The sequence below is a fragment of the Grampus griseus genome, assembly GCF_964374135.1.
Source record: "Grampus griseus genome assembly, chromosome: 17".
NCBI classification, from domain to species: Eukaryota; Metazoa; Chordata; class Mammalia; order Artiodactyla; family Delphinidae; genus Grampus; species Grampus griseus.
In genome coordinates, this window is record NC_139011.1 from 47,467,391 (window position 1) to 47,611,569 (window position 144,179).

Here is a 144,179-nt window from a genome sequence, read left to right on the forward strand (position 1 = left end):
ATCCTTCTATCTATTCTATGCCTTCTTTGAATGACCGTAGCACTTGTTGTATCATCTTTATGTCTGTTGTTGCTTTGTGACTGAAAACGAAAAATTTCTATTTGTCCATGTCCTGGCCCTTACATAAAAATGTGTTCATTTATCTATTTCATATTTATTGACTACATCTTAGACACCGTGTTAACTGCTGGTTCTAGATGTTAGTAAAATATAGACCTTTCTGCTCAAAGGGTCACAGTATTTGTGGGAAAACAAAAAAAATGAACAACCTATGTCTCTAAGAGCTTTGTACTTCCCAAAGAGAACACACCTCGTAGGTACAATAAATACATGTATCATATGTAAATGTATAAATAGTTAATGGGATTATACACCTGAGATAACTGCTTTTCGATTCTGAGGAAATGATGATTATATTTCACCAGGAGCTCAATACCACTCTGAGAATGAGGGCTTAACCCCCGACTTAACTCACTGCATCGCTTTCCTATATAAAAATACACAAGTCTGTACATACACTCTAGAAAAAGGCTTATCTGGCATGAATTTCAGATAGCAAGAAGAAAACTTCAAGAGGTTCAGAGAAGCATCCAGAAGCTCAGATGACTCTCTGGCACTAATACAACGTGCCTGACAGGAAAATACAACTGTAAATCTCACAAAATTAGATGATCTTTTAAGAATTTCAATACCTCCTGCTATTAATTGGAAATCCTAGAAGAATAGCTTCTTTTAAAATGTACTGATAATATGCTTTACAGCTTAATATTCAGAAGCCTATGTTTTGGCTAAGTGAGCTTCAGGAGGGAAGGAAATTTGCGGTTTACCTCCACTTACTTTGGAACCGCTGGTTCCAAACATCTACTTCTATGCACAGTCACCTTATCATCTGTAAAATGGAGGCAACTCTAAGACAACAGAGTTACAGAGATGTTGCACAGCTCCATGTATCATTGTCTTCATTTGTTTCAGAATACCAATAACATCTAAGCTACTACTGAAAGGGTGCTATATTATTTGGGGTCATCTAGTGCAGCTCTGTCAAAGTAAAGAAAAGGGACCTAGAATGACTATGATTTTCCCAAGAGGACACAATTATTTTACGGTAAATCTGGGACAAGAACCCTGATCTCTTGGATCCCATTCCATTGTTCTTTCATTGGGTTCTGAACAACCCAGAGAAATAAAGAGAAATAAAACTCCTGTGTGCTGTGTCACTGGTACAGGACACGGCAAGATTGGAATTGGAGCACTACATATTAAGAGGTATCTGAGAAATTCTTCAAACTAATTGAGATATATACCAGGTACATAGAAAACAGTATGTTTTATGAAGATGATTCTGTGCAATGAACAGAACTGGTAACACACACTGGAAGGTGAATTCTCATTTTCTGGCACCTTGAAAACGCCACCTCAACATACACGTGAAAATAAACATTTGAACTGGGTCATATTTAATTCTGCATGCTCTTGTAAGTCAGCAAAATATTCCATATATCATTTAAGTTGTCACTCACTTTTTAACTTGACTTTCAATTTCTAAAAGTCTTTCCAAACATAAAACAGAAGTGGGAAAATGGTATATGGGGAGCTGCAGAGATGAAATAAGCTTATTTCATTAAGCATAAGGATGAATATCCAAACAACTTCTTCATAGCTGAAAGTGTCCAAATCTACTGTCTTCATTTTGTAGTCAAGGCTTCCGGAAAAATATGTTAATGGATTCCTTATTATCCGAATGCCCCATATCAGTTTCAGTAGGTATCATTATATATTATGGAAATTTTTCTCAGTGACAGTGAAAGACATCCTGGCTGAACATCCCCCTGCCCATGACACAGAGATGATGGTCTCAAGCTATCTTGAAGGCATTGGAGCCCACACTATCTGTTACTAATATTAATGGAGGATAAAACTTCATATTCTGTTTGCTCTACATTTGTTCAATCACTTCTTCCCTTCATTAAACTGGATGGCCCATAATTGAGTCTGTAGTGTGTCTATCATTGGAAACTGAACAAAGTTTTGTTGGTTTTATTAATGTCATACGTTTCTAGGGAGGGTCTATTCAATAACTAAGTCTAGTTTCACAGTTACAAATAAATTATGATGTAACTTTGAATAAATTAAGCTCATCATAAAGGAAGGATACTGAGAGTTGCTACTACCCCTTCCTTGAGGGGCTCTCGTAAAGCGCTGAGTAAAGTAACAGAGGTGTATATGTATGCATATATTTTCAATGATATTTGTACAGACTTAAAAATAACTCTACAGAACGCATTATAAAAACCTTAATGCTGTGTGTCCCTAGTTCCCAGCTCTCTCATTAGAGCTACTTAAATGAACACAATCTTATCTGTTAGGATAGCTATCAGAGTACTCCAAATACTACTTCTTGCAGTACGCTGTCCCAACCGTTTGCCATCCTCTTCCCATTAGTCCTCAAGTCAGAAGCCCCGAAGATCTGTTCATTAATTTATGAACACATTTCTTCATCCAGCCAAGAAAATTGATTGATCGCTTACCAAATTTCAGGCACCATTCTTCAGTATGATTTATAGGCATGTTCAGGAAACACAGCAGTGATCAACACAGATGAATATAGTCTCTCTTGAGCTGAGGGGGGAGACAAAAGTAAATAAGCAAATATAAAATCATAAGTATAGGGCTCCCCTGGTGGCGCAGTGGTTGAAAGTCCCCCTGCCGATGCAGGGGACACGGGTTCGTGCCCCAGTCCGGGAAGATGCCACATGCCGCAGAGCGGCTGGGCCCGTGAGCCATGGCCGCTGAGCCTGCGCGTCCGGAGCCTGTGTTCCGCATTGGGCGGAGGCCACAACAGTGAGAGGCCCGCGTACCGCCAAAACAAAAAAAGCTATGAAAACAAAACCTATGGATGGAGACCTCCATGAAAGATGGAAGAGTATAATAATGGCCAGAGTACATTACTGTGGCAGAAGCAGCAGCCCTTAAGGAGGACAACTTTATAAATTACAAATTGGATTTAAATAGACAGGGAATTGAAAGTGGAGACATTATTTTCTGCGGAAGATGATGGAGAGGGGAGAACAAAGAAAATAAAACTGAGATTGTTAGCAAAATACAATGCTAAGCATGTAAGTTAGGACTGAGTCCTTAACTTTCATTTTTATTAATGAGTGGGTGAGTATAGATAACTGACTACACAGAACCAAGCCTGGGAACACATTTTATATTTATGATCTTTGTGCCTAAAACTAGATTCACCTGCAATTTAATATGACACTAGGACAATGACTCGCCAAGTTTTAGATTAATCACTCTTACACAAAGATTTTTCATTCACGTAATCTCAAACAAATACTGCGTCACCAATTAAGTTCCAGATCCTATGCACTCTGGCTGAAGATATAAATATCTTGCAAGCCCAGCGTCACTTTCCTCTTTCTCTGGTAACAAATCACACTTTCTATTATGACAATGGCCCCAGTTATCGGCCCAGGAATAAACACTTGACTCAGGAGGAGCCAATTAAAGCCTTCCTTTAGAGTTGATCGAGAGCTTTAAGGTTAGAGTATTTCAATCTTATGAAATTTTTGTAAAACAAAGTTATTTCAAAATCGACTAATTATTCTTTAAGTTCTAGAAACTGCATTCTGCGACTAAGAGGACAATTTATTTGCCGTCGTTTCTGCTCTGCCCACTTTATGTTTCTGTTATTGTGAGATAAAGGCAGTGGGGAATGGCAAACCAATTCTGATTCATTCAACACATGAGTGCTTCTTAGGTACAAAACACCATTCTGAACATTGTCCGAGGTAAAAAGATAAATAATACCTAGCCCCTTACCCTCAAGGATCTTCCAGCTTAGCAAGGGAAATAAAACATGCACACAGATGACTGCAACAAAAAGAAGATAATGATTGCTGCCAGATGTTTGGTGAGAATGAGGAGAGCAAAGAGAGAACACAGAATAAGGCAACATTCAACAGTCAGCCAAGAACTATTTGTTGAGCAATTGCAAGCTGTGACCTGGAAATGGAAGAGGAGAACATAGATCTTCACATGGGCAGGTGAAAAATCAAGTGTTATTACTTGTAACACAGCTCTTCAAATATATTTTTTGGCACCAAGTGCCTACTAAATAGCTTTAAATTAAAAACTAAATAAGGATACAGTCTCTATCAAATATAGCCTGAGGTACTGATGCCTAAATACTAGGATCACAGTATTTGTGTTCCCAAGGATGCCTTTCTATTGCTTTGCTTCTTTCCCCCTTTCCAAATTAGCTAATGCTGCCTTACCAGGATATCTATTTCACTTGTTCCAGCCTTTTTGATCCAATGTATTGAATAGCAGAATAGGTGAGTTACAAGAGGATATTTTGACTTCAAACAACAGAGATAAAATACTATATAATTGAAAAAAAAGAGGCAATCTTTCAGGCACATGTGGATCCAGGAGTTCACATGTTCTAACCAGGTCCCTTTCTCTCTTCCCCACCCCTTCTTCTCTCTGCCTTTTCTCCTCTCTGGTATTTCTCATTATGGGATCTAAATATTTCCCTGTTTATGTGGGAGCTTCTGGCACAGCTGCGGGCTTATACGCTCGCAGCTCCAGGGCTGGCTGGAAGGGGCGGGTGCATCAGAGCATAAGGTTGCACAAGGTGTGCACTTATATAGCAGGGCATCACATTTATGAGTGACGGATGATCACATTGTATACAGGGGTAGCTTCTCATAGTTTTTACATCACTTTTCTTGAAGATGGCAGTAAAATGGTATGTTTTTACAAAATCAAATAGTGTAACATTGTCCAAAAGATATACATAAAGCATTTAGAGGAAGGAGGCTCCTTTTTCTTTTAACTCCGGCACGGATTGTCTATTGGACAGTGGTAACCCTATGTCATCAACCTCGTTACTCCAGCAGAAGTCCAGGGATTAGCCCTGCATAACTCTTGTTAGCCTCTATTCCCTTCCTTGAACACTGTAGCCAGAAGGTTTTTTTCCTCCTCAAACCTTAAGTATTGAAACCTGGAGGAGGGGCATGTCTGAAAAGAAAGTGATGGACTGGACTCTCCCTAGAAGGAAGATAAATGGGTGGTCAACAAGAAACAAATAAAATCCTCTGTACCAGGAAATGTTTGAAGTGTTGTTTGGGTATCAAAAACTGGGTGCCCTACACATAAAGCAACAAAGGATATTGGTCTAAAAAGAACACCATGGCCAAAGGTGCATGACCTATTTCAACAGAGGATTTGAAAGCTAAAAGTTAACGTGTAAAATATTCAATTCAATGTCATCATTTTACAGATGGGCAAAGTAAAACTCAGGCACAGGAACAGAAGTGCCAAGGTCAGACAGGTGGTTGGTGGAAGAGACAACCAACTTCCCAACCTCTGACTTTTTAGGTGTGTGTGTGTGTGCTGTTTTGTTTATGTGCAAGGACATTTTTCTTTAGTACACTAACATTACAACAGAAAGTATAGTCTTGTTTTGGTTTTCTCTGCGCCCTCAATTCTGTATAAGACAGTTTCGCTGCACTCCAACAGAAAGGCTCAGCAAGAGTAGAGACCACCATAAGCAGTACACGTGGGCACCAAGGGCAGATACATTGCCCTTCCTTGTGTAGGAACTAGGGCCACTTGTTGCTTTAATGGGCCAAGTTTGGGCTGGACCTGCAGGAGGGGACACCTTTGAAAAACAGCTTCCTAACTGCACTACAACCTGCTCTGGCATCCTGATTCCACTCCCCAAACCCCCCAAATCTTCAGCCAGAAAAAAAAAAGAAGAATGGATCACTGGATCACTGGATCGATGGGGAGATTTCTGTCTGCTCCTCCTACTGCCACCTCTTTCTTGCTATTTCCTGCCCGAGGAAACCTGACATCAGCCCAAAAGCATCTCTGGAAATGGGCAGGAGGGAGCCTTACACCTGTCAGCGCCAGAGAAGAAAGTGCGCTCTGCAGAGTTCTCAGTTGTTCCATCTCTTGCGATGAAAGGAAGAAAAGGAGCGAATCCGCCACAGATTTACTGGAGACCAGGGTTACTTCATCCGGCTCCGGCCACAGTAACCCCTGAAGACCAAAGATGCATTTCCATTCCCAGCATTTCTTGTTGGCGTCTTTCCCTACAGGCTAGCCCAGTGCCTGGCCCCGGAGAAGTCTCTGCCTAAAGGTTCTTTAGGTCATCAATCAGCCTCCTGTGTGTATGTGTGTTTTTCTTAGGAAAAACTGGCACAGACGAATTAGCAGTACAGACTGGGGTCTCCCTACTACCCTTCATGCTTGGCGGCATCACCTTCGACTACCTCGCATTCTCCCGGCGCTGACAGTCCCGGCTCCGGACCTCAGGGTTGGAAGCAGTCAGCCCCAGATAGAACCGCCCTGTCCGGGGCTGATGCCACCCTGTGCCTAGAATGTGCATGTGGGTGCAGGCGGGCGAGCGAGCGGCTTCTACAGTGAGACCGAAGCAGGAGCTCAGCCTTCGCCTGCGACCTGCAATCCCCAGATTCCCTGGCGACCTCGAAACTCCGAATCGGAGGTACTCCCCCCCCCACAGCCGCCCACCCATTCCCTCCCCCCTTACCTCAGCACGCAGCCCCTCCCTGCGTGATGATGCAAAACCGTGGGGAGGGTGGGCGCTGGGAAGAGTGGGGAGAGCCTGAGAGCGAGCGAGGGTGGGAGGGAGTGGGCGGAGGAGGAGAGGGAGCCGAACGCGCATTTAAAGCGATAGCCATCCTCGCTCTCTCCCCAGTGCTGGGCTGTTGGAGAGCTCGAGCTGCAAGCCACCGAGCGCGAGCTCGAGCGCGGTGCGCTGGCCGGGGAACCCAAGAGCGCACGGCGCCCCAAGCTGGCAGGCGCCGCGGGACCCCTCACCCTCGCCGGCTGCCCTTCCCCGGGCGCCCCTACCCTCCTCGCCCGCAGGAGACCCTGGGCTTCCCCGGAGGAGCTCACCCCAAGGGGCCAGGACTCCGGCGAGCCCGCCACCGTCCCCTCGAGTGCCGCCGCCACCACCGCAGCCGCGGGAGCAGCATGGTCCAGCTGGGGAAGCTGCTCCGCGCCCTGACTTTGATGAAGTTTCCCTGCTGCGTGCTGGAGGTGCTTCTGTGCGCGCTGGCGGCGGCGGCGCGCGGCCAGGAGATGTACGCCCCGCACTCCATTCGGATCGAGGGGGACGTCACCCTCGGGGGGCTGTTCCCGGTGCACGCGAAGGGTCCCAGCGGAGTGCCCTGCGGCGACATCAAGAGGGAGAACGGGATCCACAGGCTGGAAGCGATGCTCTACGCCCTGGACCAGATCAACAGCGATCCCAACCTGCTGCCCAACGTGACGCTGGGAGCGCGGATCCTGGACACTTGTTCCAGGGACACTTATGCGCTCGAACAGTCGCTCACTTTCGTCCAGGCGCTCATCCAGAAGGACACCTCCGAAGTGCGCTGCACCAACGGCGAGCCTCCGGTTTTCGTCAAGCCCGAGAAAGTAGTTGGAGTGATTGGGGCTTCGGGGAGTTCGGTCTCCATCATGGTAGCCAACATCCTGAGGCTTTTCCAGGTAGGGGGTCGCTCCCTCCGGGGCAGAGCGCGCCGTAGCTCCCCGCGCTCTTTATCCTGAAGGCTGGCTTGGACTCCAGGGGTGCGGGGTCTGGTCAGCCTTCGCTCATTTCCACCCTGGAGATCCTGCCGAATCCCTCCCACCTCACCCGAGGAGGTACTTGCCCTGCTTGATTCCTTTCCCTTCCATCTCTCCCCTGTCCGCGCTCCACTCCATCCGGCTTGACATTCTGGATTTATGGCCCCATTGACAAGAAACAGTCTCCGAAAAACAAGGCGATGATTTAAATGGGTTTGCATTCGAGTGAAATACGGTTCCAAAACAGGCTTGTAAAAGTGCCGGGCTCCTGTGAGAGCCACTTAGGCGCAAGGAATATGAAAGATGAGAAGACGCCTAGAAACTAGGCATTTCTCAACTCCCCAGCTTCCCTGCCCCAAGCCGCCCGACAAGCTGCAGCTGCCTTGGAAAATTTCGAGAAGAGCTTAGGGAGGCAGTTCTTAAACCGAAGGCTAGGTCTTCACCTACATTTGGACGTGAATTGCCCATTTCGCTCGGGTTGGATTTCCCGACCTGTCACCTATCTCTGCGAGGGCATGGGGCGGAAGGCGTGGGGACTGTCCTCAAGCGGGGAGAAGCCACCCGCAGACATGCCCCCAGGTGATTTGCTCTGGGCAGTTGTTTGCACCGTCTAAACTGCCTTTGCGATCCGGCCACTGGCAGGAGCCGGGCGATCAGCTTTCTACTCCTGCCAGCTCAGAACCCGGAGGTGAGCTCCTGCTAACTGCGAAACACAGTCGCTTTTTCTGCACCCACCCTGTGCCCATCCTTTCCCACGACCTCTCTAACGCAGCCCCCAACCCCAATCCTGGGTTTTGAGGACGATTCTCAGAGGCAGACAAGAAGGCGCCTGGAGGGAGGCAGTAGGGTGCGCTGAGCAAGGCTGGGCGGTCCTCTAGCTCCGGGTGCAGGCGGGCAACGGCGGAAGATGCGAGGACGGCGGATCGGGCCCGCTGAGCGGTGGGCGGTGCTGCAGTGCTCTCTCACGGCCTGCTCCCGCAGCCTCGGCCCCACGGCTCCTGTGCCGCCCTGGGTATAGATGGATGGCTTCTGGATGAAGAAATTGAGTTTCAGGGTCTGCGTGACTATGGGTTCTCTTGTTTCTCTGTCTTTCTTCCTGTGTGTCTCTCTCCTTGTGTCTCTTTCTCCGTGCTTTTTTTTTTTTTTTTTGTCTCTCTGTTTTTATGTTCTCCCTTTCAATTTCTGCCTCTCTTTTCCTTCTCTACCCCTATCTCCAGGTTTTTTGTTCATCTCTGTCTTGAAGTGATCCTTTCCTAATACACAGCTCTCTCCCTGCCTGGTAGGACCCAAGCTCAGTTAGTCCCTTCTCCAGATGTTCTGGCTGACCCTTATGCTCCCCGTAGCTAAAAAGTCGGCTCCCTCTCAAGTGCCTTTCCTGAAGCATGTTGGGTTTCTGGAGGGGACTCCTTGTGAGATTCAAGCTGTCACTACATCAGCACCCAGGGGTACGAAGTTTGTGTTTGTGCCAGAAGGAGGGGTGCCTGTCTAAAGCTGCAGCCTGGTACGGCCCCTCTGAGCCTCTGAGCATCCCTAGCACCTGTTGAGTATGCCACCTCTAGATGTTTGCAAGGCCAAAAGTGCTTCTGGGCAGCCTTCACTTTGAGGTAATGCTTTCAGGAAGAGCCTGGGTTGTCGGAAGCAAAACGCAGAAGCAATTCCTTTACCTCTGAGCTTAAACTAGAGAACCTGAGGAGGCAGCGCTGCAGGGAGGATGAGGCCAGAGGTCACCTGAGAACCACAGGGGCAACTCACAGTATTTTTACTGGAGCTCTGGGGATTGAAGGCACATTTGCTGTTTGACATTTTAAAACTTATTTTGGTGCCTTCACTTGGAGATTGGGAGCTTGCAGATGGGCCTGCCTGTCGAAAAAAGAGTGAAATCTTAAAGTCAAGAGAGAGCTTGCAGACTAGGTGAAGGATTGTGTTTGCTGAAAAAGATTCCAGGGGGAGCTGATTCCTTCTCTGGTGTGTGGATCTGAGGCACTTGCAAGAAAAGAGAACGCTTGCCTTATGCTTAGTTCCCCCGTTCCCTGGGCTGGGAAGGAAAGGAACTGAATGCCAGCATTAGCAGTGTGCGTTGGGACCAAAACCATTCAGAGAAAACACTGTCATTTTCCTCTAATTTGCAAATTGCAACTATTCATGTTGGATTGAACAGCTGAGGGAAAAGAGCCCCCAGTTTTCACCTGCATTTATTGAGAAGAGGCTGGTAGTAGGAGGGATGCACCAACTTGTAGCTTGTGCTGCAAGCTGGATATAAGCTTGGTGTGAGCATCCTGGTTAACCACTGTCCATGTTCAAATATACAGAGATAGATTCCAACAATCTCTTCCAGTAGCCTTATTTTTGCGTGTGATCTTAGAAGCTCCTGGCATGTAAGTCCAGCCCCCAGTTTCTCAGCCTCTGTAAACCTGCAAAATGAATAGAGAGAATAGTGGAACACAGACCCCTTGTTCAAAGACACAGTCACTTTAGGGAAAGAGGAAAAGAACGGGTAGGTGAATCTTCTCTGGGATTGCAGGGTTCAGCTCAATGAAGACTGTCCTGTATAAAAGAAACTCCGCTAAATGGTTGAATTCTTAGCTCTCCAGAGATTTGAGTTTTCTTTTCCCCAGTCCCTGTGGGTTGCTGTGGGGAATGTGCCAAACCTATCATTTGAGATAAAAATTTATGGTGAGGTAAGCTTCTAGGCTGGAGGAAGGAAGACTTAGTGACTGAAATGGGGGATGCTAAGCACTGGGGGGCAGGAAGGAACAAGGAGCTAGTAATGGATGTAACAAATGCTGCAGCTGCCAGCAAAGCCTGGATTGAAGTTCCTTCCTGAAAATGAGGACCTGGGCAAGAATGACCACTCAGATGAAAACAGTGTCTCTGACTGGGAATTCTCATCTGCCTGCCGGTGGGCCAGAGCTGAGCAAGTCCTTTCTCTCCTCTGTATGCACACTGAATTGGTTAGTAAGTGACATGTCAGAGGACAGGAATCATATTCAGTGGATCTTTCAAATCCAGGAGTTTGAGGCTAATGAAATTAGTGTGTGGCCAGGGCTCTGCCAACTAGAATTAAGTCACTGCAGCCACCCTGCAATGCATTTTCAGCCTGAAGGGAGCATCAGGGAGGAATTTCGGGAGATTTGTTTCTGAGCCTGTACAAAATAATACTCTCCTAATGCTAAGAAAGATTAAATGTAAATTAATATTGACTACGAGTAACATATTTAAAAAATAATCGCCGAGTGGGGGATGGCTTAAAGTGGAGAGATTATATAATATGGTGTGCAAAGAATAAATCTCTTCTGACCACTGTTTCATGGGCTATAAGTAAGATCTATTACAATGGAAAGTAATGGGAACGTTTTTATTCAAGACTTCTCTGCTATTGACTTGAGAGCAAGCACTCTGAGAGTATAAATTACTCTTGCTATGTGCTGACTCTGAATGAACAATATTTCATGTGCAGTGACATGGTCTAAGCTATAGACTTGGAATTGAATGGCATCTGTTTCAATTGTTTTGTTCTCTCAAGAGCAACTAGATAGAAAAAAGTGGTCAATTTGACCCTTGTGGGAGCGTGTTGCAAATCTAAACCTGTGTCCCTCATACCATAAATGAAATACATTTGTAAATTTGTAAGTGTTTTCCTTCTGTTCATTGATGCTTGAGTATAATCTCAAACTTTGGCAGCAACATTTTATACATAAGTACTTGGTTTTCTTCCTTTCTTCTTTCTCTTTCTCCTCTCTCTCTCTCTCTTTCTCCATCTTATGTAATTGGATAGAACTGGGCACCTAGGATGATGTGGTGTTACTATAGTGGGATTTCTTTTTTTAAAAAAAACAACTCTAAGTTACCCTTTTAAAAATTTCATAAATACAGGTGTCAGTGCCATTTGGAATAGTCTCTATAACAATTTCTGTCTCCACATTAACTGTGTTTCAGCAAATTTACCTAACAGATGGTGAGTGGGCAATTTTTAAAGGGGCATTTTTTAAAAGAGCGGAGAGGGAAGGAATAGAGACAGGCACATAGTATATTTGAAGTTACCTCCACGTGTATTTTATGTATGTATACCCATACAATTAAGAAGTCTTTGGATGTTTTATCTTCAAGAATAATTCAGATAATGGATTACTTGAATATCATAAACATTTAGGGTTTAACAGATTTGTTACATATAGACGTTGTATCATGGATTTAAAAGACCATAGCAAGCGGGCAGCGGCGGGCGGAGCGACCGAGGGGCGGCGCGGGCTGGGCGGCGGGTGCGGGGGTCCGTGCTTCCTCGCGGTAGAGGGCTGGGGTTCGCCGGCGACGCCGGGTTGTTCCGCGTTGCCAGGTTACCGAGCGCGTGCCCCGCGCCCGCTCTTCCGCCCGGGCCGCCCTCGGCGCCGCCTGAGCCGCGGTGCGGGCTGCGCGGGGCGCCGGTTCCGCGGAAGCCTGGGTCGGGCGCTGCGTGCGGGACTCTCGTCGCTCGTGGACGGGGCGCGAGCGCGCGGGGGACGTAGGGCGCCGACCTGGGCCTCCCCGGCGCTCCGGCTCCGCTCAGGGCGCCCGCTCAGGGGCCTCCGGCGCGAGGCCCCCTTCGTGGTCAAGATGGCGGCGCCCAGGCGGGCCGCGCCGAGGTGAGCTGGAGCCGGGCCCGGAGAGGGGCGAGTCGGCCACTCCCAGGACTTGGACCCCGGGCTGGTCTCCCGTCTCCCGGGGAGCGGTGGGTGAGTGGGCGCGGCCGCGCGTTGGTCCCTCTCGTGGGGTGGTCAGCTCTTCGTGTGTCCGCAGACTTCTGTCGTCTTATAGTCAGATCTGGGGTGGCCCAGGTTGGAGGCGAGGGTTCTTGATTGGGGAAACCTGAGGGGTTTAAGGACTCTATTGCGATCGTTTCAGACCCCAGCAAGAAGCTGAGCAAGTTTCCTCCTGACTCTCTTCCCGGCTAAGTTTTCTCCTTTCTCTGAAGGCGCCAGCTTTCCTGAATCACCTTGTTCCCCGGGGGGGATACAGTTGGTGGTTCTGACCGTGGAACGTAGGACCCGGCGCGGGGAAGCCTGAGCTGGTTCTAGTTACTTTGTTTGTAAAGCACTTGTCTTGTCTTTGGAATCTTTGTGTATGTAACCAACGTTGGGAAGAGCCAGCGTTTTCTCCTCCAAAACACTGCGAGGGGTAACTTTATACGTAAGAAACAAGTGGGCGTTCACATCCATCTCTTTTCCAACCACTGAGTTTTGGTTGTGTTTCCTTTCTTTAAGTTTGTCTCGTTCTGAAGTGATAACAAAAAAACACACAAAACAAAAAAAAGACCATAGCCAATTACACAAAGTATACTCTAGTCTCAGTCCTGCCATTAATTAGCTTAAGTCATTTAATTTTTCTAGGCCTCATTTTTCTCATGTGATGTTTTTTCTTTGAAAAAGTATAGTTTCTGGAAGTCTCTAATCTCTCTGTCATAGTTCAGCTTGGAGAAAACCTGTTCTTATCCGAACTCCATGACATTGTATTTCCAGCTCCAACTTTGGACTTTGAGTGAGTTGGGGGCAACTTTTTAAGGGTATTTTCACACAGCTTTTTTAGTTAATATCAGTCTAGCTGACCTGTCATACTTAGACTTTCTCCCATATTCTTTTACCAGTGTGTTCCTTAGTCATATATATAAAGACTGTTGTGGGAAAAATGACCTCCTGGGTCAGCTTACTGCATGGTCATCGACACAGGGCAGGGAGTAAGATTCTGTGGATTTTACAGAAGCAGATACAGGTTTCATTATCCATGTCCTCTCCCCTTTCATCTTACAAAAACAGCAGGCTTTTCTTGGAGAACTGCCAGATAATGCCATCCTGCCTCCTCACGAGCCCCGGGGATGAGTCGCCCAGGGACTGAACTCCAGTAAAGCAGGTGATTGGCTCATGGGTAGGCATCTGACCTCGGCTAAGTCTATCAGACTGCTCCCCAGGACTTTTGTCTCAGAGCAAAATGGAAGAATTGTCTTTTCTCTCTGGAATTTCTAAGCTGGGGAGGTATGACTCTGGGACTCCCAGTGACCATCCAGCACAAGAAGAGACTTTCTGTAAAATAAAGTCTTGCAGAGGTAAGCAGGGCTGAGCGATGTAGAGAGAGCTGGAACCCTGCTGATACTCTGGAACTTCCAGATCCAACTGTATCTGAATATGGCTGCATCCCTGAATTTCTAGTACTTGTTTGTTGAGGTTGTTGTTGTTGTTTGGTTTTTGTTTTTAAATTTCCTTTGACTATTTTGAATTTGTTTTCAGCCATGTGCATTTGAAAGCATCATAGCTAAAAGAGCTAATTTCCTACATTAATGTCAGGTTTGCTTCCTTAAGTGAAAAATAATATCCGCTATTTTCTTTAAATAAAATCCTTCTAGCTCAGGTTTGAGATATTCAAAACTCTGCCTCCTACCCCCCTCTTTTCCAACATTTACTATATCACCTTGAAGAACTTGTGACCACATCTTTCCCATCTAGACGCAGTTGAGAGAGACAGCAAAGACTTCTGATATAAACTGCAACCTATACGCCTCCTACCTGGAAGCTTTAGAACATACTTGATTCTTGTCATTAAAGCAAATCTTTTGTTGTTGTCTCCAGGGCACAGAAGCATTTTCATGGCATAATGGAGTACAAAGTACATTAAGCCTAACTCTATTTCTCATCCTCTTACTTTAAATAGGCAGAAAAGAACAATCTCAAACACATTTTCCCAACAGATAAAATACATATACGATTATGTTTAGAAGACGTTTATGCAACATATAGTTAGACTGATTAATTAATGGACCTTTCGCCAATTGGCACAGTAAATATATATGTTCAATGTGCTCAATTAAAAAGAAGACAATAACATATTTTTACAGGTTAATTATCTGAGAAGAGTATTGTGCCAGCACACTTGATACTACAGTATTTCATGTTTGACAGGTAATCTTCTTTCAATTATATTTACTGCTAAATGTTTCTTGGATCAAGCTATTAAATTATAAGGTCAAAAGTAAAATGATATGAAATTACAATGATAAAGGGACACATATCCCACTTTATGAGAATAGAAGTTCTATTCAGTACTACTAGTAGTGACCACAGTACTAATTTGAGCCCTTACTATGAGCCACTGTGCCCATATACATTTAGTTCTTACAGTAGTTCTGCAAAGGGCATATAATAATCCACAGTGTAAAGCTGAAGAAAGTGATTCTCATAGCTGAAAGTCACATAGCTGGTGAGTGGCAAAGTCTAGATTCAAACTTAGAGTCGTCTGACAATGCCCAGGTTGTTGACCACTATGTACACTGCTCAATTGTTGCACCAATAAAGAAGTGCTTGAAATAATTATAGATTTGCCTACCCCGAAACTGCAGTGATTTAAAGACATCAAAGTTGCCAGTTGCTTAACCACATCTACTTACAGTAAGAAATTACATTTTATTTCATTTCTAAAACAAGATTAATTCTGCAGGCCCATCGAAACTTGAGCACACAAATCCTACCTCCAAATGAAAGATGCTTGTTTTCCATTATTCAACAGATGGCCCTGTACAGAGGCAATAAATATATAGTAGAATTTTCATTCAAATAAATGAGAAGAGAGGTTTCTTCTTGTCCTGATTCAGTGCCCATCATTATGGATTATGATGGCTCTTCCCAAACTTTACTTCATTCACTCCACTCTTTCTACAAAACTCCAGTAATGGAATCCATCATTCAGATATATGTGCAAAGCGAAAGGACTGTATTAATACAGTTGCTGAAAGTCAAGTTGATAGAGCACAGGAAATACATCCTAATAAATGCAGCATTAATGTTTGTGTGGGCCTTGGAGTGAGGGGTAGAAGAATTTTCAGTTTAATGGAATATTTTGCCTCTTGCTGTGAAAGTGTGGCTTAATAGTCTTGTAATTGGTCATTTACAGAATCCTCCATCTCTGGGTTTCATGCTTTCTTTACTCTGCAGCTGTTGATTCCTTCTCATGTTCTGGATGGAAGATAGCAACGAAGCCACTTCAAAGGGCTCAGCCTGCCTTTTTGTGTTATTGTTTAGATGAAGATATTTCCATTTATTAAAGCACACTATTTAAACATTTTTATCATGTTTCAAACTTGACTGTGTCCTGAAGGTATGAGCACAGGCAGACATAATGGGGGATGTTTTCCAGGAGAGAACATACCCTTATCAAAGGAATTATCAGAATTTTCATGTATGGATTGAGAATCAAATTCTGGAGTTAGACCTGAATTTAAATTCATACTCGCAACTTATTACCAGTCTCATCTTGATCAAACGGTTACCACACTTCTCATCAATTTCCTTATCTTTGAAAGCGGAATAAGAGAAGTATGCCTGGTGGAGTTACACATAAAGCTCATCTGATAGAATATTCATAAGGATTTTGCACAAAATATACATGGAAATATTTTAGCACTGAGTTTAGCATACGATTTGTCTTCAATACATTTAAGAGCTATTATTTTATTATTATTATGCTATCATTAAATATCACTATTACTTAAATGTCATTATTGCTAAAATTGCTGTAAAACTACCACAATAACCCATGATGAATTCCCCTCTTCTGTTTCCTTTGTTTAAATGGAAAATATATATATAAATCTAGACAGAGAACACTTTAGTGATCCTATTCAGTGGAGTGAGAATTTCCATGGCACTGATTAAAACAAATCCTGAATTGCATGGACTTAAGATAGCAGAGAGGGGCTTCCCTGGTGGCGCAGTGGTTGAGAGTTCATGACCCGATCCGGGAAGATCCCACATGCTGCGGAGCGGCTGGGCCTGTGAGCCATGGCTGCTGAGCCTGTGCGTCCGGAGCCTGTGCTCCGCAACGGGAGAGGCTGCAACAGTAAGAAGCCCGCGTACCGCAAAGAAGGAGAAAAAAAAAAAAAAAGATAGCAGAGAGGCTAAGAGATTTGAAGTTAGACATCCCCAAGTGTGAATTCTACTGTGACCCTCTTCTAGCTCTAGAACCTTGAGGAAGTTACTTAAACTTTCTGAGCTTTACTACTAGTTTCCTCATCTGTATCTTTTTCAGGACTATTTATCAAGCATCTTCCTGTTCTCTATGCTTGGACGTATCAATGAATAAATTAGACAAGAGCCTTTGCCTGCGTGCTCCTTCTTGCATGCTTTCTCCCGCCTTACACTCTCGTGTGGAAACGGATGTTATAAATAAATTCTATGCTTTGTCACAGGTTGATGGGCGCTACGGGATAAGGAAAAGGATGTGAAGCTCACTGAAGAGGCTTGGGTTGGGAGTGCTGGAGGAGTGTACAGGTAGGTTCTGATTTTAAATAGGGTAGTCAGGGTGGATTTTATAAGTTGACATTTGAGCAAAGACTTGAAGTGAGGGAGTTGTCAGAATGTATGATGGGGAGACCACTCCGTGGGAGCAAGAATAACCAGTCCCAAAACTCTAAGGCAGAAATATGCCGGGCAGCTTGGAGGAATATCAAGGAGGCCACCCTGGCTGACTTAGTCAGTGGGGAGGAAGAGACAGCAGGAGGGCTGGAGGTCGGATATGTGATGGGATGGATTGGGTAAGTCCTGGGAGGCCATCACATGCATTGTGTCTTTTACTCTAAATGTAGGCAGCCAGGGGCACGATTTTAGCCAAGGTGTGGCATGAACTGTCTCTTGTTTGAAAAGCATAACTCTATCTGTGGTCTTGAGGATGTGGGGAGAGAGTGGAGTCAGGGAGAATCTCGGGAGCCGACTACAGGATCCTCGAGGTCTATGTTGGTGGCCTGCACCAGGCTGCTAGCGGCTGGTAATTCTCAGAAGTGGCACATTGGGAAGGTTGTGACAGCATTTTGTGGTAGATTGAATGCAAGAATGGAAAGGAAGAGGGGGTCAAGGGTGAATTCGAGATTTAGGGCCTGGGGAACTGGAAAGGTGTGGTTACTGTCACCTAAGATGGAAAAAGTTTGGGGTAGAGCATGTTTGGGGGATTAAAGACCAGTTTTGGAGGTATAAGATTTGAGATGTTTTCGTGACATCCAAGTAGAGATGCTGAGTACACAGTTGGATACACAAGTCTGCAGTTCTGAAGAAAGGTCTAAACTAGAGATACACTGTAATACAATGGAGATATTAAGAATAATTACGTGGAAGCGCTATTTTAAAGATAAAATGAAGTAATGCAATTAGCACTGTGTCTTCTCAAAACATTTAATAACTGTTAGCTAAAATAATTGCCTGAAATGAAAAAATACCTATAGTTTGTTTTGTTGTTTGCAGTAAAAGTGAATAAAATGTCACAATTATTTTAATAGTATTTGTGACACAGTAGTTTTAGTTAAGACACCATGACTACAAACATTTACACTAAACCTTTCAGTCTCCTGCTTTTCACTCTGATAGGGTACTTGGAACCATATTTTGTAAGGTTTAAGTTAGTTGTCATAGGGTACCTCTTTAATTAGAAGTAATTCTGAACTGTCTAGTTCCATGCAGTTTTATATACATATATGTATAATTATTATTTTATGATTTATCAAACTCAGTTGAAAATTTGCATCACTGATATACATTAGAATTTAAGCATTTACCCAGGTACTCAAGGAAAAAAATGTACTTGTCTTGTAATTTCCATAGGGGTACTTGCTTTCACATGTTCCCTTCACTTTGCAATTGAAAACATGGCAGGGGAAATATTATCTTACTGGTCTTTGAGTTCCCCTTAGCTATCTGCAAGTCCTTAAACAGCCTTTGTGGCTTAACCAAAATTCTCTTCCATCTTCATTCCGCTAACAGATATTGGTCTAAGCATGTACTTATACTAAAAAATGCATGACCACGTTGTCTCTACACATCTATAATTTTATGTTAACACTATCATTATGTAAGCTATACTTGAATTGTAATTATAACAGATTTTATGTCAACACACATCCATTTCTAGTGTTCATCTGGTGTTCAAGGGGAGAGCAGCATGTCGTAAATTTTATCAAAATATAACATCTGAAGACTAGAACAGAGGGTAATTGTGTAATTCTGTATTCACTCTAATTAAGTTCAGTGGAGTTGGCATAATAGAATTAAGATGAAAAAAAAAAGACATCGAGGTACCATGGCTCCCTCTCCTAACACACCCTTTTCGTATCCGAGAGCAGAGACTCAGCACCTTTCTGTACAGAAATGGAGACAGGAAGAGGCCAGAGGATGAATGACAGGCACGAATGAGGTGGAACTTTGAAGAGCAACATGGAAATGAAATACTTCTTTTGTATTTGTTAGGTGGGGAAAATGTACCAGCGTGTATGCCTACTGGGACCACGTTTTCCAGAACAGTTAAGCCCAGTGTCAACTGTGCTGTCCCACCTTCCTCGTAAGTAGGAACATACTGTTACTTGAATCTTTGCTTCCTGTTTCTTGATAGCTGGTTGAGAAGATTATCACAGGAAGTGCATCTTGTTAGCAAATACACTGTTTTGAAATGATTGACACTCACTGAAGAGTGGCAACTCCAAGCTTGCTCTCTCTTGATCTTGGACTATTTAAGTCTGGAGTGCAGGAGTGGGTTATGGGGAAAGACCATTGGAATTCTTATGTCTTCAGCATAATGGTTATAGCATAATGGTTAGGAGTGTAGGTGCTGGTTCAAATCTCTGCTTTCCACTTGCTAACCATATGAGCTTGGGCAATTTACCTGATTACCTGAACCTCAATACTCCTGCCTATAAAATGATGTTAATAATATTTCATCCCCATAGACTTGTTTTCAATGTTAACATGAAGTCACTTACACCAAGCACTTAATACAATGCCTAGATCATAGTGAAGTCTATCATTATTACTATTACTACTACTACTACTATTATTATTATTACTGTCACGATGCCAGGTGCTATTTTTCCTATGCCTTATTCCATTATCTTCTGCCCTGTCCCCCCATTTCTGTCTTGTTTCTGTATAAGGGTAGGTTTGTCACAGAGCATTTTCTTTCCGTAATGCCTGACTCTTAGTCATCAAGGTGACTGGTCCACGACCCGGCATTCATTGCTGCTCGTTGAAGCAACCCATTTTGAGAAGGGGAGTTGGGTATTGATGCCAAGTTGGGCCAAGGAGAGAGAATTTTCTCTCTTCTGCACTCAGAGAGCTAAGTGAAATATTCAGGCCTCGGAAGGAGAATCAGGCAAAGGGCAACATGCTTAATTTCATACCTTAGTGGTTAAGAACAAGTCAGACAGGCTGGATTTGAACTGATTTCCGTCATGTACTGATAAAGGGATCTTAGGTGCTTTTGTAACCCCTCTGAGGCTCAGTCAACATCTGAAAGAGACGAATAACATTATCAGGACCTAGCATATAGCCTTGTTGTAATAAGTGAGTAAATCCTTTTAAAACGTTCAGCACGTTGTTTGGCATATAAACACTTAATAAAATTTAGCTTCTTTGACTACTACCGCTGCTAATATTATTAAGTAGCTGAGCAGATCCGAGGCCTATTTTTTTCTTAGATTGCACATAATCATTTGGACAGCCAGCTCACATTGATCAACCGTTGCTTATATATAAACCCCCATGAACCCAAAGGTGCTTTAACTCTCTCCCAGTCAGAGCCTGTTCTGGGGGCAGAAGCAACACCGGCACTACCCCTGTCATCTTTGCCTTTATTGTCACTACACTCGCCTGCCGTACTGAGCACTTTCTGTTTGCCAGGCACCAAATTTAGCCCTGCGTATGCACTGTATCATATAGTTCTCACACTCAGGTGGGAGACATTATCATCGTCCTCAATTTTCAGATAAAGACGCCGAGGTGTTGGAAACGTAACAAACTTGACCCACAGCAAGAGGTGGAGCCGGAGTATTCAAACCCTTCTCTCTGACCTCAAGAACCCTTAAATATTAGCATACTACTACATCCTGGTAAGAAAATCTGCTTCCAGCCACTCTGGTGAGAGTAGAAATGATTCTCAGTCCCCACATTCCTCTATTGCCCATGCCACCGTAGCCTCAGGACTAGCGGGGAAAGGAAGTGATCTCTTCAAAGAGCAGCCAAAGGGAACCTACTCCCTTCTGCCTTTTCGTAATCAACTAACCAATATTTTATTTCCTTCTTAAGAGTCCCCACGTGTTCCTTTTGGTACTTAGCTTGGCCTTTTAGAATTCTGACATTCTGTACATGACTCATCCACTGTATTTCATGTTAATTTATTGAGGTCAAGTATAGGGTCTTACTCATCCTGAAGTCCAGTTATCCCCTGTCACATCTAACTCTGTTTTCTTCTTCTTGTAGGACATCTGCAGATATTTATTTGAATTTTGTTGAATTGTTCTCATCAGTAGTACATTAAAAGTTATACAGAAAGTGCTTTCTTATAAGGAAAACCATCGAAATAGATTTCTAGCTCTTTACTTTTTATAGCACTATTGTAGAGATTATAGATCTCCAGGTAATATTTTTTAGATTGAGTTCTTCATATCATCTTATTTTTACATATAATGATAAATCTGAATTTTCTCTATCAAAGCTCTGAGACTTCACTGGCTTGTAACTTAGCTTGTTGATTATGTGTGGTTGACTTTTCCATTTACAATGATATTTGATCCTGGTAAGGATGGGGCTGGGTGGGAAGGTACATCTTAGGGCCATCAATTGGTTTTGTAGAGAACTAACATAAAGATCTAAAGTCTCATCATATTTCTGCAGAACTCATGAATCATTTTATTATAATTCCATTCATTCAGGGAGTATAAAACCATTTTCAAATTGTTATTCCTAATTTGTTCATCTTCTCTTCCTTAGTCTTAGTGAGAAGAGAGCAGGCTGAATGGAAGAAAGTCATTATGACCACTGGGGCCACTAAGGTAGGCATCAGTCCCAGAGTTTTGTTTTCATCTCTCCGCTATGAATATTGGCTAATGTCTTGAGTGCTTACTTGGGGCAAATTACTTAGCCGACCATGGCAAATGGATTGTGTCATTTCATCCCCTGATAGTCATACAATTAATGTATGTATTATTATGATATCCCATAATGCATATATGGAACAGAGCCTCAGAAGTAGTTATTTGCTCACCAAAATATGGTAGATGTGGAATTTGGACTCAGGTCTGATAGACTTCTAAATCACTCCTAGTGATTTTTACCACTAAATTAAAGTTGTAATACCTCTGGAGAGTAGATAGTTTCTAAAATTTCCTCAGCTCTAACGTTTTATAATTAAATTTTTGTCTGATGGCAAGCTTAACAGTTAAGATGGGTAGGAAGGAATGCCAGCCTGTTGAATGGAATTTCCCTGAAATGAGCCAGTTCACTCATTCATTCACTCAGCATGTATTGAATGTTTGCTCTGTGCAAAGGCATTTTAGGCATCACAGTGGAGTGAGCGCCCCTTCCATAGACTCTCCTGCAGCACTCAGAGAAGTCTTGGACTGGTTTGCCTGTTATGGAATGGGGCTTGGTGATAGAAGCCTGGTTTGTCCTCCACTGATAAAACTAAGACATACTCATATGAGTTTAGAGGCATCTTGAAGCCGTGGGATAGTAACACACATGAATCTTACCATTTTTGCCTGGGATTAATGATATAAAGGCTTTGGATTTGGGTATGGAAATTGGGTGCAATTATGGGCGTGTTGGTTCTACATATATAGGGACATCACGTGTCATCAGCCTGCAGCTACCTGCCATTCCTCACTACTCCTTCTTTTCACAAACCAAACAAGTACCTTCTTATCTCTCCTGTGGATAAGCTCTTGACAGTGGCACTAGGGCCTCCCTCAGTAAGTACATCATTGACTAAACCAGTGGTTTCTCAGATATGCTCATTGAACAACCCTTAAGGTGGATTGACATTCCACTGCCTAGAATAGAATATGGTGTTCTTTAGAAATCGGTGGGGAAAAATAGGCCACCAGATATACTTTCTTTAATTTAAATTGTTTATATATATATATGTATGAACAATTGTTATATATGTGTATGTATACTTGTTCATATATATGAATGATTTAAAATTGAAGAGATAGATATATACACACACATATATATATATGTATATTTAAATTTTGGCTTCTGTTAGCAAGTAGTAAATTAAATTATTAGCAGATCCATACTGCAGGGAAATAACCAATCAGATTTCATTCAATAGCTTGCTTTTTTGTAGATTTATGGTTGTGATTTTATATCTGCAGGTATGTTTGCTGAAGAAAATATTTCTGCCACTTTACACAAAATTAAATTCATTTAATACCAATGCGGCATGTCTCAAATGTCTTAATACAGTTTTAATCTTGAATCGCATCAGAAGTATGAAATTAGAAACATACCCCAAAATCATTTGAAGATATAATTACTTTCATTTCCCTTATACTTTTGAGACTTTTGAAAAACAAGTATTTAGTTGTACTTATCTGTTTCTGTCTCTCTAAGGATAGCAAACACTGAAACACAATTCTTTTTAAAAGTCAGTATTGAAAATATATTGTCCAAGATGATCAAAACTAAGGAAGTGGCAAAGAAATTCAAAAATTTAAACTTTCAAAGGGTGCTTTTTTTGTGAATGTGTAGTACTTGTTCTTCTGAAGGAATTAATCTTTTTAAAAATTTAATTAACTTATTTTTTATTGAAGTATACTTGGTTTACAGCGTTGTGTTAATTACTGCTGTACAGCAAAGTGACTCTGTTATACATATGTATATACATTCTTTTTCATACTCTTTTCCATTATGGTTTATCACAGGATATTGAATATAGTTCCCTGTGCTATATAGTAGGACCTTGTTGTTTAGCCAATCTATATATACCAGTTTGCATCTGCTAATCCCAAACTCCCAGTTCATCCCTCTCCCACCTGCTTCCCCCTTGGCAGCCACCAGTCTATTCTCTATGTCTCTGAGTCTGTTTCTGTTTCATAGATAGGTTCATTTGTGTCATATTTTAGATTCCACATATAAGTGGTATCATGGTATTTGTCTTTCTCTTTCTGACTTACTTTGCTTAGTATGATAATCTCTAGTTGCATCCATGTTGCTGCTGCAAATGGCATTATTTCATTCTTTTTTTTATGGCTGAGTAGTATTTCATTGTATATATGTACCACATCGTCTTTATCCATTCATCTGTTGATGGACATTTAGGTTGTTTCCATGTCTTGGCTATTGTGAATATTGCTGCTGTGAAGATCAGGGTGAATGTGTCTTTTTGAATTATAGTTTGGTCTGGATATACGCCCAGGAGTGGGATTGCTGGATCATGTGGTAGGTCTATTTTTAGTTTTCTGAGGAACCTCCATAGTGTTTTCCACAGTGGCTGCACCAACTTACATTCCCACCAACAGTGTTGTAGGAGGGTTCCCTTTTCTCCACACCCTCTCCAGCATATGTTATTTGTAGACTTTTTAATGATGGCCATTCTGACTGGTGTGAGGTGGTACCTCATGGTAGTTTTGATTTGCATTTCTTTAATAATTGGCAGTGTTGAGCATCTTTTCATGTGCCTATTGGCCATCTGTATTTCTTCTTTGGAGAAATGTCTCTTTAAGTCTTCTGCCTATGTTTTTGATTGGGTTGTTTGCTTTTATTGTCATCAAGTTGTATGAGCTGTTTGTATATTTTGGAAATTAAGCCCTTGCTGGTCGCATCATTTGCAAATATTTTCTCCCATTCTGTAGGTTGTCTTTTCATTTTGTTTATGGTTTCCTTTGCTGTGCAAAAGCTTGTAAGTTTGATTCGGTCCCCTTTGTTTATTTTCGTTTTTATTTCTATTGTCTTGGGAGACTGACCTAAGAAAACATTGGTATGATTTATGTCAGAGACTATTTTGCCTGTGTTCTCTTCTAGAAGTTTTATGGTGTCATGTCTTATGTTTAAGTCTTTAAGACATTTTGAGTTTATTTTCGTGTATGGTGAAAGGATGTGTTCTAACTTCACTGGTTTATATAAGGCTGTCCAACTTTACCAACACCACTTGCGGAAGAGACTGTCTCTTTCCCATTATATATTCTTGCCTCCTTTGTCAAAGATTAATTGTCAAAGGTTAACTGAGGTGTGTGGGTTTATTTCTGGGCTCTGTATTCTGTTCCATTGATCCATATGTCTGTTTTTGTGCCAATACCACACTGTTTTGATTACTGTGACTTTGGAGTACTGTCTGAGTCTGGGGTGGCTATGCCTCCAACGTTGTTCTTTTTCTTCAGGATTGCTTTGGCAATTCTGGGTCTTTTATGGTTCTGTATGAATTTTAGGATTATTTGTTCTAATTGCGTGAAAAATGTCATGGGTAATTTGATAGGGATCGCATTAAATCTGTAGATTGCTTTGGGTAGTATGAGCATTTTAACAATGTTAATTCCTCCAACCCAAGAACATGAGATGTCTTTCCATTTCTTTGAATCATCTTCACTTTCCTTTATTAATGTCTTACAGTTCTCCGCGTATAAGTCTTTTGCCTTCTTGGTGAGGTTTATTCCTAAGTATTTTATTTTTGGGGTTGTGATTTTAAAAGGCATTGTTTTTTTACATTCCCTTTCCGATATTTCATTGTTGGTACAAAGAAATGCAACCAATTTCTGTATGTTAGTCTTGTATTCTGCTACCTTGCTGAATTCGTTTATCAGTTGTAGTAGTTTTCATGTAGAGTCTTTAGGGTTTTCTCTATATAGTATCATATCATCTGCATCTAATGACAATTTTACCTCTTCCTGAAGGAATTAATCTTGAAGTTCTACCAAGACTTTTGGAATACCTGTTTTAATGAGCCACTACTTCCTGCCTGAGATTGCACTATGCACCAGAGATTCTAGAATTAGCATAATAAAACTAATAATGCAAACAACAGCAACAAATCTTCACAAACCTCCCTGGCAAGGAAGTAAAGTCCACTGGAAAAACAGACAAGTGAAACACACATTCAAAATGGCAGTGATTCTCAAACATTTATGTGCTGAAAAATCATGACAAGCATGATAACCAGGGCAATTACTAGACCCCTTCTCCAGCTGGTCAGGTGTAAGGTCCTGTAACTCTATTTTTGGTGAATGCCTCCAGGACAGTCTGAGACAGATGTTCTCAGTTGTCGTCAACCTTTAGTGTGCATCAGATTTGCCTGAGAATATTGTTAAAACACAGATTGCTGGGCTCCAGTGCCAGAGTTCTAACCAGTTCCCAGGTGTGGCTGATATTGCTGGCCCAGGGACCACATTTTGAGAACCACCTTTCAAAACTCTGCAGTATGCGGTTGTGTGTGTTGTGAATGAGACGGGCCCAGAGAACCTAAGAAGGGCAAAGGGACTCTGCCCTAAATTAGCCAAAGGTAACAATAGCAGCTAGAATTGATTGACCCAAGAAAAAATTATAAGAACTTTACCTGCATTTGCTCATTTAATCCTTTCAGTAAGGTACATAGGTGCTACTTAGTGTTCCTCTTTTACAGGGGTGTCCAGAGAAGGTAACTACTTTGCCCACGTCCTAAACTGGTAAGTAACAGATTAAGAATTCAAGTCTCGGAAGTCTGATTGCAGAGCCCACACCTCTACCCTTTCTGCATGTAGAGAGGAGTAAAGGGTTGTCAGTGAAGCCTTCCTGGGGGCCCTGGCCTCTGAGTGTAGATAGAAGGATGAGTGGACATAAAGATCATTATTTGTGTGTGGTGGGGGTAGGGGAGGAAGTATGAGGGCTTCCAGAAGAGCCCGCCCTCCCCATACATCTGCTATAAGCAAGTCTGATGATCAGGAGTCCGGAACATGAGTATGACTATGGGATACTGAGAAGGGTTCTAGAACCCTGAGGTTAGAGTTCTGGATCAGTTAGTAGGTAACAGAAAGTGAATGAGTGATTTACCTTACTTTCCACGGGTAGCAGGAAGTTTGGAGATAGTCCCTCTAGCGTTAGTCCAGCTGCTGAAGGGCATCACCAGGGAACTGGGTTGCTTCACTCTTCCAGCTTCCACATCTCTAGCATGTCCACATAGCTTCAAAGTGACCCCAGAATCTCCAATAGTGTTCCAACAATTTGGGCAGGAAGAAAGAAAAGGAAAAAGAAATTAAGTAAGAAAAAAAAGGCAGTGTCTAACTCAGAGAGCAAATTTTTTACCACAGATGGTCAGCAGACTTGCACTTAGATCTCATCAGCTCGGATTTTAAACTGGCCACCTTAGCCTTAAGGATAATGGGGTCTCCTAAACCAGGGCTCTGGTAGTAAGGAATAAGGAGAGAGTGGTACTGATTAGCAGTGCCTGCTGTCCCAAACAAATATTATTCCCAAACTATTTTTTTTATCCTATATTTTACTTTAAAGAATGGAGGGGAAACATTATGTATCTGTAAATAGCCTTTTAGAAAGGGTACAATTATATAGTTATACAACCCCCTGGAGGGCTCCTTTCTTCTAAAATCTCTTTAAAAACTGTTCAAGGTTAAGGACATTTTTAACTTAATTTAGTAACTTGCAGTCGATTATCTTGGAATGACATCCTCTCTCTGCAGATGTTCTGTCAGGCTTTAGAAAATTCTAGAAGTGGACAGAGAAGTGTTATGGTACATGTATTTGCAATATGCACGTCTTTGAAATGAAATCCATTTAGGGACCAAAAGGCATTTCATGTCTTTGCTATACATTTTCACATATTTGCCTTTCCAGAATTCCTTTGAGCAAATCTGTTAGATGTAACCCATCCGTTTCTCCCATCTGAATTCTTTATTACTAAACATTCTTCAGTATGCTCTCACTCCCCTCTGTCAAAGGCGTTTCTCTGGGTCCTCACCCTTCTCATCTCATATGTGAATGCGTATCTTAAACTGAAGCAACAGTCTGCTATGACTTCTCCGTAACTTGAAGAACCCGTCTTTGTGGGAAGAAAAGTAGACTTACTAACTTAAAAGGTAAAATGCGCGCAATGTTTCTGAGAATTAAAAACTAAGATAAAAACATAAGCAAGGGAAAAAACTTACAGTGGATCCTTTTCAAATACTTTATTTTACAGAGAAGGCAACTGAGGTTTAAAGAAAAAATGCGTTAGTTAGACACTAAATAATAAACCTTAAACCTCAGTGGAGCAACACGTGGACAGTTCATTTCTCACTCACTCAGGAGTGTAGTATGGACTTTGGTGGTCTGAGGGTCAGTTTTCTGCTCAGTTATTCAGGGACCCACCACCTTCATCAAGTGGCTCTACGTTCGTCCTAAAAAGGAAAGGAGAGAGGAAGCTGCAAGCTACAATTATCAACTCGTTATCCTTCAGACATAAACTCTTCAGGTCACCTCTGGTCACATTCTTTGGGATAGAACCATACCCAGATGCAAGCGGAGATGGAGAATGTTGTTCCTATCTTGGTCCTAGTGATGCCTCTACAGGCTGGAGGAGCTAATTAAAGTGTAGTCAACAGCTCGTTGTTTCTGCCACAATGAGTGATTAGCCTAAGGCTGTGGATTAATTATGTGTGTGTGTCACATATACATATAATACACACAAACATATATATGTGTGTGTATATATACATTTTTTAGCATGAGTTGACACATGGGGCTTCTGCCGTATCAAGAGTACAAACTGCCTCTTGTTGCTTTTTCTTAATTGAAGTTGACTACTACTATCTATTTCCCTTCATTTTGCTACCTCCCCCCCCCGCCTTTCAGTATTATATGAAAATTCTGAAAGAAATAATTTCAAAGTTTCCAGTGCTTTTAAAGGTAATAGAATACTCAGACCTTAACAATTTTCCTGTGTGAACCTTTTGCCAGACTAAAATGTTAACTTATGAAAAGTAAATTTAGATTGATACAAAAGAGAAAATAAGCTGATTTTTTTTTTTTTTACACAAATACCCTGAGCCAGGGTGGAAAATAAATGGAAAACTGGAGGAATTTAGATCCTTTTGTTGTAAATTTAAATATTTTTAATTGTAAAAATAATACAGGCTCATTGCAGAAACTCCAAAATTGAAAGGATTTAAAGAAAAAAGGAAAAATAACTCAAAATCCCATTTCTGATAAATCATCTCTGTAACATTTTTGAGGGTATCTTTTGAAACTTTTTTGTGACGGGGTGCATATAAATACAATGCAAGTATAAAATACCTTTAATTATTATATCAAACTACAAAACAGTTCTATAACATTTTTATTTAGTAATATAAGTATGATTACTCATCACCTAATAAAAATCTGCAGCATCATTTTTAATGGTTGAACAGCATTCTATTATTTATTTAACCAGTCCCTACTGTTCAACATTTAGATTATTCCTGTTTTGCTCTGCTAAACAATGAGACAAGCATCCTTGTTCATATGTCTTTGAGCATTTGTTTATTTCCTTAGAATGGACTTCTAGAACTTGAATGGCTGGTTGTCAGTTCTGGTACATACTGACATGTTGTCTTCCAGAAAGGTTACCGTGCTTTTTATTTCTACCAAGAATTTAACATCCAGTGTGGTTTCTTACACACACTCATCAGTACCAGTATTATCAATATCAATACCAGTATTATCAAGTTTTTTAAAACTTTGTCATTCTAGTCAGTAAAATATGACACCTGAATTATTTTATTTGTATTTCTTTAATAATAGCAAGGTTGAACATATTTTCATACCCTTATTGGCTGTTAATACTTTTTAGTTTGTGACTTTATGGCATCCATTTTTCATCGATGTATAACAACCTTTTATATATCAATGTGTTTATTTTGTTTGTTGTAAATGCAATTTTTTTCTCTTCATTTATTAATTTTTATTTTGTGTGTGTTGAAGTTCTCTAATACTGTCAAGTCTATTCAAAAACCCTTTAATGAACACAACAAATGTGGAAAATCAGTCATTCTCCTGCATTTTGTAATCAATGTATTTCCTTTTGGGCAGTATGGAAATGTAAGTTCTTATTTCATCTTATGGTTGGAAAGAATCTATTCCCTCGGAAAGGGATTATAGTCTCCATGATGCAGTAATGGGAGATTTTATAGGGTAGGCAGGGTCTACAGAAGAAAAAACCCTAAATCACACTCCATTGGTGGTTGCCTTATTTATAAAAATGGCATTTGAGGTTGTGTGACTGCCATCAGGTAAGCAAAATTAATTTTTAGCATGAAGTACTCCTATCAGCAAGAACAGCCTAGGATAGGCTAGCAGTAAGAAGTGAGGGGTTATGGGATTGGGGCATAGCCTCTGTTTCCTCCAATGCAGCTGGAAATTTAAACTCTGGGGCTCCTGCTTGATCCAATCAGCCCAGCTAGTATGTGTTGCCAGGTAGGGTGAATAGACTCAGAAGTACAAGAGCTCATCCTTGGTCCCCTCTGGAAATGAGCAGAGAATACTGTGTCAAGCAGAGGTGATCAGTCCATGGTCTGGAGACTTGGATCTCCTCACAGAGTCCTTAAAGTCAGGGTGAGACAAAATGCCAATACAAATTATATTGATGACAGTATCAATGAGGTGACATTGAGTCCTTTGACCCAACGTGTGTCTGCAGTGTGCCATCCATTAGTAAATGGGCAAAGCCATTTGACAGATCTATCTGATACAATGAATGAATCTGACACTCATAGTTTGAAAAACTGAAACTGTATCCATTTGTCAAGAACAGTGGCTACTTGTTCTGCTTTATTCCCCCTGGTAGAACTAGGTAACATTGCAGGCAGGCAGTAAGACGTTCCGGCATTTCACCCTGGAGTAGCCCCAAAACTGAAGAAGCTGTCTTATCAGTAGTTAGCTCCTTGTCACCAAGAATATTAAAGTAGATTTGTATGATTAGCAAATTAAAGAGACTGTAGTGCCTACCACTACTGTATTCACTAAGGCACCGAAGTTATTCTAAAGAAATCCTAATAATACATTAGGACCGTTTTGAATATTTTTATTTGATTAGCCATAATCTTCTAGTTATAACATCCATCACCATTTTGGCCTTCTTTTCTTACAGCCTAGCCCTGTGGTCTTGGGCTAATCACTAACCTGCTTAGATACAATTTTCTTCTCTATGAAATAGAAACAATATTATATGCTTTGAAGGACTGCAGGAAGATGAGCTGTAATGTTTATCAAGTGCCTAGTAAGTAGCCTGGCCCATAATAAATACTTGGCTAATTGTAGATGTTAGTTTCATTTTTAGTTTTATTTCCAAACATTGCTCTTTACTTTTGGAACTCTAAAATTTGTTTTGAGAGTGGAGGACTTGTTGTTTGGATTCCTCCAACACTCTCTGTATATTCTGTACTTCTATCCCTACATCATTTATATTAATGGAATAAATGATCTTTGGTCTGGTGATTCCAAGGTGACGAGGAGCTAAGTGGAGGTTCAGTATACACCTGGAAGTATGGATTTTCATGCCCAGTGCAAATGTGGGAAAGGCATTATTCCCACATTATAAAGGGGGTAAAGACCTCCAACTTGAGGAGACTCTGGGTTGAGAGATGAGAGATTTACAGGTACTGTGTGTATCGTACAGGGTACCACAGGGGCTTTTATGTTCTGTAGCAAGAATTTGCACCTTATACCCTTGTAGTTAGAAGTAAAGCATACCACATAACTAATATCTAGTAAGCATTAGAGTTAGAATAAATACCATTTATTTAACGTTTCCTTTGTGTTAAGCATTTTACAGTTACAACATATGGATGGATACTATATTGTAATGGTTAAGAGTGTAGTTTTTTGAGCTGGATAATCCTGGATTGGAGTCTCATTTTTATTACCTCTTTTTTTTCTGTTTTATTGAGGTATAATTGACAAAACTGTAAGATAGTCAAAGAGTATATCATGATGATTTGATATACATATGCGTTGCAAAAGGATCCTTCCCATCACGTTAATTAATACATCTAACAGCTCATGACACCTTTTTCCTTTTTTTCTTTTTTTGGTGAGAACACTTAAGTTCTGTTCTCTCAGAAAATGTTAGTTATACAATACAGTATTATTGACTGTAGTAACTGTGTTATACAGTAGATCCTCAGACCTTATTCATCCTGCAGCTGAAAGTTTGTGCCCTTTTACCAGTCTTCCCCTCTTTTCCCCACCCACACCCCAGCCCCTGGCAACCAGTTTTCTACTCTGTTTCTATGAGTGTGGCTTTTTTTCTTTTTAGATTCCATATATAAATGATATCATTCGTATTTATCCTGTCTGGCTTATTTCATCAGCATAATGCACTCCTGTTTCATCTATATTGTCACAAATGAAAGGATCTCCTTCATTTTTTTAAGGCTGAATTATATTCCATTACCTCTTAAATGAGTGACTTTTGGTACATTGTTTACACTTTCTAAGCCTCAGGGTTTCTTTTCTTCTGTAAAAAAAAAATATATATATATATATACTAACAGGTTATTTTCTGATATGTGGAATGTTTGTTGAATCAACAACTAATTAGTTGAGATCATAAATGTGACACTTAGCACTGTATTAACATTTATTAATACTCTCCCTGTTAATTTCTACAATAAATTGTATAATAAGTAACAATAATAATAGTACTACTAGTAGTTTTAGAAAATGCATAGGATGTGCCAGGCATCATATACTGTGCTACCCTCCTTCATGTGTACCACAAGTTACATGTGGACATCATCTTCCACGTTGTTTCCTTTAAAGAAAATTGAAGCTCAGCAAGATTGAGTAGCTTGCTCCAGATGTGAACAAGTGATTCAGGTCTGAATCACTCCACATATAGGTTCTTAATGACTCCATGCCTTTAATTCCACATCTGCATTTGTTTGTTGTTGTTTTTAACTTTCCAAGCATCTGATCTGAAATTCCTTTCTCTGGGGAATTTTCCACTTTGTGGGTCTTGGTGAGAAACAGAGCCTTCCTCTCGTTATACAAGCTGAACATGTCAGATACACTGTTTACTCACATGCTCAGTCTCCCTTACAGATGGAAAACAGTCGGGCGACCTCGGGTTGGCCAACTGCACCCCTCTCTTGGATTTTGAATTACAAATAAATGATGTAAAGAAGCAAGGCCAGCAGTGCTGGGTCAACCTCCTGTTTCCTGTTCCTGCTTGGTAGCAAGGCCAGCTAGGACTTATAACATCACTTTGGCCTGATCCTATAATTGCAATAGCATAGCCTTGGCTTTCGGTTGTTTCGTCTGCTTCTAGTTACTGAGGCCTAACCATAAACTTCCAAAAGTTTCCTTTTCTGCTCAAATTAGCCGTATCTGGTTCCTGATGATTACAAATAAGACCTTTCCTGATATACAATGGTGACCTACTTATCCAGGCAGATGTAACATCGTCCTGGCAGGGACAGAGGGCAGGCAAGTTCCTTGAACAGCTGAACAAGAAGAAAAAGACCTAAGAAGGAAGAATTGAAGCCAGTTCTGCTTGTGTTATAATTCTACCCGCAGCTGCCTCTGTTTCACAGAGCACATGCTAAGGACTATGTCCCTTCCCCTGTAACAGACGAGCAAAGTAGACCCAGGCCTTCCAACCCAGAGACCAGCTGAGCTGTACCGTGGGCAATCTAGGATGTGAAAGACTTCACTCAATGTCTTTGTCACTTGACACATTGCTCCTCTCTTTGGGAAGTAGCTTCTTTGTGTGACAAGAATGTGCTAAACCAACAGTTAAGTGGACAGAGGTGAAAGATGCCAAAATTAGCTACAGAAAAAAAGGCGTAAAGACTTGTATTTTCTGTTATTTGAAGGTGTTAAGACCCCACATAGAATATGAGTCCTTTAAAGGAGAGTTGTGAATGGCCCAGGGAATGTTGAATTTCCATGTGGCAATATGTTCGTGATCGGTCATGATGATGATGATGGTAGCATCAGTAGCATTTATCAGTGTTTCCTGGGTGAGAGGCACTTTATCCTAATGACCTTTTATCCCCATGACGACCCTATGATGTAGGAAATACTGTTTCAGCATCTTCAGGGTTTTTTTTTTTTTTTTTTTTATGATCAGGAATTTACCCTAGATCACAGTTGGGTGGTAGAACGACCAGAACTGGACACTAGCCTTTCCTGAATTCCCAGAGTGTGATCTTAGCTGTTGTATTGCCTGATGCAGAGCCATGTAAATGTTGCCAAAGCAATGAAACGTGTACCTATTTCTAAGAGATTCTAACTCAGAAGCTCTGGGGTTAAGTGCAGAGCAGTTGAGTGTGATTGTCTTTACAGACAGTAGATAACTTAAGAGAAGTTGTTTAAAAGTATATTTGCATATTGCACTACACTGTCATATCTGTGATTGGTTAGCTATTGAGTAACTAACATAAATCCCAATCCCATCTCTAATCTCATTCATCTCTTGTATGATATTTGACCTAATTGAGGCAGATTTTTTTTTGTTCTTCCCCACAAACACACATCGAACATCCAAAACATGCTTACCATTTGTGAGCATATTCTCTTAGTTATTTAGGAGTTGAGTAAGAGTGAGAGAGAAGGGCTTCCCTGGTGGCGCAGTGGTTGAGTGTTCTGCCTGCCGATGCAGGGGACGCGGGTTCGTGCCCCGGTCCGGGAAGATCCCACAATAGAGAAAGGAAGATCTCCTTTCTCTATTGACATTAAAATCTATAGTGAAAGCACATAGTAAGCAGTCTAGAACAATTGATATGACTTTTGATCTAAATCTCCAAAGTCTATTTTAGATGGGGATGCTATGAGAGTCACAGGAGGGGAAAAATCTAGAATTATTCTTATGTGATCAAATGTACTAAAATAACAAAAGCAAATCTTATTTCTAGCTAATAAAATAGCATTCCTTATATGATGTCATATTATGGCAGAAAAGAAATATATGCGTCTATTTTCTTCTATATTAAAACTGCTAAGGAGTGGGGACCAATTAACTAAATCAATTGTTTTGGGTTCAAGTTGTAGTTTTTAGTAGCCATCCTTCTTAGCAAGTTTTCCGAAGCAAATGTAGTTCGTTTACTATCACCACTAAATGTGCCATTGTGTAGATTTGTGGAAAAAAGTATTATCAAATATATATACTTTAAAATGATTTGTGTAAATTTATCTATTCATATTATTATTCTCCCCAAGTAAATCAAAATATACTATATACTATGTTTTTCTTCTATAGCTTAAAAGGGGAATGTATGTTGAAACTTATTCAAATATTTATTAGGTGTCTACTAAGTGCCAGGCACTCTACTAGGCAGTAGAGATGTTGTATTAGAGGTGGAAAATGTCCTTGACCTCCAGAACTGATACTCTTGTAAGAGAAATACTGGGTCAAACTAAGTCAACAGTTTCTTTGCTACAGAGCTTTTCACGAGTCTTGTGAATTATGAGTCTCTGATAAGGAGATGTAGTGGACAACAGATCCCAAATTTATTTGAAATCTTTTCCTTCATGGACTGTCTCATAGGATTTATGATCCACTGAACACACCTTGAGAGACACTAGTATTCTGCAGTGGTTAGTTAATTGTTTTCTATTAAACAACTATATACTGAATCCATGATATTATTATCTGGATTTTTTGGAGGATACAATGATGTACATGGCCACTGTGATGATAAGGGGGTCCAGTTTAGTTAAGAAGAGAAACCACAGGAGCTGTAACTTAATGTAACAAAGAAATACACACACATATACATATATTTATATGTAAATTACTATTTATATAGTATACAATGTCTTGTGAAGAAGATAAGAGTTGTTTGTAACTTGGGATCTCACAGGAGGTTTCACAGAGAAGGTAGACCCTGAGCTGGGCAGAATTTCAGTAAGTTAATTTGGTTCTGACCGTACGATAAAATCAGGTATTTGCACTGGTCAATCTGACCTTGATGGAACAGCATTCCATTTGCAGGGAATGGTGTGATCAGACATGCAGTGGTGGAGATTGCCAGATGGTAATATTCCAGTACCTGGAAAGTGTTGGAACACGTGCTTTCTCCACGGTCTAGAAAAGTGAATCTCAAGTGAAATGCAAGTATAATGGAGGCCAGTGCTCTTTGCTTTGTACACTGCTTTGATTCTACAACATGCAACAATGTAGTGATCTGTTTCAGATTGTCATTATTCGAGAGGGTTCTTAGTAACAGGAGTGGAAAAGGAAGACCTCTCTTCCTGTGTTTCTGCCCTATGCTCTTAAGCCAGAAAAGGTACCAACATCACTGACCTGACCTTGTCTCAGGTATCTATCAGGATCTACTAGAATCATTCTAGTGAAAGGTAACTAGACGTCCAAAGGACTTAAAAGATACACTATAACTTTTGTATACTTAATATACCTGGTGAAACAAAAATGTCACCTGAGTGGTCCCCTTCCCTAGAAATACCAGTATGTTTTTCCAGTGCATGGCAGAACTTTGCAGGTAAAACTGGGATAAAGGTGAAGAACAGTCTTAAAATTCTAGTCCTTGAACAGCACCTAACACACAACAGGTTTTCAATAATCTTAGCAACAGTATTCACAAATAACGACCATCAGCGTAACTGCTCTTTTGTGCCAAAATACATTACCATATTACTTTTTTTCCTTCAGCTTTACAACTTGGGTTCTATTATTGTTTCCATTTTACAGATTAGGAAAGTGAGGCTCAGAGATGCTAAGTCACTTGGGCAAGGTCACAGAACTTGTAGGAGATAAACCTGCAGCCTTACTGTTGGATCCTACAAAGCAGACCATAATTTAAGTCCTTCAAAATATACCTCAGAACATTTGAGTAAATTAATGAATAAATCCTCCTAGTCAGACTGACCAGATCATTATATTAGGTTCAGCTGTAAGTGGAGGAAAGTCATAATCATAGTTGGACAGTTAATACAGTAATTTACTTGCTTTGAATTTTCTAAATGATGTTTAGCTGGTAGTTTCATGATGATAACCATCGAATAAAAACAGGCATATTTTGGTGTTTGGAATAAGATCTCATATTGAGTAAAATACATATTGATTCCTAGACCTATATGATGTGAGTAACAGATGACATTGAGATGCCATCTAGAAGTACTCTTGTGCAGTTCATCATGTCAACCCAGCTAATAATTTTAGAATGTTCAGAGTGAATAATATATGCAGCCATAAAGCATATTTATAATCAATGCAAATAATGTTTTTCCTATGCTAAACCCAGAGTTAAGTTATAACACGCATCGTAAGATTAATGGGCCATTTTTTCTTCATCACTTTGCTAAATTACTTAGTCTGGAAACCATTCAGAAGGTTGCGAATTGGAGCTGAGCAGTAGTAGTGAGACTGTGCCTCTGATGATGAAACTATTTCCACCCCGACCCCTACTGCTCCCTTCTTGGGAAAGAAGGCAACATTTCTCCTAGAAAAAGTCACAGGTTTATAAGCTGGCTTGTATAATACGTTTGGAGGAATATTGTGTCTTTTAAGCAGAGCCTATCTCAGCATATAAAATAATTTTTACCTACCATTTAATGAAATTAACACTTACTTTGAGGCTAGGTCTTTTGCCATTTGACTCCTGGATCACGTCTATGGATATATTTTTTTCTTGAGACGAAGTGTGAACCCAATATAGTATCCATCATTCAGTCTATCTAGCTGATGTACATCCTCTGAAGCACAAGCTCCCTGAGGCCAGGCACTTTATCTGCTCTATCAGTGTAGCCCTGATGCCTAGTGTCTAGCTTTTGGAGATTCTTAATAAACATTTGTACTGAATAAGGTATGTATATGGTGAGCAAAAGTTGGCTTCCCATTTTACAGTCAAGAGTATCCCACTCATGTTCTGTGAACACTGGATAGCAGAATCATACTATGTTATTTTTCTGTTCCCTTTGCAAGTTTCCTGAAAGGGCATTCCTGTCCTTAGAATGTCCATCTCCTCCCATCTTCCTGGAGAATAACTCTTCTTTCTTAAATACTTAGTCCCATTATTGACTCTTTAAGATTGAATTTATTACCCTCCTTACAAACAGAAAAATGCAGTGCTGTTTTTTTTTTTGGACATTTATCACCAGAAAATTTTTCTAACACCTGAAATTCTGGACCTAAAATGCCTGGACTAGTGGTTCTCAAAGTCTGGTATCCAGACCAGCACATCAGCTGCACGTAGGAATTTTTAGAAATGAAAGTCTTGGGCCCTGCTCCAGACCTACAGACTCAGACACTCTGGGGGTGGGGCCCACTACCTGTTTCAGCAAGCTCTCTTGGTGATGCTGATGCATACTCAAGTTTGAGAGCCACTGCTTAGACCTAGAACTTAAGGTTTAGGCTTTGGACAGATCTGAGTCCTAAACACTACTGAGACACTGGAGTGACCATGAGCAAGTTACTTCTGGGAACCTCTTAGCATCTGTGTGCCTTGCTTAGCTAATAGTGATTTTAATTAATTAGAATAATGCACACAGTGTACTCAAGAGAGTAACCAAAGCATACTTTATGTTCCATAAATTCTAGCTGTTTACCATTATCATCAATCAGAGCTTACTGACACATCCTGAAGACATTCTTCTAATAAGTGTAATAATGTGGTTTGTAAAATTAACAGCTTAGAAGAGCATATTACAAAGTTCATCAGACAGGGTCTCAGCAGGAAATCAGGGGTACATCAATAAGGATAAATTGAGCCCAATGTAGAGAATCAAGAGATAGTGTAGTGCCCTGGGTTCAGTAAAAGCGTGGCTACTTTATAGGAGATGAAAGAGAAAGGAAGCCTTGCTGGAGAGAGAGTCCTCCCCAAAGATGCTGTGACGCCCCCCAGAGAAGCACTATATGTTAGTTGGGGGATGCAGCCAACTCCCAGCAATTTGGCAAGAATTAATACCCTAACTTCACTCCCCTCCTTCGTTCCCTACAATCTTCTATTGGTACTCTTCATTGGTGAGCCAAACGGAAGCCAGAGCAAGGACACTTACTAAGATAGGCCATGCAAGCCATCCATATAGAGTTGGGTGGAGAAAGGATGTGGAAGGGCAAATAGGACATATTTCCCGTAGGTGGTGAGCGAGCTGTAAAATCACTCGCCCTTCTAACATCATTGCCATTGCAGGAGCACGGAGGAGCAAGTGGTTAGTTCTGACTTGGCAGATCCAGGAGACTGCAGGACAGAACTGGTATATGAGTTGGGCTTTAAAGGTAGATTTGAATCTTAATGGAGAGTATGGAGAAAGAAATGGTGAAGAACCAAGGGAAAGGGAGATTCATTGCAAATGGAGAAAAGAAAAGTGGCATAAAGATAAGAAAAGTCAAGACTTACGGAAGAGATAGCAAATACTCTGCGTGTGACTGGAGCAGAGAATGGGTAGACGAAGGCTGGAAGTTAAGATGAAGTCATCCTTGAATAACATTAAAGTTTCCTCCTTTAACCTCAATTTCCACCTTCTACTCCCTTCATTAACATTGGAAAATTAAAAGTGAATTTGACTGGGTTGGTGACAATGGCAGTATGAAGCAAAGAGAGGAGAATAAGAGTAAAAAAATTAGTAGTACCTTGGTGAAGCTGGGTAAATGATGGGTGGTGGTGTCACGTCAAAGCATGGGCAAGTGATTGTGACAAATACAGGCTTATTTCTTGACTATATGACTTCAGTTAAGGTACTTAAGCCCTCTAGGCTGCAGTCTCCCAACCTGTAAAACGGGGATAAAACCTCGCTTCCTCCAAGGTTTCTGTGAGGATCTAATGAGAAATGGAAGTAAGAGTTGAGTCCAGTAATCAGTTTTTAATACATATAAACTAATGTGAGGATAAGGGTAAGAATACTTGCTATCATTTATTGAATACTTATTATGTGTCCAATATTGTGCTAGTCTATTTACATATCTTTTCTCACTTAGCTTTCTTTTCTCTTATCTGCCTTTCTATAGGCAAGAGATAACTGATGGCTCAGTTATGAGAAACGCAGTTGTGAGGAAAATGTCAGAGGGAAAATGTACCAGAAAGTTAATTCCTAATGGATCTGTCAGCCTTAAACAGAGCATGTCTGTGCTAAAATGTGTAAAATATCTGTGCTAAAACTACTCAATTGGACAAGTTTTGATAAAGTATTAACTTAATGAATAGGCATAAACAGCTTGGAGCTTTTTGGAGGGTATGTGGTAATATTAATATTGGTGTGATGACTTTTGAAAGTTCTATGGCGTATAGAAGTCAAAAAGAAGACCCGGAAAGGGGGAAAACTCTCTCTGAAAGTTATTGGGGAAGTCTGGCTAGTAAGACTCCAAAAGGGAGAATCAGTAAGAGGCCAGGTTATTCATAGGCCTTCTAAGAATGTGTCCATGAGAAATATTTACAATGATTGGATGCCGGAATAAAGGAGAACACTGGCTCCACAAATGGTAACTTATTTTACACAAACAGGCTAATGATAAAAATAATGAAAATCTGATGGATTTTTGAGAGTTTCATTGACCAAACTGAGACAAAAGTGCATAACAGCTAGATGCTCATAGTTTTAATCAGTTCCCTTTGGAGTCAAGCAAAGATAGCACCTGAAATGGTAAGGGACGTTTATGCAAGGTCACAAAGATTTTTGGTGGTGCATTTGGGATATAAACCCATTTCCGTAAGAATTCTTTCAGAAGTCAAATGTTTTCTTGTCAAAAATAGCATGAACTTACTTCCAGGAAAAGTTCCTAAGAAAAAATAATTTGAGTAATGAAGAACACTGATGTAAGAGTTAATTTAAGAACCCAGAAATAGAGGTAAAGAGTAAAGCAATTATGGGTTAAGAGTCTGCATAGGCAGAAGGAGCGGAGCGGCTGCTGCTCAATGGCGGAAAAGCCGCCGGTGTTCTGACCAATTCGTCCCCCTAGCAGTTGCGGGGGAGTTTCCTGCCGGCGCGGCTGGAGTCTCTGTTTCTCAGGGTTCGGTGGCTGGAAGATACTCCAGAGAGACGAGGCTGCGGCGGAGGAGGTGGCGGCGGCCGAATCGGCAACGGCGCTAGGGTGGAGAGAAGGCGGCGGCGGCGTGCGGGGCCCAACGGTGTAAACAGCCCCGGAGGCGGCGGAGGCGGTGGCCAAGACCCCGAGGGGGAAGCGGCGGCTGAGCCAGGGTCGCGCCTCCGTTGGAAGCCTGGGCTGAGTGCAGCAGAGGGGTTCTGCGGCGGGCGCGAGCGGACGCCCTAGACCTCGCCTCCCTCCCTCGCCCCAGGTAAGGCGGCTGGGCGCCACGCCGCAGGGGGAACGGCTCGCGAAGCCCCGGACCGTTTTCGGGGTGCCACCGAGCTGCGGCCGGGACCTCTCCCCGCTTAATCCTCGCCTCTTTCCCTCGGCCGCGGAGCCCAGAGGAGCGGGACGCCGGGCCTGGCTCCTGGCTAGGCCCCTTCCCCAGCCGCCGCCTCCGCGCTCGGCCGAGGCTGGGAGAGGCTCGGGGCAGGAAATTTTAGTTTGCTCCAAAGCCTGTAAGTAAACTGCTTGTCCCTGTTCTCTGCGAGCATCTCTTTCACCTGAAATCACTGGGGCTACTCCAGGCCGTAACTCGTCCCTTCCTGGTGCATGCCTGTTTGAAAACACTACCTTTCCCATTTGTTTCCTCATTAGCTTCTGCCTTCCTCTGCGCTCCATTTCACTTCCTCGTTAAATCTTCTTTCTCGCTCTTCTGTCTACGCCTCTCACCACCTCCTTCCTCCTTAGCGACTTTATTTAAATCGTTTCTCTTTTTCTTCTCAGGAGACTCCGGTCTTCTCTTCCCTGTCTTCCCCAGCAGTCCTTTTCGGATGTCATTCTTTTTACTAGTGAAGTTCTTAAATGAAACTGCTACCGTCAGTATCCCAAATCTACCAGAGGCCCATTAAGAATAGACTCACCAGCTTTAAGTGGCAGATCAGTTTCTGATTTCACCGAGCCTAGCATCCTTTTTAAAAAATTGTATTATTAAATGTAGAGTGTGGAAATAGCCCTGAAGTTATTTTTAAAATGAAGGGCTCAATGAGTGTTGGAAATAGTTATTTCATTTTTCAAGTTGCATGACCTCTAATGTCAGATTGAGCAGATCTAGAACATTTTTGCCCATCCTGTTTGGCAGAATGCTTATGCGTTTTGATAGCGGCTCACATTCATCACTATTCAAGTTGGCCTAAAAACAGTTTGAACACTTTAGAAAAAAGACATTATGAGAACAACTAGGAAGCTGTTTTGATGAAGTCACTGTTAAATACCTTTTAAAATAGGCTCCACATGTGTAATGTATCAAAATAAAGTTGGCGGGAGTCTTGTAAAAAGGATTATTTAGGAATTTGAGTAGTCTTAAGAGTTATGTAGCTATTTTGGGAAAAACATTCTTTTTCTGTTAACAAACGTTTACAACTCCTGTGATGTGAGAATTACCGAGGTTTACTGTGGGATTAACACAGGAACTCATTTTATTTGAGCTACTACATGGATGTAGAAGTGGTAAATTGTTCAGGTTAGCGTAAATCAGTATGTAGAAGAAAAAAAAAAAAAAGTCTGCATAAATTCCCCTGGAAGGGGGATATGGTCAGAGATGGCAATTTGAAAACAGTGAGTCACCAAAAGTAAAAGTAAATTACAAGCTGTTTTGGGGGTCTTCAAGAGAGATTTTATAGATTGAACAACAACAGCAGCAAGGATAAAATATAACGCTGTCATGTAGACTGCAGCCTGAAAAGAAAGCATTGCAGAAAAGCCACATCATCCTGAATTTATGTTTCCGTGCATTTGAACAGATTGGAGAGCAGTAAAGTTGTTTTAAGAGCGAGTGATTTAAGTCAGCCAGCTTGTGAATAATACGAGATATTTTTGCATTTACATTAACTTACGTCCATAAATAACAAACTTTAACAATGAACAAAATCCATAATCCTGATAATGCTAAGGAAACTGGAAAGATACCTTTACCTTGAAAAGACAGGATAAAGAAGACAGCATAGAAATTTAGGGAGATTGCAGTTTTGGAAAAATCATATTAACATTTATTAGCTGCTACAGCTTTGAAATGTGATGATTTAAAGAAAGAAGTAGACTGTTGATTTCTAAAAGGTAATGTGTTGGCTGAAAGAGAAGAGAATCTTGTTGAGACCTAAAGTGTTCTTTTAAGGTTATATTTCAATGTCATTTCAAAAAATAAACACATTTCCCATAACAAAACAGTGAGGTTAATGGAATAATGCAGGTGAAAGCTTTTTGGCCCGAAGGAGTTCCATCCTTTGGAACAAAGTTTTATTGTTGAACACACCATGACCCAGGCCTGTGAGTGCCAGCACAGTGGCTGTTTTTACAAGATCTGGTACAATATTCACAGTAGTTCTGGCCTTAGCACTAGGCAAGGATCATTCTTTTTGTATCTTCCTGATTGCTTCCTCTACAGAAATGGGATAATCCCTCCTAAACTGGAAAGTAGTTTCTTCCCTCAATAAAACTAGTTTCTTCTCCAGGTTGAGCTTTTCCAACTCTTAGAGGTCTAAAATGAATGATATGAAACATACTGTATTTGCATCTATTTTTATTTAAGAGTTATCTAAGGAGATTTATCTAATTAAATAGGAATTTCCTAAGAGATGCCAAAATAAACAATCAAGTTTTCTTTAAAGATCATATATATTATATAACAAGATCCACCTAAGAGTTAAAATATAAGTAGGTATATAATTTAACTATTTGAAGATAATTTTTCTTCTTACCACTGAAGCAATAAGCAGGTAGTCGTACAATTTGGGGAAAACAATATTTCTGGCTTTTGTTTGTTTTATTTTAATTTGTGATATTCATGAGATCTTTTGTGAAGCCTTTGGGTATATAGTAAAATTCATGGGTTTTTAACTTTGTATTGACTCGTATTTTTGTAGGTTTTAAATTTTTCTTCTGGCTTTAATTTATACTATCTCCTTTTACTTTTTCATTTAGAAATAATGTATTTTTCTCAGGATTGCAATCTCAGTGCAGTCCTCTACTTTTCTATTTGTTGGACATTCTCTTAGACGTCTACATTTTTGTCTAGTTAGTACCTTTCTAGTTTTTTATACAATTGATAAGAACCCTTTAATCTTATGAATTCTTTATATTTACTCTTTGGAGACAAGACTTATAGGGATTTCCTTGGGCTTAAACTAGAAAGAAAAATGAATTTGCATATGAAATGTTGAAGGCTTTGTTACAAAGTGGGTTAACATTATATGTATGTTTGAAATAAACTACTTCAACCAGAGCACCTAGCTGTTAACCTCCAGATTAATATCTATCATAAAATATGTGCATGCTTCCAACACATGGCATTGCCTCCTATTACTGCATGTCCAGGAGAAATGGTTTTGTCTTGTAGCAAAAGGCATTAGCTCTTTGCACTTTTTTTTTTTTTTTTAATGACAGCTATCCAAAAATCAAGCTGAACCCTTGTATATGAGGACAGAAAAGGACAATTTTTAGACAGGTCTAATATCCAGTTGTACCTTTCAGTCACTTAGAGAGAAGGCTTAGACCCCTGAAGCCCAAAGTCACAGGTTTTTTAGGATTATGGTGGTATATACCTCCAGTTTATAGAAAAAAAATGCGTTGTAGAAAATCCAAGTTAAATTAGGACTAAAATCCAAGTTAAATCTAGAACTAAAGTTTTACTGCCCCCAATACTTGTAAACTCTAGGTTACTGCTCTGTTGTCCATTTCATCAGTTGCAGAATATTCAAGTTAGTCTTTCAATGCTAACAAGAACATAAAAATGCATTATGTCTAAAAGCAGAACATGATTGCCAAGCCAGATCTGCGCATTACCTGAGAGTTTGGGGGGCCACCCAAGCGGCATCTACTTGTTTGCTACTGACCTTCATTTAGACTTGCTCAAGAATTGTTACAATGTAATAACATACACCCTTATGTACTCTTGAGTTTATTGAAAACACACAGCAAATGTGCACACACACACACATACACACCAGCACACCAGCACGCACCTACTCTAGAGCCTAGAATTTTAAGAGTCAGAACTTTTTATTTGCTTCTGGATTAAGATGGACCCTGTATTTCCTCAGCATGCTAATTAGAAACTCTATAAACAATTCAAAACCAGCTTCTTAAAATTCTGTTTTACAAAAATTGATGTTAAATATTGTCCTCAGAGAGTTCTACTCTGACTTTTCAAATTGTTTTTTTCTCCCTTCATGGGATAAACAGTTAGGGTTTCTTTTTGTTTTTTTTTTTATCTCTCATGTAAAAAATTCTATCTTAAAAGCTGATTTATTATTTCTTCCTTAGCATGGATGACATGGGAACAAAGATGATATTTCATCAGTCTTGTTTTTATTTAAGTTGAAAGGTTATATATTTCTACTATCTACTGCAATAATGCTAAATATTTTTATAGTGCTTGTAAATCTTATGACATTATTTTTTTAGTTTGTATTTAAGGCATTTACTCAAAAGGGACCATATGCCTCAGTTCATGTCACTCTATCATCGGTGTGTATGGTCACTCTATTTTCTATACTTTAAAGATTGGTTTTGGCCCCGACGTTCCTCTGCCAGATTTATTTCCTTTATTTTCCCCTATATAGCACCATTTGGGCCATTTAATATGTAATTTCCCAACTCACCTTTCATAGTTATTTTAAACATATGTATATATTTGAAATACCGAATTGTTTTGTATTTTCTAATTTTTGCAAAAGTAGTATCGACTAAAAATCACATCCTATTCTTTTATTTTTTCTACACAAAATTATTGTTTTAAAATTTGTCTGTGTTGCTCCATAGAAATTATTGCTTCTGGCCACTGTCTAATATTCCACCATATGTTAATACCATATTTTGCTTATCCATTACCCTGGTGATACATACTTAGGCTATTTTCAACACTTTATGTCCACCATAGGCATTAATACACTCTTTCCACATGTCCCCTTGAGTAACAGTGCAGAGTAACAGTGCAGCTGTGGAATGGCCGAGGTAGAAGTCATATATATGCCTTATTTCACAGATTCCTCCCCAGAATAGCTGTACCATTTTCCCCTCACCAGCAATACTTGGAATTTCTCTCTTGCCATATTCTTTGTCACCACACGCTGTTAATCTGCATTTTTAAAAATTAATTAATTTATTTTTGGCTGCATTGGGTCTTCGTTGCTACACTCAGGCTCTCTCTAGTTGCAGCGAGCGGGGTCTACTCTTCGTTGCGGTGCGCAGGCTTCTCATTGCAGTGGCTTCTCTTGTTGCGGAGCACAGGCTCTAGGCACGCGGGCTCAGTAGCTGTGGCTCCCAGGCTCTAGAGCGCAGGCTCAGTAGCTGTGGTGTGCAGGCGTAGTTGCTCCACAGCATAATTTGCATTTTAACTTCTGGAAATTTGGCATGTGTGGATTCATATGAAGTAAGGTGTTTTAATTCTGCATTGCTCTGATTGTAGAAAAGTTAGGTCTTCATATACTTTCTTGCTATTCATGTTTTCCATTCTATGAATTGCCTATCATGACCTTCGCTCATTTTTCTATTGAGTATTGTGTGTCTTTAGAGATGTAGAAGTTTTTGTATTCAGATGTTGAGTCCTTTGTTGGGTTTTAGATAATGTATATGTCTTCTACCCATCAACTGTTTTTCAGTCTGACTTTGGTATCCTTTATTGTACATAAAATTCTAATTTTTTATTAAAGTATAATTGATTTACAATATTATGTTAATTTCAGGTGTACAACATGGTGATTCAATATTTTTATAGATTATGCTCCATTGAAAGTTATTATAAAATATTGGCTATATTCCCCATGCCCTACAATATATCCTTGTATCTCATTTATTTTATACATAGTTGTCTGCACTTCCTAATTCCCAGTCTGTATCTTGCCCCTCTCGCTTCCCTCTCCCCACTGGTAACCACTAAATTGTTTTCTATATCTGTGAATCTCTTTCTGTTTTGTTGTATTCATTCGTCTTATTTTTTAGATTCTATTTATAAGTGATATCATTACAGTATTTGTCTTTGTCTGACTTATTTCACTAAGCATAATACCCTCCAGGGCCATCTATGTTGTTGTAAATGGCACAATTTAATCATTTTTTATGGCTGAGCAGTGTTCCATTGTGTACATATGGCACGTATTCTTTGTTCATTCATCTGTTGATGGACACTTACGTTGCTTCCATATCTTGGCTATTGTAAACAATGCTCTTATAAACACTGGATGTGGGTGCATGCATCTTTTCAAATCAGTGTTTCTGTTTTCTTCAGATATATACCCAGGAGTGGAATTACTGGATTATATGGTTATTCTGTTTTGTTTTTGTTTTTATTAACATCTTTATTGGAGTATAGTTGCTTTACAATGGTGTGTTAGTATCTGCTTTATAACAAAGTGAGTCAGCTATACATATACATATGTCCCCATATCTTCTTCCTCTTGTGTCTCCCTTCCACCCTCCCTATCCCACCCCTCTAGTGGCTACATCAGTTAACATTCCCACCAACAGTGTACCAGGGTTCCCTTTTCTCCACATCCTCGCCAAGGCTTGTTAGTTTTGTTCTTTTTTATGATAGCCATTCTGACATGTGTGAGGTGATCTCTCATTGTGGTTTTGATTTGCATTTCCCTGATGGCTAGTGATGTTGAGCATCTTTTCATGTGCCTGTTGGCCATCTGTATGTTTTCTTTGGAAAAATGTCTATTCAGCTCTTCTGCCCATTTTTTTAAATCAGATTTTTTATATTAATAAATTTATAATTTTAATATAGTTAAACTCATCACTTTTGCTTCATACAATGTATGCTTCTTTATTTTTCAAAGATCTATTTCATCTCTTACCGTGAAATCACAAATATATTACCTTGCAATTTCTTTTATTCTCTCTAGATTTTATTTTTCACATTTAAATATTAAAACTGTTGTATTTTAGTTTTGTACATTAGGTGGAATTATATAACATAATGGTTAATAGAATGATTTCTGTGGGGTTTAAGTTCCAGCTCCACCATGTACTTCTTAGGCTAGTCATTTTATCTCTCATACCTGTTTTTCCACCTGTAAAATGAGGATAATAGTTTATGCCTTGTGGATTTTTTTGTGAAGATTAGGTGAGCTATATAGGACTGGGTACAACATAAGTGATATCACTAGGTTAAGATCCAGTCTCATCTCTCTTTTGAAAATGAGACTGTTTCCCCAAAAGCTGTAATTCAACTTCCTCCATTGGACTATGATTCCATCTCTTTCATGTGCCAACTTTCTATCTGTATATAGCTCTATTTCTAGGCCACCTGTTTGATTTGTTTTCTTATTTGCTGTTTCTTCCAAGGGCATCACACAGTTCTTATCTATCATGACTTCCCAATATATCTTAATGTGTAGGGCACATTCTCCATTTTGAGCTTATTTTTCAAAACTACCTTAGCTGTATGGAGAACTTTATTCTTCCAGATACATTTTATTTTACTTTATTTTATTTTATTTTTTTTATAGGAGATAGAGCAATCTGCTCTTTTTTTTTTCTTTTTTCTTTTTTTTTTGGCTGCATTGGGTCTTCATTGCTGCGTGTGAGCTTTGTCTAGTTGCAGCGAGGGGTGGGGCAGGAGGCTACTCTTTGTTGTGGTGCACAGGCTTGTCATTGCAGTGTCTTCCCTTGTTGCAGAGCACAGGCTCCAGGCTCATGGGCTTCAGTAGTTGTGGCTCGTGGGCTCTAGAGTGCAGGCTCAGCAGTTGTGGTGCACCAGCTTAGTTGCTCCGTGGCATGTGGGATCTTCCTGGACCAGGGATTGAACCCATGTTCCCTCCATTGGCAGGCGGGTTCTCAACCACTGCGTCACCAGGGAAGTCCCCCAGATACATTTTAGAATCACTTTTTTATGCTGTCCCTCAAAAAAAAAAAAAAAAAAAAGAGCTTGGCCTTTTATTACAGTTGCATTTAATTTTATAGATTAATATAAGGACATTTATATTATTATAGTAAGTCATCTCATCCATACCTGTGATACAAATTTCTTTTACTCATGTGTCCTCTAATAAAGTTTTCATTATGAAGATTTTCTGCATAATTTATTAGGTGAAACCCCATACTCTCTATAGGTTTTGTTACTGTGGTAAATTCATCTTGTATTGTATCTAGATATTGATGCTATGGAGGAACACAATTGATTTTGGTGTATTAATTTTTTTCCAGCCCCTATGTTGAGCTCTTTTCTTAGATTTAATAGTTTATTGATTTTTCCTGTGTTTCCAATTAAATACATAATCAAAACAATCTCTAAATATGACATTTTTATCTATATTCTTCTAAACCTTCTCTCTTTCTATTTCTCTCAATACACAGCTCCAAAAAGGTCGGTTCCAATAGACCAGTAATGTTAGAAATCTTCATCTCAATTCTCTCCTTAAAGGAAATGCTAATTTTTTAAAAAAAATTAGTACTATAATAATTTTTGTTAGTGTATACATGTGCCATGTATTTTTGGTATATAGCCTTTATCAAGGAAAGATAGTTATTATTTGGATCTAGTTTTATAAAATTTACCCTACCCAATAGATTTTGAACCTCATGGGATGCTTTTTATCTCTTCTATCTAAAAAGAATGATGATATGATTTTCTCCTTTTATTTAACTAATACAGTGAATCACATGAATTGATTGGCTGATACTGAACCAACCTTGCATTCTCAAGGATAAACCCACTTGACCAAATCGTATTATAGTATAGATTATCTTTTGCTGTATTACAAACCACCTCAAAACTGAGTGGCTTAGGGAGATCAGCTTGGTGCTTTGTGACCACCTAGAGGGGTGGGATAGGGAGGTTGGGAGGGAGGGAGACACAAGAGGGAAGAGATATGGGAACATATGTATATGTATATAACTGATTCACTTTGTTATAAAGCAGAAACTAACAAACGATTGTAAAGAAATTATACTCCAATAAAGATATAAAAACAAAAAAACAACAAAAAACTTAGTGGCTTAAAATAGCAATTACTTGGCCATTTGGGACTGGATTCATCTGGGTAGTGTTTTACTTTTGGTTTTATCTGGGCTCCTTCATGCAGTTTTAGTCAACTGATGGATCAGCTGAGTGAGAGCTGGTCTGAGACAGCCTCACTCACAGGTTCGGTGGTTGGTTTGGACAGTGGGAGCACCTGGTCCACTTGTCTTCAGAACCTAGTGGGCTAGTCCTCGGCAACTGAGCCGTCAAGCTCTTTTGCTATTGTCTCATCATGTGGGTTGAGTATGCCAAAGCCCAGTCCTGCTGAAGTGGTGACTCAGGAATGAGGGTGTCAGAAGGGGATTGTACCATAATTTTTGAAACATCCTATCACAATGTTTTTAATATACCTTAAAACTCTGTGGAATAATATTGTATTTAGGTTTTTGACTTATATTTTTAATAAGAAAAATTTGATTGTAATGTTTTTTTATATTGCCCCTGTTTGGTATAATATTCTTCTTGCACCTCTAGCCCCATTATTCTAGCTTGGGGTACTTAAAATGTATTGAAGGGGATAGAAATGAGTATTGCATCTTAAATAAAAGTCTTGGACAAGTGGTTCCCACTTATCACTGAGGTTGTTCAAAAGGCTGCACTCTCACGGTGGACTATTGAACCCTTATGTACACCAAGCATTACATCTCACTTATACAATATTTATATCACAGCGCCTATGTATAGCACAATACCCATTGCTAATTCAGATTGTGTTTTAAGATATGAGACAAAATTTAAGACTTTTATTATAGTCATAAACATCTAGCAAACCAACCAGAAAATAAAAGCTAATTTTCAGTTGGTTGGCCGAGAACAAAAAAGCGAAGATTACCTAGTGCAAAACCATATCTCTGCTAACTACTGTTGGATTTAGAGCACACACATGCTAAAAAATATCTTATCAAAGATTTGAGGTTGGACCTGAAAAAATTATATCAGAAGTGAAAATAATCATGTGGTCTGACCAGCGTGGATCACACAAAGTAAGTGTATACTATATATAAAGTAGATAGACTACGAGGTCCTACTGTATAGCACAGGCAACTATATTCAATACCTTGTAATAACCTATAATGGAAAAGGATCTGAAGAAGAAATACATATATCGGAATCACTTGGCTGTACACCTGAAACACAACATTGTCAATCAACTATACTTCAAGTAAAACAAAACAAAACAAAAAACTAAGTGTAAAGGGAAGTATAGTTTTATAAATTCACCTCTGATATCCAATGGACCAACTGAAAGACAACAGAAACTACAACTATCTAGGAGACAGGACATGGCCGGCAAACCAGGCCGTTACCCTCGGTAACGGTCATACCTGCCAAAAAATATACAGACTAGCCTGCATTCATGAATACATAGGAATCTTCATTTATCTGGCATTGTTAGGCAATGAGGTATTGTATGTTAGGAGAAGTTTCTTTAAAATGACAAATTTAAGAGGAGTTATTTTAACCTTCACTCGGTAATTTTTTTCTAAAATTAAGAAATGTATCTGCTGGTGTATCTAATGTTTCCTTGATAACTCGGGGTCATCAGTTCAATCAACGTTTGCATGAATAATGAAAATGGAAACAAGACAGGCATGCTTACTGAAACTGAAAATGACATAGCAATGGCTGGAATAACTGATGAGAGAGCAAGAAAAAAGCAGAACTGAAAACAAACCGTGATCAGGAAACAATCAGTCAAGTTCTGACTTTCTGTACTTAGTTTCAAAAAGAGATACCACAAATCCCAGCGAGAGACTCCAGCATCATTAGCTGTCTTCCTCCTTTGTTTCCACCTTCCTTTCCTTTTCCTTCTACCCTAGATTGTTCCAGGAAGTGTTTATAGCTCCTTGCAAGACAAATTCTAATACTTGCTTTCTCTCACACAAACTTCACAATATGTCCATGTGATAAATGGTGTGGAGGTAAAAGAGAATTCATCACAGGGACAGCTCCTACGAAACTAAAATTAGAAACTAGCTTCTAAACATGCAGAGAGAAGGGCGTGGTGTCAGGCACTAATTTCCTTGTGAATTCCTCTCCATTTCTAATAGACGTTCTTCTTTACCAAGATCCCTTTTTATTGGTGTCCTATAAAAAGGACTGTGTAGCACAGGCAACTATATTCAATACCTTGTAATAACCTATAATGGAAAAGGATCTGAAGAAGAAATACATATATCAGAATCACTTGGCTGTACACCTGAAACACAACATTGTCAATCAACTATACTTCAAGTAAAACAAAACAAAACAAAAAACTAAGTGTAAAGGGAAGTATAGTTTTATAAATTCACCTCTGATATCCAATGGACCAACTGAAAGACAACAGAAACTACAACTATCTGCTCCACTCTGCCCATCCTCATCCTGTAAAATACATTCACACTCTTTTGTGACCCTACTTATTTGCCCATTAAATAATCAATCACAGAACTGTCGAAATTAAATACAGAGTGAAATTAAAATACTGGAGTCACTTGGAGGGTTTAAGCAGCTCCACCAGAAAATACTGGGCATGGATTTAAAAGAGGCTGCGTGGGACTTGCTCTTGTCCAACTTCTTTCTCAAGAAGTATCTGAAATAAGCCTAAATTCTGAGTTAATCAGACTGGCCTGCTTTCTCAGGTGGACTGGAATTCTGTTCTTTCCCCTCAACTCCCTGATGTCAGTGGTAATTTCCTGAGAGGAGGTGGACTTCTCTGCCTACTGCAGAAGCTCAGTTCCCCCCGGGTCCGCTCCCTGTCTGAATCCCACACTTGAGGCCAGATGCCAGCCTTCCCAGAACATTCGTGGCCTCCTTTCAGTTTTTGACCTGCTCAGATTGAGTCCCTCTAGACTCTTTCTGGAAACCTTATCTTCAACCCCTTTCCCTGACCTCGATGGTTACCTGCCTACTTTAGGCCTCAGGTGCTTTAGCTATAAAATGATATAGTTGCCCTTAATTCTAAAGTCTTCTTTCTAAAGCGCTACAATGTGGTGGCTTCTTGAAAATGTTTCTCTTTGCTGGTTTTAATTTTGTAGAGAATTAAAACCCCAGCCACTCTAAAAGACAGTAAGTTACATTGGATAAGAAAAGTGTGCTTTTGTAGTTAGATTAACAGGGATGGAAGACGACTTAGTATGTTTTAAGATACTCATGATCCGTTCTCGTGAGAGTCGGGGAAGAAGGGGAAGAGAGTTAATAAAATACCAAACAATTGTGACAAATTAAATTCACCAAGATGTAGGTGATTAGTTACTACTTGAATAAGCCACACAAATCCAATTCAAGTTTTCCTTTAGTTTTCTAAGAAGGATCCCAGTGAAAGTGAACTGAGTCCCATGTTCAGTGACTCCACGTTCAATGGCTTAGTCTTTAAAAACTGTTATGTTGCTGGAAGCAGAAATATTGCCCATCAGTCCTAATTGATGTTTAGCTATCATGCACATTTGAAATAAATTTATTACATTGCCTGATCTCAGTGTAATACGTTCTAAAGGGGCAAAGAGCACACGAAAAGTTATGGAGTCTCCATCTTCTACACTAAAGTGTGCAATAAATTACATATTATTTGGCCGTGAAATTCACAAGCCATAGAAACCACACCATTAGCAATGTATACAGTGGTAAACAGCAGGTAATGAGAATGATATAAAACCAAACAGACTGTGTATGTTGGCACTGCTGCCAATAAAGCAATTATTAAATGCATTCATATGCATCTACGCTAGGTAAGCTCTTTAGGGCAATTGCTATGAGTTCTACATACCTGTCAGGATATTATATATAGCCCAGTTTCTATGCCCTTTATTCAAAGACGCTGAGAAAGGGTTACTCTGGGTAAATTCAGACCTTTTCTCAATATAGAATTTGGTCAACATGCATTCTGAACAGCAAAATTTCACAGTATTTTCCTACACTAATTGCCACCTCAGCAAATGCAGGATTAAGTATAATGGATTATAAGAAGTTAGAAAGGAAAGATGGAAGAAAAGAAGGAAGGTAGAAAAATGGTGGATATGGAGTACGTAGAGTGGACCTAAAACTAACCTGAGGTTTCCCTGAATTATTAGCATATGCTATAGAAACTTAAATGAAAAAATAAAAAAACCCAGCAAGGGAAACTCAAAGATTCTTTGCTTTTTCACTTTACTGCATATACACGTCCATCTTAAACAATCTATATGCTTATATCCAACAAGAGAGCATTGTTTTGCAAGGCTATTTGGGTTCTATCAGCATGTAAAGGTCAGACAACTCAACTTTAGCAGAGTCAGCTTTCAGGTGAATAATTGTTTCTTTCAGGTTGCGAGCATTTGAATTCTCCAGAAATGTTTCCCAAAACATGAAAATTAAAAGAGTCCTAGGACAGCGTCCTTTACAAGTTTTATAGTATCAAGGTTTTTGGAGGAGGAGTATCCTTGTCCATTATCAACACAATGATTCCAAGCAGATCAATTTATGCTGAGAATATTATATAACAGAACCCACTTCACATCCATTATACTGACAATGATCTTCCTTACTTCAACCTTGTGCTTCTTATAAAGTTGAAAATACTGAGCCAAGAACAGACAGTGACAATGCCAGAGACTCAGCTGTACCTATAGGTGCCTTCAGACAACATCAGCCACCCAGGCTAAAGTCCTGGTTTAAAACATCCCAACATGAATGAATCTCAAAAACCATATGCTGAGCAAGTGAAGCCAGATCAAAAGGGCACCCACTGTATTATTCAACTTACATGAAATTCTAAACTGGGCAAAAGTCATCTCTAAAGATAAAAAACAGATCTGTGGTTGCCTTGGGGTGGGAGATGGGGATACTTTTGCAAAAGCCTGGGAGGAAACTTTCTAGGGTTTTAGAATTGTTATCTATCTTTATGGGGGTGGTAGTTATACAAATGTATACATTAATTAAAAGTCACTGAGCCGTTGACTAAAAATGTCTGCATTTTATTGTATGTAAATGATACCTTAATAAGGTTGATTACAAAATGAACCAAAACCAAAACAAAGCAGAAGAAAAACCTCTCAAGACCTTAAAGAAAATACACTGTTTTCTTCCAGGGTACCAGATTGGAAATGAGGCATCGGTCTGTTCTACCCTCAGATTATCCCTAGGATTATCTAGTCTATTTTAAAGCACTAGAGTTCTCTATAAGGAAAACTCACCCCATGTTTAATTTCTTTGATTTCTTCTGTGCCTCTTCTCCCAACACAGTGAAGCCATTCACGGAAGAAAAACCAGCTTTTTCCAACTTTGCATCACCATATAGTCTTTGCAAAGCTATTATTTATAGAATAAAATTTGGTGACACTTTGTAAAAATCTAGCTTTTTGAGGCTTACAAATCTTAACAGTTAACCTATTGTGTCCACTGGAATTTGGAAAAAAAATTATTTTGAAAATGAATAGCTGAGAATTGACATTTTTGCTTTTTGTGATTTTCTCCTCCCCTAAGAGAGAAGTGAGTAGGAATGAGAAACACATACATAAAGAAAAAAAATTATCTTGTTGCCTTTGCATGGTTATAATTTATAGGAGGCCCTTTTCAACAATAATCTATTATCAGAATCAATAAAATACAATCTCCATGAAGGCCAGGCCAGGATATTTGTCTCTTTTTCAGCAGATTGCAATACAAAACACATTCATGGATATGCTTCTTGATGATCTTTGTAATACTGGAACAGTTGACCATTTCCTCATGCCTCTTCACCTTAACTTCAACCTGGTTTTTCACTGATGACCTCACATTTCCTTCTCTATCACTTGGTTGTGGGCCTCTTTTCCAACTCCAACTCCAACTCGCATTTCACTGTGGAACCAAAGGAAGACTCACACCTTCCTGCTTTTTAGTGATACCTCAAGGTCATTTCCATATTGTGATCACCCTGAAGAATAGCCAGACAATTGTTATTTCAGAGCCATCTGACAGTTTGTAGCTCTAAAAATTAACTAAGGACCGCATTTGTCAAAAATATCCTAGTTTAAGATTTTGGTAATACAGCAACAGTAATCCCGAAGTCACTTATGACAATCAGTGTGGGAAGCATCCTCCTTCAGGAAGATCCTTTGCCATACAATACTCTTTCCCTGTCAGGTAATAAGGAAGCACGGCCGAGGAAAGTAACCTTTTGTGGAAAGAAATACTTGGCTTCGAGAAGGCTTGCAGTTCATATCTTTTTGTTGAATTAGATTCCCCATTAATTACTTTATCCACAAAGAGGTAATTATCAGAATTATGTAAGCAATTAAGGAGATGCTACTCCACATTCTTTCAGCTTGTTGACCTTTCTCACTTTATTTCATGTGGCCATCTGAAACATCAGTGATTTACCTGTCTTTCTTTTTTTTAACAGATTTCTGTGTGTGTGTGTCCCCATGATGAAAACATCATTAAAGTAAAATATCATGAATACACTCTTAAGAAGCAGAGTCTACTGAAAGTCCTGGAAAATATGAAAGCACTAATATTCATGAACAACTGTACACTCTGAAAGTTACTCCAAATGTTGTTGATGTCTCTTTTGTCTAGGAGTTTTTCAAATTTTCTACCATGATCATTTGTTAGTTTTATAATTACATAATAAAGGTATTACGTCATACAATCTTTTGTTATCCATTGCAGTTTTAAAACTATTCCTTTCCTTGTCCTCAGCAGATATGTCACAGATTATTAGTACACAAGCAAAGACTTTCAACGTAACAGTACTTTATAGTGAGAAGAACTATACTGAGCTATCTCTATCCTAAGACAATGCACTAGGAAAGCACTAGGAATTCTTAAGCACTAGGAATACAGAGACGATCAAGGGGCAAGTTCCTTGCCTTCGAGTATACATGATCATTATAGCAAATGCTTAAATAGCACTTAGTATATAACTCACCACAGCAGTCTTATTATCCTCCTTTTTAATAGGTGAGCAGAGGAAGCCACAGGGAAGTCATAGGGTAAAGCCAGAATTTGAACCTAGGTAGACTAGTACACTCTCCACGGCTTTAACTACTACATTAAAAAATATATATATATATATATATATGTTATACATATATATATAAAAAAAAAAACTCCAAGTATTCCAAAGTTACAAAACACTTATCTACCAAAACTCAAAAAGGAGCACACAAACTTGCACAGAAAATAAACATGTAAAAGTTCATAAATAAACCACAATATAACCTGCTCCACATAATATACTGACTGCAGTGTCCTGGGCCTCTCCCATCCTTAGGTAGCTGGAAATTACAACAAAATAATACTTTTCACCTTTGGAAGCCACACCATCTCTCATACCAACCAACCAATTACTTCCTTAGAGGGAATAGGAAATTAACCTGAATATCATAAAAAAATATACATATATAGCATTACTGATGTAGAATCTTTGTTTAAAGACAATAATTTCAATAGCAGAGGGAACGTTACCATTGCAGGCTTCCGATAACCTCTATATTTGTCAGATTTCATGCTAAATCATATAATGCCATATTGTATCTGAAGCTATTTTTTCAGTAGTCCATTTTCTTAAATGGACTAGCAATGCCGTAAATACTGAGGAACATTTTGGCTCCCAAATCCTAAAGCCATTCTGATTATGCCTGGGTGATCATGGGGACGTCATCGGAACTACCAGAGAACTGGCTGAAATACCAGTGTTCTGGCCAGCTTACAAATCAGAAATTATACAGAATCCAATTTTATTTTTTTGTTAAGTAATTCCTATGAGGCTTTTGGGATGTCAATGTAAAGTCCTTTCATGTGTAATCTTTATCCATTAGATAGGGAACAATGCCAATCCCCGTCATAAATACTTTCACAACCTGACACTGAAAATCCACTGTAGGGCATAGGACCTGCAAATAGGATGTGAATCACACACATCCACTCATTCAGACAATCCACAAATGTTCATTTTTAAGTCTACTATATGCCAATAATGTACCGGCCTCTCAGATGCTAGACCATGCTAAATGCTGAAACAGACATACTCAGTTCGGGCCCTCCTGGAACTTATTACCTACAGAAGTGCCTTCGTTGTAAATGGTCAGGTCTCAGCCAATGCTATTATCATCAGCAGGTGACCAAAGGATAGAGCTTGCTTTCTAAACAAGCTCCACACTCTTTGCTTTCAACATTTTTGTTTTCCTTCAAGGCACATAATCCAGTGGTCAGTTTCTCCCAGTTAGTGAGGTTTGGGGAAAAGGTACCCAGTGAACAATTCCTTGTGGCCTCACTCTTTCCTCACACTCTCCTCTGTGCTTTTGAGCTAAAGAGACCTGGATTAAAGTCACTTGCTCTAACCCTATTATTTTAAAATACGGCTGCTCCTGCTTTGAGGATTTCCACTGGACCAACACAGCAGCAAAGCAGCACTGAATCAGAAGCAGGTAAATTTCAAAATGACAGCTCTAAACATATCCACTCTCCTTTTGTTCTCCTCCTATCCCTTTGCTCTGAACACCTCTGCCCTGAGGCTTTGCCTTTACCCTTCTCTGATTACTGCTCCAAAAGGGTTTCCAAGAGCGGGGAGTATTTATGGTTTCATTTGCTCCCAAGTCCTTGGTGGAAACGGATGCTTGCTTCCTGATTCTTACTAATTCCACACTCACATCATCAACACAAAAATCATCATTAAAAAAAAAATTTCCTCAGCTTCATATTTCTTCTGGGCCAACACTGAAAGAATATTTTCAAAGAAACACTATCCTCTCTCCTTTGCTCTTCTGAGTTTCACGTTCTTACCTCCAGTCTCATTTTCAACCCTTATTACAGGATGCATCACAAAAACAGAAGAAAGTTCTTTGTGCTTTCCTGTACCACCTAATTATTCTAATTTGTTCTGTTTCTACCGAACAGAATGCGAAATCAACACAAAGGCTGATTATGCGACCTCTTCCAAGGGAATGGTCTGAGAGTTGTCTATTTACTAATGAAGCTCAGTGTGTATTAAGGGTTGACTGAAGCAATCATCAGGAATTTTCATCCCTTAAATTAGTCTTTTCTACCAGATGCACATCTTTCATTTCGGATAATATAACTTTTAAGTTCAGGATACAACTGGACAAAAGAAAAGAAAAAAAGGTAACCAACACAACATTTGCAGTAATAACACAGTAACAGCTCTCATCCTTCCCTGAGGAATTCAGCCTACTTTATGGACACAATTTAGTACAAACTCATAAGAAAGCTAACAAAGCCCCAAACCCCTTCACAAGAGCGTAGAGAGGTAAAGGTCAGAAATTATTACTGCCAGACCCAGCAGACAATGGCACCTACCGGAAAGAGCACAGGACAGGAAAACCTGGAAGCCTGTGTTCCAGTTTCGGTTATTCCTGTAAGCATTAGTACGACCTGAGTGAACTCAGCCTGCCCTGCTTTTTCCGTTTATAAAAACCTACATCATCCTCTCAGTAGAATGAAATGCCACATCTGAAAAGTTGCAGATCTCTTTAGGAAAGAAAAAAGCTCATGCTTTCCAACCAAAATGGAATAATTCAGTCAATGGAGACTTAATAAAAATCTGCCATAAAGCAATTGTTTACTTGAAATCTATCTTTTGTGGTATATTTATTGGGGTAAGGAGTGTAAGCAAATCATAATTAGAGTTACCGATTATTCCAGAAATCAAGGTCATTGAGTTCAGATTCCAACTTTGACCCTGACCCAGGCTTACAGAGATGTAAGATGTCCCAATACCTCATATCCACCATACATGGGAGAAACAAGGTATGCAGACAGATCCTCTTATAAATATCCCATATGTCGTGGTTTTAATACAGGGTCTCAGATTCATTGCCATTCTTCACATCCAGATGTGGGCATTTTCCCTTGAATTTAGGCAGGCTTTCCATGGCTTCAAACAATAGAGCAGGGGTCAGTAAATTATGGCTGGTGGGCCAAGTCTAGGCCTCTACCAGCTTTTATAAATGAAGCTTTATTGGAACACAGCCATGTTCCTTAGTATATGTATTGTTTGTGTCTGTTTTCACATCACAGCAGCAGAGCTAAGTAGTTGCAAAAGAGACTGTATGGCTTGTAAAGCCTAAAATATTGACTGTCTGACACTTTATGGAAAAAGGTCTCCAACGCCTGCAATAGTATATAATGAAAGTGATGCTATGTAACATCTAAGACTAGGTCATAAAAGGTCATGCAGCTTTTGCATGATTCTCGTGGAATGCTTCAACCCTGGGCACTCATTCTCTTGGAATACTCTATCTTGAATCCTAACTACCACGTTATGAGAAGTCCAAGCCACCTGGGCAGCCATCTATAGGCACTCCAGTCAACAGTCCTTGTTGGGCCCAGTCTTCAAGGGCCAGACATGTGAATTAAAATTATCTAGATGATTCCAGCCCCAGCCATCTGAATCCTCATGAGCTGAGGTTCCAGACATCAGTCATGGAGTAGAGACAAGCCATCTCCTCTGTGTACTGTTTGAATTGCTGACCCACAGAATCTGGGCACATATTAAAATTTTTGTTTATTTCACCACTAAGTTTGGACTTCTTTATTATGTAGCAATAGATAACTATAGCACTGTGTCTGTACACAGGATATCTACATTTCACAGAGCACAGATTTTTAGATGTGAATGTTGACTGCTCAATTTCTAAGAAGAACGTATACACACACATAGGTACAAAATGTTTATGTATATGTAAATATTAGACCTATATAATAAACTAATCTATATTATCCATAAAATGAGGGGGCCTTGATAATGGTTAACATTATTTTTCGGTATTTATTGTGTTCCAAGAACTGATAAATTCTTGCATTGTATGAATTTTCTCTTTCACCCTCATAGCAACTCCCTGAGAGAAGTAATGGTATCTCTATTTTATAGATGAGAAAACTGAGGCAAAAACAGATAACATGCTCAAGAGTACTCAACAAGTAAATTTTAGAGTCAAGATTTGAACCCAGGTTCTCAAGTTTTAGATCCCTTACTCATACTCACCAAGCTATATACTGAGGAAGGGGATGAAAGCTGACGCCATTACCTCATGCTCAAGAAGTTAGACAGAAACTTAGCAGGTATGGTTGAAAGAAGACAGGACTTGGAGTCGTAAGTCCAGAGCCTGAGTTATGAGATGAATTCTCCTCTCATCTAGATATAGGTTTGTTTTTAGAAAATGAAGAAGATCACTGCATATTTTGATTGTTAATTTCTGTACTTAATGATTACCAAAGAATGGAATTTTACCAGGGAGCTATTTTGCAATGACATAAATTATTGATTCAAACTCAAACCTTTATTATAAATTATTGATTCAAAATCAAATCTTTATTAAGTCTCCCTTGCATCAGAAGTTTTTCCCACTCTTCATTTCTTTGAAACCCTTTCCTGTCTACTCTTGGCCAAAGCTTGAAGCCTAATTTAACACTTGGAAATAAAATAATGAAATAGTCATAACACAGCAATTCCAATGCCTACTGAAATGGAAGCACTAAATAATTTTTCAGATAATTTAGGAAATTAAAAATATTTACATCATAGATGCAAAGACAGAAGTTACTTGTGTAATAAATGGTGAGACAAAAAGTTTCTGGTCAAGTAGATTTGTTTAAATATGATCACTAATCTGAGTTCTTCCCCTGTGCTAAAACCCAGTGACAGGTTGCATACAGCTTCTAAAGGGATAGTTCAGTGCATTGGGTCAAATTCATGCCATAAAATGTGGTATTAGTACTAGAAGACAGAGTGACTGTCTTCTTTGGGACATAGATGAAGACCCCAAGATAGACAATATCAAGGACAAATTATGTAGAATAAGATATTATCTCAGTCCTTGGAACATGTCATCCAGGATAGAACAAGAAGTAGATTTATTATCAAGTACATGAAGCCAGAGACAGTAAGCAATGAGTGGTAGTTGGTTAAAATAGACAGGTTTTAGAAGCAGAGGCACGGATGTAGAAAACAAACTTAGGGTTACCAGGGGATTGTGGCAGGGAGGCTAAATTGGGAGATTGGGACTGAAATATACACACTACTATACATAAAATAGATAACTAATAAGAACCTGCTCTTCTTATTAGCCCAGGGAACTCCATTCAGTACTCTGTAATGGGCTATTTGGAAAAGACTCCAAAAAATAAAAAAATAAAAGTGGGGCTTCCCTGGTGGCACAGTGGTTGAGAGTCGGCCTGCTGATGCAGGGGACACGGGTTCGTGCCCCGGTCCGCAAAGATCCCACATGCCGCGGAGCGGCTGGGCCCGTGAGCCATGGCTGCTGAGCCTGCGCGTCTGGAGCCTGTGCTCCACAACGGGAAAGGCCACAACAGTGAGAGGCCCGCGTACTGAAAAAAGAAAAAAAAAAAAGTGGATATATGTACATGTATAACTGATTCACTTTGCTCTACACCTGAAACTAACACAACACTGTAAATCAACTATACTCCAATAAAAATTTTTTTAAAAAATAGGTTTTAAGAACCATAGTCAGGGAGCAGTGTGGATTGGAAAGACCTGGCAAAAATTTCTGCATCCTCAGACAATGCTCCCCAAGCTGGCTACTGCAAGGGTGAGCATTTAAGAGATCTTTGACCTAAGGAGGACGTGAGATTAACAATCTATCCCAATGTGCATGAATTATTCTCCTCAGTGCTATCAGAAATCAGATGGCATCCTAGAGCAGGGGTCAGCAGATCTTTTTTGTAAAGGGTCAGATAGTAAATATTTTGGATTTTCTTTACCATACTTCTCCATTGCAACTGCCCATCTGCTGCTGTAGCACAGAAACAGCCATGCACAATACGTTAATGAATGAGTGCGGCTGGGTTCAAGCAAAACGTTATGTACAAAACCAGGAGTCAAGCGAGATCTGAACAGTGGGCCAGAGTGTGCGGACGCCAGTTCTGGGTCAGTGTTCACGGCTGAATGAGTCATGAGGCCTTAAGTTCCAGTTCTCATTGTACTACTTTCTACCTGGGTGAACTTGGGTTCATCCTTTTATTTATATGGGCCACTGTATTAGTCAAGGTTCTCCAGAAAAACAGAACCAACAGCATGTGTATACAATGTGCCCATATATACTGATAGATATAGATCTAGATATCGATATTGATACCTAGATCTATATCCATATCTATATAAAGATAGAGAAAGAGAGAGAGATTTTAAACAACTGGTTCACACAATAATAGAGGCTTGGTAAATTCAAAATCTGCAGGTTAGGCTGTCTAGAGACTCTCGGAAGAGCTGCAGTTCAATTTCTGTAAGTCTTCTGGCAGAATTCCTTTTTGCGACAGGGAGGTCAGTCTTTATTAAGAGCTTCAACTGATTGGATGAGGCCCATGCATATTATGGAGGATAATCTGCTTTACTCAAAGTCCACCACAAATTTAATTATGAATTTCATCCAAAAACACCATCACAGGGACTACCCTGCTGGCACAGTGGTTAAGAATCCGCCTGCCCATGCAGGGGACACGGGTTTGAGCCCTGGTCTGGGAAGATCTCACATGCCGTGGAGCAACTAAGCCCATGCACCACAGCTACTGAGCCCGTGCACCTAGCGCCCATGCTCTGCAACAAGAGAAGCCACCGCAATGAGAAGCCTGCACACCACAACAAAGAGTAGCCCTCGCTTGCTGCAAATAGAGAAAGCCCACGTGCAGCAACGAAGACCCAATGCAGCCAAAAATTATAAATAAATAAAACATAAAAATTTTAAAAAACACAAAAACACCATCACAGAAATATCCAGAATAATATTTGACCAAATAACTGGGCATGGTGGCCCAGACAAATTGACATGGAAAATTCACCACCTAAGCCATAGTTTTGTCACCTTTTACTAAGAAATATGACTTATCTGAGCTATTTTGATACCTAGAAGATACCTTCTAGAGGTAACACCCTCAGTATTTTACATGGTAGGCAGTAGAGGGAATGAGCCCATTTGCCCAGTCATATGACACCTAAAGGATAAAATTCTGTCTTCTCTCTCCAACCCACAAGGATGAATGCCAAAAATACATCACTTATATCTGCTTTAGCTAACATAGGATAGGTCTGGAACAGACCTATGCTCCCAGTAAGTCTCATGAAATGCTGTTTCATTAAGGAGAGACTTTACTTGCTAAGATTAGAAGCAAAAGAGGGTGGTGGATGAAAAACTGCCCAAGGATATAAGCTCATGCAAGGAAGCAGGAGAGAGAATGGGTATCCGAAGATGTGCGCTCTGAGCCAACACTAATTCCACAGCATCAGGTTATAATTCAGGCAGCCCAACCGCTGGGTTTTTTTTCCCCTTCTTTTCCCCCAAAGAGGGACAAGCATACTGACAAAGGAAGAGCATCAGTCACCACAGATAAATTGCTTTTTAGAGGTGATCTCGCAAATGATTTGGCTCAGTGTAGACTATGATTTGGCTCCCCAAACCATAAGCTAGAGCATTTCATTCCAGGTCCCTCCTCAAATATCCATGATAGGTAAAACTCTGGCATCAAGTAGGTCTTGAAATCTCCCCAGGTGATTATAATATGCAACCAGGGCTGAGAATCTGGAGATGTAGAGCAAATTTAAATTGAACTTTAGTTAAACAGTAAAACAAGCTCTGACTCTACTGGCTGGAGCTAGACAAGGGATATGGATTTAGTGGGATGAGAAGATAAAGGACACCAGGGAGTAAATCAAATGCTTTACACCTGTGCTTAGCTAATTGTTACTCAGATAATTCAGACAATCTTACAGCACCTGAACCCTGAAATTCCTCAGTTCTGTTTAAAAAAAAGTAACTCTTCAAGTAACTGAACTCTGAGAATCATGCCAATCATAAAGAAAAAGAAGAAATCTTATTTTTTGAATTAGTTGATTTCATATATACTGTTTCACTTTCATGATATTAACAAGTTATCTTTCTTTCCATTTTATGTTTGAGGAAAGTAAGGCTTTAAAGTCTCAGTAATTTTCTCAAGGTCACTTGTTAAGGGTGTGGTAGGCAGCATAATGGCTCCTAAAAATGCCCTCACCCTAATCCCTAGAACCCAATAATATGTTACCTTACATGGTAAAGAGGACTTTGCAGATATGGCTGAAGTTATAGGCCTTGAGATAGAAAGATTATCCTGGATTACCTCATGGAACAAATCTAATTGCATGAGTCCTTAAAAGCAGAAAACCATTCCCAACTGTAGAAAGAGAAAGAGAGAGATGTCCTAATAGAAGCAGAATCAGAGAGATGCAACATTTTGGGGTTTGTAGGTGGAGAAAGGGGACTCTGAGTCAAGGACTACAAGTGACCACTGGAAGCGGATAAAGTCCAGGGAACAGAAACACCCCTAAGAGCCTCCAGAAAAGAATGTAGCTCTGCCAACACTTTTTTTTCTTTTTTAACCATCTTTATTGGAGCATAATTGCTTTACAATGGCGTGTTAGTTTCTGCTTCATAACAAAGTGAATCAGCTATACATATACATATATCCCCATATCTCCTCCCTCTTGCATCTCCCTCCCACCCTCCCTTCCCTATCCCACACATCTAGGTGGACACAAAGCACAGAGCTGATCTCCCTGTGCTTTGTGGCTGCTTCCCACTAGCTAGCTCTTTTACATTTGGTAGTGTATATATGTCCATGCCACTCTCTCACTTCATCCCAGATTACCCTTCCCCATCCCTGTGTCCTCAAGTCCACTCTCTATGGCTGCGTCTTTATTCCTGCCCTGCCCCTAGGTTCTTCATAACCATTTTTTCTTTTTTTTTTTAGATTCCATATATATGTGTTAGCATATAGTATTTGTTTTCCTCTTTCTGACTTACTTCACTCTGTATGACAGTCTCTAGGTCAATCCACCTCACTACAAATAACTCAATTTCATTTCTTTTTATGGCTGAGTAATATTCCATTGTATATATGTGCCACATCTTTATCCATTCATCTGTCGATCCTGCCAACACTTTTACTCAATTGAGGCCAATGTCAGACTTGTAAGGTAATAAATTTACGTTGTTTTGAGTCACTAAATTTGGGATAATTTGTATGAAAGCAATAAAAAAAAATACAGAGGTCCTACAAGAGCCAGGCTATATATTTATACTTAAGTATTTCTGAAATGAATTTAACCTTGTGATTGACAGCAGCAGCAGCAGCAGCTTCCAAGGGATCCCACCACACACCTGAGGCAAAAGGAGCCTAATACAAAGCAGTGACAGCAGCAGGTCACTGCCCCACACTTGGGGTAGAGGGGGACTTGATCTACTGTAGCAGCAGCATAGCCTGAATGGGAACCCATCCTCCTGTGGCACTAGTCCCATCAACATTAGTCTAATCTGCTAGCATCTGCTGTGCCAACAGGCCCAACATATACAAACCCTCCAACTCAGTAGCATTAAGTGAGCCAGGCTCAGTGTTTCCTGAAACTCATATCCAGTTGCACTGGAAATCCAAGATATCACCTACTGTTATGAAAACATAAACAATAACAGAAGACTGGGAACTTCAGAAAGAAAAGGGGAACAATGGAATGGGTGAAAACAAATGGGGTAAATATAAGAGACTATCATTAGCCTCATGAGTTTCTTAAATTCTATATGATGGTCAAAGCAAAAATGATGACACCATCTGATGGGGTTCTAAATGTAGAGAAAGGAAATACTACAGAAAATCATACTTTAACTTCGCTTGAAGTAATGAAACACTGATTCCAGTAGGCTATGATAAGTTACATATGTATACTGTAATGCCAAAAGCAACCACTAAGAAAACTATACAAACAGTATACACAAATGATTATAAATGAATTAAATTAAAATGGACTTATTAAAAAATGTTTAAGTAACCCACAAGAAGGAAAAATAAGGGAAACACAGGATTGAGAAACTAAGGTAAAAGACAAAACAAAAAATAACATGGTAGACCAAATCTTTGACATGGCAATAATTACATTAACGGTAAATGATCTAAATAACCAAGTCAAAGACAGAGATTGGAAGAGTAGATTAAAAAATCGCAAGCATGATCCAACTATATACTGTCTATAAGAAGCTTACTTTCAACATCATGATATAGGTAGTTCAAAGTAAAAGGATGAAAATGATATATCATGTGAACATTAATCAGAAAAAGCAGAAATGGCTATATTAATATCAGATAAAGTAGACTTCAGAGCAAAGGAAATTATTAGGGGCAAAGAGGGTCATTACATAAAGATAACAGGAATAATCCACCTAGATGACCTAGTGATACTAAATGTGTGTGCACCAAACAACAGAACTTCAAAATGCATGAAGCAAACACTGAAAAAGGTAAAAGGAGAAAGTTTTAAATCCACAATTATTATTTGAGACTTCAACACAGCAATTTATACAACTACCAGAGAGAAAAATCAGCAAGGATATGGAAGAACTGAAAACATCATCAATCAACAGGATATAACTGACATTTAAAGAACACACTCAGTAAGAGCAGAATACATATTGAAGTGTCCATGGAACATTCACTCATATACCATATACTGGTGATAAAAAACCATTAGCAGATTTAAAAGAATTAAAATCATAGAGAGTATGTTCTCTAGCCATAATGGAATCAGACTAGAAATCAATAAGAGAAAGACAACAGGAAAATCTTCAATCACATGAAAACTAAACATCACAATTCCAAATAACTCATGGGTAAAAAAGACAGCATCAAGGAAAAAATTTTTAAATGCATAGAATAAAAGAAAATGGAGATATAACAGATCAAAGTTTGTGGAATGAAGTGAAAGCAATGCTGAAAGGGAAGTTTATAGCACTAAATTGGGAAAGAAAATATTTCAAAGCAATAATCTAATTTTCTATATTAAAATAGTAAAAAAGGAAGAGGAAAAAACACTAAACAAGCAGAAAGAAGGAAATAATAAAGATGAAACAGAAATCCATGAAACTGAAAACAGGAAAATAGGGGGGAAAATCAATGAAACAAAAGGCTGGTTCTTTGAAATAAGCAATCTAACCAATAAAGATCTAGAAAGACTGATAAAGATTAAACAGAGAGATGGCACAAATCACAGATATCAGAAATGCAACCAGGGATACCATGACATATCCTGCAGGTTAATGAGGGACAAGTTACTATGAACAAGTCTACACTATAAATTCAAAAATGTAGATGAAATGGGCCAATGTTTCTACACCCAAAACTACCAAAACTCAGCCAAGATGAAATAGATAATCTCAATTTTCCTGTAACCATTAGAAACACTGGTTTTTCATTTAAAAACTCCCAAAAGAAATGTTCAGGCTTAGATGTTTCACTTTTACCCAAGACTTAAAGAATTAACACCAATTTTACATGATTTGATAAGAAATAGAAGTAGAGGGAACAGTTTCTAATTAATTTTATGAAGCCAGTATTACCTTGATACCAAAACCAGACAGGGATAGTATAGAAAGAAGAAACCTACAGACCAATATTTTTTATGAAATTGGCTGAAAAACCCTCAGCCAAATATTAGCAAATTAAATCCAGAAATATATGAAAAGAATAATATACCATGACCAAGTGGGATTTATTCCAGTTATGCAAAGTTGGTTAAATATTTGAAAATTAAACAGTGTAATCCACCATATCCAATAGATTAAGGGGGAAAAGTCATGTGATCCTATCCATTAATGCAGAGAAAGCATTTGACAAAATCCAATCCCATTCATGATTTTAAGAAAAGAAGAAAAAAAACTCCAAGCAAACTAGGAATAGAAAAGGAGCATACTGAAACTCATAAAGATGATCTACAAACAACCTGTACCGACATGATATTTAACTGTGAAAGACTGGATGCTTTCTCTGTAAGATCAGAAACAAGGCACCGATATCTGCTCTCACCACTTTTATTAAATATATCACTGGAGGTTCTAGTAAGAAAATAAAGCAAAAATAAATAAATACATAAATTTAAAAGTTAAATTTTTTAAAAGTTTATTTAAAAGATAAAAGGACTATTCCTACTACGTTGCATAGGAAGGAACATATCCTACTGAATGTTGAATAGCAATATATCCTATTATACTGAATAAGGAAAAGTAAAACTGTCTGTATCTGAAGATGGGATGATAATCTAAATGGAGAAAATACCAAGGAATCCACAAAAAGCTTGAGAAATAATATTAGTTTGTAAATGATTTAGAGTACAAGATCACCACAATTTTATCAAATTATATATTAATAACAAATGTGTAGAAGCTTAAATAAAAATATGTGATGCCATTTACAACTGACCTAAATAAATACTTAAATATAAGCCCAATAAGACATTTATAGGACCTCTAGACTGAAAATTACAAAATGCTGATGAAGAAAAAATTTTAAGTCGCAAACAAATAGGGAGACATACCTTGTTCATGGATTAGAAAACACAACATGATAAAGATGTCAATTCTCCCCAAGTTAAGAGGCTTAACACAATTACTCTTAAAATGCCTTCAAGGTTTTTGTGGATATAGACAAGCTTATTCTAAGATTTATATGGTAAGAAGAGGCTGAAGAATAGCTAAAACAACTTGTAAAGGAAGATGAAAATGGGAGGAATTAATCTACCCAATTTCAAGAGTTTGCAGTAATGATGGAGGGTAGATACATAGATCAATGGAATGGAATAGAGAACCCAGAAATAGACTGACATCAATACATATAACTTGTTTTTGACAGCAGTGCAAAAGCTATCAAGGAAGAATAGACTTTTCAAAAAATGGTACTGAAACAGTTGGACATCCCTCGACAAAAACAAAAAAAAATTAACCTTAACCTCCACACCTTACACAAAAATTAAATCAAAGTGGATCATAATCTTAAATGTAAAAGCAGGACATTTTTAGAAAAAAAAATAGGAGAGAATGTTTGGCATCTAGAACTAGGGGAATAATTCTTAGACTTGACACCAAAAGTATGATCAATAAAGCCAAAAACTGATAAATTGGATCTCATCAAAATGAGTTAAAAATGCTTCATAGAAGATCCTTTTAAGTGGATGAAAACTCAAATTACACAGTAGGAAAACATATTTGAAAATCCCATATGAGACAAATGACTTGTATCTATAATATACAAAGAACTCTCCGAACAACTTAAAAAAATCCAACTAGAAAATAGGCAGAAGACAGGAACAGACATTTCATGGAAGAGAATATACACACGGCAAAGGAGCACATGAAAAGATGCTCAGCATCATTAGCCATTAGGGAAGTGCCAATTAAGACCATAATGAGATGTCAGAGAGTAACTAAAATTAAAGTATAGTGACAACATCAAATGCTGGCGAGTACATAGAAAAATTATATCACATCACTGGTGGGAAAATAAAATGGTTTAGCCACTCTGATCAACAGCTTGACAGTCTCTTTTAATCCTAAAAGTAGATTCACCCTACAACGCAGTAATTGTACTCTTGAGCATTTATCCAAAAGAAACAAAAACTTAATTAAGTTCCCACAGAAACTTACACATAAATGTTCATAGCAGTTTTATTTATAATAGCCCAAAACTGGCAACTACCCAAATGTCTTTCAGTGGATGAATGTTGAAACAAATTGTGATAAAATCTTATGATAGAATACTACCGAGCAACAGAAAGGAACAAATTATTAATATATGCAAAAATTGAAATGAACTTCAAGGGAATGATGCCGAGGGAAAAATTCTGAAAAGCCGATCTCCGAAGATTAAGTAATTAATGATTATGTTTACATATTATTCTTAAAATAACAAAACCGTGGAGATGGAGAACAGATTAGAAGTTGCCAAGGGTTAGAGATGGGGGTAGAAGGTACAGCGGGGGAACTCTGTGAGGTTTTTGTGGTTCCAGTACAAATAATACAGCAATCTTGGTTTTAATCCCTAAAGATTTCTAAAAGCAATTCCTAATAAGAGGTGTCCAGATATTTAGCAATGGCAGATTAGAGGTATAGCTCCCCAACATAACAACTTCAAAAGAGAACATACTAATTCAATGCATATGTTAATTTCAAAAAAAAGGCCAGTCACAATACTTAAATGGTATATATCTTAACTATATTATTCTAAGTATCCAGCTATACCAGATGGACTAGCAAGATTTTCTGTACATTCAACCTTATTTAAGACAGTAAATCTTATAATAAGACAGTTAGAAAAAGAAAAAAAAAAAAAACCTCAACTACAGTTGGATATTCTCATAGGAAGATGAGGTGAAAATATGCAGCAGCGGTTCAAAAGCTTAAGCAGTGGCACCTAAATTTGGTTGTGCATTAGAATCATCTGAAGCACTTTTTAAAAACCCTCACACTGACGGTTGGTCATCGTAGACCAATAAAATCATTTTAAATCTCCTCAGACGATGCCAATGTCTAGCCAGAACTGAGAACCAGCGGACTAAGCAGAAGGGGATGTTTCTACAAAGATCTCTTAACAATAAGTCCTTTCACCCAATCAGATTTACCTCCCCGCAAAGGGCTAAAGAACGCTAGTGTTGTCCATACTTGCTTAGCTTTAATTAGCACTTGTGACTTGCCCAAAACCTAGATCATGTTTCCCCTAAATTTCATGTTATTCCCTACGTTTTTCAAACCCAGGGCTAAGGGGTTTGCCAGGATGAGATTTTAAGTGCTCACACAGGGCAAGTCCCTGGCAAACCAGGACAGCGGTCCCTCTACATTGAAATGTAAAGCATCCTAAATAACCCTGCCACTGCTCCCAGATCCTAGTCTGTGCCAACCAGTGGAGAAAAGGCATTCTCCATTACCACCACGGCAAATGCTGCTGTACTTGCCTTGGCTGGTCCCTATCTTTTCCAGGCACCACTCCCCTTCACCTGCTGGTGGACGCTTTGGCCAGCTGACAATGCAGATATTTTCAAACTTTAAGGTGAATAAAAATCATCTGGAGGGCCTGTTATAACAGAGATCACTGAGCCCCACCAGAGTTGCTGATTGCATAGGGCTGGGACAGGGCCCTAAAACTTGAATATCTGACACATTATCAGGGGACGCTGGTAAAACTGGTCAGGTTGTTACCGAATGCAGGTTCGTGTGTCTGAAGCACAGTGAGGCCAAACAAACCTAAAGGTTGGAGTCTGGAGCAGAGAAAGGTTTATTGCAGGATCGAGCAAGGAGAGGGGTGGCCCGAGTTCCAAAACACCCTGAAATCTCCAAAGGATTTCAGCAAAGCATGTTTAAAGGCCAGGTGAGGGAGGGACGTCCCAGGGAATGTGATCAGCTCGTGCACAATCCTCTGATTGGTTGATGTGGAGGCCACAGGGCAGGTAACATTATCCATCCTTAGCTGCCAGAAGGTCTGGGGGCTACGTGCTCATGATCATCAAGGAGTTAATTTCTTCCATTGGGTGGTGGTTTTTAGCATCTGAAAACTCAAGAAATATGCCTGAGATACTAGTATCTGAGTACTTCAGAGAGGAACTACAGCAGAGGATATGGGGGATGGGTCTGTCCTAGGAAGGCCCCATAGGGTACTGCTTGGTTACAAGGTGACCATACTTTGAGAACCACTGCTCTAGTGGCTTGGAATGTTCAGAAAGTAATGGAAGAATCCCTTCCCAGGTCTAGATTCTAGTATCGCCACCTATTTTGGTGGGGGGAAGGGTAAGTTTTGTCCTTGCTTGGACTTCTTGTTCATTTATAGCAAAGCCTATTTGAGGCAGGGCGCTCGGCAGTCCTGCAGTTCTGTCTTTTGCTTCAACAGTTTTTGGAATGAACAGACCCAGGGACGCTCCTTGCTCCAGCCCCCGACCACCTTCCAACCTTTCTTCCTGTCGCAACCTTTGGAATCAGCCACTCAGCTATCCTCAGCCTCCAGGACAGGCCAACACCGTTTTTTGAGCTTAGCTCCTTATCACTGATCAACCACGAGTTCCCAGGTGCGTCAGAATTATTCCATCGAGGTGGAGGCCGCCGTCCACTGCCTGTTCAACATGCATCTGGGGACACTTACCTCTCTCTGAGCTTCTATTTCGACAGCAACAATGGGACTCTGGACAGTGTGGGCCACATTTTTCGCCAACTGGCTGAGGAGAAGTGTGAGGGCGCCCAGCGTCTCTTGAAAATGCAAAACAAAACCAGTGCTGTGGCCGCGCCCTCTTCCAGGATGCGCGGAAGCCTTCTCAAGATGAGTGGGGTAAAACCCAGGACGCTGTGGAAGCCGCCATTCTTAGGGAGAAGAGCCTGCACCAGGCACTATCACATCTGCGCGCCCTGGGTTCCGCCCGCGCAGACTCCCACCTCTGTGATTTCCTGGAGAGCCGCTTCCTGGAGGAGCAGGTGAAACTCATCAAGAAGATGGGCGACCACCTGACCAACCTCCGCAGGCTGGCTGGTCCGCAGGCTGTGCTGGGCGAGTATCTCTTTGAAAGGCTCACCCTCGAGCACAAACAGGAGTCTCTGAAGTCCAGCGGCCTCTGAGGAGCCCCTCTGGCATCAGAGCTTCTGCCTGAAGCCCTGCTCTGCAGCTACTAGGCAGCTTTGTAACCGCCCTGGAGCCCTCTCCCAAGCCTTGGACCAAATGGAAACAATAACACTTTTTGCAGAAGGAAAAAAAAAGCCTATTTGAAACACAAACAGAATAAAGAGGAAAAAAAGAAATATATATGTATATATATATATTCATGTTTTTTTTCCCTTTTTTTAAAAATTTATTTTACTGAAGTATAGTTGATATACAATGTTGTGTTAGTTTATGCTGTACAACAAAGTGATTCAGTTATACATATATATAATTTTTCATATTCTTTTCCATTATGGTTAATTACAGGACATTGACTATAGTTCCCTGTACTATACAGTAGGACCTTGTTGTTTATCCATCATACATATAATAGGTTACCTCTGCTAATCCCAAACTCCCAATCCATCACTCCCCCACCTCCCCCTTCCCCTCGGGAACCAAAAGTTTGTGTGCTATGTCTGTGAGTCTGTTTCTGTTTCATGGATAAGTTCATTCGTATCATATTCTAGATTCCACATATAAGTGATATCATATGGTATTTGTCTTTCTCCTTCTCACTTACTTCATTTAGTATAATAGTCTCTAGGTCCAGCCATGTTGCTGCAAATGGCATTATTTCATTCTTTTTTATAGCTGAGTAGTATTCCATTTTATATATATCACATCTTCTTTATCCATTCATCTGTGAGTGGACATTTAGGTTGTTTGCATGTCTTGGCTATTATAAATAGTGCTGCTGTGAACATAGGGGTGCATGTATGTTTTCGAATTATAGTTTTGTCCAGATATTTTCCCAGGAGTAAGATTGCTGGATCATATGGTAGCTCTATTTTTAGCTTTTTGAGGAACTGCCATAGTGTTTCCATAGTGGTTGCACCAATTTACATCCCCACCAACAGTGTAGAAGTAAGTCAGAAAGAGAGAGACAAATACCGTACGCTAACACATATATATGGAATTTAAGAAAAAAATATGTCATGAAGAACCTAGGGGTAAAACAGGAATAAAGACACAGACTTACTAGAGAACGGACTTGAGGATATGGGGAGGGGGAAGGGTAAACTGTGACAAAGCGTGAGAGAGGCATGGACATATATTCATGTTCTTTTAACATATGAATTGCCCCACTTTATCTGTGTGAAATAAGTTTGTTCCCGTTATTGGGCTGCTTCTCAAGCTTTGCTGCTCATTTGAATTACCTAAAGAGCTTTTAAGAAAAACATTGGTGTCTGGGTCCCAGCCCCAGAGATTTTGATTCAGTAGGTCTAGGGAGGAGCCTGGGCACAGGGAGGGCTCAGAGTTCCCCAGGTGATTCTAATGTGCAGCAACTTTGGGAACCACCTCTTGGCTTCAATCCAGCTAGTGATCAGATATTAAATCTAAGACACATGGGCTAGTGCGTGAGCTCTAGGAAGATTCGTGCCAGGGAAAATGATCGATAGTTGTGTTACTTCTCTGAAATGGATTGAAATTTCCAATTCGCATGAACAGGGGAGGGTGAATGGGTGAATGCAATAAGGTGTATCATTTACGTATTGCCCTATGTGTATGGCTAGAAGCTTTTGCAACTGAGGTCTGCCCTACTTTTCATGCTAATGGTAATGCTTGTCCTCCTAATGCAGCTGTAAACTTTATAAGCCCATAGGTAGACAGCATCACAAAATATTTACCCCTCCCCACTGGCCCACTCTCAAGCTTCTCTCCCCTTCCCCAATACACAAATGTACATCAGTGCTCTTGAGACCACTATCAACATATTGACCTTCAATTCTTCTACTTTGCAGCTTCCCTCTTATCAGGAGATGTCAGCATTTAGTGCAAGGACAAATGCTTCCCTCTTGGTGAGTAATGTAGGCAATGCCTCCAAGAGACAAAAAGCCCTTAGGGAGGGGGAAAAAAGTCTTTCAAAAAGGTTGATGCCCAGAGGAGGCATTTTCAGTCATCTCAGCTTAGAGGTCAAATATCCAAAATTAAAAAGGTTAAAAAAAAGGAAAAGAAGCAAGGAAGAAAAGAAGGAAACAATTTTCTTATGCCATAGTAATAAGGCAGTTTTCCTTAAAAAAAAAAAAGACTTAAGCCATAAATTCTCTTTCCTAATCAAAATGTGCTTTTCCGTCTTTAGACTATTCCTCTTATATCCTGTATTATTCATGACGTTTAATTCTTGAAATAGCACATGGCTGAAAACAGAAGCTAACCTCTTGTCCACTATGAATTAAATCTTCTTTTCCTAGGACCTGTCTACAGTGTACAATTTGGGGTTTACCAACATAATTATTTTTTCTGAAATAAGTTACAGCATTTTGCCTTTTCAATATATAGTTATACAATATATTGTTAACACAACATAGTTAATATAGTCAATATAGTCAATACAACTATAACACACGTGATATGATGCCACTTTGGTGATTTTCTTCATCCATGTAATTCTGAAATTTGACAGTATAGTTTTCATATTCTAATGAGCTGAGTATTACCTTTGCAAGGATAGAAAAATAAAATAAATTCACAATATTCTTGTGTGGTTTGCCCCTGGGGTGGATTACCATAATGAGGGGATATTTGAGCCTTTCCCCAAGTCATTAAAAAACCTCCAGCGAGCAGCCCCTTGTCCTCTCCAGGGAGTGGGGGGCAAGGATCTTTAATCATAATAATCCTGGGGGGAGAAATCTCAGAAATAAGACATCTGCTTCTGTGCCTTGTTGTTTTGCAGAATAGCAATGATTGCTTTAGCAGCTTCTATTGCCATGTGTGTACAATAAGTAAATGAACATAAAATTGAATGAACGCATAAAAGAAGGATAAACCCACCCAGCTTAACAAATCCACTCTCTCACCTGCTGTGCCCTGAAACATGAAAGAAAGAATCACGGGATCATAAGGATTAATAAAATAACAGTCTCTGTTAACAATATTGACAGGAGGTATAGGAAAATTTGTCTGATGTGGGACCAAGAGCTTAACTGCTTAATCCTTTTTTTTTTAAGGGCAACTCATTCATTTATTGTTTAAAGATTGCAAGACAACTTCTGAATTTCTGTAGCACAGTTTAAATGTTTTACTTTTTTGATAAATCAGAGTATAATAGAAAAAACAATTAGTTTCCAGTAATATCTATATCTCTATTCAGAATTAAGTCTTCCACAGACATGTAACCCGGAAACAAAATCCTGTTACAATAAGCAAAGCTTCAACAGAGCTGCTACTTTTCGGGCCAGGGAAAGGTTCATCCCTATAGGAGGAGGATGTGCTATGTAAAATGGCTGCAAGGTCACAGCCTTGAGGGCGCTGGAAGTCTATTATCCTATCCCACATTAAGTAGTTTGGTGAACTTCAAACGTCCGTTCATCTGCAACCAAGCTGGCAAACTTTAACTGATATCTCAAGCAGGTAAAAAATAAATTAAAAGAAATCCTTACACTGATGTTCCTTGATTCACACTGTTAAATGGTTCATTAACATGTAATTCTGGCTAAGAATTACATTTGAGACTCCTTGCTCAGATTTTGGTTAACAGTACAAATCTTTGAGAAATTCAAGTTCTTATTAATCAATAATTTGTCAGCTAGGCTACATTCAGGCATCAGCTGCAACTACAGAATAGGTGCACTGCCTCAGCGCTTTGGAAAGACATAATCTAGAACACTACTAGCAGACAAAATATCTGTTACTAGAGAGCACAGGTGCAGTACAGCAAGACAAAAACATATATTCATGTGTGCTGCGGACCAGCCGGAGAAAGAGGATTTCACCGCCCAGGGTCAGAAGAGAAGGGGTAAGGAACTGAAGTAGCACCGACGAATAGGGTCAGAAGGACCAAGACAACTGATGGTTGCAAGGCAAATTTTATTGCGCTACAGTTGCAGATTATCTAGACTAGAAAAAGGAAGGTTGCCAGATGGTGGTTTACATTATCTACAGACTGTCTCGGGTCAAGGTTAACTTCCCTGGGAGGAAACCCATAAACCCAGAAGCATCAAAAATAACCTGCATGTGCAGGGGGGAGACAGCTTTGCTTGTCTCATTTTACATTCTTTCTGATCTCTGGGCCCTGGTGATTTATCTCCCATGGAAAGGAACAAGGAGGGGAACAAGTAGGGACAGTCCCTTCGAGCCGCGGCGGCATGCCTGGCATGTCCTTACCTGCTCTCAAGGCTGACTGGCTTCCCACAGGTCCCCATTTTTTAGTTTTTAACTTTTGCTGCAAAATAATTCCATGAAGTTTAGTGCCGAGAGTAGTGTACTGTTGCATGAGGATACGAAACAGACATGAGAAGATTATTATCAATAATAGGCAAATTATGGCCAGGGTAATAAATCCTGACAACCTTCCAGTAATCCAAGACTGAGGGTTTAACCACTTTAAATGATCCAGTAAAGTTTGAATTACATCTTCTGGCGAAACATCATCAAGATGTGTATTTTGTATATCCTGAATTTCAGCATTTAATTTCTTAAGATCAAGACTAATATTATTATCTGATCAAACACTCAGCAGATGCATTTTTACTTTTTCCCATTCCCAAATACAGTCAGTGTACTTTTAAGGAGTAACACACATCCATGTATACTTTGCATGACAAGCTAAACGCATCCTCAATTTTAATGCTGCCATCTGATCTCCAATCCCCAAAATTGCGTTTTTAAATTCATCTAACTTGTTATTAATCCGTAAATCTATGTGACTTTGTAAAGATAAAGCAAGACTGGTATGTTGAGATAACTGATTAGCAAAGTGAGCATGATGAATACTCTGTGAAAGAGCAAGACCGGCAGTAGCCACGGTAGCAGACAGAGCAGCCGAGGCAAGTAAACTTACTATTAGCCACCCAAGAAAGCGTCTCCTCTGCAAGGCTTTAGAGAGTTCCACCCATGCCTGTACTCCAGTATCTTCATACCAAGGTTCTCTCAGATGTACAGGCACCATAACATACATGGGTTGCTTTAGTATAAGCACAGATTGCGTTCCTGCAGAAGGGAACATACAACTGCTAAAAATACAATTAACACAGCTAATATTATATCCTCCTTTGGAAGAATTACCAATGTTAATAGAACCAAACAAAAGTGTATATGGAGGAGCAACACAAGTTATAACAGGTGTATTGGAATAAGTTAGAGCTAGTTTCCATATATCCCTGTTCTTTTGAAATGTGATAAACCTATCTATGATGGGAAAAGAAGAGATAAGAATTGACACCTTGGTATAATCTATAGTACACCATATTTGGTTATTATTCCAAGATGCATTGCAACGTTCAAAATTGGATCCAGGAAAGTTAACGGTCATAAGGGGAGGCAATTGATTTTTTGATTTTCTGTTAAGCATAGTAACCTTATGTCCAGCTATAAGTATCCCTTGTCCTCCAAGTAAACGCTTCATACAGAAATAATTTCCTGAATCTTCACCTGTAACCTTGGCTATAGTAATAGCGGAATCCCTAAGTGGTGAGGCGTATGAGATTTGACCTCTAATATTAATAGCTTGCCCATTTTATACCAAATGATGGTATCCTTAAGATCCTCTCGTCGGCTGGTAGCCGGGCATGTAAGAGTAATGTTGGTTCCCGTAAAATGAAGGATGCCTGGAGAGCCTGACAAACTAATTGATTGATCCGTTCCCTCATAAACATCTGTATGCTCATAACTAATAGCCTTTACACATCCAGCTTCCAGATTCAATGGGCTAAGACAGACAGGATGGGTACTAAACCAGTTAGTATAATTTACAGACATATTGATTTGTTTTATATTCCCAATAAGAGGCCCATAAACACTTATCATTGTAAAATACAGGAAACTCTGCTTCAGACCAAGATATGGGTTGTAATAGTGGAGGATCAGGTACATAGGCCCAGTAAGTTGCTGCATTAACAGAGGGAACACATGAAATGGTTGCCAACATAACCAAAAATAAAGTTACAGGTGTAACAGGATTATTCTGTTGTTTCACTGACTCTTGAGCTCATGAAACCAGTTGTTTAATTTGTCCCCAAGTTGGAACATCACTCCTTTGAGTCGTCCTGGCAAGTGGTCTCCTCTTCTTCTTCTTTTTCTCAATCAACACTGTCAGATTTTCAGGAGAGGTGCAGAGCTTCTTCATCTTCTGAACTAGGTGAGCTGTGGCGAGCCATCTATTTGCTTGACTAAGCGCTCAGGAAGCCAGCAAGGTCCAGGCGCTGATCTGGGAAAGATACACACGTGACCACGTCCCCAAATCAACACAGGATCAGGACCACGCCAAGTGCTGGTTAACGGATCTTTCCAGAGGACCTCCGGAGATTGAGAGGCCAATCTTGGCTCAGCCACCAACCTTCCCCCTGCAGAGCAGCCAAATTTGTCAACAGTGAGAACATTTAAAATAAACAGAGCATCATTTATAAGGTTATGTGGCGTTGTTCTATACAATTCCCCCCTTTTTATTTTTGCAATAGTTAGCTTTAAAGATCTATTTGCACGTTCTATAATACCTTGTCCTTGAGGGTTATATGGAATGCCTGTAATATGGGTAATTTTGTAATGAATTACAAAATGTTGCAAAAGCAGCGGGCCCATTATCTGTTTTAATAATTTTGGGAAGGTTCATGAAAGCAAAACAGTGTAATAAAGGAGAGATAACATGTTCAGTAGCTTCTCCGGTCTGTGCTGTAGCACAGAGGAAACCAGAATAAGTATCGATAGTGACATGAACAAACTGTAATTTCCCAAAAGACGGGATATGAGTAACATCCATTTGCCATAAATGTCTAGGTAATAATCCACGAGGATTAACAACATAATGTGGAACAGGAAGGTGAGGTAAGCATTGTGGGCATTGCTTCACAATTTGTGGGGCGACTTCACCAGTAAGGGAAAATTGTGTGTGTAATGTAGCCGCTGACTGACGGTGTAAAGCGTGCAACTGCTGTGCTGCTTGTGAAGCAGTTTGATCATAACTTACCATAATATGAGGGTGTCCAGGACACGGACCATGAGTATCAAGAGTATGGAGATAATGAATGCAGTATATTAGCCATTCTTGACAGCATGACGAACGGAAAGGAGGAGTACGGTAAATTGGGACATGTCCTGCTTTAGGGAAAAGAGATTGAGGAGGAGGAGTAACTTCAACTCTATTCTTGGGAGGAAAATGTACAGGATAAAGATCACGTTTAGATCGAGTTAAAACGTCTGCAGTCGCATTAAGTTTAGTCAATGGACCAGGCAAGTTAGAATGAGCACGGATATACAGACCTGCGACAGGACCATCATGGGAACGAATAAGCTGTTGAAGCAAACGAAAAGAGGATGATAATTCAGGGTCATTAGTATGTCCTATGCTCGCAGTCTCCAGAAGAAATCACAAGCTAATAAGATATTTACTATCAGAAAACAAATTAAAAGATATAGAAGGCAAATGTTTAAAAGACATAATGACAGCATACAGTTCAACACGTTGAGCTGAAGTCAAGGAAGTTTCTTTAACGAGGTTTGTTCCGTCGTCAATGATTACAGTAGCCACTCCTGAAGAAGAACCGTCCGTAAAAACCGAAGGTACCTGAGGAACAGGCTGTTGCCTAATTATAGAAGGAAACATATGAGTTAAGTTTGCTGAATTGGATCAATTTATCAGCAGGGTAATGGCATTCCAAGGTACCTGAAAATGCTGCAAGAGCAAGACCCCATTCATTACTGTGTTGAAAAAGCCAATTTTGTGGACTAACTGAATAAGGGATAATAATTTGAGAAGGTTCTATACTTATAGGTTGTAAGCATCTAGTTCTACCTTGCATTATTAAATTACTAATAAGTTCATAATAAGGGTTAATAACTTTAGAGGGTGTAGATTTCATATGAATCTATTCAATAATTCCAACAGTTTGCCATAAGACGGCAGTAGGCACATGAGGAGTTGGACAAATTATTAAGAAAATTGGAAGGTGAGTATGAATTCTAGTTAATTGTGTAGAACTGATAGATCTATTGACTATTTGTAAAGCTTGAAATCCTTCTGGAGTCATAGAGCGTGAAGAAGAAGGATCTGAGTCACCTTTAAGAATATCAAACAAAGGCTGTAATTGAGCAGTAGTAAGTTTTAAGGAAGGCCTTAGTCAATTAGTATCTCCAAGTAATTTTTGAAAAGCATTTAATGTTTTTAAATTATCAACTCGAATTTGCAGTTTTTGAGGCCTAATAGTAGTGTTATCAATATATTTTCCCAAATATAAAAATGGAGATTGTCTTTGAATTTTTTTTGAGGCAATGACCAAGCCAAATGATTGTAAGGACTGTTGTAAAAATTGAAAAGCAGTCTCTAATAAAGAAATATTATCAGTGGCTAAAAGTATATCATCCATATAATGTATGAGATATAACGATGGAAACCTTTTTCTCACAGGAGTCAAGGCCTGAGCCACATATTTTTGGCATAATGTAGGACTACTTGCCATGCCCTGAGGCAATACTTTCCCTTGAAATCTCCTCATGGGTTCCTTAAAATTTAAGGCAGGCAAGCTAAAAGCAAAATGTTTTCTATCTTCAGGAAACAAAGGAATAGTGAAAAAACAATCTTTTAAATCTATAACTAAAAGATGATAATTGTGTGGTATGGCTGTTGGAGAGGGTAGGCCTGGTTGAAGAGCTCCCATTATTAGCATAGTTTTATTAACAGCTCTTAGATCCTGTAATAACCTATATTTTCCAGATTTTTTCTTGATAATAAAAATAGGAGTATTCCAAGGACTACTGGAAATTTCTAAATGCCCTAATTGTTCCAGTACTAATTGTTCTGCAGCTTCTCATTTCTCCTTTGTGAGGGGCCATTGGTCCACCCATACAGGGTCATCAGTCAGCCAAGTAATTGGATCAGCAGTGAGTGGAGGAGAATCCAAGGCCCCTAAGAAAAACCCAAACCTTGTCTATCATTTTTTATTTTCACATCAATAGGATAGACAGTTCCTTGTTGATTTGTTCCCAGCCCTTTTGTGGGAAGAAATCCTTGCTCCAACATCATATTAGAGACTTGAGAGTTTGGACTATAAAGTAATACTCCCATTTCTTTTAATATATCTCGGCCCCAGAGGTTTAAAGGCAGCCCAGGCAAAACATAAGGCTGGAAATATCCTGAATGGCCCTCACTATCTTGCCATAAAAAAAACTGACTACTTTGCATAGGAGAAGAACTTTGTCCTATTCCGTGAAGTTCTGTAATAGTAGGACTAATGGGCCAACGTTTAGGCCAGTGTATCTGCGTCATAACAGAGACATCAGCTCCAGTGTCTAACAAACCTGAAAAAACCTTTCCATTAATGGTTCATTTCATTTCTGGACGTTCTTTCCCTATCTTCTGAATCCAGTAGGCAGCATCAGACGATCCAAAAGCCTTTGTTTCTCTCTTTTGATGTTGTAAAATTTGTCCATGAGGTACAAAGGGCAAAAGTAGCAATTGTGCAATTTTATCACCAGGAGAAATAGTTATTATATTTTTAATAGTTTGTGCCATGACTTTTATTTCTCCTTCGTAGTCAGAATCTGTGACTCCTGGCATAATAGTTAAACCTTTCATGGCGACACTACTTCTTCCCAATAATAGTCCCATCAAACCCTTGCGTAAAGGTCCACAGATGCCCGTAGAGAGGGCCTGAGGACCCATTTCAGGAGTTAATACATATCGGGCGGAGGTACTGAGCTCCAGTCCTGCGCTTCCTGGTGTTGCTCTGGAGAGCGAGCATATTGTATGTTTTTGTTTTTGGTTAATGTCTGATTGATAATTTGAGGAGGATACACAGACATTGCCCTTATTATTTGTTGGGGCCGGGGAAGGCCCCGGGAGGAGTTTCCCGACAGTGGTGGCCCATCCTTGTGGGCCACTGAGCAACAATCTTGTGCCCAATGTTTTCCCCTATTGCATTTAGGGCATAAACCAGGGATTTTCTGACCATCTGGAGGTTTCTGAGTAGGGAAGGAAGGACTAGGGTTAGAATTAAAAGATCTACATTCTCTAGCAAAAGGACCTGCCTTTCCGCATTTAAAACAAGTCTTTGTTTTCTTTTGATTGTTTTTAAACCCCACTTTAGTTAATGCTGCAGCCACAGCAGCACCCTGTATATAAGTAGGCCCAATGTCTGCACAAAGGTGAATATAATCCTCCAATGTTCCCCGTTTTCTCCAAGGTCGAATCGCAGCCTGACACTCATTATTAGCATTTTCAAAAGCAAGTTGCTTAAATACAATTGTACCAGTGAGTCCGTCCACAATGAGTCTCCCCACCGCCTGTGACAACCTATCTACAAAATCAGCATATGGTTCATCAGGTCCCTGTCTAAGTTTTGAAAGATCTTCAGTTTTGTGTGTAGAAGGACATTTCCTCCAGGCTTGTAATGCCAAATGATTTATTTGAGGATAAGCAACAAAGGGATAAGTTAATTGATCTTGTAAAGAAAGATACTGTCCTTCCCCAATCAGCATATGATAATCAACTGGAATATTATGGGCAGCATTCTTTTCTGCTTGTTCAGCAGCCCCTTCATAAAAATCAAACTTCCATATTAAGTAATCTCCACCATTTAAACAAGCTCGTGCAATAGACTTCCAATCAGCGGGGGGAAGAGCTTCTCCTGTCAACCATAGCAGTAGTAAAAGGAGCAGTGGGCCCATATCGAGCACAGGCAGATTTTCAATCTTTCAAAACTTTCAAAGGGAGAGCCTGATGCTCCCTAGTAGCTTGTTGAGGATTATTAGGATCAGGTCTTTCTATGACGGGACAACAGAAAATAGGATCTTCTCCTCGTTTTATTGCTCCTTGTACAGCGCGCTGCAAGGGACTCAGCATTTTTACAGATGTGGATTTTTGAGGAAGACAGTCCTTATTAACCTGCAGCTTTTTCACTGACTTATCTATCACAGCCATTAGAAAATCATCCTCAGGATATTTCTCTCTTTTATGTTTACAAGCCTCATCTGTTAAGTCAAAATGTTCCTTTTCATCTAAAATATTTAAATTAATTAGCTCTTTCGGTTTAGGAAGTGGTGACACAGTAGTTGATAATACAGTCTCTCCTTCTGTCAGAGGCTTATGTTTTTCTGACTTTACATTCAAATCAACACTATCATGAGAAGAATCTAAACATATTTTTATCAGATTCCACAAACTATATGTAACAACAGGAGTATGAGTAGGCCCTCGAGACTCGTAATAATTTTTTAAATCTTCTCCAACTTTCTGCCAGATTTCTATGTCAACAGAGCCGCCATCAGGAAACCAGGGAGATACACCATGGATATGCTGTAAAAATTCAGTCAACAATAAAGTTCAGAAACTTTATTACCCCGAGCTCTAAGCATCAAAAGTAAAACCTGAGCAAATAATTCATACATCTTTGAGCCCTTCTGCTCCATCTTATTTTACTTCTGACTATTGCCTTATGCCTCTATTCGTTTCACTTTTACTGGTGGCCACACATATTTTGCATAAGGGTTCTCTTACCTGCACTTTCTTTTTCTTTTAATTGCCTTCACGCTTCAGGTCCCTGTTCGAGTGCCACTTGCCGCGGACCAGCCGGAGAAAGAGGATCTCACCGCCCAGGGTCAGAAGGGAAGGGGTAAGGAACTGAAGTAGCACCGACGGATGGGGTCAGAAGGACCAAGACAACTGATGGTTGCAAGGCAAATTTTATTATGCTACAGTTGCAGATTATCTAGCCTAGAAATCGGAAGGTTGCCAGATGGTGGTTTACATTATCTACAGACTGTCTCGGCTCAAGGTTAACTTCCCTGGGAGGAAACCCATAAACCCAGAAGCATCAAAAATAACCTGCATGTGCAGCGGGGAGATAGCTTTGCTTGTCTCATTTTACATTCTTTCTGATCTCTGGGCCCTGGTGATTTATCTCCCATGGAATGGAACAAGGAGGGGAACAAGTAGGGACAGTCCCTTCGAGCAGCGGCCGCATGCCTGGCATGTCCTTACCTGCCCTCAAGGCTGACTGCTTCCCACACGTATGTTGCCTTGTTTAAGCCTCAAGCCCTCTATCCTTTGTTGAAATACAATAATTTCATTCCTATGGTTTTCAATACCAAAAACTCAACCTCCAGGAGGGCTAAAGTCTAATTTGTACTCCAAACCAAGTAGCAGTGCAGTTCGCTACTACTGAGACTGAATCCATAAAGACTTCAAGACCACATCCAGAAGACAAGTTATTATATATAATACCCTAGAAGGTCTGAAACATAATTATCATATACATAGCTGGTCCTTCAGAGCTTTTTACCTATAACATGTTTCTTTGATGAAAGTTATTTAATGTACTGGAGATAACTGTGACTTACTGATCAAATATTTGAATACTTATACTTACCTGGGATTTCATTTCTGCTGAAAGAAAAAGGTAGAACAGGACTCACTAAAAAAACAAACAAACATTAGAAATGAAAGTAAAAATCTTAACACACACTATCACTTTTGGAAGCAGCATAGAGGGGCAGTCAACGGTAAACACTGGTGAAATAGGTCAAAACTCTAGGCCAAAAATCCATTATTATTATCATCAGCGACAGTAGCACAACTGTGCCCTTCAGAATTAATAATCACTCCTAAGAATCTTCATTTGGCACCAGATGATGCGGTTAAGAGAAACACTCTGGGAGGTTTTGAATCAGACTTGGTTTTTTGTTAGCCAAGTTACAGGAGAATTTTTAAAGTGGGGGGAAGGGAAGAAGGAAACGGACCAGGAAAAGAATTTAAGCCATCATCTATAAACCAACAAAGCACTGATACTTCCGAACATTATATCAGAAACTAAAATGACTGATATAGGCTCAAGTGGTTTACAAAACCTATAAAAAGACTACACCAGCAAAGTCCCCAATTATCTGTAGAGTTCAGAAACTAAAACAAGGAATATTTTAGCTTAAAAGCTTATCTCAAGAGAATCATACACACTTCACATGAATAAAAATACCTGAAACCAAACATTTTTAAAAGCTCCAATACCCAAAATATAAAGAAAAATATTAATTCAGAAGACTCAATCAATCCATGATAATCACAAAACGGCTGGGCAATCTCTATCTCCCTTCCACACTAACCATCCATCCCATGGAAGACCAAGGGAGATCAGACCTTCCAGACTTACCTTCCAGACCTTCCAGACACCTGGCTGCTGCAAAATTCTATGGAGACTCCTTGTGCAACAGCAGTTTCCCATCTCTTGTGTCTCTCCCTATCGTGATCATGATCATGCAGGAAGCAAGTCTGGCTGTGCTATTTCTTATCATTGTCTGTCACCCATCTGCAGCATGGTATTGTACAGATAAGGAAAAAGTAGTTCCCTTTCCCCCAGAAGGTTGAGGCTCAGGTACAGGGTAATTCTCCTGTGCACACAGTCATTATTTAGGCCGACTCAGTGACTTCAACAGGCTTAATCATGTGATCAGGTTTGTTGCCAGCTGCGTAATGCTCCCACATCTGTAGATAGAGCCGCTCTAGGTCCATTGTGTATTGTTTGGTGTTGAACAGAGGGCTAGATGTTCTTTGCTTCCAGACTTTGCCACGAATTTTCTTCAGGTATTCTAGATCAGTTCCCAGTTTCACAGCTATGTCTTCATATTCTTGTCTATTTTGAGCAATAAGCTCAAGACAGCCTAAACAAGTGAGCTGGGAAGCTGCAACTCGGGAAGCAAGAGTCTCTCCTGGCATAGTCACCACGGGTGTCCCTGACCAAAGGACATCCATCCCTGTGGTGTGTCCATTACAGAGTGGAGTGTCCAAGCAGACATCAGCCAGCTGGCCGCTCCGAACATGTTCCTCTTTAGGAGCAACAGGTGAAAAAATGATACGCTTCTGGGGAAGGCCCATATTTTGTGCATACTGTTGAATATTAGGTTCTCCTACTGCTGGAAAACGCAACAGCCACAGTACGCTATTGGGAACACGCTTCAGAATATTTGCCCACATCTGCAAAGTAGATGGGTCAATTTTATATAACTGATTGAAGTTACAGTACACAATGGCATCTTCCGGTAACCCGTACTGAGAACGGGTGGTTACAATAATGGTACGGGGAACCTCCTCTCCAGTGGCAGCCTTAATGTTGATCTGGGTAGTTGCCAGTCCATTGCTAAGACTGAATCCATTAATTGTTATCTGAATTTGTCCTCTGTTAATCATTTCAATAACTGCCTCTGCAATAGTATTCATAGGAATGACAGGCATATTAAGAGCCGTATTACTGCTGTCTGCGTTGTCTCCTCCATCAGGACATTTCATCTTGACAATCTGCACATCTGGGAGACTATCAAGAAATGCTTTGAGGTCGATGCCATTCAGCACAATCCGATTGTCATAAATGTGCCCATTGGACTTAAAATCGATGACTGCCTTCTTCTTCAGGTGAGGGAACATATTAGCATGATCACCAATAAAGAAAGTATGGGGCATATAAGCCAGTTTCTCAGAATACTGCTCAGCAACTTCAGCAGGTGAAGTTTCCTGATCAGTGATGATATAATCCATGAAAAGCACGCCACTGGTCCCAGGGTAGCCCAGCCACATTGCCTGAATAGGAGCTGGCCTGAGAGCAAAGAGTTCATTTCGAGCACCCCTGGTATAACCATTCATATTTACAAGGATGTGTATACCATCTTGATGGATGCGATCAGCTGCTTTCCCATTGCATGGAATCTGAGAAAGATCAATGAAATGATGGGCTTCTGCCATCACCTTCGCTCGGAAGTTTGTGCCATCATCTGGGCTCAGGGCATAACAGAATACCTCAAATTTATCAGGATTGTGCATGCCTGGAATAGACTGCATAAGATGAGAAGTAGGATGATTCCCAAAGTCAGAACTCACGTATCCTACACGCAGTCGACCATCACTGAGCTTCAAGTCTTTTGGATGTTCGTACGGTGGTTTATGAAGGACACTGATCTCATCCAAGCAGAGGTTCCCATGGCTCTCAGCAATAGCCTTCCTGAAGCCATGAGAAAGAGGATAGAGCATACTATGATGAGGCTGCACAGAAGGCAACCTATTCTTCTCCAGCTGGTCAGCCACAATGCTGACCAACTTCTTCATTCGCTCATCATAGTCTGTCCACTCACAGACAATCTGCAGGCAATGAGCCAAATCACAATAAGCGTCAGGAAAATCAGGTTCAAGCTTCAGAGCAGTGCGATAAGAAGCAACTGCTTCTGGAATATTCCCTGAATACTTGTGAATGGAAGCCACATTGCTGTGGGCATCCGCAAGTGCAGGGTTAATCTGAATGGCACGAGTATAACACTGCAAGGCTCCCTGAACATCCTGCATCTCCTTTAGAGTGTCTCCCATGTTACAGTAGGCATCAGCAAAGGTAGGACTGATTCGAACAGCCTCCTTATAATGCATCAGAGCTTCCTGCAGTTTTCCCTGCTGCTGCAATACACTTGCTAAATTTGAATGGGCAACAGCAAACTCTGGGAAGACTTCTAATGCTTTACAATACAAGCGAACTGCCTCTTCAAAGTTTCCCTGGTCTCCTTTGATATTGGCTAGGTTATTCAGAGAGTCTGCATGGGTGGGACACAGCCGCAGAGCTGTATCATAACACTCTTCTGCTTCGGCAACACTGCCCTTCTCTTCCAGAGCGTTGGCTAGGTTGCAGTAAGCATCAGGGAAATGTGGTTGCAATTCAATAGCTCGCCTGTAGGTGTCTACTGCCAGATCCATCAGGCCTTGCTCATAGTATACACAAGCCAGGTTGGCACGTACCACTGCATGATTTGGGCTCAAGCTTAGGGCACAAAGGTAAGCTGCCACAGCTCTGTCAAAAATCCGTGCCTCTTTCAAGACATTTCCTAAATTGATATAAGCATCCAGAAAATTGGGGTCAAGCGTGACAGCCTTTTCAAAGTGATGAATTGCAAGCCAAATCTCCCCTTGTGCATTGAAAACACAGCCAAGATTACTCCAAGCTACTGCAAAGTTCGGTTGCGTCTCCATTGCTTTCAAATAACATGCCTTGGCTCCTTCCAAGCGACCCAGGGCTTTGAGCAGGTTCCCCAGGTCACTGCGAACACAGTACAAATCAGGATTGCACTGAAGAGCAGAGACGTAAGCTTGTACTGCCCCTTCCATGTCGCCTGCTGCTACCAAAGCGGCTGCCAGGTTAATATAACCATCGATGAAATCTGGTTTGAGATGCAATGCATGCCGGTAATGCTCAATCGCTTCCTGCAACTGCCTTCTTTCCTTGTACACATTCCCCAAATTCGAATAGGCTTCTGCCAGAAGAGGGTTCTGTTTAATTGCCAGAGTACTAAAGTGGGCAGATCTGTCCAGCCTTCGACACTGGAAGTGTAGAGATGAAAGTAATAAAAGTACTCCAGTATTGTCTGGCTCTTGTCTCCACAGCTGCATGCAGTGTCTCTCAGCTGCCTCAAAATCTCCTGCCTGATACTCTCGATGTGCCAACTCAGCTAACCCTTGGAAGGAAAGCATACGTTTCGTTGGTTCTGTGCTGTCGGCCACGTTGCCCACAGAAGACGCCATCTGGAGCTTCTGGAGAGACTGAGAAAAGGGGGTAATTGAGTCCCGCTGCTGCCACTACTGGCAAGAATGTTTCTAGAGGTAGCAAATACGAGGAGAGCAGCCATACCACTGCTTTGGCAGGCTTAAGCGGTGGCAACAGTTACACGCACTGAAACTTAGGAACTCTGGTTGGCCATCTACCTCTCACGCTCTTGAAATCTTAATTCTTAACCCTGCCCTCTTCCACCATTTTTCTCCTAATCAGGGAATAAAAATTACCTATACACTTGCCTTAGAAGAAATCAAAAGTCAGTAGTCCAAACACTTTTTAAAATTTTGTTTTCTGTCCAGTTGGAAAGGAAATACATGATTGACTTTACTTCATCATTCATATAGTCAATGTGGAAAACATTAGGGCCGTGAATTTCAATACAGTAAGATCAGAAACTTTTAAATTGGCCTTCCCAAACCACTAATAAGTAACCAATGTTGTATATAATGCTAAAATCTTAGAGACCGAGTTTGATATTTTAAAAGTTCTGAAAGGATTAGCTAATTTCTCCTCATCATACTTCTCATGCCTCAAACCTGAGTCTTACTTTTTTTAAATTAAATTTATTTATCTTTATTTATTTATTTTTATTTTGGCTGCGTTGGGTCTTCAATGCTGCGTGCAGCCTTTCTCTAGTAGCGGCGAGCGGGGGCTACTCTTTGTTGCGGTGCCCGGGCTTCTCATCGCAGCAGCTTCTATTGTTGTTCCACAACTCTATGGGTTCCTTTTTAGGCCCTATGAAGAACCCTAGAAATTAGTTCATGGAATTATAAGTTTTTGCAAAATTGTCAAAAGTGAGATATTTTAACTTCCATCAGGTAAGACCAGCGTCTCTTTCTTTGCCAATTTTCCTTCTATCATATTCCGCTATGTTGGATCATATTGGAATGGCCACAGGCTTTTTTGAAATCTGGCTAAGGAGATTTTCTTTTTTCTGTGGTACGCGGGCCTCTCACTGTTGTGGTCTCTCCCGTTGTGGAGCACAGGCTCTGGACGCACAGGCTCAGCGGCCATGGCTCACGGGCCTAGCCGCTCCGCGGCATGTGGGAGCTTCCCGGACCGGGACACGAACCTGTGTCCCCTGCGTCGGCAGGTGGACTCTCAACCACTGCGCCACCAGGGAAGCCCTAAGGAGATGTTTTAAGTGAGGCTATTATGTGATTTTCAGACACCGCCATATGTAATTGACTATATACTATCCCATTACAGGAATAACTTCCAGTACTCATACTGACTACTCTACTGACTTAACTAGCACAAGACACAGAAGCATAAGGACAAACACCACCTTACAATATAGCCATGTCTTGCACTTCACAGCTCTCAAAGCATGTGCGTTTGAAGAAGAAAAAAAGAACTGAAAAGTACAAAACCAGAAGCTATTCTGTGGAAAATTATTTCAATCATCAGGCATGTGAAAGATAAGTCAAAGATTCAGTTCTCATCAATGCTTAGTCAAAACGGAAATTTTCTTCTGTCAAGAATATACTCCAGGGGCTTCCCTGATGGCGCAGTGGTTAAGAAGCCACCTGCCAATGCAGGGGACAAGGGTTCGAGCCCTGGTCTGGGAAGATCCCACATGCCACGGAGCAACTAAGCCGGTGTGCCACAACTACGGAACCTGCGCTCTAGAGCCCGTGAGCCACGACTACTGAGCCTGCGAGCCACAACTACTGAAGCCTGCGTGCCTAGCGCCCATGCTCTGCAACAAGAGAAGCCACCGCAATGAGAAGCCTGTGCACCGCAACAAAGAGTAGCCCCCACTCCCTGCAAGTAGAGAAAGCCTGCGCACAGCAACGAAGACCCAACACAGCCAAAAATAAATATACTCCATCAACAACGTGTGTAATGGAATGGTGTGAATGAGTATTTTATCAGAATCCCTGTAATGCACAAACCTATAGCAGTACTGAAATCAGTAATGCATTTATAATAGTAAATACTTATGACAAAGTAATCCATAGAGGTTTTCTCAAAGTTAACAATGAAAATTAATGTGACATTATCAATAATAAATTGTGAAGCTGAAATAAACTTTTCTAAACTATTAATAACTAGAAGCAAATTCTAATCAACCATGTTACAAGAAATCTATGTCTAAAAACTACAAAGTTTATTTCTTAAAATTTTACTTCGAAAATACATAAACTGTCATATGAGGAGGCAGTTAAAGAATATATAGCTAAAAGAGTGGGGGAAAAGTTTTATAGAGACACATCTGGCAGTAGTTAATGTTTAAATGTCATTTTCCTAGATTTTGTGACACCTATAGTATTGATATTTGAAAGCATTTAAAAAATTGTAATTTGAAGATTTGCTACTTCCAGGTAGAATAAAATATTTTGAAGCAAAACAACGTTTCCACTGAGAAAAACAAAAAAAGCCAAATAAAATAGCCAGCATTCAATCAAAAAGTTCCAGACAAACCAAGGGATAGAATCATATGACTAAAATTCTAAGAAAAGAACAGATAATACAAAAATATTTATATAAGATATTGTGTATCTTTATCAGGAAAAGTCTTTATCAAGAAAAGACTTTAAAATCATCAGAATTAATATTATATTTTATTTATTTGTATATTATATTTATATATGGATATTTATATATTTATATAAAGAACTTAAAGATAAAGCCCTAGTTAAGGCAGTGACAATAGCAGTAGCAGTGGGAGTGAAAAGAAATGGTTAGATTCAAGCATATTTTGTCAGGAAAAGTCCAAGATCAAATGTCTGACTGCATACATGGGATGGATAGACGGAGTGGGAAAAATCAAAGTTAACTATAGAGGTTCTAGTGAAGATGGGGTTGCCGTCACCCAACCCAAGGGGTTGCGGTCATCCCCAAGGTCTAGGAGACTCAAAGGGAAGGTCATGGTCAGAGGCAAAGTTAATTGGTGGGAAAATAAGACTCCCAGTCTCTCCATCTCCTTATACCAGTTTTTTTTTAAACATCTTTATTGGAGTATAATTGCTTTACAATGGTGTGTTAGTTTCTGCTTTATAACAAAGTAAATCAGTTATACATATGTCCCCATGTCTCCTCCCCCTTGCATCTCCCTCCCTCCCACCCTCCCTATCCCACCCCTCTAGGTGGTCACAAAGCACCGAGCGCATCTCCCTGTGCTATGCGGAAGCTTCCCACTAGCTATCTATTCCTTATACCAGTTTTGTTTTTCTGCTCATATACGTAGCAGCATTTCATTCAAGGGGAAAGTCATTGATCTGACTGGTCAAATTAAACAACATAGTTCAAGGCACATTTACAGTGGTTAGTTCCTCCACAATTTAGAAAGTCACATTCACAATTTCCCTCTTCCTACGCCGCAGAACACATTGGCCATTCCTCCAAAGTTGCCACTCCACAGAGTGGACCAGAGATGACGTGAGCCCAGAACTGAGAGCTTGGCATGAGATGGTGTCAGCCCCACGTAGAGCTCTGGCGTAAGTTATAACCCAACCCAGCTCTACAGAGAGCTCTGCATGGAATCCTGGGAGTAAACTCAGCCATAATAATGGGATTCTGTTTTTCATTTGCTTTTCTTCCTTGCTTAACTTTCCCTGGCCACTCTGACAGACAAACTTTCAGGCATTCCTGGGCCACTCATAAACTTTATTCCATTTAATCTCATCCAGATTCCCAAGAAAATTACTAACTATATGGAGGGAAATTTGGAACATGGTGAGTTTTAGATGCCTGAAATATACAGGTCATTGAATCCAGTTAAGTAGCAAATTATCTGGATCTCAAATATGCCAGTAGAATAGCAGACTAAGCTCAATTTAATGTACTCTTACTGGAGACACACGTAAATTCTGGGTCAATTTTGAAAAAGTTAAAAGCACATAGCTGAGATTAAAAGAAAGAAAGGAACACGTGCATGTTTCAGAAAGTAACAGAGAAATTAAATCCAGAGAAAGAAGAGCGGACTGATGTCTGTGGGTTCCGTTCCTTAGTATAGGCCTTATGTAAATAGGGGCTGGAGCTAGAAATCTAACATTACCTTGAGGCCAGGAATTTAGACTCAGGATGGAACAATATTGAGAAGTTGGTACAGATATCCTACAGAAATTTCATGAGGAACTGCTTAGTCCATTAAGAGGGCCAAGGGAGGTGGTGAGGAAGACTGATATCTCTTGAAAACCTTCAGGTACAGAAAACATCAACACCTCTGAAAAGCAGGCCTGTCCTTCCCTGCGTTGTGATGGCCAGGTTGTCACTAACCTGTAAGGCCCTGTATGAATCAGAAACTGCAAGGAGAGTAATTCAAAGAAAAACAGATGCAGGATGGGTGTGGCAATAAATCCTAGGACCCTATCAGAAACAAAATTAAAACCACTCTAAAGGGAAATTTTAACAAACCAGAGCAGATAGTATCCTAACCAGAATAGAATAATAATTCTGAGGAAGTTATTTTAGTTATTTAAGTAATATTCAATGCATTTCCATGGCCAGGCCCTTTTGAAGAACTCTAAAACATATACAAACAATTCATTTACATCTTCTATATCCCACCATCCAGAGCAAAATTCACTTAAGTACTGTACTGGTGGAAATTGGGCAGCACTATGGAGACAAAAAAAAGGTGTTTACCATCAAGAAACGTCAAGGTAAGAAAGATAATGTCTAATTTTTAATTATCCTGTGGTTTATTGAAATCTTTTGGAAACCCAAAATAGAGAAAACCTAGCAGGCAATGAAGACTTAAATATTTAGAGATTTATCAACTCATCTATAAAAGCTTTATTAATCTCTTCTTTTAATACCATTGCTGAGAGGTATAAATGTGTCCAGTGATAGGGCTGAAGAAGCCTGAGAGAATTTCAATTGTTTACTATTCTTGGTCAGCTATTAAGACCTTTCAGGAGCATCTTGATTTTCATGGCATCATCCAACAAAAAGCAGGATATTTTACAGAAAGTCCTGATCCACTTTTTGGCTTGCTTTTGTGTTTATGTTTTTGGTTTTCTCACATTGGGCGGTACATTAGGCTACCTATTGCATACTCCCTCATTCATGCATGCATTCATTCAAACAATATTTACTGAGTTGAGATATTTAATTAACACCCAATAAATGATGTTTAGATGAATGAATGCGCTTTTTATCAAAGTAAGTGTAAGTACTGAGAAAAATTACAGAATGTATGATCCCAGCCCCACAAAAGCGTATAATTGTGTTGAGGATATAACATATGCTGGTGAAATAACTAATATATCATATTGGACAGTCTCTAAGTTCAAAAATGAGTTTTTATAAATAATCAGAGTCTAAGGAGGACAAAGAAGGGACAGTTCATTATGGGTTGAATCTATCAATAAATGTACATTTCAGATGAGATTTGAGATTGACCTTAAAGAAAGAAGAGGACTTAGATATACGAACAGAGAACAAAACAGGCATGGTGATAGCATGTGCATAGATAGTGTGGCCAATATTTATGTTCTTCATTAAAGACAGTCAGAGATAACCCAAATGTAACTGTTCCCATGGGTCTATTCTCAGTATCCAAACAAAACAGCAAATCCTATCTTAGTAAAACTAATGAAAAACACAGTCTTTAACAAAGACATTGTGCAGGAAAGGGGGAGAGAAAGGCTTGCATCCCACACCACACAACAAAACTTATTTATTTGTTTCATTTTCTCCCTCTGAAAATTTCCTCTCCCTCTCTCTGTACGTCTCTCTTCTCCCACATCTGGCCACACTCTACCAGCCACCTTTCCAGATCTTTCCAGAACTCTCCATCCTAGTTTCATTATGCCACAAGTTAAACATCTCACAGGTCTCCAGGACGCATCCTCATCACTTATTCCACAAAGACAAACAAAGGACACTTCTCAGGATCACGTTTCTTGGAAGGAAGAGGTCACGAGGAGTGATTATAAATAATATAAGGTGGAGAGCACTGACTTAAAATACCATTTTTCCTCTTAGAATGTGAATACAGGGAACTTTGGGAAACTAGAAAATCTAGAAAGGATTCATTGATAATTATTTATTTTCAATGAATAAAATAAAATGTAATAATACGGCTAAACTCTGACAGATTAACTTTTTCAAAAGTTGCTTTCACACACCTTCACTATTGGGATGTTTGATAAACACATCTTTCTTCTTTCTTTGCAGATACTGGCACCAAACTTTCAAACAATAAGAACCTTCCCATAAGTCCCTTGCCAGGCAAGATTAAGGTATAACAATCCAAACAGATTTTTGAAGAAGATAACTGGTTGAAAGCACAGGAAAAGAGCTGGGTTGCTCTTTTTCAACAGTCACATAATGAGTAATGTGGGAATTGGTTTACAAAGTCTCTCTCCATGAGGGGCTAAGGTTAAGATTAGAACTTCTGAGGCCAGAAGAGCAAAATAACTACAACAACACACATAGTTTCAAGAGCCGCCCTTTGGATGTGAGGGATTGATTTTTCCCACGCTTTTTTCAGCAGCCCACCTGGTGTCTTTAGTAAATGACATAAGAGAATACAGTGTGGCCAAGAAGGCTTAGATTTCCTTAGCCCCAAGTCAGATATTCTCAAGTGACTGTCCACTCAAATTAAAAAGAGAGATTTACAAGAGGAAACTGGATACAACTGAGTGTACTTTTATTTCAACCCTTTACCTGAATGTTTTGTTTTGTTTTCAGTTCTCCACTGAAGTTGCCTACATTAATATATTTTTAAGAACATTTCCTTAAGTTGAAGTATTCATTCAGTATATTCATTTACTATAATTGAGAAAAGCCAAATGACTTAGGCAAATTCATTTCTATATTGCCACAGCAGTGTATTGTGAACTAAATGACACACCTGGCAGTTCTTTACTCAGATACTAACTCAATTAGAAGGCAGAACAAGGATACCTACCCATTCAGGGAAGGAAAGGTCACTTAGCCTCTGTAGCTGTCTTAGGTCTCTTATCATCACAGTAACAAATTGAAGACTAAAAACCATACGATCATCTCAATAGATGCAGAAAAAGCTTTTGAAAAAATTCAATATCCATTCATGGTAAAAACTCTCCAGAAAGTGGGCACAGAGGGAACATACCTCAACATAATAAAGGCCATATATGACAAGCCCATAGCTAACATACTCAATGGTGAAAAGCTGAAAGCATTTCCCCTAAGATCAGGAACAAGACAAGGATGCCCACTCTCACCACTTTTATTGAACAGAGTTTTGGAAGTCCTAGCCACAGCAATCAGACAAGAAAAAATAAATAAATAAAAGGACTCCAAAATGGAAAGGAAAAAGTAAAACTGTCACTGTCTGCAGATGGCATGATACATAGAAAATCTGAAAGACACCATCAAAAAACTATTCGAGCTCAAACATGAACTTGGTAAATTTGCAGGATACAATAGATTTCTATATATAAATTTTGTATTTCTATACACTCACAGTGAACTATCAGAAAGAGAAATTAAGGAAACAATCCCATTTACAATCGCATAAAAAAAGAATAAAATACATAAGAATAAACCTGCCTAAGGAGGTAAAAGACCTGTACCCAGGAAACTATATGACACTCATAAAAGAAATGAAAGATGACACAAACAGCTGGAAAGATATACCATGGTCACGGATTGGAAGAATTAATATTGTTAAAATGACCATCATACCCAAGGAAATCTACGCATTCAATGCAGTCTCTATCAACATATCAAGGGCATTTTCCACAGACCTAGAACAAATAATTTTAAAGTTTGTATGGAAACACAAAAGATCCTGAATAGCTAAAACAGTCTTGAGAAAGAAGAACACAACTGGAGGAATCATGCTCCCTGGCTTCAGACTGTGCTACAAACCTACAGTAATCAAAACAGTATGGTACCGGCACAAAAACATCCATCACTGGAACAGAATAGAGAGCCCAGAAAGAAACCCATGCACTTATGGTCAATGAATCTATGACAAAGGAGGCAAGAATATGCAATGGAGAAAAGTCTGGACTTCCTTAGGGATGGTTTCATCAATTAATTTGTTTTCTTAAATGGACCATACTTTTCCATGTCTTTGTATACCTTGTGAGTTTTCTGGTTGAACATTTGGTTTTCAAATATTATAATGTGGTGTCTATGGAAATCAGAGTCTCCCACTTTCCCAGGGTTTTCTGGGCTTTGGATTGTTGAAGGCTGTAGTAGTCTGTTTGTTTAGGGACCTTTCCAAACTAGTTTTGCAATGACTGTACTCCCCTTATCGTATGTACGCACTGAAGTCTCTGTTCCTTTAGTTCATGTTTAGCTAATGTTTTGACAGAGAGGTCCTTGAATTCCTGCACCTAAGACAAACAAAAACAAATATACACAAGCACATCCACATGCACACGCAAAACCACACACCTCTCCCCATTGTGCAGATTGCTGGATCACTCCTTCAACATTTAGCTGACCTGCACTGAGTTCAGGGCTCAGCCCATGGTAAAAGCTTAGAGACTCCTCTGGTGTTTTCAGAACATGCATCTTATCTTGAGTATGCATGTGGCTTTCTTAATTTCTCTGGACACATGTGTACTTTTTGTATGTTCTAAGTTCCCAAAGAATCTCCCCCAACTTTTGCTCCTGCATCTTATGTGGTCTATTGTATTTCAATGCACAGTCTTCTGCCCCAGCCATCTGTGCTTTGTCAGTTCACCTTGCACTTTTTTTGAGCAATGACCGCTGCTTTTCCAGACTGTGTTCCAGGTTAGCTAAGACAGAGATAAGCATCTTGTGTCAGTCCTTCAGGTAGCTCCCAGACAGGTTAGAACAGATACACCTAATAATCCAAGAGTATGGGCTCTTCTGCTCCCTCCTGAAGCAGGATTGAGGGTCCCATACTACGAATGGTCTGCTGCTACTTTAAGACTATCACTGCATTAAGACCCCACCACTTTAAGACCATCACTACACTAAGAGTAGATGGGGCAAGGGCAAGTAAAAATGCCACAAAGCTTTCCTGCCATTTTCAAATTGCCTCTTCCCTGGTTCAGTATGTGTTTGCTTGCTGTAAATCTTTGCCTGATTTCAGGACTAAGAGAAACTCAAGGAACGCCACAACAAGAAACAATATAATCAAACTCTCAGATGCCAAAAGACAGAGAAAGAATCTTTACTCCCAAAGGAGAAAGAAAAAACAAATTTGTTACAAAGCAGGGATCCTCAAAAAGATTCATAGCTAATTTCCTATCTGAAACCACGGAAGCAAGAGGCCAGACATATTTAAAGTGCTGAAAGAAAAAAACTGTCCACCAAGAATTCTATATTTGGCCAAACTGGTTTCAAAACTTAGGGAGAAATTAACACATTCCCAGATGAACAAAGGCTGAGGGCGTTTGTTTTACAACTTCCTAACACTGCCCTATGACAAATGCTAAATTGAACCTTCAGGTTGAAATGAAAGGACACTAGACAGCAACTCGAAGCTGTATAAAGAAATAGAAATCTCCAGTAAAGATAAATACATGGGCAGATACTAAAGCCAGTATTGTGCTACTGGCTTGTAACTCTACTTTTTATTTCTTACATGATTGAAAAAACAAATGCATAAAATAATCATAAATCCATGTTATTGGGCTCACAAAGTATAAAGGTGTAATTTGTGACAACAATAATGTAAGGAGGAGGAATGGAACTGTAGAGGAACAGAGTTTCTGTGTGCTACTGAAGTTGGTTTCAATTCAAATGATATTGGTTGAACTTTAGAAGGGTAAATGTAATCTTCTTGATAACCACAAAGAAAATATCAATAGACTATATGCAAAAAGAAATGAAAAAGGAATCAAGAGTTCACTACAACAAAATCGGCTAAGCACAGAAGAAGTCAGTAATGGAGTAAATGAGGGGCAAAAAATGCATAAGACATACAGAAAACAACCAGGAAACAGACAGAATTAAGTTCTTCCTCATCAGTAATTTTTGGAAAAGTGGATTAAGCTCTCCAATAAAAAGATAAATATTGGCAGAGTGGACCTTAAAAACATCCATAATCCAAGTATATGCTGTCCGCAAAAAACTCACTTGATTTCAAGAGACACAAGTTGGTTGAAAGTTAAAGCACAGAATAAAATATCCCATGCAAATAGTAACAAAAAGAAAGAAAGAGAGAGAAAGAAAAAGGAAGGAAGGAAGGAAGGAAGGAAGGAAGGAAGGAAGGAAGGAAGGAAGGAAGGAAGATAGATCTGGGATGGCTACGTTAATATCACACAAAATAAACTTTAAATCAAAAACTATCACAAGAGGAAAAGGAGGCCACTATATGTTGATAACAAGTTCAATCTATCAAGAAGATATAACAACTATAAACATATATGTACCAAACATCCCCCAAATATGTGAAGCAGACATTGACAGAATTGAAGGAAGAAATAGATAGTTCTAAAATAATAGCTGGAGATCAATACCTTGCTTTCAATATTGGATAACACATCTAGACAGAAGATCAGTAGAGAGGTAGGGGGACTGAATAACACATTTAACCAACTAAACCTAACAGCTATATATAGATCACTTGACTCAACAACAGCAAATACACATTTTTCTCAAGTACACATGGAACATTCTCCAGGAAAGACCATATGTTACGCCACAATACAAGTACCAATACATTTTTAAGAAACTGAAATCATACAAAGTATCTTCTTTAGCCACAGTGAAAGGAAGGTAGAAATCAATAACAGAACCATTGGTAGCCATTTCCCATCATGCCTGCCACACATGATATAAAGCAATGAAGGGGAAAACATAATTGACCATTTAGAAAAGTGGGAAAGAGGACATACCATTGACACAGAGTGTGTGCTGTTTCCCGTTGTCAGGGATAGAAATAAATTAGCATCATTTATTCATTAGTGTGTTAATTTCTTGGTCAATCATTGGGCAGCCAGTGTTTCTGCCTGATGGGAAGATTTCCTATACTCAGTGTTGAGTGGAGACAACCTTGAAAGGGACATTTAAAAGGATTATACTGTGATGGGCTTAGCAGTACCCTTCCTCCTATGCCAGTATTTAGGCTGGGGTATTTCCATGCAGTGTGTACAATCGTAGGCCCCACGTCACCAGAATTTAGTTGGATTCGTTTTGTTAATACATTCCCTCAGTACTTTGTCTTTTATTTGACTGTTGCATTTACTTCATTCTTTATTATCACTGCGAAACAACTTTGTTTCCTGTTCAGATGCCAAAAAGTGGATATCGATACCTCCTGAGTTTTACACATCACAGATCTGTTTTACATATCAGAGACAGAGACAGCAACTATTTCCAATGACTTTGAGACATGCTTTGAACATGTGATTAACATGTGGAGTGTTGAAATGTGTGTCGAGCTCATTACACTTGCTCTAAAAGGTTTCAAACTGCAAAGATTTAAAAATCTTTATCTTTGAATAGTTTTCCTGTGCTGTCCCTTTGTGTCAGACTGTTAATGTGCAGTCTGGCACCTTCAAATAATGTGGCTTTGTAACCAATTATTTATATGTTGTTTTATCCACAGAGAATCTTTTTTTTTAAATAAATTTATTTATTTTTGGCTGTGTTGGGTCTTTGTTGCTGCACATGGGCTTTCTCTAGTTGGGGCGAGTGGGGGCTACTCTACATTGTGGTGTGCGGGCTCCTCATTGCTGTGGCTTCTCTCGTTGCGGAGCACGGGCTCTAGGCGCTGGGGTTTCAGTAGTTGTGGCACGCGGGCTTCAATAGTTGTGGCTCATTGGCCCTAGAGCACAGGCTCAGTAGTTGTGGCGCACGGGCTTAGTTGCTCCGCGGCATGTGGGATCTTCCCAGACCAGGGCCCGAACCCATGTCCCCTGCACTGGCAGGAGGATTCCCAACCACTGTGCCACCAGGGAAGTCCCCACACAGAGAAGCTTAAGGTAAAAACATACAACTCGATTAACTACACGTCCTCCTGTTCACATTTCCCTCATCTTTTCTTCATCTTCTGCCTATGTTTCCTTGGCCCTGTTTATATTAAGTGCTTTTGCCGTTATATTTGATTGTCTGTATTCCGGTGAGTTACCACAATGCTTTATGAGACATGGTAGGATATAAATGCATTTAAGTTATATATATATATATATATATATATATATATATATATATTCATATATATATATATATGTAGTTTGCTTGAGTGCAGTGTTTTTTGTTTTCTGTACTGAATTCATTAGCATGGGTCGGTATAAAATTTAGCATAGGTCAATATGTAATTTGTAAACTAATAAGGTCTTAAAAGTGAGGAATTAAGTCTTTTAAATTTAATTATTTATTGTAAAGAGCAGAATAGCATACATAAACAGGTGCCTAAGGAAAATTTGTATTCTAATATGGAACTCTCATGAACACTTTTTCTTTTCTTCTAATGGTATGATAGTAGGCCATTTGATTATTTCTATTTTTATGGCTTTAACTTTAGAACAATGAAATATTCGTAAATTTTAAAAAGTATTTTTCTTTATTTGATGCGGGTGGGATACTGGAGAAATGGAAGGTCAAACACCTATTGAGGAATCCATACTTGTCTATATATTGTGTACTTTTATTTCAATAACTGATTTAAAATTCCTAAAAGGATGCTATAATAAGTTATTATGCCATTTTACAGACTGAATTAAGTGAATTTCAGGGAGGTATGAAACTTGCCTAAGGCTATCTAGCTGCCAAGCGGTAGAAGTGAGAATTAAATCCAGGTATACCTATCGCCAAAGTTTCTGCTCATCTCTTTACATCATCCACTTTTAATAGCCAATGCTTTCCTGCTTACAAATATGACTGAGGTTGCCAGACAGTCAACATTCCTTTGTAATCAGATAGAAAAATTACTGTTGATTCTCTAAAGACATATTCCTTTTCCATCAAGTGCCTTTAGTTGTTCAAATAATACTTCCAGACAGTAGTAATCACACAGTTGGAGACTAAGAACAGAACTCAGGGATGTGTCTGGCAGTCGGTAAAGACCAACTGGGCTCACTGATGGTATTTACGGTCATTTCCTCTAGACTAACATAATCTTATTAATAAGACCCTAATAATTCACAGTACTGCCCTTGCCTGATTGTTTGTTCTTCTCCCTCTATCACTCTCTCTTTCCCCATATTATTATTATTTTTGGCAATTTTTGGTGAATTAAATTCAGGGATTAGTATTCAGGAGTACTCGTCACAAAAGCAGAGAATCTTAGCTCACACCAAAGGAAGAAAATAGAGAAAAAGTATAAATTACATGAATACACACACATACACACATGTGCCAACTATATGCTGCACTTCTCCAAAATCTATTCGGTATCTGCACATTTACTGTATATTAGCAGTAAGACCAGAAATGAGCGTAACGCTCTGTTTACAAGGCACAGAAAAGAGACCCAAATATGGAAATTACTAGCAATGAGAATGGGGAAGAAAGACTACAACAAGGAATGTAGATGATATTTTTGTTTCCTAGCTATGATGCCAAATATTGAACTTTCAACTTGAGACAAGGAGGCCATAAAAAGTTGTATGAGTTTCCTAGAGCTGCCATGACAAAGTACCAGAGACTGAGGAGGTTAAACAACAGACATTTACTCACAGGTCTAGAGGCTAGAAATCTGAGATAAGGTGTCAGCAGGATTGATTTCTTCTTAAGTATCTCTTCTTGGTTTGTAGATGCCATGTTTTCCTTTTGTCTTCACATGGTCTTCTCTCTGTGCATGTCTGTGTCCTAATATTTTCTTTTTATAAGGACACCAGTCATATTGGATTAGAGCCCACCCATTTGACCTCATTTGACCTCAATTACCTACCTAAGGGTCTTATCTCCAAATACAGTCATATTACGAGGTATTGGGGGTTAAGACTTCCACATATTAACTTGAGCAGGACACAATTCAGCGGATAATAGAAGATAAGAGTAATTTAAGCAAGTAAGTAACTATTGTTTACAGTGAGTTGCTTAAGGATATGAATTTACTCAAGAAAAACAAGAAGAAATTACATAACACTGTACGTTATACAAAGATATTAAATTAATCATCATAACATCCTGTGAGATGTGCATTAAATTAGACTAAGCAAGATGAAGCAACTTATCCAGAATTGTATAGTTGGTACTTTCCAGAATTTAAACCAGGTATTTTCCCAGTTCCATTCTATGTTATATATTCATTTCATTAGTTGAAATGAATTTTGAGTCTTCATTTTGCTTAGTTTCTGAAGTTACATGGGGATAGAATGGAGTTGGATATTTTCAGTGACATTCACACATGGGGAAGGAAATTGAGTCCAGAAGCTTCAGCAATGTTTCCATGGAGAACACTAACAACAGAACCAGAAACACCGTTACCCTTTTGGTTCAGTGATCTTTCCTGAAGCACTACAAGAATCAATCTTAAGAAGCCCAGTGTTTTCCAAACTTTCACCAATGGGCTCTGTAGGGTCCTCTAACAGTATCTAAGAGACTAACTAGTTTCACATCCCAAGCCACTTAAGACAAGGAGTTCTGATTGTTCTCTGTGAGGAAATCAAGTGACAATCATAGCTGGTGATTTAGGATAGTTTCTTCAGGGCCCAGGCAAAACCTAATACACAGTAATAATCATTGTTAACTGCATCTTTGACAAGGATTAATCAGGTATCAAAGAGGTCTATAAATTGGGAGAAATTATGATCAAAGAGAAACATAGACCACAGATATTTAATTAATGCTCAATTTTTTATGAGTTTAACTTCGGTTAACCTAATTTTCCTTCTTCTAGACAATTTCCAGTTCGTCTCCACAAAGAGACCAGAATAAGCACCTTCCAATACAAGATTTATTGTGTTGCTTTAATTTAAAGCATACAGTGACTTCTACATTCACTCCACCAAGTTTTGCCAGGAGAGAAAAGGAGATGTTATATAGTTTGTCTTGAATTAGATATGCCACCATACGTGACTTAGCTCATCCTACTGGAAGCACTTTGAGGGCAGATTCTACAGTCTTGTCTTACATCCTCTATGGAATCAAGCCAAGGGAATCACACACAGTTACAGCTGGAAAAACATTTGTTCTGGGTTAATACTTTTAGCCTTTACCACCAAGACTTTATCACCAAGACCTACATTTACAGTCTCTAAACAGGAGACCTTCTTGCCTTCCCTTTTCATATTGTCTAGGAAGGTAAAGGGAAGAACTGAGAAGTACCCAAAGTCAGCTAGCAGCCAGCACAGATAAATCATCTGTGGAGATATTGTTTCTTTCAAAAGATATAAACATAAGAGGAAGTCCTAGTGTTTGAAGCAACTGTGCATAATAAAATTCCATGAAAACCTAGAAATCCAGATGCAGATCAGTAACATATTGGTTAAATAAGCTGTTATGTTCATGCAATGGACAAGTGTACATACATTAAGAAGAACGAGATACTCTTTTCTATGAGATTCTCTTTTCACTGAACTCATCAGTGCTGCAAACACAATGTTACATAATACTTTTTCTTTAACATTATATCAGGCATCCTCATCTTGTCCTGCATTTATTGCCAGTGTTACTAAAGTCTATCACTTACCTCTTTCTCTTTTAGACATATAATTTCTTCTTATTTTGGAAGCATTCATCAATCCCTATTTTACTCTTTCTTTTAAATTACAAATGAATATTGAATTTTATAAAATATCTTTTGGGGGATATTTCAAGTGATTGCATACTTTTGCTCTCCTTTGACCTTGTTATATGGTAAATTATATTTTGTTATTTTATATTGTGCTATTTATTATATATTGTATTATGTTTACTAATGACATTTATTATATTATAATTACATTATTTTTAAGGTAGCATTTTGTTTTAGATAGACAAAACAACCAGTGGAATAGGAAGCATCTTAAAATTAGATGTAAGATATAAGGGAATTGAGATTAAAATAAAATTCACGTTTTGGATCAGTAGCAAAAATTATTCAACAAAAGTGGGAAAATATAGCTATCATAGAATTACTAAATTCTAGATACAGCAACTAGTTAAAAGTTAAAAAATAATGAAAGTGTAAAAGTATCAGAAACTTGGGAAACTTGAAATAAATTATTCATGAGGAATATCTTTCTAAGATACAAAGAAAAAAGGATACATTTAATTATATAAGAATTAAAATTTTCCTCATGGCAAAATGCACTACAAAGGTCAGAAAACAAGCAAAAGAAATTGGGAAATATATTTAGAAATGGATATGCCTTCTTTACAACTTTTGAGAGAAGCACATGTTTCTTTTTCCTTTAACCTGTTATGTGGGTATTAATCTATAATGTAAGTGCATGGTTCCTTTCCTTTAACCTGTAATGTGAGATTTAATCTATATGGTAAGTGCATGGTTCCTTTCCTTTCATCTGTAATGTGAGTGTCAACATGGGGCACTGTTTCCAAGCACAGACTTTGGATGTTCCTGTACTGGTCCCGTCACTGACCATCCACAAAAACTTACAAATGTTGCTTTACTTTCCTGGGGCTTAGAGTCTTAGCTAAGAAATGGAAGCAAAATAGAACTTTCCCCCAGGGATGATAGAAGGTTTAAAGGAGTAAATATGTAAGTGACTTGGCACAGTGCCTAGTACAAGAGAGATCAATATAAGTACTTAGCAATTTTTTAAAGAGACAGAGGAAAGAAATAAAATGTGGTGATTTCAATCTATTGATATATATTCTTGACATTAAACTACCTTTTCATTCATTGGATGACCTAACTTGCTCATGCTTTTTCTTACTCTAGTGAACGTGGGTAGCTAATATCATAGTTTAAAATTTTTCCTTTTATATTTACAAGTAAATTTGACCTGTAAATTTCTTTTTCCTTACAGCCCTAATCTATTTTCAGTATTAGAATTATATAGACTTCATAAGATGAATAAAGGAGCATTCTTCCTTTGCTACTCTCTAGAAGTTTTTCTTTGTTAATACTGATGTTATCTGTTTAACAGAAGTTGGATAGAATTCACCTCCCAAATGATCTGGCCGGGTCTGGTATTTTCTTGGTGAAAGATTGTAAACTATTGACTTAATTCCATTACTGGTGCAAGAACTCCAGCTACAAATTTCCTCTTGTGTCAGTTTTGGTAAACTTTAGGAGCTAGGAAATTGTCCACTTTACAGAAATGTTCAAATTTACTGGCATTTCATATATTCTCTGTTTGTACTCTCTGCTATAACACTGTCCTGATTCTTTCTGTATATTGTTTACTTACGTTTTTGTTTTGCTTAATCAAAGTTTGTTTTTTTAAATCTTTTCAAAGAATATTCTTTTGACTTACTAAATCACCTCAATTTTATACTTTTTTCTGTTTTATTAAGTTCTGCTCATATCTTTATTGTCTATTTTTCTATGTTCTCAGGGTTTATTGTTTTACTCTTCTGATGTCAATTAAAACACTTGGTTATTAATTTTAATAACTCTTTTTACTTATAAATAGTTGAACTTTTTGAAGGTTCCAGTTTAGTTGTACGTATCTAAGGGTCAGCTCCTCCTCATAGTTGCTGGCCTAAGGTTTAGTTCACCCTATAGCAATGTATATATTGACATTTTTTCCCCTCAACTTTCTGTGTTTTGCTACTTCTCACTTCTCTTTGCAGAGAAGCCCTTTGAAATACCCTTAACTTATTTTACAGCCAATAAATCTTTAAAATACTGTGTATTTTTTAAGATAAATCCACTTATATAATTAGGCAGGCAATCTGATCTGCCATATTTTTAAAAACAGCATAAATTCACTCTTCACGATTAACCTGCTGTATTACACAACCTTCGAGTTTTTAGCTTTATCAATGACATGTACTTTAAAAATGTCTGAAAGATCCTACCCAGTCTTTTAAAACATCCTTGCTCCTTGTTTCAGTTCTAGTTTTATGTATATTTTCTGCCTGGCACCTGATAATTCCAACATCTGATGGATGGCCTTGGGAATTTAATTCTGGTATTGATTGTTTTTGCTGATTCTCTCCACTTGTAGCTGATTTCTTCATTATTGTGTAAATTGAGATCATGAGCTCACGTTTAGCTAAACTTTATCTGTGGGAACGCTATAGGCCTGTGTTGAAGGTCTACCTCTCCAGAAAGGGTTTAGTTTTGTGTTTGGAATACCACCGATTTGGGAGCATTTTAAGTTAATTTCTTAGCTTCTGTTTGCAAGACCGCAAATAAATTTGCAACCCAAACACTGTGAACACAGATCTGCGGTTCAGAATTCTCAAGATTTCCTACCTGTTTCCTACCCAGAGCAGAGGCCAAGAGAATTTGCTCTTAGTCTCCCTTTGCCAGCAGATATTTTTTTCTCCTGGCACACCCTTTCATTAAAGGTGAAGCCAGGGATAGGTAGGTTTAGTTCTAACTTCCCATCTAGTAGGGATGGAGTCTTACCTCCTGCCTCCCATGTGGTCATGGCCATTTAAAAACAAGTCTCTATACCAGGTGTGTCATTCAACTACGGCCTGTATTCCAAATCCAGACAGCTGCCTATTTTTTATGGCCTATGAGCTATGAATATTTTTCACATTTTAACTGGTAGCATTTTAAATGGTTACCTAAGTACCTAAATAATATCCTCAATTTTGCCTCTTTGGTCTACAAAGCCTAAAATATTTGCCATTTGGCTCCATAAAAACAGGATTTCCTGCTTCTGTTCTAAGCTATCAAGATCTTCAATCCACTCACTCTTAATAGAGCTATCACTCTCACACATGGACCACCGTTCCTTCATGGGTCCTGGAAATTTCGACTGCACACTTCCAAAATCAACCACGCACTTAAAAATAAGTTGTGTACATTTAACCTAGCATACCTAACCCATTTCTGTTAGGAGAGTTTTTCAAGTAATCTTGCCCACCGTATTCTTCAGAACTTCATTAATAATGGCAAACAACTGGGCTTACCTGGTGGCACGGTGGTTGAGAGTCCGCCTGCCGATGCAGGGGACACGGGTTCGTGCCCCGGTCCGGGAAGGTCCCATATGCCGCGGAGCGGCTCGGCCTGTGAGCCATTGCCGCTGAGCCTGTGCGTCCGGAGCCTGTGCTCCGCAACGGGAGAGGCTGCAACAGTGAGAGGCCTACGTACCAAAAAAAAAACAAACAAAAAACAAAAAAAGGCAAAAAGTTAAAACAACATTCAACAAAAATGCGAAATGTTCATAACAATTATAGAAGCACATACAGTAGAAAACTATAAACTGTTATTGAAACAGTGAGACATAACTTTTTATTCTTAAAGAACTATATTTAGGTCCCTTTTGTTTAAATAAGTATATTTCTGTGTATGTATGTATACAGTCATGTGTTTATATACACATACATTATTTGTATATTTATATAAACATATGAAATACATACCTATACACATACCTTTGATTTATATTTGTATACATACACAGGAATATAATTATATATTATATATTTATAGACATTGAACTGAAAACTGGTAGTATACATATATATCGCGTATAAATGTGTGTCTACGTGCATGTGTAGAAAAGCGGGTTGACAGATATGGAAGCATGAGTTAGACAGGGTTCAAGATTTTAAAAGTACTTATGTGTAGGTAGTGAGGTTAAGGCCCATTTGATTGAAAATATTGCATATTTTTACATCAATTGTTATGATGACCAGATTCCTATGTCAATAAAATTATAAATAGCTATACATACTCGTATGTGTAATGTATAACTAAAAGTTATATAGTTTTATATATGTATTATATTTATATTATATAATACAATTATACTAATACATTATATATTGTTATATAGAATATATTAACTATAGTGTATTATATCAGATAATAATAATTATATATTTATATATTATGATATAATTGTTTTATAATCAATATTACAGGATATGTCATATTAATATTATGAACATATTAACCATAGAAATACATTTCATTACTCATATATTTTGTATATAATATATGCTAGGCAAAAATATATATTAATATAACACATAATTGTTATACACTAATATAAATATTAGTATATTACACTTATACATCAATATAATATTTAATATTGGTATATTTATATTATTTTTAATATATACATAGCTAATGCTCTTTAAAGCCATCTGCTACAAGTAGAGTAAGACCAGGAGTATGGCCAAAGCAAACTGTAAAAATATTAGATTACTTATATTCATTTATATGTCATTTTCCTGGAATCTGCATCTGGCTACTAGAGAGGACACACAGCAAAATCAACAAAAAGTGCCCAAGACATAGGATCCTTTATTCATTGGAACCTCAAAGGAAACACAGTGCTATTCAGTCCCCCTTCAAAGAGCCAAGAGCAAACCTTGAAGCACCCAGTAAAAGCCAATTCAAACAAAAAAGCTTTTCCACTTAAACTGGAAAAAGTTAAGTTCCCAAGAGACCCCCTACATCAACCACTGAAGCTCATTTGGCAGTAAAAACAATAATGTTCACCGAACAACAAGAAACGCAAAACAATAGGTGTTTTACCAAAAACACAAAAAACCAGCTAATTAGCGTCTTTCCTGTTTGAAAGAAGGGGGTGGGAAGTGGGCAGACGACCTGATAGGAAAGATAAAAAGAAAAGGAAAAGGAAAATAACAGTTTCCAGTTTGACACTCAAGCTGTCTTCTACATCCATTTCGTCAAGACCACCAAGTCAATGTGGAGGCTTTTTCCTCCTTCCCTTTGCTTTTCATGAGACCGATCACAACCAGCACTGCAGATTCCATCGAATTAAGGAATGCTGTTGCCTACATGTGTGAATGAGCTGTGAGTAAAGTACTGAAGTAGAGGACACCTAAAGTGAAACGTCTTCATGAATGTCCACGTGGCTGAGCAGCAAGTTAACCTTTCATAGATGTGCTAAAGAAGAAGAGTTGGGTTTTATTTTATTTACTTTTCCCTGGACTGTGTTGAATGACTATCATCGACAAGTTCAGGCTACTTTTTGCTGAGGATTAATGCACTGGGAGAGCTGAGAGAACACTGAACAGTAGAGCTGTCTTTTTCTTGACCAGTTCACCTTAGTTTCCCAAACTCTAAGTCTTTCCCTAATTCTTTCTCCTTTTTATTGTAGTAAAATGAACATAACACAAAACTCACCATTTTGATCATTTTACAATTCACTGTACCATTCAGTGGAATTTACTACTGTCACAATGTTGTGCAACTATCACCACTGTCCAACTACAAAACATTTTCATCACCCCAAGAGGAAACATACACCCATTTTGAGGAGTCATTCCCTATTTCCCTCTCTTCCAAACCCCTGGAAACCACTAATGTATAATATTTTCCGTGTGTATGGATTTGCCACTGCTGGACATTTCATATAAATGGAACCATACAATATAGAGCCTTTCGCGCCTGACTTCTTTCACTTAGTTGCATCCATGATGTAGCATGTATCAGTAATCCATTCACTTCTATGGCTGAATTCTCTGATCCTGTTTTCTTCATACTGTTTGAATACGAAATTTAAAATAAGTTGAGAGTGAAGCTCTGTTTTAAGGGCACATCTACGAGGCCAACTCTTTTAAAAAAGGTGAAAAGGGAGATATTGTTGTGAAATGATAATCGTTGAGAAGCCTCAGCCAATTTGATAATGAAAAGTTTGGGAAATGTTGCAAAAAATTATCTGCTTTATATTAAAAGCCTTTTAAGCAAGGACTCAGGAGACTGTCTTTTTCTTGCAGGTAACTGAAATGAGTCAGAAGGAAATAACTGCCCTTTAAAACAGATTTTGAAAGGATTCTATTTATTCTTAATAGACGAATGGGAGTACAAGTAGTTCACATCCAATATGGACTCCCTGTCCAAACACTGTTTATCGTTTTAGCCACCACTATCGAATTATATTTCTTGAGAGTAAGGCAGCTCAATTCCTGCATATTACTTTTTTTTCCTGCATATTACTTTTTAAAATTCATCTATCAAATTCATCAATCCATTAATACAGTATAAACAAGAGATGTTCATGTTTCAGTGCAGTTCAAATATCAGGTATAAAGCACCACCAGCAAGAAAAAGAATCCTATATCTCTTGCCAGAATGTGGTCAGCTCTGGGGTGCTTGGCTAGCTGAAACACACTTTCATTGTTAAGAGGATAGAGGCTGTTTAAGAGGGATGAGAGCCAAAAAATGTTAACTACGTGTATGTGTTAAGAACAGTGCTAGGTTATCTCATATTCTATATCAGCCATTTTACATATGTGAAAAGTGAAGTTAGAAGTGTTTTAGTAGGGCTTCCCTGGTGGCGCAGTGGTTAAGAATCTGCCTGCCAGTGCAGGGGACGCGGGTTTGAGCCCTGGTCCGGGAAGCTCCCACATGCCACGGAGCAACTAAGAGCATGTGCCACAACTACTGAGCCTGCACTCTAGAGCCCGTGAACCACAACTACTGAAGCCCACACACCTACACCCCGCGCTCAGCAACAAAGAGAAGCCACCACAATGAGAAGCCCGCGCACCGTAACAAAGAGTAGCCCCCGCTCACCACAACTAGAGAAAGCCCGCGCATGGCAAGGAAGAGCCAACGCAGCCAAAAATAAATCTATTTTAAAAAAAAAAGTGTTTTAGCAACTTACTAAAAGGCACACAATCAGTAAATTTGAGCAAGAATTCAATCCCAAATCTGTCACACTGAAGTTTAAGCTAATACATGAGATTAATAAAAACAGCACTAAATTAAAAGTTCAGAGATATTTTTAATTTCATACTCTTTCACTAACGCTCTTTGGAGATAAATCATTTCTTTTATATGGGCCTTAGTTTTCACAACTATAATAGTTGGAAGCTTGACTAGATGATCCAATTCTAAAATGTTCCACTCATTTGGATTCCTACAATAATTGCCCTTGCATTGCCCATGCATGCTGCCACCAAGCAGCCGCAGAGACTATTAGTTCCTTTTATATCCCTAGTGGGGAGTGCATTTTGACATCAGACTTACCGGTCAATAGTACAACCTGTTACTATAACTATAAAATAACAAAATAATCTGGTATTATTTCCTGTAAAGCAGAAGCTTTCCATTGTCTGTGAATCATATCAGAATCACCTGTAGGTTTGTTTGGTTGTGTTTTAACATCTTTATTGGAGTATAATTGCTTTACGATGGTGTGTTAGTTTCTGCTTTATAACACCTGTAGGTTTTTAAACATAGAGGAAATCCATAACCCATTGAATGAGAATCTTCAGAGACAGGACATGGGCATCTGGATTTTTGGGCTCCCATCATCCGTATGTTTTACTTTATTTTATTTTTTGCCTATGTACAATATTTGTCACATCCTCTTGAATCTTTAAATGTTTCTTTTTGTTTTAAAATTTTAGAATATTCCATAATCTTCACCTACTTTTCATAAGGTGTTATCTGTTATGTTTATTCGATCTTGTGCTTCTCCTGGTTAAGTCTTCTTTTTTTCCTTTTTTTTGGCGGGGGGGGGGGGGAGGTCCCTGCCTCATGGCTTGCAGGATCTTAGTTCCCTGACCGGGAATTGGACCCCAGGGCCCCAGCAGTGAAAGCGCCAAGTTCTAACCACTGGACCACCAGGGAAGTCCCAAGACTTCTGTTTTAAATGACTTTTTTCCCACTCTAATTCATTCCTGGGATCAGTTTCATGTTTGAACATTAAACCAACCTTGCATTACTAGAATAAAGCTACTTTGATTGTGATATATGATTGTTTTACATACCATGGATACAGTTTGTGCTTCTGTTTACACATTTTGCATGCATGTTCAAAAGAGAAACTGGCCTGTGATTCTATTCTTGTAATATTCTTTTTAGTTTTGATCTGAAGCTTATGTTGGCCTTATAAATATTTTGAGCAATATATACTTTTCTGTTTCCTGGAAGATTTTTATGTAAGATTACCAATATTTCTTCCCTAAATATTTGGAACAATTTACTTGGAAAGCCATTTATCCCTGGAAATCATTTTCTGTAAAGGTACTTAATTATACAAACAACTTTTGCAGTAGATATAGGTTTTTGAGATATGTTTTCTTTCTTGGGTTAGTCTTGTTAGCTTGCATTTTTAAAGAATTTGTCATTTTCGATGAATTTTCAAATTTATAAATATGAAATTATCATAATTTTAACAGCTTTATTGGGATGTAATTTACATACCATAATTTCAACACTTTAATGTATACAATTCATTTAGTGTAACCACTAAAAGACTTGTGTAAGCATCACAACAATCCAATTTTAGATTTCTGTCCCCCCACAAAAAAACCCATTACACATGAACAAGCTTTTTTCAATCTCCTCAACCCTCTCAGCCCTAGGCAACCACTCATCTACTTCCTGTCTCTACAGATTTGCTATTCTGGGCATTTCATATAAATGGGACCGTACAATATGTGATCTTTTGTGAGTGGCTGCTTTTACTTTACATAATGCTTTCATGGTTCATCCATGTTGTAACATGGATCAATAGATCATTCCTTTCTATAGCTGAATGCTATTCTATTGTATGGATATTCCACATTTTGTTTATTCACTTATCCGGTTGTCATTTGAATTATTTCCACCTTTTGTTTTTAGAAATATGCTTCTATGAACATTCACGTACAAGCTTTCGAGCAGACATAAGTTTTTATTTCTCTTAGGTATATATTTAGTAGTGGAACTGCTGGATCATAGGGTAACTCTATGTTTAACACTTGCAGGAACTCTCAAGCTGTTTTGTAAAATGGCTGCACCATTTTACATTCCCACCAGCAATGTATGTGGGTTTCAATCTCTTCTGTTACAGCCTAGCATGTCATCTATGCTGGAAAACGTTTCACATGTAGTTGAGCAGGATGAGTATTTTACTGTTTGGTTGAGTGTTCTGTAAACATTTATTAGGTCTTGTTAATTCATAGTCTTGTCCAAGTCTTCTATATCGTTGTTGATCTTCTGCCTAACTGTTTTATCCATTTTTGACTGTGGAGTACTGAAGCCTCTACCTAATGTTGTGCAATTATCTATTTCTTCCTTCAATTCTTCATGGATTTGGGTATTTTCTTCTTCGTGTATTTTGGTTTTACCTTATTCAGGGCAAATATGTTAAAGATTTTTGTATCTTCCCTTTCTTTATCATAAAATGTCCCTTTTCATATCTAGTAAGTTTTTTGTTTGTTTTAAAGTCTATTTTTTCTGGTATTAGTGTAGCCACTTCAGCAATGCTTACGGTTGCTATTTGCATGACGTATATTTTTTCATCCTTTTACTTTGTACACATTAGACTTTTGAATCCAAGCAGTGTCTCCTATAGAAAACATTTTTTAATACCCAGTTCGACAATATCTGCCTTTTGATTGTATTGTTTAATTCATTTACATTTAGTTTTTATTACTGATATGGTAGGATTTATTTATGTCTATCATTTTACCTTTGGTTTTCTACATGTCTCATGTTTTTGCTTTTTTGTTATTGTTCCTCCATTTTCCTTTTACAGTAAGTAGATATTTTCTACTGTAACATGTAATTCCTTTAATGATTTTTAACCACATTGTTTGAGTAATGGCTGCACTAGGGCTTACGGAATACATCTCAGAATCTCTTCAGATTTTTACTAGGTTCATTCCAGATAGAAACAGAAACTGTACTTTTATAGAGCTGTATGCCTTCCCTTCTTTTTTGTTTTTATTACATTTATATATTTTACATACTTAACAACATACTATTATAATAATTACTTCTCAGAAGCTTATTTTTTCAAAGAGCTTAGAGAAGAAAGTTGAGCAAATAAATATTTTTGAGTTTGTCGGGTTAATCTATTTACCATTTCTGGTTCTCTTCCTTTCTTCCTGCGGATTCAGCTTATGATCTACTGTCATTTTTATTCTAACACAGCTTTGTTCTCACTGCCTTCGTTGTGCCATATCATCAAATGTATGATTTTTTTTATGTTATATAGAGAACAATCCAAATATAGTCATATTGGTTAGGCACTTACTTTTTAAATTTGTTAAGAGAAGAAAGGAGAAGAAATTTGAAATTACAGTATCTTTTATAATTCCCTACACAACTGCTCTAGTCAGCATTCTTTGTTTTGTTTTTATGGCTTGAGTTACTGTCTGCTATCATTTGAAGAACTTCTACTAGTATTGCTTGTGAAGCCCGTCTGCTAACAATGAACTCACTCAGTTTCTGTTTCTGTTTCTGAGTTATGGTGAAGTATTGATGACAAGTTGTGGAGTGGTAGGAAAAACTAAAATGCGATGTGCTGTATGATGTATGTTTCACTGAAGTGTCTTGGTCAAATTCTAATGATTTATGATAGAAATCACATAAAGCAAGCATCACAATTCTCCAGGAATGTTCTGTAGAATGCTAATGTTAATGATGAATATGTGATCCCAAATCTTTCACTTGTATTGACCTTATCTCATTAATTCTTCTCCCAACAATGCCATAACTAGAGTTGAGTTCTAAAGTGTACCTTCCCCTTTTCCAATAGAAATGGTCCCACAATTTCAGAAAGTTCTCAAAGGTGAAAAAGTGCACACGGCGTTTATCACGTTTGCAAATGCCAATGAAAATGCTAAGGTAACACTGTCCAAAAGGCAATATTCTTCTGTGAGGGCACCCAACTTTAAACAAATACACATATTCTAAATACAGCTTAGATCTGTGACATGTTTTGGCCAATGAAGTGTGAGCAGACATGATGGCCTTCAATGAGCAGCAGAGGCCTTAAATGGGCTTGTGCAGTTGGGCTCACCTCTTATGTTTCAGTGAACTTTGTGAGAAGACAGGGCCTGGGAGCTGCGGCCTCACAGTTGGGCTCCAGAGGAACATGTGTGTTACAGACCTCAAACTGACCCAAAACACGGAGCAAAACCAGCCATCTAGAGGTCTAAAAGAGAGCCACTGCAGCTAGCCAATAGGTCCAAGAAAAATAAATTCTTGTTTATGGAACTGAGTTTTGGGTCGATTTGTTCCAAAGCATTATCACAGCAAGAGCTGACTAACACAACATCCTCCAAATCATTGTTATGTAAATGGATGCCACCATGCCTACAAGTAAGGCAACTGTGTACTCAAATTGTGAGAGTTCTTGAACTCTTGGTGCCTCTCCAACACAATGTACATGGCTAAATTTCCACAAATAAGTTCACTAATATACCACAAAGATCTCCCTAAGCTTTTATTAAATGTAATGCAAACTTCTTTCTTTTCATTTTCTGCTTCTACATAGTTAAAATGCTTTTTATCAATGTAAAATGGCTCTTACCTTTTGGCTTCTGTCGTGAGAGTCTTTTGAACTCTGAAACACTGTAGGATATCACCTATAAATGGAATCTAAAACATACAACAATTGAACGAATATAACAAAAAAGAAGGAGAGTCACCGACATAGAGAACAAACTAATGGTTGCCAGTGCGGAGGGGGAGGAGGGGGCAATACAGGGGTGGGGAAGTGAGAGATGTAAACTACTGGGTGTACGACAGGCTCAAGGATGTATTGTACAACACAGGGAATATAGCCAATATTTTGTAATAACTGTAAATGTAAAGTAACCTTTAAAAAGGATATAAAATTTTTTTTAAAAAGAAATCATACTTAAAATTCGAAACAATTTAAATGTCCATCAACAGGAAAATGCACATATAAATTATTGGATTTCCCTACATGGGAATCCTACGTAGCGAGGAAAGTACATGAACTAGACAGATCTTTACGTGTCAGCATGGATGAACCTAGCAAAGATAACACTAAATAAAGCAAGTGACAAGAGAAAACAAAATAGAATACGATATGCAGTTTAAGAATACTTAAAATTGTAGCCTACATAGAAAGACATCCATGCCACTGATGGAGACCAAGTTCAGAGGAGGGGTTACCCAGGGTCAGCTGGGGAGTGGCTGTGTTTGGGAAAGTGGTCACACCAGAGACTCTTCAACAGGAATGGTAATGTTTCACTTCACACGCTGGCTGGAGGACGGAGGAGTGTCTGCGGATGTTATAATGTGAGCACGCTGCATGTAAAAGCCATTGCTGACCACATCTAGGGGAACTGATGCGTGGGAGCTGGTAGTGGGTGGAGGCATCCAGAAGGTGGTGGTAGAAGAGGAACGTTGTACACGTAACGCCTAAGGCCTGACCAGAGGACGACCACTGCTCTAGAAACTGGACACAAATCCAACTTCTACGGCCAATCTTAGAAGACAAACTGAGGCATATTTAAAATTTTAACACTTTATGTGCGCAAAAATAGATTCAATTCAGGCACCACAAAGCGGAAGAGGTGAGGAGCACTCCAGCCACAGGAGCTGCAGAGATGTTTATTTTAAAAGGGCAGAAGCAAAGCAAGGAAACGAGTGATTTGCTATGGCTTTAACGCCTAGTTGGTGGTTTGTGACTGGGTGTCCTCAGCGGTGTTCGTCACCCTGAGGCGCTGACAGGCTTAGATTTTGGTTGGTTTAAGTAGGCGGCCGCATCGCTAGAGCCACCGCAGGCTAACGGCCTCCTTGCAGGGTTAATTTACTAACACCAATTGTCTGAGTCCTTCCTCTTACTCAGTCACTTCACTTCCTACGCCTCACTTTCTCTTCTCTAAAGTGGATATTCAGTAATAAATTCTCTGTGGAGGTGTCAGTACAAAACAAAGTGATTATTAGGAACCACGATCATGTCCTGAATGCACGGAACACGTCACCGTTTGCCAACCACCGTGTCAAGTCAGCAGAAACGACAGAAATTAAGAGCTCTCCGCAGAAATTCACACACCCGTGCACCAGGTAAGGGACCACAGGCAGACGTTCACTCAGCCTTTCCTGTGTCCCTCACGGAGTTCACGCTCTCTCCTGGGCGGGGCGAGCACAGACACTTTGCGGGAGTTTAACTACTTTTAAAATGCACTGATACAACCATGTCTCACTTTTGTTTGGATCAGTCAGCAAACGCTTTTTGGAAACCCCAAATTCTCCACACCTCCTACCTTTCGCGCTGCCGTAGTCTCGAAGCTGCCGACACCGCTCCTCAGGCCGCGTCGTCAGGGGAGGCGGGTCTGCGTGCTGCTCCTCAAGCCGCGTCGTCAAGGGAGGCGGGTCTGCGTGCGGACGCACGGCGAGCGCGCAGAAGTCCTCGAGCCCCGCCCCCACGGGCCCGCCCGGAGGCTTAAGCCGCAACCCCGCGGCTCGGGAGGGCGTTGATGCCCGCGCCAACACCAGACCGCGCGTGGGCTCCGGAGCGCGGCATGGAGGGCCCGGCCTAGCTGGGGCCCGTGGCCCTATGTCTTCGGGCCGCAGCCGCCGGGCGGTGGGCGCCCGAGGGGCCGGGAGGCGAGCCGGGACCCACAGGCGGGTGTGGGCATCCTGTCTGCAGCCAGCGTCCCCGAGGCCGCGCTCAGGCCATGATCACTCGGTGAAGCTGCGCCCGGACAGCGCGGCCGACTCCTTCTCGCGCCCTGAGGACCTGTGCGCGCTGCAGGATTCAGTGCCTCTGCCCTCCGTGTGGGCTTCCCTGAGGGAGGGCCTGCTGGACTTAACGCCGACTGCCTCCGCGGGTAGACTGGGCGCCGCTCCTGAGCACCCTCTGCCCCTGATCTGTATCCAGAGCTTCTTCCAGCCACGGCTTGTCGAGACAGGTTTGTACTTCCCGCTTCCAGGGGCCCTCGTGTGGGCGCTGAGAAGCGGGGTTTTAAATGGTTAAAGGTGGAGGGTGGGCACTAGAACCGGTGCCCAGTGCCCGGGTGTGCGTGCACTAGACGGGGCGTGCGGCCTAGGACTCCTGCCAGCTCGGTGACCCCGGCCGAGTGCCTTAAGGCTTCAAGGTCTCAGTGTTCTCATCTGTAGCGTGGGCTTAACAGGACCCAGCCTCCGTGGCGGTTACAAGGATGCACTGTGTTAATGCTTCTAGACTCTACAAAGTAGAACACTTAGCACAGTTTGGAGCACCGTTAATTGTTGCACGGATGTTACCTGGTCTGTTGAATGACTTTGCCTGGTACACACCAAAGCGATTAGGAAATGGATATATCCCAGCTTCATTTCCTTTCCATTCAAACGGGGCTCAGGAAAAAAAAATTTTTTTTCAATAGGTGTATCATATATAGTGGAAAGAGCACCGGTGTCAAGGCAGCTTAGGGTTTGAATTCCAGAGCTTATGCTCTCTGTGGCCTGGACAGGTTTCTTTTGCACTACAATCCCCACACTTGTAAAACGACATTAAAAACCACTCTTTCTGTGGGTTCTTAGAATTAATTAAGCAGGTTATGTGTGTAAAGTATCCTGGCACTTGAATGAGTTGTCAGAACCAAGGGCTGCTGGAGACCATGCTTCTGCCCTAGGGAATCTTCCCTTCTACTGGGCAGCAAGTAAACACAAGCACAGGAGTCAGTGCTCTGGAAGAAGTGAGTTCTGCTGCTACAGAGCACAGAATCTCTTTTTTCTTTGATTTAATTTTTATTCTATATTGGAGGATAGTTGATTTACAATATTGTGTTAGTTTCAGGTGTACAGTAAAGTGATTCAGTTATACATATATCCATTCCTTTTCAGATTCTTTTCCCGTACACTTTGTTACAGGATATGGAGTAGAGGTCCCTGTGCTATGCAGTAGATCCTTGTTGATTATTTTATATATAGTCGTGTGTATATGTTAATGCCAAACTCCTGATGTATCCCTCCCCGCCATCTTTCCCCTTTGCAGAGCACAGAAACGTGGAAGGGCAAGTTCAGGGTAGGATTCTTGGAGGAAGTGCCGTCCTTTCTAAGGATATGTAGAAGCTCCTGGGGTGGCAGGAGAAAGCAGTGTGTGTTGAAGTTTGAGAAATGTAAGAAAATATGGCAAAACTAATGTACAGGACTGGAACTCAGGGTTTGGGAAAGAAATGAGAGTCGATACTGAAAACTTAGTGGGGCCCAACAGAAAGGCGCCTTGTTTGTCCTGTCAGAAGTTTGGATGTTTATCCTGAAGGCTGCGGGAAGCACCAAAGAACAGTGAAATGGAATTCTGGTTTAGAGGCTCACTTGGACCTCCATGTGGAAGGCAGTTGATTGGGTGCAGGGTGAATTGTAATCTAAGGGTCCCACTTAAGTTACAAAAGGTGGGACCGGGTTTTGCAGATCTGAGAGAGAATGGGTGAGGCCTGGTGACCAGTTAGAAAAGGAAGGGCAGCAAGCGTGGGTGACAGTGTACAGCTGCATCTTTTTGAGAGATACAGAGCACAGTAGAAAGGGATTGGGGGTGGCGAGAGGATCTTACTTCATCTTCAGTGCTTTAGAGGGGCCTGGTAGACAGGTCTGGGCCCAAGGTACAGATGTGGGCTTTTGGGAGGACAGGTGTTTGAAGGCATGGTAGAGACTTAGGTTATCCACAAGAATATCCAAAGAATCATAGGTCTGAGAGTTTTTTTAAGTGGGTATATTTGAGGATGTTTATAAGCTGAGAGAAAGTGGCCAACAGAGGAAGGGTGTAAAGATCTAGGAGAGGAAGTGATTGTTCATTTGTTTTTGAAAAGCTGAACACTTATCGTGTGCCTGGCCCGTTTCTAGGATCTGGGGTTCACACCTTCTGTTATCTCTTCTGCAAGGACAGTTCAGTTCATCCCCTGGTGAACAGAAGTCAGATTATTCTTTGCATCCCATTCAGGTGTAAGAACTGTTTTGTACCTCTGAAGGGAAGCAAGCTCTATCCTTTGGTCACCTGCTGATGATAATAGCATTGGCTGAGACCAGACCGTTTACACAGTGAAGGCACTTCTGTAGGTAATAAGTTCCAGGAGGGCCCGAACTGAGTATGTCTGTTTCAGCATTTAGCATGGTTTAGCATCTGAGAGGCCGGTACATTATTGGCATATAGTAGACTTAAAAATGAATATTTGTGGATTGTCTGAATGAGTGGATGTGTGTGATTCACATCCTATTTGCAGGTCCTATGCCCTGCAATGGATTTTCAGTGTCAGGTTGTGAAAGTATTTATGATGGGGATTGGCATTGTTCCCTATCTAATGGATAAAGATTACACATGAAAGGACTTTACACTGACATCCTAAAAGCCTCATAGGAATTACTTAACAAAAAAATAAAATTGGATTCTGTATAATTTCTAATTTGTAAGCTGGCCAGAACACTGGTATTTCAGCCAGTCCTCTGGTAGTTCCGATGACGTCCCCATGATCACCCAGGCATAATCAGAATGGCTTTAGGATTTGGGAGCCAAAATGTTCCTCAGTATTTACGGCTTTGCTCGTCCATTTAAGAAAATGGACTATTGAAAAAATAGCTTCAGACACAATATGGCATTTTATGATTTAGCATGAAATCTGAGAAATATAGAGGTTATCGGAAGCCTGCAATGGTAAAGTTCCCTCTGCTATTGAAGTTATTGTCTTTAAACAAAGATTCTACATCACTAATGCTATATATATATATATATTTTATGATATTCAGGTTAATTTCCAATTCTAAGGAAGTAATTGGTTGGTTGGTATGAGAGATGGTGTGGCTTCCAAAGGTGAAAAGTATTATTTTGTTGTAATTTCCGGCTACCTAAGGATGGGAGAGGCCCAGGACACTGCAGTCAGTATATTATGTGGAGCAGGTTATATTGTGGTTTATTTATGAACTTTTACATGTTTATTTTCTTCTTTGCGGTATGCGGGCCTCTCACTGTTGCGGCCTCTCCCATTGAGGAGCACAGGCTCCGGACGCGCAGGCTCAGCGGCCATGGCTCACGGGCCTAGCCACTCCGCGGCATGTGGGATCTTCCCGGACTGGGGCACGAACCTGTGTCCCCTTCATCGGCAGGCAGACTCTCAACCACTGCGCCACAAGGGAAGCCCACATGTTTATTTTCTATGCAAGTTTGTGTGCTCCTTTTTGAGTTTTGGTAGATAAGTGTTTTGTAACTTTGGAATACTTGGAGTTATATATATATATATATATATATATATATATATATATATATATATATATATATATAAAACTTATATATATATATATTTTTTTTAATGTAGTAGTTAAAGCCGTGGAGAGTGTACTAGTCTACCTAGGTTCAAATTCTGGCTTTACCCTATGACTTCCCTGTGGCTTCCTCTGCTCAACTATTAAAAAGGAGGATAATAAGACTGCTGTGGTGAGTTACATACTAAGTGCTATTTAAGCATTTGCTGTAATGATCATGTATACTCGAAGGCAAGGAACTTGCCCCTTGATCGTCTTTGTATTCCTAGTGCTTAAGAATTCCTAGTGCTTTCCTAGTGCATTGTCTTAGGATAGAGATAGCTCAGTATAGTTCTTCTCACTATAAAGTACTGTTACGTTGAAAGTCTTTGCTTGTGTACTAATAATCTATGACATATCTGCTGAGGACAAGGAAAGGAATAGTTTTAAAACTGCAATGGATAACAAAAGATTGTATGATGTAATGCCTTTATTATGTAATTATAAAACTAACAAATGATCATGGTAGAAAATTTGAAAAACTCCTAGACAAAAGAGACATCAACAACATTTGGAGTAACTTTCAGAGTGTAGAGTTGTCCATGAATATTAGTGCTTTCATATTTTCCAGGACTTTCAGTAGACTCTGCTTCTTAAGAGTCTGTTCATGATATTTTACTTTAATGATGTTTTCATCATGGGGACACACACACACACAGAAATCTGTTAAAAAAAAAAGAAAGGCATGTAAATCACTGATGTTTCAGATAGCCACATGAAATAAAGTGAGAAAGGTCAACAAGCTGAAAGAATGTGGAGTAGCAGCTCCTTAATTGCTTACATAACTCTGATAATTACCTCTTTGTGGATAAAGTAATTAATGGGGAATCTAATTCAAGAAAAATGTATGAACTTCAAGCCTTCTCAAAGCCAAGTATTTCTTTCCACAAAAGGTTACTTTCCACGGCCATTCTTCCTTATTACCAGACAGGGAAAGAGTATTGTATGGCAAAGGATCTTCCTGAAGGAGGGTGCTTCCCACACTGATTGTCATAAATGACTTCGGAATTACTGTTGCTGTATTACCAAAATCTTAAACTAGGATATTTTTGTCAAATGCGGTCCTTAGTTAATTTTTAGAGCTACAAACTGTCAGATGGCTCTGAAATAACAATTGTCTGGCTATTCTTCAGGGTGATCACAATATGGTAATGACCTTGAGGTATCACTAAAAAGCAGGAAGGTGTGAGTCCTTTGGTGCCAGAGTGAGATGTGAGTTGGAGTTGGAGTTGGAAAAGAGGCCCACAACCAAGTGATAGAGAAGGAAATGTGAGGTCATTGACCAGGTTGAAGTTAAGGTGAAGAGGCATGAGGAAATGGTCAACTGTTCCAGTATTACAAAGATCATCAAGAAGCATATCCATGAATGTGGTTTGTATTGCAATCTGCTGAAAAAGAGACAAATATCCTGGCCTGGCCTTCATGGAGATTATATTTTATTGATTCTGATAATAGATTATTGTTGAAAAGGGCCTCCTATAAATTATAACCATGCAAAGGCAGCAAGATAATTTTTTTTTTCTTTATGTATGTGTTTCTCATTCCTACTCACTTCTCTCTTAGGGGAAGAGAAAATCACACACACAAAAAAATGTCAAGTCTCAGCTATTCCTTTTCAAAATAATTTTTTTCCAAATTCCAGTGGAGGCAATAGGTTAACTGTTAAGATTTGTAAGGCTCAAAAAGCTAGATTTTTACAAAGTGTAGCCAAATTTCATTCCATAAATAATAGCTTTGGAAAGAATATGTGGTGATGCAAAGTTGGAAAAAGCTTGTTTTCCTTCCGTGAATGGCTTCACTGTGTTGGGAGAAGAGGCAGAGAAGAAATCAAAGTAATTAAACATGGGGTGAGTTTTCCTGATAGGGGACTCTAGTGCTTTAAAATAGACTAGATAATCCTAGGGATAATCTGAGGGTAGAACAGACCAATGCCTCATTTCCAATCTGGTACCCTGGAAGAAAACAGTATATTTCCTTTGAGGTCTTGAGAGGTTTTTCTTCTGCTTTGTTTTGGTTTTGGTTCATTTTGTAATCAAACTTATTAAGGTATCATTTACATACAATAAAATGCAGACATTTTTAGTCAACGGTTCAGTGACTTTTAATTAATGTATACATTTGTTTAACTACCACCCCCATAAAGATAGATAACAATTCTAAAACCCTAGAAAGTTTCCTCCTAGGCTTTTGCAAAAGTATCCCCATCTCCTACCCCAAGGCAACCACGGATCTGTTTTTTATCTTTAGAGACGACTTTTGCCAAGTTTAGAATTTCATGTAAGTTGAATAATACAGTAGGTGGCCTTTTGATCTGGCTTCACTTGCTCAGCATATGGTTTTTGAGATTCATTCATGTTGGGATGTTTTAAACCAGGACTTTAGCCTGGGTGGCTGATGTTGTCTGAAGGCACCTATAGGTACATCTGAGTCTCTGGCATTGTCACTGTCTGTTCTTGGCTCAGTATTTTCAACTTTTCTAAGAAGCACAAGGTTGAAGTAAGGAAGATCATTGTCAGTATAATGGAGGTGAAGTGGGTTCTGTTATATAATAATATTCTCAGCAAAAATTGACCTGCTTGGAATCATTGTGTTGATAATCGACAAGGATTCTCTTCCTCCAAAAGCCTTGATACTATAAAACTTCTAAAGGACGCTGTCCTAGGACCCTTCTTTTAGTTTTCATATTTTGGGAAACATTTCTGGAAAATTCAAATGCTCGCAACCTGAAAGAAGCAATTATTCACCTGAAGGCTAACTCTGCTAAAGTTGAGTTGTCCGACCTTTACATGCTGATAGAACCCAAATAGCCTCGCAAAACAATGCTCTCTTGTTGGATATAAGCATATAGATTGTTTAAGGTGGCGGTGTGTATGCAGTAAAGTGAAAAAACAAAGAATCTTTGAGTTTCCCTTGCTGTTTTTTTTATTTTTTCATTTAAGTTTCTATAGCGTATGCTAATAGCTCAGGGAAACCTCAGGTTAGTTTTAGGTCCACTCTTTACATAAATGTTGAAGTACTCCATACCCACCTTTTTTCTACCTTCGTTCTTTTCTTCCATCTTTCCTTTCTAACTTCTTATAATCCATTATACTTAATCCTGCATTTGCTGAGGTGGCAATTAGTGTAGGAAAATACTGTGAAATTTTGCTGTTCAGAATGCATGTTGACCAAATTCTATATTGAGAAAAGGTCTGAATTTACCCAGAGTAACCCTTTCTCAGAGTCTTTGAATAAACGCCATAGAAAGTGGGCTATATATAATATCCTGACAAGTATGTAGAACTCATAGCAATTGCCCTAAAGAGCTTACCTAGCGTAGATGCATATGAATGCATTTAATGATTGTTTTATTGGCAGCAGTGCCAACATACACAGTCTGTTTTGTTTTATATCATTCTCATTACCTGCTGTTTACCACTGTATACATTGCTAATGGCGTGGTTTCTATGGCTTGTGAATTTCATGGCCAAATAATATGTAATTTATTGCACACTTCAGTGTAGAAGATGGAGACTCCATAACTTTTCGTGTGCTCTTTGCCCCTTTGGAATGTATTACACTGAGATCAGGCAAAGTAATAAATTTATTTCAAACGTGCATGATAGCTAAACATCAATTAGGACTGATGGGCAATATTCTTCCAGCAACATAACAGTTTTTAAAGACTAAGCCATTGAACGTGGAGTCACTGAACATGGGACTCAGTTCACTGGGATCCTTCTTAGAAAAATAAAGGACAACTTGAATTGGATTTGTGTGGCTTATTCAAGTAGTAACTAATCAGCTACATCTTGGTGAACTTAATTTGTCACAATCGTTTGGTATTTTATTAACTCTCTTCCCCTTCTTCCCCCGACTCTCACGAGAACGGATCATGAGTATCTTAAAACATATTAAGTCATCTTCCATCCCTGTTAATCTAACTACAAAAGCACACTTTCCTTATCCAATGTAACTTACTGTCTTTTAGAGTGGCTGGGGTTTTAATTCTCTACAAAATTAAAACCAGCAAAGAGAAACATTTTCAAGGAACCACCGCACTGTAGCGCTTTAGAAAGAAAACTTCAGAATTAAGGGCAACTATATCATTTTATAGCTAAAGCACCTGAGGCCTAAAGTAGGAAGGTAACCATCAAGGTCAAGGAAGGGGTAGAAGATCAGGTTTCAAGCTGAGGAAGAGTCCACAGGGACTCAATCTGAGCAGGTCAAAACCTGAAAGGAGACCACAAATGTTCTGGGAAGGCTGGCATCTGGCCTCAAGTGTGGGATTCAGACAGGGAGTGGGCCCGGGGGGAACTGCGCTTCTGCAGTAGGCAGAGAAGTCCACCTCCCCTCCGGAAAGTGCCACTGACATCAGGGAGTTGAGGGGAAAGAGCAATGAATTCCAGTCCACCTGAGAAAGCAGGCCAGTCTGATTAACTCTGAATTTAGGCTTATTTCAGATACTTCTTGAGAAAGAACCTGGACAAGAGCAAGTCCCACGCAGCCTCTTTTAAATCCATGCCCAGTATTTTCTGGTGGAGCTGCTTAAACCCTCCAAGTGACTCCAGTATTTTAATTTCACTCTGTATTTAATTCCGACAGTTCTATGACTGATTATTTAATGGGCAAATGAGTAGGGTCACAAAAGAGTGTGAATGTATTTTACAGGATGAGGATGGGCGGAGTGGAGCAGTCTGGAACAGGACACCAATAAAAAGGGATCTTGGTAAAGAAGAACGTCTATTAGAAATGGAGAGGAATTCGCAAGGAAATTAGTGCCTGACACCACGCCCTTCTCTCTGCATGTTTAGAAGCTAGTTTCTAATTTTATTTTCATAGGAGATGTGCCTGTGATGAATTGTCTTTTACCTCCACACTATTTATCACATGGACATATTGTGAAGTTTGTGTGAGAGAAAGCAAGTATTAGAATTTGTTTTGCAAGGAGCTATAAACACTTCCTGGAACAATCTAGGGTAGAAGGAAAAGGAAAGGAAGGTGGAAACAAAGGAGAACGACAGCTAATGATGCTGGAGTCTCTCGCTGGGATTTGTGGTATCTCTTTTTGAAACTAAGTACAGAAAGTCAAAACTTGACTGATTGTTTCTTGATCACGGTTTGTTTTCATTTTTGTTTTTTTCTTGCTCTCTCATCAGTTACTCCAGCCAGTGCCATGTCATTTTCAGTTTCAGTAAGGATGCCTGTCTTGTTTCCATTTGCATTATTCATGCAAACTTTGATTGAACTGATGACCTCGAGTTATCACGGAGACATTAGATACACCAGTGGATACATTTCTTAATTCTAGAAAAAAATTACCGAGTGAAGGTTAAAATAACTCCTCTTAAATTTGTCATTTAAAAAAAAACTTTTCCTAACATACTTTATTGCCTAATAATGCCAGATAAATGAAGAATTCCTATGAATTCATGAATGCAGGCTAGTCTGTATATTTTTTGGCAGGTATGACCGTTACCAAGGGTAACGGCCTGGTTTGCTGGCCATGTCCTGTCTCCTAGAAAATTGTACTTTCTGTTGTCTTTCAGTTGGTCCATTGGATATCAGAGGTGAATTTATAAAACTATACTTCCCTTTACACTTACTTTGTTTTGTTTTGTTTTGTTTTACTTGAAGTATAGTTGATTGACAATGTGCTTCAGGTGTACAGCCAAGTGATTCAGATATGTATTTTTTTTTTCAGATCCTTTTCCTTTACAGGTTATTACAAGGTGTTGAATATAGTTGCCTGTGCTATACAATAGGCCCTCGTAGTTTATCTACTTTATATATAGTATACACTTACTTTGTATGATCCACGCTGGTCAGACCACATAATTATTTTCACTTCTGATATAATATTTTCCGGTCCAACCTCAAATCTTTGATGAGAAGATATTTTAAAATAAGTTTAGCATGTGTGTGCTCTAAATCCAACAGTAGTTATTAGAGATATGATTTTGCACTAGGTATTCCTCTCTTTTTTGTTCTTTGCCAACCTATTGAAAATTAGTTTTTATTTTCTGGTTGGTTTGCTAGATGTTTATGACTATAATAAAAGTCTTAAATTTTGTCTCATATCTTAAAACACAATCTGAATTAGCAATGGATATTGTGCTATACATAGGGGCTGTGATATAAATATAGTTTCTAACTTCAAAAACATATAGCCTAGAAGGGAACACAGACACATATGCAGCAACTATGGCAACTGCATTTGTTTACTAAGTGAAATAGTACTGAGATGGATAAAGTGCTAGCAAGCCTTGAACAGCCAAATCAGCTTCAGAAACAGATGTGCAGTTCTTTAAAAAACCTTTTTAACATTTTTCCAGCTACATGTAGCATATAACTTAGCATAAAATGGGTATGGGTTTTATTTTAAGTAATTTAGCATTTTGACATCCTCATAATGAAATTAAATCCAAAAGGAGATTTCTCTCCATGATCTCTTGAAATGGTCCTTGATCATCCACAATATTTCCCATCATCACAAAGGTGGTACCAAGGGCAGGGAACTCCAACATTATTAAAATTTCATAAAGCAAAGTGAATTTTAAGAATATAATGTCCCCAAACTGATAAAGGTCTTGACAGATAATTTCAAAGGAAGCATAAATTATTTTCTGTTTGTCAGAGGGCAAAAATATTTAGGTTGAGTTAATGAATGGTAGAGTTTTTGAGTGGAGAGTGTCCTTAAAATATTATGTAGGGCTTCCCTGGTGGCACAGTGGTTGAGAGTCCGCCTGCTGATGCAGGGGACACGGGTTCGTGCCCCGGTCCGGGAGGATCCCACATGCCGCGGAGCGGCTGGCCCCGTGAGCCATGGCCGCTGAGCCTGCGCGTCCGGAGCCTGTGCTGCGCAACGGGAGAGGCCGCAGCGGTGAGAGGCCCGTGTACCGCAAAAAAAAAAAAAAAAAAAAAAAAAAATATTATGTAGATCTGTACTGTCAACAGACGCTAGCCACGTGGCATTATTTATATTTAAACAAATTTAAAAATAAGATTAAAAATTCAGTTCCTCATTTGCATTTGCCATATTTCAAAGATGTTTATTAACTCCATGTAGCTGTTGAATACTGCTTTACATAGTACAGATATAGAATATTTTAATTATCAACAAAAATTTTATTGAGCAATACTAAAATTATACCCAGATATGCACAGAGAAGGCAACCAAGTCTCAAGGAAATAATATAACTTCCCCAAGATCACACAGCATCACACAGCTGTGTTTTTAAAGAAAAACAAAATGACACAAAGGAAATAGTAAAAGAGGCATTAAAGAAACCCAGTAAGTTTCTGGAGCAGTCAAAGTAGGGTTTAAAAGTGCATACTTAGCTGTTAGCAGGGTTGAAGCTCTTGACGGTTGGTAAGATCTACCTGCCTGAATTTGGACATTAGCATTTTATGTGATGAATTAAAAGCAAAAAATAATTTCAACGAATGGCTACCAGCTCCATATTTTTAGCCACTGCTGTGCTTCCAGGTTATGTTTATCACTTTCATATACAGGGCACCACTGTGAGATGTGATGGTTTATTTGACCCCAGAGAAATCAAGAAATCTTGTGGGGGTTATGGCTATATTTAAAAAGGTTGATTTTTAAATGCATCATGCAGACTGGCCCTGTTTTAAAAGGGATTCCTGCCATCAAATAATCAAAATGTAAACTGTCTTCTCACCTTGCAAAAGTCAAAGATAGCCCCTGCATCTTTATTATTTCGTTGAAATCCAAATATTATTTTTCCATTCTCTAACTTGTTTTCCTCACAGTGTGATCAACTATTGCCAAGGAAGGAAAGGTTAGATTTATCAATCAAAGATTGCTAAAGGCCCCCTAGGTAACTGAACCCTCAGGAGAAACAATCGTCATGTATTCTTTTTCTGTTGTTTCAGTATCTTCGTAAAGAGTCATTTCAATATGTTTGGTTCTGTAGCAGAGGTTCTGTGAAGTGCTTATCTTCCTCAGAAGTGCAGAAAGCCTGCGAGTCTGTGGGTAAAGATGGGTAAGGAGAGAGAGGGAAGGAGGCTAGAGAGAGGCTCAGTGCTGAGATAAGGACAGTGTTCTAAAGCCTCCTGGGGGTGAGGCTGGGGTGCACAAACACCCACGACTAATCTAGACAGAAACTGAATAATCAAGGGGACGACCAGTGTGAAGTCATGTGGTCACCTCTCCCTCTAGAAATAAACATTGCCCTCAGTAAGTCTCCTCCCGCCCCAGAAGAGCATTAGGAAGGTCTGGAGAGGGAGATTATTGGCAGAAATGGGAAAAGCAGGTTGAAGGGATTAGCCTGGAGCAGAGAGCCCAAGAAACCCAAGCCAGTAGATGGAAGGCAGACTTTTCCTGGAAGTCTCCAAGCCCAAGTCAAGTTCTGGGACCACCAAGTACAAGTCAAAGAGTGCTCATTTAACCCCTTTGGGCCCCCACGGGAGTGGAGGAAGACTGGACAGAGAGGGAGAAGGGGCCATTGAAGGTACAGTATTTACTATGGGATTTAACTCCTCAAAGGCCTCCCAGTAGCTTCAGATCTGCTCAAGAATCCTTCATGTCCTGCTGGTTTGCAGTGAGTGGCTCACAGCTTCAAGGCCTCCTCTGCCAGATGGAGAACTATTTCAAACATCCTGCCTCTATTTTGTACTGTAGCAATGCAGACCGGAAACCTGACCCCATTTTCAGGTTCTAAAGAGAAATTCTAAGTACCTGAAAGACTGAGGAACATGGTGGCTTTTATTTAAGATGTGGAGATAGAGAGCACATACCTGGACTTGGGCCTGCAGCAGCACCGAATTGCACCAAGAGTTCCCTTTATTTTCTCTCGCATCTCTGTTCCTCCTTTTCTCTCTGCTAGATTAGCCATGGGGACTCCAAGTTCTTTCTTGTGTGGTCCTGGTACCAAGATTCTCCTGGGAATTATAAAGCTATTCACCTTCTACATCGAGCACTTCTTATTTTTTCCCCAGCAACACAAGTCATCCTTAAGAGGGGTCAGGGTGCTAGCTCTTAAATATATTTTAGGCATCCCTTTGTACATTAAATTCTCTTTCTTGGAGACTGCTCCTGAGATGGTGTTCACCGTGCTCTCAGCTGGCCTCCTGAAGTTCTGCCCTGCCTTCCCCAACAGGTACAGTTCAGGAGCTGCCTACCTCAGGGTGATAGGTTATCTTCTAGTTGCTTTATTCCTTTCCCTTTTACATTTAGAGAGTATAATTGGAATACATAAACTTCTCTGTGACCACAGCTTTATTTGCAACCCACAGGTTTTGTTATGGCATATCTTCATTATCATTGAATTAATAAAATTCTAATTCCCATTGCAACTTTATCTTTGACCTACATAATGATCAGAAGTATGTTTTTAATATCCAACTATTTGGTAAAATATTGGTTATAGAGGTTTAAATTTCTTGCTTATTCGGAGTCTTGTTTTATAACCAGAATATAGTCAATTTTATAAATGTGCCATGTGCACCTAAAAATTTCTGCATAATATATATATTCCATCGTTGCTGGTGCGGTGTTTTATGTAAATTTAGGCCAAAGTTTTTAATGATGGTATTCAGATATTCTATAATCTGCTGATTTGTTGTTGTGGTTGTATGTTACTGATCTAGTTAATTTAGATTTTTCTATTTCTACTTAGATTTTTGGAATTTCCCTTCATATATTGCATTGAAGTTTAGATTTATAATATATTCCTTGTAAAGTAACAGTCGGTTTTATTATCCTGCCTTATCGCCAGTGATACTTTTTGCTTTCAAATCTATGTTAACATTAAAAAATCTTCTTCAATTTTACTTACTGTTGTTATGACATAACTTTTGAATCCTTTCATTTTCAATCTGACTCTTGTCTCTTGTAGGTGGCATAGAATTATGTTTTTTGTTTGTTTCTATAATCCTTGTCCTTTAATTTGAGTATTTACAGTTAATGTATTTTCTTACAGACCGTTTACTCCTTGTTTACTCTTTGTCCCACCTTGTTATGTTCCTTTTGCTCTTATTTCTTCCTTTGAGATTTCTTCAAATTCCATTTTCCCTTATATTAGCTTGTTAATTTTATACAAGTAGCAGTTACACATGTACCATGACTTATTAGTTCTTTTACTGCTTCTCAAGCAAGGCTGAGATCTTAAATTTCTTTTACTACTTTTTCTTCTTCCATTTGTTTTAATGCATTCTAATTTTTGATATATTTTATTATTACTTTTCTGTGCTGTTAGATTTTATTTAGGTTTATCCACTTATTTCCATGATAACTCGGGGTCATCAGTTCAATCAACGTTTGCATGAATAATGCAAATGGAAACAAGACAGGCATGCTTACTGAAACTGAAAATGACATGGCACTGGCTGGAGTAACTGATGAGAGAGCAAGAAAAAAACAAAAATGAAAACAAACCGTGATCAAGAAACAATCAGTCAAGTTCTGACTTTCTGTACTTAGTTTCAAAAAGAGATACCACAAATCCCAGCGAGAGACTCCAGCATCATTAGCTGTCGTTCTCCTTTGTTTCCACCTTCCTTTCCTTTTCCTTCTACCCTAGATTGTTCCAGGAAGTGTTTATAGCTCCTTGCAAAACAAATTCTAATACTTGCTTTCTCTCACACAAACTTCACAATATGTCCATGTGATAAATAGTGTGGAGGTAAAAGACAATTCATCACAGGCACATCTCCTATGAAAATAAAATTAGAAACTAAATTCTAAACATGCAGAGAGAAGGGCGTGGTGTCAGGCACTAATTTCCTTGCGAATTCCTCTCCATTTCTAATAGACGTTCTTCTTTACCAAGATCCCTTTTTATTGGTGTCCTGTTCCAGACTGCTCCACTCCGCCCATCCTCATCCTGTAAAATACATTCACACTCTTTTGTGACCCTACTCATTTGCCCATTAAATAATCAGTCATAGAACTGTCGGAATTAAATACAGAGTGAAATTAAAATACTGGAGTCACTTGGAGGGTTTAAGCAGCTCCACCAGAAAATACTGGGCATGGATTTAAAAGAGGCTGCGTGGGACTTGCTCTTGTCCAGGTTCTTTCTCAAGAAGTATCTGAAATAAGCCTAAATTCAGAGTTAATCAGACTGGCCTGCTTTCTCAGGTGGACTGGAATTCATTGCTCTTTCCCCTCAACTCCCTGATGTCAGTGGCACTTTCCGGAGGGGAGGTGGACTTCTCTGCCTACTGCAGAAGCGCAGTTCCCCCCGGGCCCACTCCCTGTCTGAATCCCACACTTGAGGCCAGATGCCAGCCTTCCCAGAACATTTGTGGTCTCCTTTCAGGTTTTGACCTGCTCAGATTGAGTCCCTGTGGACTCTTCCTCAGCTTGAAACCTGATCTTCTACCCCTTCCCTGACCTTGATGGTTACCTTCCTACTTTAGGCCTCAGGTGCTTTAGCTATAAAATGATATAGTTGCCCTTAATTCTGAAGTCTTCTTTCTAAAGCGCTACAGTGCGGTGGTTCCTTGAAAATGTTTCTCTTTGCTGGTTTTAATTTTGTAGAGAATTAAAACCCCAGCCACTCTAAAAGACAGTAAGTTACATTGGATAAGGAAAGTGTGCTTTTGTAGTTAGATTAACAGGGATGGAAGATGACTTAATATGTTTTAAGATACTCATGATCCGTTCTCGTGAGAGTCGGGGGAAGAAGGGGAAGAGAGTTAATAAAATACCAAACGATTGTGACAAATTAAGTTCACCAAGATGTAGCTGATTAGTTACTACTTGAATAAGCCACACAAATCCAATTCAAGTTGTCCTTTATTTTTCTAAGAAGGATCCCAGTGAACTGAGTCCCATGTTCAGTGACTCCACGTTCAATGGCTTAGTCTTTAAAAACTGTTATGTTGCTGGAAGAATATTGCCCATCAGTCCTAATTGATGTTTAGCTATCATGCACGTTTGAAATAAATTTATTACTTTGCCTGATCTCAGTGTAATACATTCCAAAGGGGCAAAGAGCACACGAAAAGTTATGGAGTCTCCATCTTCTACACTAAAGTGTGCAATAAATTACATATTATTTGGCCATGAAATTCACAAGCCATAGAAACCACGCCATTAGCAATGTATACAGTGGTAAACAGCAGGTAATGAGAATGATATAAAACCAAACAGACTGTGTATGTTGGCACTGCTGCCAATAAAACAATCATTAAATGCATTCATATGCATCTACGCTAGGTAAGCTCTTTAGGGCAATTGCTATGAGTTCTACATACTTGTCAGGATATTATATATAGCCCACTTTCTATGGCGTTTATTCAAAGACTCTGAGAAAGGGTTACTCTGGGTAAATTCAGACCTTTTCTCAATATAGAATTTGGTCAACATGCATTCTGAACAGCAAAATTTCACAGTATTTTCCTACACTAATTGCCACCTCAGCAAATGCAGGATTAAGTATAATGGATTATAAGAAGTTAGAAAGGAAAGATGGAAGAAAAGAACGAAGGTAGAAAAAAGGTGGGTATGGAGTACTTCAACATTTATGTAAAGAGTGGACCTAAAACTAACCTGAGGTTTCCCTGAGCTATTAGCATACGCTATAGAAACTTAAATGAAAAAATAAAAAAAACAGCAAGGGAAACTCAAAGATTCTTTGTTTTTTCACTTTACTGCATACACACCGCCACCTTAAACAATCTATATGCTTATATCCAACAAGAGAGCATTGTTTTGCGAGGCTATTTGGGTTCTATCAGCATGTAAAGGTCGGACACCTCAACTTTAGCAGAGTTAGCCTTCAGGTGAATAATTGCTTCTTTCAGGTTGCGAGCATTTGAATTTTCCAGAAATGTTTCCCAAAATATGAAAACTAAAAGAAGGGTCCTAGGACAGCGTCCTTTAGAAGTTTTATAGTATCAAGCCTTTTGGAGGAAGAGAATCCTTGTCGATTATCAACACAATGATTCCAAGCAGGTCAATTTTTGCTGAGAATATTATTATATAACAGAACCCACTTCACCTCCATTATACTGACAATGATCTTCCTTACTTCAACCTTGTGCTTCTTAGTAAAGTTGAAAATACTGAGCCAAGAACAGACAGTGACAATGCCAGAGACTCAGATGTACCTATAGGTGCCTTCAGACAACATCAGCCACCCAGGCTAAAGTCCTGGTTTAAAACATCCCAACATGAATGAATCTCAAAAACCATATGCTGAGCAAGTGAAGCCAGATCAAAAGGCCACCTACTGTATTATTCAACTTACATGAAATTCTAAACTCGGCAAAAGTCGTCTCTAAAGATAAAAAACAGATCCGTGGTTGCCTTGGGGTAGGAGATGGGGATACTTTTGCAAAAGCCTAGGAGGAAACTTTCTGGGGTTTTAGAATTGTTATCTATCTTTATGGGGGTGGTAGTTAAACAAATGTATACATTAATTAAAAGTCACTGAACCGTTGACTAAAAATGTCTGCATTTTATTGTATGTAAATGATACCTTAATAAGTTTGATTACAAAATGAACCAAAACCAAAACAAAGCAGAAGAAAAACCTCTCAAGACCTCAAAGGAAATATACTGTTTTCTTCCAGGGTACCAGATTGGAAATGAGGCATTGGTCTGTTCTACCCTCAGATTATCCCTAGGATTATCTAGTCTATTTTAAAGCACTAGAGTCCCCTATCAGGAAAACTCACCCCATGTTTAATTACTTTGATTTCTTCTCTGCCTCTTCTCCCAACACAGTGAAGCCATTCACGGAAGGAAAACAAGCTTTTTCCAACTTTGCATCACCACATATTCTTTCCAAAGCTATTATTTATGGAATGAAATTTGGCTACACTTTGTAAAAATCTAGCTTTTTGAGCCTTACAAATCTTAACAGTTAACCTATTGCCTCCACTGGAATTTGGAAAAAAATTATTTTGAAAAGGAATAGCTGAGACTTGACATTTTTTTGTGTGTGTGATTTTCTCTTCCCCTAAGAGAGAAGTGAGTAGGAATGAGAAACACATACATAAAGAAAAAAAAAATTATCTTGCTGCCTTTGCATGGTTATAATTTATAGGAGGCCCTTTTCAACAATAATCTATTATCAGAATCAATAAAATATAATCTCCATGAAGGCCAGGCCAGGATATTTGTCTCTTTTTCAGCAGATTGCAATACAAACCACATTCATGGATATGCTTCTTGATGATCTTTGTAATACTGGAACAGTTGACCATTTCCTCATGCCTCTTCACCTTAACTTCAACCTGGTCAATGACCTCACATTTCCTTCTCTATCACTTGGTTGTGGGCCTCTTTTCCAACTCCAACTCCAACTCACATCTCACTCTGGCACCAAAGGACTCACACCTTCCTGCTTTTTAGTGATACCTCAAGGTCATTACCATATTGTGATCACCCTGAAGAATAGCCAGACAATTGTTATTTCAGAGCCATCTGACAGTTTGTAGCTCTAAAAATTAACTAAGGACCGCATTTGACAAAAATATCCTAGTTTAAGATTTTGGTAATACAGCAACAGTAATTCCGAAGTCATTTATGACAATCAGTGTGGGAAGCACCCTCCTTCAGGAAGATCCTTTGCCATACAATACTCTTTCCCTGTCTGGTAATAAGGAAGAATGGCCGTGGAAAGTAACCTTTTGTGGAAAGAAATACTTGGCTTTGAGAAGGCTTGAAGTTCATACATTTTTCTTGAATTAGATTCCCCATTAATTACTTTATCCACAAAGAGGTAATTATCAGAGTTATGTAAGCAATTAAGGAGCTGCTACTCCACATTCTTTCAGCTTGTTGACCTTTCTCACTTTATTTCATGTGGCTATCTGAAACATCAGTGATTTACATGCCTTTCTTTCTTTTTTTTAACAGATTTCTGTGTGTGTGTGTCCCCATGATGAAAACATCATTAAAGTAAAATATCATGAACAGACTCTTAAGAAGCAGAGTCTACTGAAAGTCCTGGAAAATATGAAAGCACTAATATTCATGGACAACTCTACACTCTGAAAGTTACTCCAAATGTTGTTGATGTCTCTTCTGTCTAGGAGTTTTTCAAATTTTCTACCATGATCATTTGTTAGTTTTATAATTACATAATAAAGGCATTACATCATACAATCTTTTGTTATCCATTGCAGTTTTAAAACTATTCCTTTCCTTGTCCTCAGCAGATATGTCATAGATTATTAGTACACAAGCAAAGACTTTCAACGTAACAGTACTTTATAGTGAGAAGAACTATACTGAGCTATCTCTATCCTAAGACAATGCACTAGGAAAGCACTAGGAATTCTTAAGCACTAGGAATACAAAGACGATCAAGGGGCAAGTTCCTTGCCTTCGAGTATACATGATCATTACAGCAAATGCTTAAATAGCACTTAGTATGTAACTCACCACAGCAGTCTTATTATCCTCCTTTTTAATAGTTGAGCAGAGGAAGCCACAGGGAAGTCATAGGGTAAAGCCAGAATTTGAACCTAGGTAGACTAGTACACTCTCCACGGCTTTAACTACTACATTAAAAAATATATATATATATATAAGTTTTATATATATATATATATATATATATATATATATATATATATAACTCCAAGTATTCCAAAGTTACAAAACACTTATCTACCAAAACTCAAAAAGGAGCACACAAACTTGCATAGAAAATAAACATGTGGGCTTCCCTTGTGGCGCAGTGGTTGAGAGTCTGCCTGCCGATGAAGGGGACACAGGTTCGTGCCCCAGTCCGGGAAGATCCCACATGCCGCGGAGTGGCTAGGCCCGTGAGCCATGGCCGCTGAGCCTGCGCGTCCGGAGCCTGTGCTCCTCAATGGGAGAGGCCGCAACAGTGAGAGGCCCGCATACCGCAAAGAAGAAAATAAACATGTAAAAGTTCATAAATAAACCACAATATAACCTGCTCCACATAAATATACTGACTGCAGTGTCCTGGGCCTCTCCCATCCTTAGGTAGCCGGAAATTACAACAAAATAATACTTTTCACCTTTGGAAGCCACACCATCTCTCATACCAACCAACCAATTACTTCCTTAGAATTGGAAATTAACCTGAATATCATAAAATATATATATATATAGCATTAGTGATGTAGAATCTTTGTTTAAAGACAATAACTTCAATAGCAGAGGGAACTTTACCATTGCAGGCTTCCGATAACCTCTATATTTCTCAGATTTCATGCTAAATCATAAAATGCCATATTGTGTCTGAAGCTATTTTTTCAATAGTCCATTTTCTTAAATGGACGAGCAAAGCCGTAAATACTGAGGAACATTTTGGCTCCCAAATCCTAAAGCCATTCTGATTATGCCTGGGTGATCATGGGGACGTCATCGGAACTACCAGAGGACTGGCTGAAATACCAGTGTTCTGGCCAGCTTACAAATTAGAAATTATACAGAATCCAATTTTATTTTTTTGTTAAGTAATTCCTATGAGGCTTTTAGGATGTCAGTGTAAAGTCCTTTCATGTGTAATCTTTATCCATTAGATAGGGAACAATGCCAATCCCCGTCATAAATACTTTCACAACCTGACACTGAAAATCCATTGCAGGGCATAGGACCTGCAAATAGGATGTGAATCACACACATCCACTCATTCAGACAATCCACAAATATTCATTTTTAAGTCTACTATATGCCAATAATGTACCGGCCTCTCAGATGCTAAACCATGCTAAATGCTGAAACAGACATACTCAGTTCGGGCCCTCCTGGAACTTATTACCTACAGAAGTGCCTTCACTGTAAACGGTCTGGTCTCAGCCAATGCTATTATCATCAGCAGGTGACCAAAGGATAGAGCTTGCTTCCCTTCAGAGGTACAAAACAGTTCTTACACCTGAATGGGATGCAAAGAATAATCTGACTTCTGTTCACCAGGGGATGAACTGAACTGTCCTTGCAGAAGAGATAACAGAAGGTGTGAACCCCAGATCCTAGAAACGGGCCAGGCACACGATAAGTGTTCAGCTTTTCAAAAACAAATGAACAATCACTTCCTCTCCTAGATCTTTACACCCTTCCTCTGTTGGCCACTTTCTCTCAGCTTATAAACATCCTCAAATATACCCACTTAAAAAAACTCTCAGACCTATGATTCTTTGGGTATTCTTGTGGATAACCTAAGTCTCTACCATGCCTTCAAACACCTGTCCTCCCAAAAGCCCACATCTGTACCTTGGGCCCAGACCTGTCTACCAGGCCCCTCTAAAGCACTGAAGATGAAGTAAGATCCTCTCGCCACCCCCAATCCCTTTCTACTGTGCTCTGTATCTCTCAAAAAGATGCAGCTGTACACTGTCACCCACGCTTGCTGCCCTTCCTTTTCTAACTGGTCACCAGGCCTCACCCATTCTCTCTCAGATCTGCAAAACCCGGTCCCACCTTTTGTAACTTAAGTGGGACCCTTAGATTACAATTCACCCTGCACCCAATCAACTGCCTTCCACATGGAGGTCCAAGTGAGCCTCTAAACCAGAATTCCATTTCACTGTTCTTTGGTGCTTCCCGCAGCCTTCAGGATAAACATCCAAACTTCTGACAGGACAAACAAGGCGCCTTTCTGTTGGGCCCCACTAAGTTTTCAGTATCGACTCTCATTTCTTTCCCAAACCCTGAGTTCCAGTCCTGTACATTAGTTTTGCCATATTTTCTTACATTTCTCAAACTTCAACACACACTGCTTTCTCCTGCCACCCCAGGAGCTTCTACATATCCTTAGAAAGGACGGCACTTCCTCCAAGAATCCTACCCTGAACTTGCCCTTCCACGTTTCTGTGCTCTGCAAAGGGGAAAGATGGCGGGGAGGGATACATCAGGAGTTTGGCATTAACATATACACACGACTATATATAAAATAATCAACAAGGATCTACTGCATAGCACAGGGACCTCTACTCCATATCCTGTAACAAAGTGTACGGGAAAAGAATCTGAAAAGGAATGGATATATGTATAACTGAATCACTTTACTGTACACCTGAAACTAACACAATATTGTAAATCAACTATCCTCCAATATAGAATAAAAATTAAATCAAAGAAAAAAGAGATTCTGTGCTCTGTAGCAGCAGAACTCACTTCTTCCAGAGCACTGACTCCTGTGCTTGTGTTTACTTGCTGCCCAGTAGAAGGGAAGATTCCCTAGGGCAGAAGCATGGTCTCCAGCAGCCCTTGGTTCTGACAACTCATTCAAGTGCCAGGATACTTTACACACATAACCTGCTTAATTAATTCTAAGAACCCACAGAAAGAGTGGTTTTTAATGTCGTTTTACAAGTGTGGGGATTGTAGTGCAAAAGAAACCTGTCCAGGCCACAGAGAGCATAAGCTCTGGAATTCAAACCCTAAGCTGCCTTGACACCGGTGCTCTTTCCACTATATATGATACACCTATTGAAAAAAAATTTTTTTTTCCTGAGCCCCGTTTGAATGGAAAGGAAATGAAGCTGGGATATATCCATTTCCTAATCGCTTTGGTGTGTACCAGGCAAAGTCATTCAACAGACCAGGTAACATCCGTGCAACAATTAACGGTGCTCCAAACTGTGCTAAGTGTTCTACTTTGTAGAGTCTAGAAGCATTAACACAGTGCATCCTTGTAACCGCCACGGAGGCTGGGTCCTGTTAAGCCCACGCTACAGATGAGAACACTGAGACCTTGAAGCCTTAAGGCACTCGGCCGGGGTCACCGAGCTGGCAGGAGTCCTAGGCCGCACGCCCCGTCTAGTGCACGCACACCCGGGCACTGGGCACCGGTTCTAGTGCCCACCCTCCACCTTTAACCATTTAAAACCCCGCTTCTCAGCGCCCACACGAGGGCCCCTGGAAGCGGGAAGTACAAACCTGTCTCGACAAGCCGTGGCTGGAAGAAGCTCTGGATACAGATCAGGGGCAGAGGGTGCTCAGGAGCGGCGCCCAGTCTACCCGCGGAGGCAGTCGGCGTTAAGTCCAGCAGGCCCTCCCTCAGGGAAGCCCACACGGAGGGCAGAGGCACTGAATCCTGCAGCGCGCACAGGTCCTCAGGGCGCGAGAAGGAGTCGGCCGCGCTGTCCGGGCGCAGCTTCACCGAGTGATCATGGCCTGAGCGCGGCCTCGGGGACGCTGGCTGCAGACAGGATGCCCACACCCGCCTGTGGGTCCCGGCTCGCCTCCCGGCCCCTCGGGCGCCCACCGCCCGGCGGCTGCGGCCCGAAGACATAGGGCCACGGGCCCCAGCTAGGCCGGGCCCTCCATGCCGCGCTCCGGAGCCCACGCGCGGTCTGGTGTTGGCGCGGGCATCAACGCCCTCCCGAGCCGCGGGGTTGCGGCTTAAGCCTCCGGGCGGGCCCGTGGGGGCGGGGCTCGAGGACTTCTGCGCGCTCGCCGTGCGTCCGCACGCAGACCCGCCTCCCTTGACGACGCGGCTTGAGGAGCAGCACGCAGACCCGCCTCCCCTGACGACGCGGCCTGAGGAGCGGTGTCGGCAGCTTCGAGACTACGGCAGCGCGAAAGGTAGGAGGTGTGGAGAATTTGGGGTTTCCAAAAAGCGTTTGCTGACTGATCCAAACAAAAGTGAGACATGGTTGTATCAGTGCATTTTAAAAGTAGTTAAACTCCCGCAAAGTGTCTGTGCTCGCCCCGCCCAGGAGAGAGCGTGAACTCCGTGAGGGACACAGGAAAGGCTGAGTGAACGTCTGCCTGTGGTCCCTTACCTGGTGCACGGGTGTGTGAATTTCTGCGGAGAGCTCTTAATTTCTGTCGTTTCTGCTGACTTGACACGGTGGTTGGCAAACGGTGACGTGTTCCGTGCATTCAGGACATGATCGTGGTTCCTAATAATCACTTTGTTTTGTACTGACACCTCCACAGAGAATTTATTACTGAATATCCACTTTAGAGAAGAGAAAGTGAGGCGTAGGAAGTGAAGTGACTGAGTAAGAGGAAGGACTCAGACAATTGGTGTTAGTAAATTAACCCTGCAAGGAGGCCGTTAGCCTGCGGTGGCTCTAGCGATGCGGCCGCCTACTTAAACCAACCAAAATCTAAGCCTGTCAGCGCCTCAGGGTGACGAACACCGCTGAGGACACCCAGTCACAAACCACCAACTAGGCGTTAAAGCCATAGCAAATCACTCGTTTCCTTGCTTTGCTTCTGCCCTTTTAAAATAAACATCTCTGCAGCTCCTGTGGCTGGAGTGCTCCTCACCTCTTCCGCTTTGTGGTGCCTGAATTGAATCTATTTTTGCGCACATAAAGTGTTAAAATTTTAAATATGCCTCAGTTTGTCTTCTAAGATTGGCCGTAGAAGTTGGATTTGTGTCCAGTTTCTAGAGCAGTGGTCGTCCTCTGGTCAGGCCTTAGGCGTTACGTGTACAACGTTCCTCTTCTACCACCACCTTCTGGATGCCTCCACCCACTACCAGCTCCCACGCATCAGTTCCCCTAGATGTGGTCAGCAATGGCTTTTACATGCAGCGTGCTCACATTATAACATCCGCAGACACTCCTCCGTCCTCCAGCCAGCGTGTGAAGTGAAACATTACCATTCCTGTTGAAGAGTCTCTGGTGTGACCACTTTCCCAAACACAGCCACTCCCCAGCTGACCCTGGGTAACCCCTCCTCTGAACTTGGTCTCCATCAGTGGCATGGATGTCTTTCTATGTAGGCTACAATTTTAAGTATTCTTAAACTGCATATCGTATTCTATTTTGTTTTCTCTTGTCACTTGCTTTATTTAGTGTTATCTTTGCTAGGTTCATCCATGCTGACACGTAAAGATCTGTCTAGTTCATGTACTTTCCTCGCTACGTAGGATTCCCATGTAGGGAAATCCAATAATTTATATGTGCATTTTCCTGTTGATGGACATTTAAATTGTTTCGAATTTTAAGTATGATTTCTTTTTAAAAAAAATTTTATATCCTTTTTAAAGGTTACTTTACATTTACAGTTATTACAAAATATTGGCTATATTCCCTGTGTTGTACAATACATCCTTGAGCCTGTCGTACACCCAGTAGTTTACATCTCTCACTTCCCCACCCCTGTATTGCCCCCTCCTCCCCCTCCGCACTGGCAACCATTAGTTTGTTCTCTATGTCGGTGACTCTCCTTCTTTTTTGTTATATTCGTTCAATTGTTGTATGTTTTAGATTCCATTTATAGGTGATATCCTACAGTGTTTCAGAGTTCAAAAGACTCTCACGACAGAAGCCAAAAGGTAAGAGCCATTTTACATTGATAAAAAGCATTTTAACTATGTAGAAGCAGAAAATGAAAAGAAAGAAGTTTGCATTACATTTAATAAAAGCTTAGGGAGATCTTTGTGGTATATTAGTGAACTTATTTGTGGAAATTTAGCCATGTACATTGTGTTGGAGAGGCACCAAGAGTTCAAGAACTCTCACAATTTGAGTACACAGTTGCCTTACTTGTAGGCATGGTGGCATCCATTTACATAACAATGATTTGGAGGATGTTGTGTTAGTCAGCTCTTGCTGTGATAATGCTTTGGAACAAATCGACCCAAAACTCAGTTCCATAAACAAGAATTTATTTTTCTTGGACCTATTGGCTAGCTGCAGTGGCTCTCTTTTAGACCTCTAGATGGCTGGTTTTGCTCCGTGTTTTGGGTCAGTTTGAGGTCTGTAACACACATGTTCCTCTGGAGCCCAACTGTGAGGCCGCAGCTCCCAGGCCCTGTCTTCTCACAAAGTTCACTGAAACATAAGAGGTGAGCCCAACTGCACAAGCCCATTTAAGGCCTCTGCTGCTCATTGAAGGCCATCATGTCTGCTCACACTTCATTGGCCAAAACATGTCACAGATCTAAGCTGTATTTAGAATATGTGTATTTGTTTAAAGTTGGGTGCCCTCACAGAAGAATATTGCCTTTTGGACAGTGTTACCTTAGCATTTTCATTGGCATTTGCAAACGTGATAAACGCCGTGTGCACTTTTTCACCTTTGAGAACTTTCTGAAATTGTGGGACCATTTCTATTGGAAAAGGGGAAGGTACACTTTAGAACTCAACTCTAGTTATGGCATTG

At 39.6% G+C, this 144,179-nt stretch overlaps 2 protein-coding genes and 1 pseudogene across 19 annotated transcripts; 2 read left to right on the forward strand and 1 right to left on the reverse strand.

Annotated features, from left to right (window-relative positions):
* Window positions 1-12,120: 12,120 nt before the first annotated feature.
* Window positions 12,121-55,916, forward strand: LOC309835180 (uncharacterized protein). Of its 17 annotated transcripts, none has more exons than XR_014297958.1 (7): window positions 12,186-12,320; window positions 16,817-16,898; window positions 18,861-18,951; window positions 21,375-21,436; window positions 26,005-26,047; window positions 40,252-40,585; window positions 55,680-55,916. XR_014297958.1 is itself a non-coding variant. In XM_082674560.1 (7 exons), the coding sequence occupies exons 4-6, from the start codon at window positions 18,870-18,872 to the stop codon at window positions 40,558-40,560; spliced, it is 387 nt and encodes a 128-aa protein (XP_082530686.1). In that variant the 5' UTR covers window positions 12,186-12,320; window positions 14,471-14,534; window positions 16,817-16,898; window positions 18,861-18,869; the 3' UTR covers window positions 40,561-40,585; window positions 55,680-55,916. The 17 variants fall into 17 exon arrangements, 7 of the variants coding, with proteins under 7 accessions (XP_082530687.1, XP_082530690.1, XP_082530686.1 ...); XR_014297959.1 differs by having other exon boundaries at window positions 40,299-40,585; XM_082674560.1 differs by lacking the exon at window positions 21,375-21,436 and adding an exon at window positions 14,471-14,534 and having other exon boundaries at window positions 40,299-40,585.
* Window positions 55,917-60,363: 4,447 nt separating this feature from the next.
* On the forward strand, window positions 60,364-72,802 carry LOC309835241 (ferritin light chain-like; annotated as a pseudogene). Its single transcript has 2 exons — window positions 60,364-60,392; window positions 72,152-72,802. The product of its transcript is annotated as a ferritin light chain-like (transcript).
* A 13,312-nt stretch (window positions 72,803-86,114) lies between these two features.
* Window positions 86,115-89,255, reverse strand: LOC309835612 (UDP-N-acetylglucosamine--peptide N-acetylglucosaminyltransferase 110 kDa subunit-like; the record flags this gene model as incomplete). Its single annotated transcript, XM_082675203.1, has 1 exon — window positions 86,115-89,255. One exon carries the CDS (start codon window positions 89,253-89,255, stop codon window positions 86,115-86,117), a length of 3,141 nt encoding a protein of 1,046 aa, XP_082531329.1.
* Window positions 89,256-144,179: the final 54,924 nt, after the last annotated feature.

Coding starts and splice junctions, on each gene's coding strand:
- LOC309835180 (XM_082674561.1), top strand. CDS start 18,870: ATGTACCAGCGTGTATGCCTACTGGGACCACGTTTTCCAGAACAGTTA. Junction 18,952..26,004: donor TGTGCTGTCCCACCTTCCTC/GTAAGTAGGAAC, acceptor CCTCTTTTACAG/GGGTGTCCAGAGAAGGTAAC. Junction 26,048..40,298: donor TTTGCCCACGTCCTAAACTG/GTAAGTAACAGA, acceptor TCTGTTTCTCAG/GGTTCGGTGGCTGGAAGATA.